General features: G+C 48.0%; 3 protein-coding genes across 4 annotated transcripts; all 3 read left to right on the top strand.

Moving 5' to 3' along the window:
• Positions 1 to 2,794: 2,794 nt before the first annotated feature.
• On the top strand, positions 2,795 to 29,065 carry CCDC69 (coiled-coil domain containing 69). Its single transcript, XM_080923045.1, has 7 exons — positions 2,795 to 2,872; positions 18,616 to 18,700; positions 24,008 to 24,081; positions 26,291 to 26,383; positions 26,799 to 26,918; positions 28,216 to 28,313; positions 28,902 to 29,065. The coding sequence occupies exons 1-7, from the start codon at positions 2,825 to 2,827 to the stop codon at positions 28,981 to 28,983; spliced, it is 600 nt and encodes a 199-aa protein (XP_080779171.1). The 5' UTR covers positions 2,795 to 2,824; the 3' UTR covers positions 28,984 to 29,065.
• A 14,428-nt stretch (positions 29,066 to 43,493) lies between these two features.
• On the top strand, positions 43,494 to 95,599 carry ANXA6 (annexin A6). Of its 2 annotated transcripts, XM_080924553.1 has the most exons (26): positions 43,494 to 43,584; positions 54,150 to 54,193; positions 61,816 to 61,906; positions 64,061 to 64,155; positions 64,707 to 64,820; positions 66,239 to 66,329; positions 67,459 to 67,538; positions 69,471 to 69,527; positions 70,061 to 70,154; positions 70,520 to 70,615; positions 71,992 to 72,050; positions 73,664 to 73,786; positions 75,546 to 75,604; positions 76,949 to 77,027; positions 79,120 to 79,201; positions 80,582 to 80,676; positions 80,964 to 81,077; positions 81,169 to 81,259; positions 82,803 to 82,882; positions 83,908 to 83,961; positions 88,006 to 88,023; positions 88,797 to 88,890; positions 89,660 to 89,755; positions 91,430 to 91,488; positions 92,951 to 93,073; positions 95,198 to 95,599. In XM_080924553.1, exons 2-26 carry the CDS (start codon positions 54,176 to 54,178, stop codon positions 95,255 to 95,257), a joined length of 2,022 nt encoding a protein of 673 aa, XP_080780679.1. In that variant the 5' UTR covers positions 43,494 to 43,584; positions 54,150 to 54,175; the 3' UTR covers positions 95,258 to 95,599. The 2 variants fall into 2 exon arrangements, with proteins under 2 accessions (XP_080780679.1, XP_080780680.1); XM_080924554.1 differs by lacking the exon at positions 88,006 to 88,023.
• On the top strand, positions 74,129 to 74,536 carry LOC308426679 (small ribosomal subunit protein eS24-like; the record flags this gene model as incomplete). Its single annotated transcript, XM_080924555.1, has 1 exon — positions 74,129 to 74,536. The coding sequence occupies one exon, from the start codon at positions 74,129 to 74,131 to the stop codon at positions 74,534 to 74,536; it is 408 nt and encodes a 135-aa protein (XP_080780681.1).
• Positions 95,600 to 114,113: the final 18,514 nt, after the last annotated feature.

Below are 114,113 nucleotides of genomic sequence, written 5' to 3'. Positions count from 1 at the left end.
ATCCTAGCACTCAAGACGTAGAGGCAGAAGGAGCAGAAGCAGCTCATGGCCCTCTTTGGCTACATAGCAATTTTGAAGCCCGTCTGGAACATATGTCTCAAAAAAAAAAAAATAAAATAAAATAAAATAAAATAAAACAAAACCTGGACCAGTGAGATGGCCCTCTAGGTAATGGAGCTTGTCACTAAGCCTGAGGATCTGAGTTCAGTCCCCAGAACCCATATGACAGAGGAGAGAATGACCTACACACATACACACACAAAAATAATAACTGTAGCTGTCTTCAGACACACCAGAAAAGGGCATCAGATTTCATTACAGATGGTTGTGAGCCACCATGTAGTTGCTGGGATTTGAACTCGGGACCTCTGGAAGAACGGTCAGTGTTCTTAACCACTGAGCCAACTCTCCAGCCTACATTTTTCACTATAACAATATGTAAAATAATATTTATTATAGATATGATTATAATTGTAATGCTTTTTTAATAGAAAGGAAGATGCTCGAGAGGTGTCAAGATGGTGAGGGAGATCAGTCTCTAGGGTGTTCTGTGAGGGAGATCAGTCTCTAGGGTGTTTTGTGAGGGAGATCAGTCTCTAGGGTGTTCTGTCAGGGAGATCAGTCTCTAGGGTGTTCTGTGCCATGACATATATGTGTAGGTAAGAGGACAGCTTATGGGGGAGGTCACTTCTCTCCTTCCATCATGTGGGTTCTGGGGATTGAATTGAATTGTGAACCCCATTAAACCACTGAGCCTTCTTACCTGCCCTATACTTTGGCTGTCTTACTAAGCATTTTTGTGGTGGTTTGAATGAGAATGGTCCCATAAGCTCACACATTAGAATGTTTGGTTTCAGTTGGTGGAACTGTTTTGGAAGGATAGGAGGTGTGACCTTGTTAGAGGACGTGTGTCACTGGGAGTGTGTTTTGAGATTTCAAAAGCCTGTGTCTAGCCCTGTTTCTCTCTCTCTCTCTCTCTCTCTCTCTCTCTCTCTGTGTGTGTGTGTGTGTGTGTGTGTGTGTGTGTGTGTGTGTCTCTCTCTCTCTCTCTCACTGAAGATCAGGATGTAGCACTCTCAGCCACTGCTCCAGTGTCTTTGCATGCTCCCTGTCATGATGATAATGGACTAAGCTCCCGAAACTGTAAGAGGCCCCCAGTTAAATGCTTTTTTTAAAGAGTTTCCTTAGTCATGGTGTCTCTTCATGGCAATAAAACAGTGAGGAAAACACAAGGTTTCATTATTTAGTCCAGTCTTGCCTGGAACTCACAGTGATCCCCCTGCTTCCATTTTCTTGCTGTTGGGACTGCAAGTATAAGCCATCATGGCCAGCTCATTACTGTTTTGTGCTCTTTGGAGGGCCATTGCCTTGAGAGGTCTTGTGTTATTCATTGCACTGGGTCTCTTTCATCAATACAGACAGCTTTGAAAGTGTTTGTGGTCCTGACACTGCTTCGCTAACCTGAGCCCAGTATTCCGGAGCTCTGACTTTCAGAGCTGTTATCTTCTCACGTGAGAGCTCAGAGAAGACAGATAGGGAGGTTCTTGTCCTAGATTCTGACCCCATTGTCCCTATTCCTGCTGCATCTGGCAAGCCTGCTGTGTCTGTCCCAAGGAGACAAGACTGTGTCACAGATCTTGTGAGCTGAGGAAAGCTATTGGCCCAGCCTTGTGGAAGCCTTACGTTGAAAGGGGGTGTCATTTATTTGCAGAGGTGTTCCAAAAGCCAGGTTCAGGAGAGCATTCGATCTGGGCTCACTACCATTTATTTATTTGTTTATTGAGGGGGGAGTGCACATGGCCCATATATGGAGATCAGAGGACAAATTTCAGGAGTTGGTTCCCTTTTGAACGATGTGTGTCCTGGGAATTGAACTCAGGTCATCAACTTAGTAGCAAGCACCTTTCCTCACTGAGTCAATTAGTCTTAATTCTCTTTGAGACGAGGTCTCTTAACAACTGTGGCTCAGCCTTCCAAGTCCTGAAACTACAAATTGATTGAGTTTTTCAGCTTTAAAAAAAAAAAAGATTTATTTATGTATGGAGAATGCAGTGTGTGTGCTTTGGCATGCAGGTTCAATTTCTCCTTCTACTGAGTGGGTCCTAGGGATGGAGCTCAGGTCAGACTCAGAGGCCTTTCTCACTGAACCTTTAGCTGATTTGGTTGGTTGGTTGGTTGGTTGGTTTTGCTTTTAAGATAAGGTCTTACTCTGTAGCCTAGGCCTCATAGTAAGGCTCCAGCCTCAGCCTCCTGAGTGCTGAGGTTACAGACGGTCACCCTCCGTGCCTTCAGGGGTTAAAAGAGGGATGCTCTGGAGCTGGGGTTACTGGCATCTGTGAGCCACCCGGTGTGGGCACCTGGAGTTGAACCATAGTTTTCTGGAAGAGCAGAAAACACTCTTAACCGCTAAGATCTCTCTCCAACCGTTTGCTTTGTGTGACAGGTTATCATGTAGCCCAGCCTGGCCTCAGACCCTCTATATGCCTCAGACTGTCCTCGAACTTGTGATCCTTCTACTTCCCCCTTCCCAAAACTGGGGTTACAGGCGTGTGCCACAACGCCTGGTTTAATTGTTTTCGTTCTTTTCCCCTCTCAGCTTTCTCTTCAGAGGGTCCTGAGAACCATCTGTGGCTCCTTGGGATCCCTCCTGCCCTGGCCTCAGGTACTTCTGATGTGGAGCGCCGCTGGCACCTGCCCTGGCCCGGCCCCGGCTCGGCCCGGGGCCCCGCGCAGGCCCTGCTCTTCCGGCATTTAAGGCGCGCAGCCGGCCCGGCTGTAGCTCGGGGCGGTTGAGAGTCACAGCCGGCGGGACGCACAAAGCAGGATGGGCTGCAGGCACAGCCGGCACAGCCGCAGCAAGCGAGCGGAGAAGGTACACGGAGGTCTGCCTTGGGGGGCGCTCAGAAGGAAGGCAGATGGACAAAAGTCGGGGCGCGGCTGGGGGGAGGATAGGCACGGAGACCGGGGTGCGGGGGTGGGGGTGCTCTGTCCCCGCCCGCGTCGAACCAACCCAGCAGCCAGCAGCCAAGTTAACACACTCAGTCCCAGACAAACTGCAGCTGACCCTGCTGTTCCCGCGGGGAAGTGACTGGTGTGTCTGTGGCAGGTGGCCTTCAGTGTGGGGCTGTCACTGTGTGGTGGAGGACCGGACTCTTAACCCCTCTGAGCCTTGAGCTAAGGTCTAATAAGGCGGGCAATCTGAGTGGTCCACAGCTACACTGAACGAGCATCACCTGGGACCTGTTGGAGACTTAAACTCCCTAGTCTACCCAAGGGCTTCTAGACACAGCCTGCCTCTTAACGAGTTTCACCAGGGATCACCGCACCCTTTAGAGCCTAGGAAGCGGGTTAGGGCTTCCTGCGGGGTTAGAGCCGTGCTGTGGGCTGCCCTTAGGGTAGCTGGGAGGGGCCAAAGAGGGAGTTGATTTGTAGTCTGTAGCAGCTCTCTCTCCTCCCTTCCTGTACCTCCCCCAGGGCCATGAAGCTGGGTTAGAGCCCAAGAGACTGACTCAGGTTTCTGCCCCCTGAGGTCTGAGAATCGTCAGGAGGTCAGAGCCTGGATCCAGAGTCCACTGAGGACAGCAGGCGACCCAGAGAAGGGAACAGGGACCCTTGGAATCCTAGTCATTTTTCCTGTCTGCCAGTCCCCTGGTGGGGATGGCTCGTCCCTCGAACTTGATCAGCCCCCACTGTGAGAATGACTAATTTTTGCAATGGTCAGCTCATTAGTCTTCCTGTTATCCCTGTTTATCTGCCCCTAACTTTGTCAGTGTGTGTGTCTTCTCTCTGAACCCTCCCCTGCACTTGCAACAGCTTTTCATAGTTTTATTTTCCTCCCCACCCCCACCTTTTGAGACAGGGTCTTGTGTAGCCCAGGCTGTCTTCAAACTTTATTGTGTAGCCAAGGCTGGCCTTGCACTACTAACTCACTCACCTCTCCAGTGCTGGGATTACCAGCATATCCCATCACTGGATGTTTGGGTGTTTTTGTTTAGGTTCTTTTATACAAGGTCTCAATATGTAGCCTAGGTTGGCCCCAAACTTTCAATTTTAGTTAGTCTCCCCAGTGTTGAAGTGATAGGCATTGGGCTACCAAACCTGGCTTCTGGTGGCTTCTTGATAGCTGCAAAGTTGACTTTTGCTACCTCAAACAGCCTAGCATGTCTGACTTAGACCTATGTGGCTTTGTGGGGTTCTTTTGCTCATGGCACCTGTGTGCGAGGCAGTGGGCAGCTTTTTGCCTAAGTTCCTAACCCTCCTGGTTGGTTGGTGTTTTGGCTTAATTTCCAGTGCAGGTGTCAAGTCGTGAGCACCCAGTCTGCCACTAATGGGTGGGACTCCAGATTAGAGGTGTAGGGGTCACAAGAGTCAGACTGCAATAATGACACTCCCTGTTTTCACTTCCTGTTCTGTGTCAGGAAGGCCCTGAGAACCACACTGAGCTGTGGGCTGAAGCTTCCCTATGTTACAGGTATGGACCCTAAGGCTCCGAGAGGATATGAGAGCCAAATGGCAGGCTGACTGCTCAGAGAGGATGGCTTAGTGGCCGAGAGCCTCGGCTGTTCTCCCAGAGGACCCAGGTTCAGTTCCCAGTACCCACATGACGGCTCAAAACCATCTGAAATTTCAGTACCCTGAGGTCCAGCACCAACTTGCCTCTGTGCAACCTGCATGCATGTGGCACGCAAACACATGCAAGCAAATCATCTATACACATAAAAAATTAATTTTTTTCTTAATTAAAAAAATATAGAAGACTTGCTGAGTATGGTGGCACATGACTTTAATCCCAGCACTCAGGACAGCCAGGACTACATAGGCATATATATGTATTATATTATATATACATATATATTATACTATTTATATAATACATATATAACTATTTATATAATATATATGACTATATAATACATATGACTATTTATATAATATATATGACTATTTATATAATACATATATAACTATTTATATAATATATATGACTATATAATACATATGACTATTTATATAATATATATGACTATTTATATAATACATATATGACTATGTATATAATATATATGACTATATAATACATATGACTATTTATATAATATATATATATATGACTGGTTTTCTTTCTTCACTTACCATCTAGCCTTCTACTTCCTACCCTGACCCCCTGCTGCTTTGTGCAGAACATGGAGCAGGTGCCTAGGAATGCAATAGGGCCAACTGGGAGCCAGGCCAAGGTTTAGCCTAGCACTCAGCAGGAGAGCCTCCCTGGACCGAGAGGAAGGCTTCTTGGGTGGGGAAGTTTGGCAGCAGTTCCCCCCAATAAAAGCCAAGGGCTTAAGGGAAGTCTGAGCTGCGGAAAAGCCAGGATGTGAGGTGAGGCTTGTGCAGAATGGGGTGGTCAGCAGCAGTGAAGGCAGCTGAGCCTTTACGAGAACTCCCCAGGCTTGGATTTCTTATGTCAAGGATTTCCCTAGTACCTCCATTGCACTGGTCCGGAGATCTGTGCTCTGTGGCTTGGGTAACCAGACACTCTAGACCTTACCAAGAGGCCTAGCCTGGGGCTAAGTCACTGCTATCTCAGGACAGGACATACTGATGTCCTGGGAATAGGGGCTGGGGATGTAGCTCAGTGGGTGCTGAGCTAGGTTGTAGGATCTTGGTCACTGGGAGAAGCTAAAAGGGAGCCAGGTTTCCATTTCTTTTGTGGAAGTAGTTGAAAAAGAAAGGGGGGAGAGAAATGAAAGAAAGGGGGGTGGTGAGTTTCTCATTACTAGAGGGGTTCAGGCAGAGGCCAGATGCCATTTGAGTAAGACTCGTAGAGGTGATACAAGCCCCACATTTACAGGTCCGTTTTGGAAATCTGATCATTGCACTTTAAAAACTTAGAAAGTTAGGGAGAAACTTGGAAATTGTTTCTAAGCTCACCAGTAATAGCCTCTGCAAAACTGGGTGAAATTCTCAAAGGATTAATAAGAATGTTTTGTTTTGCTTTTTAAAAAAGAAACAAACGTAAGCTGGTAGTGGCCGCACATCATCTATCAGGTCCCCAGGAGCTGAGGCCACAGATGTGAACCGCCCAACAGGAACACTGGGAACTGAACTCCAGGTCTCAGGAAAGCTAGCAAGGGTTTTTAACTACTTAGCTCTCTCTGCAGCCCTAAATCCAGGACTATATTGCGTATGTCTACCTTCTGGTGCCCTACCGGGGCATTTTCCCACGTGAAGCGGTCTGTGCAAATTTTTTAATGGCTGCCTAAGGTCCTGGCCATTGTCTTTCTTGCTTAGCCAGTTCCTGTGTGTGTGTGCATTGGTTCTTCATGGCCCTCCACCTTTGCTAGTTATGAACTTCCTGTGTTTTCCTCCTAACCTGGGGCATGGTGACTTTGTCCCTAGATCAGAAAGAGTCGGTCGAGTAAGCAGGGATCCCTTGGCTGGAACTTGAAGGTGGGTAGGAATGATACCTTCGCTGGATAATTGTGACATGCAGGGGAGTGTCCCAGGGACGTTTGACCTCTGCCCTGGGGTTGCCAAAGCCGTGCTAGTCAGGGAGCATGAGAAGAGCTACCTGCCTGATCGTGCAGCAGTTGTGTCTGTGCCTTCTGCCCCAGACAGCATGGACACATCACACCAGCATGCCCACGGCCTCTATAACAACCCTCACAGTAGCACTGGCCTCATATAACCTCTGGGCTAATGCTTTTAACCCAGAAAACAGTGCTTCATAAATCATTCTGGATGGATCCATATGGGCTTCTGTATACAGAGTAATCTCAGAGACTCATGAGGTCCAGCCACATTTTTGTGTTGTACAGTTAGACTTTTCAGCCTAGAATGCACTAGAAAGCATCCTGGGAATTAGGGCCCGGGGCTGCAACTCATCTGAGTGAGTGCTTACTTAGAGCCCACAGGTCCCAGGGTTCCATCCCCGGGACTGCAGAGACTGGATGTGGTGGCAGAGGCAGGTGAATCTCTGAGTTTAAGACCAGCCTGGGCTACAGAAACTAGGCTACAGTTTCAGAGCTACACCGAAAAACCCTATCTCAAAAACAAACATACACAAAGAGTTCAAAGTTATCTTCACCTATACAGCGATTATTGAGGGCAGTCTGGGCTATACTGTGTAACAACCTGACTCAGGAAAAAAAAAATGTCCTAAGGATCATTGCCTTTGAGATACAACCTTTGGTGTCATGGCTTCTGAGCTCAGACATGTTCTTAAGTTTGCTTCTTAAATTTGTGGTTGAACTTACAGGAAGCTAGAATCTTTCCCCCAGAGCCAATAAGCCCCAGCCTCATGTAAATGAACCCACATTTGCCTATGTTGGTGGGTGGTACCCTTAAGCCTCTGCTTCCTGTCTGCTCATAGATCCTGTAACTACAGCGTAAAATGCTGAATGTTCAAGTTAACTGCACAGGAGAGAAGTTTGAGCCAGCTTGTGCACATGTACACCTGACATGTGTGTTCGTAGATCATACAATGAAAAAAAATCTGCAATCTGCCTGAAAGAAGCTGTTGGGGGAGTCTCAAAATTACAATTATTGAAGCTCATGGTATACCAGGTGTAGGGGCATATGGCAAAGGTCATAGCACTGTGGGGACAGAAAGGGGCAAGAAGATTGAGAATTCAGGGTCATCCTTACTATAAAGCAAGTTAGTGGCTAGCCTGGTCTACATGAAATACCGTCTTGAAAAAGAGAAAGAGAGAAGGGGGGGGGAGGAAGAAAAAGAAAGAAAGGAAGAAAGAAAGAAAAGTGGGAAGGAAGGAGAGGAAGAAAGAAAAAGGAAAGAAAGAAAGAAAAGGAAGGAAGGAAGGAAAGGAAGAAAGAAAAAAGGAAAGAAAGAAAGAAAAGAAAAAAGGAAAGAAAGAAGAAAAGAAAAGAAAGAGAGAGAAGAGAAGAAAACTAAGCAAAGCCTACCTTGGAAGTGTAGGATCACATGCTATAAAGCTGAGTGGTCACTGTTCAAACTGATACCCCACAAGGATTTAGCTCTCCATCCTCAAGTCCCATGCTCAGCAATGTGAACTGTCTTCCCAGGATGCGTGGAGCACCTCTTAGGACACAAGATGTGGCCCATTCGAAGCTCTTTCCTTCTAGGTCCTTAGGTTCCTCCCATTGTTCAATGAGTGCCTTGGCCGCTGTTATATTCTTGTTATATTCCAAGAGAGTTTGGCACAGAGTCTCACTATGCCATCCAGGTTGGTCTAGAACATGCGGTCCTCCTGCCTTGGCTATCAGCCCCATCAGAGTATCATGTCTGTCCTTTATGTTGGCTTTTACATTTTCCAATTGCAAATGCCCTGCCCTGGGCATGCTATAATCTTCTGTGTTCTTAATAAAAGGACTTCTCTCTGCATTCAGGGACCAAAGGAACATTCTCATGGGAAGTAACAATTGTGCTGGCATCCTCTCCTGGGTAGAGGTTTTCAACCTGTGGGTTGTGACCCCTCTGGGTACAAGACATGTTTTCATAGGAGTCCCTTAAGATCATCAGAAAACGCAGATGCTTACATTATGATTCCTAGCTGTAGCAAAATTACAGTTATGAAGTGGCAACAAAAATCATTTTTATGGTCAGGGGAGGCTGCCCAGGCATAGAGAGCTATAGCGAAGGGTCACAGCATTAGGAAGGTTGAGAACCACTGCCCGAGGCATTTGACTGTCTGTATATTGTTCTGACCTGTCTGCAGGAGGCAGGGTGATGTAAAGGATTTCAGATAAGCAAGTGCCTTCCATTGCCCACCCCAGTGATACCTCTTCAGTGATACTTGAGCATCCAAGTATGCCAAACCTCCACCCCATCCCTGTTCAAAGCAAACCCAGGACAAGACTGACAAGATGACCTCACTTTATCCCCATCTATAGCATATCAAATCCGGAAGGGCTCTTGGGTTTCCTATGGTCCAGTGTTGCTTCCTAATTTCAGAAGCAATAGACCCGTTCATCCCAGGCTCCTGCCACTGTGCCTTCCTTGCCAAAATTGGGCTGTGGCTCTGAAACGTTGTCTATCATCCCAACGTTATGTTGCTTCCTGTCATGGTATTTGAGTTACAATGAGAAAAGTCACTTAAGATGGTTGAACCTGGGGCCTTGTACAATCTCCGCCATTGAGCCATGCCCCAGCCTTGCTCAAGCCTCTCAAACATAATTTGGCTGTTAAAAACAAAGGGGCTGGAGAGAGGGCCCAGTGACTGAAAGCACGTTCTGCTCGTCCAAGCTCTCAGCTGCTGGTTAGGTCCAGGAGATCCTATCCCCTCTTCTGGCATCCATGGACACGTGCACTCACATCCACAAACTAACACACACATATATACATACACTTAAAAAAAATACATTTAAAAAAAACAGAAATAGCGTCAGGTGCGGTGGCGCACACCTTTACTTCCAGCACAAGCAGGTGGATATCTGTGAGTTTGAGGCAAACCTGGTCTACCCAGTGGTTCAAGGCCAGCCCGGGCTACACAAGACCCCATCTTTAAAACAAAAACAAAACAAAAAGATCAAAAAATTGACATGAGGGGTGGAAGAGGTAGCTCGCTGGTAAGAGCGCTCTTCCAAAGAAACCAAGTTTGACTCTGAGCACTTGTATGGTGGCTTACAACCACCTGTAACTTCAATTTCAGAACACCCAATGCTCTGTGCTGGCCTCTTTAGGCACCAGGTACAAGCGTGGTACACAGACATATATGCAGGCAAACACTGGTGTACATATATCTAAATATTTTATATTATTTATTTTATGTAAATGAATGTTTTGCCTGCACATATGTATATGTATGTATTTGTTTGCCCGGCACCCAAAAAGATCAGAAGAGGGTCTTGGCTTCTCCAGGAGATGGAGTTACAGTTGGTTATAAGCTATTATATGGGTGCTGAGAATCAAACCCAGGTCCTCTGAAAGAGCAAGTGCTTTATGCCACTGAGCTGTCTCTTCAGCTCCCACAAAATCGTTTTGTAAAGAAAAAAAAATAATTTAATCTAGACACCTCACAATGAGATTAAAAAACTAAGTTACCCAGGATATTTAAGTCACCATAATTAATTTATTCGCAGACCAATTAATATATGATGAGTATGCATAATACCTGAGAAATTGAGATATTAAAAGCCATACATACTGAGGCTATGCGGGTGAATCACGTAATGCTGACGGACCCCAGGTTTCTCTGTGGACCACGGAATTTTACTTTTTAGCATTTCTCTGTATTCTCCGTCATTTCTTCAGCAAACGCTGACTCCTGTGTGACTGGGGGGAAAATTGTATTGTGTATTAGTGTTTAAGTATGAGAAAGTGTCAGGGCCCTCAAGTGTGAAGGGGCTCAGCTGCTAAGTGCCTGACAATGTACAAGGCTCTGGGCTGAATTCCGGGTGGTGTCACAGGAATGCAGAGGAGGGGCGATAGGGGACGGAGGTGAGGGGACGGAGGTGAGAGGACGACTGTGGGGAGCCTGGGGTGTCACTGTGTGGGGTCCCTGGGGTGTCACTGTGCAGTGAGGGGAAATCTGAGGCAGGCTGAGAGGTCTGCCATCGCTCTGCAGGGCCTGTTCCTGCCATGTTTCTCAGACACACAACAAGAACGTCCTATGCCTGAGCTCTTGGGTTGAGCAGTGCTGTCCCGAGGGAACTGAGATCTGGGAGCACATGCAACACAGTGCTGAGTTAAGAACTTGAATCCAGAGCTTAGTGCACGTAGCTTAGTCTCCGGCTTAACTCTATATGGTCTTTGTCGGCGCGGCTCTGCTCTAACCGGAGCATATGACCATGCCTTCGTTTGGTCTGTCTCTCCTCCCACCCCCACCCCCTCTCTTTCCTGTTTTCTGTTTCGAGACAGTGTCACTGTGTAGCTGGCCTGGCCTTGAACTCACAGAGATCCACCAAGGGCTGGTATTAAAGGCATGTGCCACCACTGCCTGGCCTGTTGGGTTTCATTTTCGTATGTGTATGTCCATATAAGTGAATGCCACTAGAGTGCAGGTTCCCATAGAAAACAGAAGAGAGTCAGATTCTCCTAGTGCTGGAGTTGCAGGCAATTGTGAGCCACTCAGTGTGGGTGCTGGGAACTGAAATCTGGTCCTCTGGAGGAGCAGTAAGTACTCTTAACCAGCAAGCCTCTCCCCAGCTCTGGGTTGGTCCTATTTTTGGTTTGAACTCAGTACCACCCTGTCAAGGTGCAGCCTGACTTGAAATGCTTCCCATGAGGCCTCAGTTTCCTTGTTTGTCATAACCAGAGTTTCACAATGCTGTTTATTTCTCTCTCTCTCTCTCTCTCTCTCTCTGTGTGTGTGTGTGTGTGTGTGTGTGTGTGTGTGTGTGTGTGTGTGCTTGTGTGTATTTATGTGTGTACACATGACACACAGGTGCAGGACAGAGAACAATTCATGGCAATCCATTCCATCCATCATGTGGGTCCTGGGACTTGAATTCAGGTTGTTAGGTTTGGTAGCAAACTCCTTACCCTCTAAGCCATCTCACCTGCCCTACTTTGACTATTTTTATAAACATCTCATAATCCATTTGCCAAGAAGAAAAACTTTGGGGCCAGAGAGATGGCTCAGTGCTTAAGAGTACTAACTATTCCAGAGGACATGGGTTCAAGTCCCAGAACCCTCAAGGCAGCTCACAACTGTGTAACTCCAGTCCTAGGGGATCTGATGCCCTCTTCTGGGCTTCCTCAGGCACCAGACATACATATGGTATACAGATAACACATATATCCAGGCAAAATGCTCATACATATTAAATAGATAAATAAGTAAATATTTTAATTAACATTTTTTTAAAAAAAATGAGCTTTTGAGGCTGGTGAGAAGGTTTAGGAGGTAAAGATGTTTGCCTCCAAAACTGATGACTCTGGGGACTCCAGATAGAGAGAACTGACTCCCCACAGTTGTCCTCTGTTGTCCACACGTGCACTGTAGCATACATGCATGCTCATACACACACGTACACAAATTAAATATATTTATTTTTTTAAAGGAAAGGAACCCAGGCTCTTGGGGCATTTGCTTTGGGGCACACTGGCCAATCTCACCAAGAGCAGGAATGACAAGAGCCAGTCATTGGTGCTGAGAGATTCAATGCCCTGCTACAGCACAGCATGGCTGGACTGGATTGTTGAACTAGAGGATGAACTGTAGGAGAAAGACCAGAATGACCTCCAGACACACTTCTGGCCTGTTGACTTCCTGCTAATCTTTAGCTGTTGGTTCAAGACACCCACGGTCTCTTAGTCTAAGCAGGGACATGGCACGATTTAAAGTCACAGCTACTCCATTCCCCTGCCTCACTGCATGACCTATGATGATACCCACACATGTGAAGAAGACATGCAGTGAGTATTTGGTTTGAAACCCTTTTGCCTTGTGGGTAAGGTCATACTATTTAATCTCTTCTGACTGAGAAAAAAAGATGTGACATTAAATACTACAGCTGAGCGCATTGGGGCATTCACCCTTAATCCAAGGATTTGAGAGGCAGAGGCAGGAGGATCATTGAGTTTCAGGCCAGCCTGAGCTACAAGAGACCATATCTTTTTTTAAAATGTATTACATCCACACTGCAGTTTCCTCCCTCCTCTCCTCCCAGTCCCTCCTTCCTCTACCCCATATCCATTCCTCCTCTTCAGAAAAGGGCAGGCTCCCATAGATTAAAAGCCAAACATGGAGTATATCAAGTTTCAGTAAGAGTAGGCACCTCCCCTCGTATTACAGCTGGGGGAGGAACCCAGTAGGAGGAAAAGGGTTCCAAAGCAGGCAAAAGAATCAAGAGATAGCCCCTGCTCCCACTGTTAGGAGTCCCACAAGAAGACTAAGCTATAAAATTGTAACATATGTTCAGAGTCAGTCCCATGCTGGCTGCCTGGTTGTCAGTTCCGTCTCTGGTGAGTCCTGTTAGCCCAGATTCTGTGGTTTTCTTGTGGTGTCCTTGAACCCCTCTGGCTCCTACATTCCTTCCTACCCTCTACCATAGGATGCCCCAAGTCCCCCCTAATGTTGGCTGTGGGTCTCTGCATCTCTTTCCATCTGTTGCTCCTCTCTGGTGACAGCTGGTCTAGACATCAATCTACGAGTATAGCAGAATATCATTATTATCATTAGGAATCATTTCATTGACTTTTTTTTTTTCTTTTTTTGCCTGTCTTGTTTGATTCTATCCTAGGTCTCTGGGTTGTCCAGCCTCTAGGTTCTGGTCCTCCAAGCAGTGTTAGGGGTGGGCCCCTTCTCATGACATGGCTCTTGAGATAGACCAGTCATTGCCTAATCACCCCCACCATTTGTGTGCCACCAGCACATTTTGTAGATCGAAGCTTTTGTAGCTGGATTGGTGTACCAATCTCTTCACTGAAAGTCTTTCCTGATTACAGGAGATGGCTCATTCAAGCTCCATGGCCCCCCTTTGCTAAGAATCTTAGCTAGGATCACCCTCATAGATTTCTGGGAATTTTCATTGTGCTGGATTTCCAGCTCATCCCCAAGATGATCCCAAATTCTAGTTGTCTCTCTCCAACTTCCCCTTGCTTGACCCCTCCTGTTTCTGTCCCCATTCGTCTACCCACCCCACCCCCTCCCACCCGGCCCTCTCTCTATCTTCTCTAGTTCCTCTTCCCAGGAAGATTCACGCATCCCCCCGCAAGCGCCATCTTTGTAACTTAGCCTCTCTGAGTCCATAGATTGTAGTATCTTTATCCTCTACAGCTAATATCTACTTATCTACACATCATGTTTGATTTTCCGAGTCTGGGTTACCTCAGTCAGGATGATTTTTCTCTAGTTCCATCCATTTGCCTACAAATTTCATGATTTTTTAACAGCTGAGTAATATTTCATTGTATAAAGGTACCACATTTCCTTTACCCATTCTTCAGTTGAGAGACTTCTAGATTGCTTCAGGTTCTGGCTATTATGAGTAAAGCTGTTATGAACAGAGTTGAGCAAGAGTCCAGGTGGTAGACTGATGTGTCCTAAAGGTATATATGCTCAGGAATGGGATAGCTGGGTCTTGAGGTAAATCGATTCCCAGTTTTCTGAAGAACCACCATACTGATTTTCGAAGTGGCTGTACAAGTTTACACTCCCTCCAACAATAAAGGAGTGTTCCCCTTTTTTCACATCCTTGCCAGCATGAGCTGTCACCTGTGGTTTTGATCTTAGCTATTTTGACAGGTACAAGATGGAATCTCAGAGTCAGTTTGATTTGCATTTCCCTGATGGCTAACAATGTTGAACATTTCTTGAAGTGTCTCTCAGCCATTTGAAATTCCTCTGTTGAAACTTCTGTTTAGATCTGTACCCTATTTTTTTCATTGGGTTGTTTGGTTTGTTGCTGTCTAGTTACTTGAGCTCTTTATATATTTGAAAATTAGCCCTCTGTTGGTGAAGAGCTTTTCCCATTCTGCGGGGTGCTGTTTTACCTATTGATGGTGTCCTCTGCCTGACAGAAGCTTCTCAGTTTCACCAGGTCACATTTATTAATTGTTGATCTTAGTACCTCTGCTGTTGGTGTTCTGTTCGGGAAGTTGTCTCCTGAGCCAATGATTCAAGACTATCCCCTGCCTTCTCTTCTGTCAGGTTCAGTGTATCTGGTTTTATGTTGAGATCTTTGATCCACTTGGACTTGAGCTTTGTGTAGGTGGTAGATATGGATCTATTTGCATTCTTCATGCAGACAACCGGTCAGACCAGCACCATTCGTTGAAGATTTGTATATTTTTTGCTTCTTTGTCAAAAATTAGGTGTCCATAGGTAAATTTACATCTGGATCTTCTATTCCATTGATCAGCTTGTCTGTTTTTAGGCCAATACCGTGCGGGTTTTATTACTGTAGCTCTGTAGTACAACTTGAAGTTAGGAGTGGTGATACCACCAGAAGTTCTTTTATAATACAGAACTGTGTTAGGTATCCTGGGTTCTTTGTTTTTCCATGTGACGTTGGGAATTGGTTTTTTCAAGGTCTGTAAGGAATTGTGTTAGAATTTTCATGGGGTTTGCATTGAATATGTGAATTGCTTCTGGTAGGACGGCCGTTTTTTCTATGGTCATCCTACTGATCCATGAGCATGGAAGATTTTTCCATCTTCTGATTCGTTCTCCAATTTCTTTCTTCAAAAACTTGAAGTTCTTGTCATACAGGTCTTTCCATTGCTTGGTTAGAGTCACACCAAGATTATTTTATACTATTTGTGGCTAATGTGAAGGGGTGTTGTTGCCCTGATTCCTTTCCCAGCCTGTTTGTCTCTTGTATATAGAAAAGCTACTGATGGTTGTTGTTGATGATGATGATGATGATGATAATCTTGTATCCAGCCATTTCACTGAAGGTGTTTATCAGCTAGTTTATTCCAAGTAAAATTTTTGGGGTCACTTGTGTATACTATCATATCATCTTTAAAATCGATACTTTGACTTCTTCCTTTCCAACTTGTCCCCCCCCCATCTCCTTTAGTTGTCTTATTGCTCTTACTAGAATTTCAGGTACTATATTGAATAGATATGGAGAGAGTGGGCAACCTTGTCTTATTCCTGACTTCAGTAGAATTGCTTTGAGTTTCTCTCCATTTAATTTGGTGTTGGCTATTGCCTTGCTCTATGCTGCCTTTATTCTGTTTAGGTATGTCCTTTGTATCCCTAATTATTTCCAAGACTTTTGTCATAAAGGGATGTTGAATTTTATCAGAGGCTTTTTCAGCATCTAATGAGACCATATCTTTTAAAAAATGCATGGAGGCCACAGAGATGGTTTACAACTGTTAGTAACTCAAGATCCTGGGGATAAAATAATTTCTTCTGCCTCCCAGAAGCACCCATATGCATGTGGTTCACACACACACACGGGGGGGGGGGAGAGAAATAGACACAGAGAGACAGAGAGACAAAGAGAGAGAGAGAGATAGACAGAGAGAGATAATAAAAACATAAACAGTCTGGGTATATAGGCACTTGACCTGAGTTCGATCCCTAGGACTCATAGAGTAGAGAGAGAGAACTGGCTCCTACAGGTTGACCTCTGGCCTTCACACGTGTGTGAGAGAAACACACACCCACAGTTGCTAAATAAAGTGCCAAGTGATTTTACGAAACACTCTTGGGATGTAGCTCACTGGTAAAACATGTGTCTGGCATGCTGGAAGATGTTTGGAGGGATTTTTAAGTCCATCCAGAAGAGATAAAACGTATGAGATCAGAGACCTTTGTGCACTGACAAAGGCCTGAAAAATCATCTAGAAATAAAGTTCAGAGAAGTTTCATGCAATGACCAGGCTGTGAGTCAAGGTCATGGATCACGAGGAAAGTGGTACAGAAAATGCAGAGCTAGCTCAAACAGCAGGCTGAGCAAATCCTGCTCCCCCTTCCCAGTTCATCCTTTATCACTCTCTCCCCCTTCTGCCTCAGTTTCCCCGTTTGCTGTGGAAGCGCAGTGGGGAAAAGCTTAGGCAGGAGGACGCATGCTTTTTCAACATTATCTAGCCGGATGTCTTTAACTGTACATAGGAAATATAACCAGAATCAGTCTTCAAAGTTTTCATAGCTCAGAGCTGATTGTTTCATTACATTGGGTAGCTTCTGTTTGTTCTTTTTCCTTTGCAAGGGTCTCATGTACCCTAGGCACTGTGTTACCAAGATTGACCTCCTGTCTCTCTTGTCCCAGTACTGGAATTACAAATCTGGTTTTAAATGGGTGGCTTTAAAAAAAATGTTTATTTTGTTTTTATCTGGGGGGTTGGGGGAGATGCTCTCATGCTTATGGGTACCCACAGAGGCCAGAAATCCAATCCCCTGGGATTGCCACATGGATGCCAGAAATTGAACCCAGGTTCTCTGGAAGACCAGTCAGTGTTCTTAACCACTGAACCGTCTCTCCAGGTTCCCAGGGTGGCTTTTTAAAAAGAATTGTGGGAACCAGCGAGAAAACACAGCATGTGAAGGTTCTGCTGCCAAAGCTGAAGACCTGAGTTCCGTTCCCAGAGGCCAAGGGATAAGAGAAGAAAACCTATTCCACAAGCTGTTTGATCTCACTATATGCACACTCATGCACACTCATGCGCACACACATAAATGAAAGTGATTTGGTCTAAATGACATTTTATTTGTGTGTGTGGAAAGGGATACACGCATGCTACACTGCACATGAGGAAATCAGACATGACCTGCGAGCGTCAGGCCTCTCCTTCCACCATGTGAGTCCCAGGGATCAAACTCAGGCTGTCAGGTTTAGTGGCAGGAGCCTTTCCGCCCTGAGCCATCTTTATAGCCCAGTAAATGATATTTTAAAGTTTAAAGTAAGATGCCAGAGAGAGGACTCAATGGATAGGCCTCTGCCATGCAATCAAGAGGAGCTGAGTTCAGAACCCATGTAAAGATTGACTCGGTGGCCCACATCTGTAATTACCATTTCTGTAGTGAGATAGGAGGCAGAGACGGGGAAATTCTGGATGCTCATAGGCCAGCCAGCCTGGAGGACGCAGCAGAGATAAGACCCTGTCTCAAACCAGGGGGCAGGTGATGCCTGATACCTCTGACCACCACACAACCCATACACACTAAAAAAAAAAAAAAAAAAAAAAAAAAACTGTTTATTTTTATGTGCATACCCACATGCAAGTGCATGCATTCACAGCTGTCCGTAAAGGCCCAGAAGGAGGGTATCAGAACTTCTGCAGGGGAGCTACAGAAGGATGTGAGTGACCAGGGTTGTGTGTTGGGAAGAGAACTCTGGTCCTCTGGGAGAACAGGGAGGACTCTTAGCCACTGAGCCATCTCTCCAGACCCATGAAGATTTTTTTTTTTAAAGAATGCTCACTGGGCCCTGTTGGTTTAGGCAGACACATCTCGGGGAACTGTGGACAAGGAGGGTGTTGCCTCAGATAGAACCAAGAAGACTCATGCCCTGCAGGAGTCCCCTGGGTGCATCAAAATATTGTTTGCTTAGATGAACTTACCAGAAGCCCACTTCCTCTACAAGGATGAGTCAGATGTGCGCATCTGTGGGGCTGTAGTGTGTTTTGATAACATAACTGTCCTGATGTTGCTGGTCCCACCCCTGACCTGCAGACCAGGCTCCAGTGCCTGAGGGACACCGCTGTGATAGACTCTGTCATCTGAATCTTGCCCTCACAGTGCAGCGGGTCTGCCGTACACCTCAGGTGTGAGACAGGCTGCAAATGGTCATCCTGGGGAGATGGGGACTGCTGCTCTTCTCTGCCCCCTGTGGGCATGCCAGGGACCTGACTCATGGGACCCCCAGATCAGAAGCTTGAGAGCAAGAGGCAGAAGTGAGCCGTAGCCTTTAGAACTTGAAGCAGTGTAAAAGGGGGGTGCTTCACGTAGACCAGCAGAGGCCAGTTCTGCCCTGTGACAAGAACAATAAAAGACCCCTAAGACCTTTTAACCTAGGCAGTCTTCTGGGAGCTCATCTGAGCCTAAGGACAACAGGAGCTCCTGAGGTTTGCTATGTCTCAAAGGGCTTCTGCCCTGCTTTAACACCTTTCCCATCAGTTGTAGAGGAAGTGGGGTGCTAATCACCCAGTTCCAAGTAGCCCCAGGCTGTATGCAGTGGGCTGTTGAGAGACAGTGTGCTTTAGCCCCTCCAGTCTCAAGCCTGACCTGCTCTGCACTCTAGGTGGAAGAGACACAGACAGAACTCCTGGAGGCACTGGACAAAGAGGGAAGGATCCTGGATGGAAGGCCTGAGGAGGCTGGGCAAGGTGAGAATTTGGGAGGCCCCAAGAAGCTCCCCATGGGGCTCTCGGATTGGGGGGTGTTGATGGGATTTTCTTTGCGCTGTGCCTTTAAGATTCTGTCACTGCTTTGCTTTCCTTTATTTGAGCATCTTCCCCACCACACCCATTTTTTCTTTCCTTTTAAAAGCATCTCCAGGAAGTCTATTCACCTTGGGTGGGGCATACCAGCATACACCTATAATCCCAGGAGCAGGAAATGGTAGCGACAGGAGAGCCAGGAATTCAAGGCAAATCTATGTCACACGCAAAGTGGAGGTCAGTTTGGGCTACTCCAAACCATGTCTCAAAAAGGGAGGGGGTCAGGATCTAGAAAACCTGTACGAATGAAATCACTCTTTTATAACCACTTTCAGTCCATACAAGGATGATACCTAAAAACTATGGCTAGGATGAGGCTGGGGAAGATGGTTCGGTGGGTAAAATACATGCGGCACTGTGAGAACCTGAATTCAGATCCCCAGAGATAAGAGGTGGAAACAGGAGAATCCCCAGAATCTCACTGGCAAACTAACCTGCTGCATGCAATGGCACACAAGGTCAGCACTGGGTCAGCCTCTGACTGATCTCCGCATGTGTCTGTGCTCAACACACATACATATATATGCACACAACATACCACACACACACACACACAATACACTCACCACACACACACACAATACACTCACCACACACACACACACACACAACACACTCACCACACACACACACACACACAAACACACACACACAATACACACCACACACACATACACACAAATACACACACACACAATACACTCACCACACACACACACACACACATAAAAGAAATTATGGCTGGGATAGCCAGCCAGGCATGGCTCATGGCCATGTACTCCCATTACACACAAGGCTAAAGGTAAGAGGACCACTGTTTGAGGCCAGTCTGGGCAGCATAGTGAGTTAAAAGCCAACTGAGAGACACAGCAAAAACTGGTCTCAAAAAAAAAAAAAAAAAAAAAAAAAAAAATGAGGCAAAGGCTGGAGCAGTCTCTCAGCAGTGAGACCATACTGTTCTTCCAGAGGATCTGAACATCCTCATCTGTAAGTTTACAACCACCTGTAACTCCAGTTCTGAGGGCTCTCTTCTCACTTCCACAAGTATTGCAGTTATGTATATAAACTCCCACACAGACAGACAGATATATACGCACAGAGACAGAAAAACACTAAAAATTGTTTTTTATTTATTAAATAGGGGTTTTGGTCACATTGTAGTTTTTAAATAACTTAGAATTAAAATGACTAGTTCATGTATACTTATTTTTCCAAATTGGTAAAACACACATACAACATCAGTATGTGTAACACTGGAAACATTTAGTGCACTTAAAATCCACTAAATGCATTGTAAACGCATTCATTACTACCACTCAGTTCAAGAACATTCTCCTCACCCCAAAAAGAAACACCCAGCAGTAGTCATTCCTTATCTTCCTACCAGCCTTTGGCAACTGCTAACCTGTTCTCTGATTTCATGGCATCAGACTCATATAAATGACATTAGACAGCCTAGCTTACTTCACCCAGCAAGATGCTTTTGTGTTACAACATACATCTGTACTCCATTTCTTTTTCTACAGCTGAATAATACTCCACTGAATGGATGTACCATACTTTACTTATTCATCATGGATATTCATGCTATCTTTACCTCCAGCCACTGCAAATGGTACCACTAGCCCAAGTACTTACTTCAACAGGTGTTTTTATTTCACTTCACTTTACCTGTAGAAGGAAAATATGGTATTTCTATACTTAACCTTCAGAGAAACTCCCAAACTCTTTTCCATAGCAGCTGCCTTACTTCATGCTCTTCCCAGTAAAATGTGAAGGTCTCAGTGGCTCCCCAGCCTTGCCAATGTGTATTGCTTGTCCATTTCTGTCATCACAGTGGTGAGAATAAAGTGGCATCTTATTTGTGGGTATCTGGTTTTCTTGTTCATTTGCTATTGTTTGAGATATAATCTCACTGTGTAGCCCTGGCTGACCTGAAACTTATTAATTGCCCTGCCTGACTTGCAGTTTGCAATGATCTTCCTGCCTCAGCCTCCTGAGTGTTAGAATTAAAGGCAAGTACTACTACACCCAGCCAATGTGTTTGCTTTTGAGACTAGATATCACTAAGCCAACCAGCCTGTCTTCAGCCTCCTAAGTACTGAAGTCACAGGGTTTATTGAACTTTTTTTTTTTTTTTTGATTTGCATTTCCCTAACTACTAACTGGTTGGCATCTTTTTGTGTACTGTTAGCATTTATAGGGATACTTTGGGAAAGTTATGTATGTTTTAGCAGCATTAAAATTGATCTTGAAAATGAACACACAATAACAATTCCAGAATTACTATTTTTTAGTTTAGTTTTTTTTTTTTTCAAGACTGGGGTCTTGCTGTGTAGCTCTGGCTACATAGTAACTGAAAACGAAAAGTTGTAACTAGGACAGAGGTCTGAACAAATCTTGGAAGTCACTCTGTAGACCAGACTAGTCTTGAACTCATAGAGATCTGCCTGTCACTGCCTTCTGCATGCTGGGATTAAAGGCATGAGCCACCATACCTGGCTCCAAATTGCTTCCTTTATAAACTGTCATGATCAGACAGCATTCATGTACAAATTTTACATCTTGTTCTTTAAAATATGTGGGTGTGTGTGTATGTATAGACCCATATGTGTACAGTACCGGTAGAAGCTGGAAGAGGGCATTAGATTTCCTGCAGTTGGAAATACAGGAGATTGTGAGTTGTGCTCCCTGGATTCCCGTCCTCTGTAAGGTGCTTTTGACCAAGAGCCTTCCTCTAGCCCTTGTTTTTTTTTTTGTTTGTTGTTGTTTTTTTTTTCTTTTTTTTTTTTTTTTTGGTTTTTTTTGGGTTTTTTGTTTGTTTTTTGTTTTGTTTTGTTTTTTTCACTTAACACTGTATCAAGCACATTACCAACTATTGCTACAAAAATGAAGGCTTCCTATAATCCAGCACTCAGGAAGCTGAAGCAGAAGGATGGCAGGGAAATTGAAGCCAGCGTGAGCCACAAGGTAGCCCTACCTAATTCAAACAAAAAGCAAGTTTAGACAATAACTCGTGTGTGTTTGCTTACTTCCTGGAAGTCTGAATTCTAGATTTGGTCCTTAAAAGTGATCTTTTCCATGAGGATTTGCTTTTCTCTTGACATTCAGTTCTTCTTCCCAGAAACATAGTAACTAGGACAGAGGTCTGAACAGGTTTCAAACCTTTGAAACACTGTAACATTGATACAGAATGTTTGGCAATAGAATTTGAACCCCTGGTTGGGGCAGCTAAACAGCAAGCTCAGCATCTGTCCAGTTTCTAAGATCTACCTTCTCTTCCTCCATGGAAAAAACGTGGGCACTGGTTTAATAATTTTATTACAATAAATATATAGATGCCAAGTGACCCACTATGAAGCCCGAAACCATGCCAATTCCATCTTCCTCTGGTCAGAATTTCTTCTTACTTTTCTGTTTTCTGTTTCCTCATAGAGTGTATTTTATTTTTGTGTGTGCGTGTTTGTGCATGTGTGTGTGTGTGTGTGTGTGTGTGTGTGTGTGTGTGTTTGTATATATAGATGGATGCATGCCACAGCACATGTGTGGCATCAGAGGACTCCTTGTGGGAGTCAGTTCTCTCCAACCACACGGGTCTTGGGTATCAAACTCAGATCATCATAGTGACACTTGACTTAACCCAAGCAAACAAAGATGTATTCATCATTTTTGTATTTGATGGTTGCTATCATTGTTTGAGACAGATCTCACTATGTAGCCTTAGCTGGCCTGGAACTTGCTATATAAACCAGGCTGGCCTCAAACTCTCTTGACAACCTCCTGCCTCAGCCTCCCAAGCATTGGGATAAAAGATGTGTATTAGTAGCCCATTTGGGTATTTTGTTTGTTTGGTTGGTTGGTTGGTTTGGTTTGGTGTGTGTTTTGTCCTGTTTGTTTGTTTGTTTGTTTTGTTTTGTTTTGTTTTGTTTTTGACAAAGTCTCACTGTATAACCTAGGCTAGCTTTAAACTTCTGGTGATTCCCCTATCTCAGCTTCCCAACTACTGGGATTACAGGTATGAGCCACCATCTCTGGCTGTGAGCTCACTTTCCTAGGACGTTGCCCTCTATGACCCTGGCCCCTGGCCATAATTAACTCCCTCTTCCCATCACCCCTGTTGCATTTCTCTGCCTGGTCATTGATTGGCTATTTGTAAATGATCAGTCAGATGAAACCCAGTCCCAATAGGGTCTCTGGGAAGGTGGAGTGGTAAGTCCCCCCAGACCCACTTGGGATGGGCCGATCTCAAGCACTCTGTGCTGCCCATCTGAGAAGACCTGGTGAATCCTAAATCCTGCCCTTACAGACAGACAACCTGGTGGAGCTTCTTGGCCCCACTTGACAGCTTAGGGTAATGGACTTCGAGCTGTTTGCTATCATCCGCTAACAGTCTCTCTGCCTTGAAGAGGAAGCCGAACTTTGGGGATTCCTACCACAGATGCTCTGTCCTTTTTGTGATTTCATAACGCAGCCTCAGCTGTACGCCTTTCCCCTGGCCTGCTGCGGCAGGATGCCATCATGCCTGCTGCAGGGTCCTGGCATCTGAGCTTCAGGGATACAGCGCCCTCCTGCTCTGGTGAGGCTCACTCTCTCCCGGGAAGAGATATTTCTGTTTCCTAGGGATGTCTCTAACTCTGCTCCTGCTTTCTTTCCATAGCTGTGATGAAATGCTCTCACCAGGAGCAGCTTGGGGAGAAAGGGGTTTATCTGGCTTATATGTCTAGGTCACACTCCCATCACTGAGAGGAAGTCAGAGCAGGAACTAAAAGCAGAAACCTGGAGACAGGACCTATGGAAGAATGCTGATGGCTAGCCTGCTCACTGGCTCTCACTTACCCTCACTTAGCTAATTTCTTACATGCCCAGGCCACCTACCCTACCCCAGTGGGCTGAACCCTCCCACATCAATTAGAAGTTAGTGCTCCACAGTTATACCCACAGGTCAATGTAAACCTGCCAATTCCTCAGCTGAGGTTCCCTCTTCTTAAGTGACTCTGGACTATATATATCCAGTTGACAATAAACTCTAACCAGCACAACTCGTGAGCCAGCGTGGGAGAAAGAAGGATGAAGAAGACCATTGCCCAGCTCCCGGGTCCTGTGAGCCCTACATCATCAGAGCCTTCTGTACCTTAAGGACCTTGACATAGGCTTGGGGGAAAGTGAGTTTACAAAGCTCTCCTTTCTTCACAGTCCTGCAGATATCAAATGCACAGGAGAAAGACACTCTTAGTGACTGCGTCCAAGAGACCAAAGCCTCCTCTCAGGTGAGAAGGGCCTGACCATTTGGGTGTGGGATCCAATGATAAGGAAGCCATGTGGATCCCCAAAGCAGCCAAAAATGATGCCTAGATTATAATGGACTAAAGGGCTTGCTGTTCATGTGTCCTGGCCCTTTGATGTAGTGACCAGATAGCTAAGGGGTCTTGGCTTGCAATTAAGGTTAGCCTCCTTTCCTATGGTGGTTATCTGCTTTGGGGTTTGGGGGAGAGGGGGTATTAGTTAATTTTATTATTATGTCATTTTATGTGTATGGTTTTGTATGTAAATATGTCTGTGCACCATGTGTACATCTGGAAAGAGCTATGAACAGTTATGTACATCTGGAAAGAGCTATGAGCCAGGCTGGAGAGATGACTCGGTGGTTAAGAGCACTGGCTGCTCTTCCAGAGGTCATGAGTTCAATTCCCAGCAACCACATGGTGGCCCACAACCATCTGTAATGGGATCTGATGCCCTCTTCTGGCGTGTCTTAAGACAGCTACAGTGTACTCATTTAAGTAAAATAAATATTAAAAAAAAAAAAAAAAAGATGACGATTGTGAGGTATCGTGTGAGTGCTGGGAACTGAACTGAGATCCCCTAGAAGAGAAGGTGGTGTTGAGCCATATCTCCAACCCATCAGCTTCCTTGCTAATTGTTAATTTGACAAAACCTAGAATAGCCTGGGAAGAAAGTCTTAATGAATAGTTGTCAGCACTGAATTGTCCTGTGGGCTATTGTTTATTGACCTGGGAAGTCAGCCTGATGTGCCCCAGGGAATTCAGAGGAACCTGAACTTTGCCAGGGTGGGGAGATCACACTGAGTTCATGTTCACAAGCAATCAAGCAAATGCCAACTATACATCAATTTCTCTGTTTATTTACTGTGAGTGTGCTGTGGCTAGCTGTTTAAAGTTCCTACCTGTGGGGAAGTTGACTTCCCCACAATGATGGGACAGGGACCTGGAACTTCAAGCTGAGATGAATCCTCTTTGCCCCTAAGTTGCTTTGTGTTGGGATGTTTTCTCCCATAGCAACAGAGAGGAAGGTAAAGCACTTACCAAGGACTGTCAGGAGGATCTTGGAGATGGGACAGACTGCAGGACAGGGCTGGCACTGAGAGGCCGAGTGGCTGTGGTGTCATGAAAGCAGGTGTTCAGAGAGACTTCACAGAGGGATGAGGTCCAAGCCTGGAAGATGCTTGGGATACTTCAGTGAGGTAGCACAGGAAGAAAGTCCTAAGCAACATCAAGCAACTTGCTCAAAAGCATGAAGGAAGGGGCAGAAACAGGTTGTCTAGGGAAGTCCAGGATGCCAGGGTATAGAAGGGCGGGGGGGGAGGGATGGAGGGCAGCGGGGGGGGGGATGGAGGGCAGCAGCAAGGGCCATATGGTAGGACTGAGCCTGGGAACATAGGAAGAGGTTAGACTCTGCCATGAGAGGAATGGGTGAGGATATCTCTGTCAGGAGAAAGGCACAGAGAGAACTTGCCCTGAGATTGGGGTAGGGAATGACACTGAGCCACTGCATAGACAAGTAGAGTTCCACATGGCTGGGCTTTGTCAATGTAAGTTGACACTGGTCTTAAATAACCAGGACATCACCTCAAGAGTTTAGGGATCAGTATTAGTTATAGTTAGCTTTTCTCACTACTCTGATCAAATACCTGACAAGAAGCACGTTTGGGAAGGAAGAGTTCATGTTGGCTCATGGTTTGAGTCATTCCATTGTGGTAGGAAGATGTGGCAGCTGGTTGAGTTGCACCCATTTAAGAAGTAGAGAACAACAGATACTGGTGCTCAGCTTGCCCTGTCCTCTTTTTCACTCCAGGACCCTGGCCCATGCATGGTGCCATCCAGATTTTTTTTTTTTTTTTTTTTAATTTTTAACAAGTGGCTCTTCCCACCTCAGTTAACCTGATCTAGAAACATTCTCAAAGGCATGCCCAGAGGTTTGTCTCTTGTTGACTCTAGATCTTATAAAGTCGTCAATCAGTATCAACCATCACAGGTGCCATTAAAAGCTCTACAGTGAGAGGTGGTCCTGGAGTGTTTCAAGCCTTAGGTGCAATGGATTCAGCCTGTTCTGCTGGGCAGTGTACAGTGTAGGCCAGAATCACAATGAAGAACCTTAGCCCTCCTATTTTTTTATTGGTGTAGTAAGAATCACCTTGACAGGCTATGTTTGCTGTCTCCCCCCTGCTCTCTTCCCCAGAACACCTGTGCAATCCAAGTCCCACCACAGGAGGCTACACAAGCCAAGGTAGACGGGTCCATCCTTAGCCGACTCTATAGAAACCACATCCAGGTAGGTACAGAACATTAGCAGACCTTTATTCTTGATGCTATGGGCAGGCAACCCTAGAGAGCAAGCCTCAGACCTGACAATGTCCCCTTCACGAGAGCCCAGAGGCATGGGGATCCTCAATTCACAATGAGAGAGGTAGAGAGATGGCGAAGCCCATAGCTCTATGGGTCCAGAGAGAACTTGGGGCAACTAGTCAACATGACACAAGGTAGCATGTCAGCCTACCAAATTATAGTTGTGAGCCCACCAGACACATGCCTCAGAGAGTGCCCCTGGGAGGAGATCCGAGAAGTAAATGCAGCATGGCCATGAAATCACACGAGACAAGTGCAGTGAGCTTCTGGGAGGATGGGGAACTGGGAGGACCCATGTCCCTCCATGCTGATTGAGGGGGCTCTTTGGTGTCCTTCTCTAGGATTACGGAAGCCCTGGTACATTCTGGGAGCAAGAGCTGGAGAGTTTGCACCATGTTATCGAGATGAAGAATGAACGAATTCATGAGCTCGAGAAGCAGCTCTTCCTCCTGGAGATGCTGGTCAGTGCTGGGCCCATAGCCAACTGCTGCTTTCTGGGCATTTCTGGTTCCAGTTTATCTCCCACCCCCACCCTTCACCCCTCCCCCTGCCAGCTTGGCTCTGCCACTCCTGCAGGAGTCAGGCAGTGACTCTTCATCACCAGACTCCTGTCTTTCCTTGGGCCCTCAAGTTGCTGTAACTAGGGCAACACTGGGCCCTAGCAGCCTGGCTCCTCAGGAGGGGTGGCAGCTGTCACACTGCAGGCAGAGGCTAAGAAAGATGGGGTCCATAGGCCAGGAAGACAGAGAGGAAAGTAAAGGTGGAACTGGGGAGCTAAGGCCCTTTGAAGATCCAGAACTGAGGTCTCAGAACCCTGGGCCAGCATTACCCCTAGAATCTGTCAAATTGTGGATTTGGTTTATTTGGGGTTTTATTTGCTTGACTGGTAAGTTGATTGATGATTGATTGATTTTGTGTGTGTATGAATAGGTAGGTGTTTGCCATGGCATACAGGAGGAATTTAGATGACAACTTACTTGCAGGTATAAGTTTTCTCCTTTCACCAAGCCAGTTGCTGGAATTGAACTCGGGTTGTCCACCTTGGCAGGAAACACCCTTTCCCCCCTTTGCCCCCTTTGTCCCCAGCCACCTTTTTAAAAACCCTTTTTAAAAATTATTTAAGATTTATTTTTATTTTGTGTGTGTGAGTGTTTTGCCAACACTGTATGTCTGTGCACCACACGTACACAGGGGCCAGAAAGAGAGTATTGGATCCAATAAACTGGAGTTACAGACAGTTATGAGAAGCCATGGGTGGGGGCTGGAGGGATGGCTCAGCGGTTAAGAGCACTGGTTGCACTTCCAGAGGACCAGGGTTCGATTCCCAGTGTGCACATGTCCGCTCACAGCCATCAGTTACTCCACTTCTAGCAGATCAGATACCAACTTCTGGCCTCTGAGGGCACTGGAAACTCATGTGATGTACACGCATGTGTGGAAGGAAGCCTGTAAAGAGAAGCCATGTGATGCTTGGAATCAAACCGGGGTCCTCTGCATGAGTAGCCAGTGTGCTTAGCCACTGAGCCATCTTACCAGCACTGTTTTGTTGTGTATGTGTGTGTTTGTTTTTAACACTCTTCAGTAGCAAACGCCACATGGACAGCCCATCTTAACTCTGACCTTGTTTCCAGTTAGCTTCTTGCTCCATAAATCAAAATGCTAATCTGGAATGAATCCATGCCCAGGGAAGAGCTGATGGTGCCCACTGTGCCGAGAGTGAGTGAGCCACTCCATTCCAAGCTCCTTGGTTTGTTACAGAAAGAAAAAAATCTGGTCTTAGCACTGAAAAACACCACCCTGCAGCAGGAGGTTGAGGACCTACAATTCCAAGCTGGGAACAGGTTGGCCATGTCAAGGTAGCCAACCCCCTTCCTCCCACCCCATCCTTCTGCCCAAACTTCCATCTGGGAGGGACCTGGACAAGCCTGGGGACTGGATTGACAAGTGGCCCCAGGACCTGTCTCGGGAACGTGACTCCTCTTTCCTTGGGAGTCAGGAAGCCCAGTTTTTCAACATGAGAAACAGGAAACAGGAAACAATCTACCTAAGCAGGCATGCGTGGAACAAATCAGTCCTGAGGCTTTGATATCCCGTGATAATGTGAGTGCTGATATCCCATGTCATGGGCTGTTGAATGCGTGACATATTTTCTGGTGGAATCCTCCTCCAGATCCCCATTTGCTGGTGAGGAAACCGAAACTCCATGCCACCCAAGGTGACCCAGCTAGGCAGGGAGGCTCAACTTGGAGCCACCCAGAGCTCCAACCTGTGAGGATTTGGCACTTGAACAACAGAGAAAATCACCCCTCACACAGACAAGCAGCTGGGATTGGGGGAAACACCGTGGTGAGAGAGATGATGAACCCCCCAGGAAGGTGTCCTGGGGGAACCGATTGGTTCAAGTAATAGTTGCTCCATCAGGCAACCCTTGCTCTGTACCACAGGCAGTTCCGGAAAGACCTACTTCAGGACCTCGAAAAGGAGCCACAGAACAGCCATTGCTGCAGCCGACGGAGGAGCCACTGAACCATCTGAGTCCTTGAGGCCAGCACCTCCTCCATCTTACCTTGCGGCAAGGCCTGGGCCCACCCGGGGTTCTCAGCCTCACCACTCCCTCCAAAGACTCTGTGGAGGAGAGAACAAAAGCCACCCTATTCTTCTCCCAGGATGGGTGAGGTGGGGTGAGAAGGGAGGCTCCTACAAAGCTGATGGGGAACTTTGGGCCACCAAGACCACCCCAAGAAGTGCCTTTCCTCAGTTGGCCCAGGGAACAAGTAGGTAGTGATCTTCCTCCCTTTGCTCTGTCTTCAAGAGGGCATTCAAGACTTCTCCCACGGAACCTGGAGTCATTTGCACCATCAGACAAAGAGGGGCAACCCCAGTCCCTGATCATTAGCTCTGTTGACAATTCACCAACCTCTCAAGTTCTTAGTGCCACGCCCATAACTCTGACTCAGAGAAAAACTGCAAAAAAAAGGCACAGTCCAAGAAAAAGGAGCACGGTATTGTTTTTCATGAGTGGGGTTTCAACACATAGCCTAACGTCAAACTCAAAGTCACTCTGCCTCAGCCTCTGAGTGCTGGCAACATGGGCATGTGCCACCACATCCAGCCGGATAGAGTTGAATTTTTGTAGAGCTGAGCACTGTTACTGTTTTTAAGCATATTTATCTAAGGTCTCAATGTGAAAATTAATTTTTTTTGTTAAAATAAAACTATTTTAATGTTCTTTCTAGTGAGGGTATATTTCATTCTCGGTTGTCTTGGTTACCTACCAAGTTGGTTGCTGTAATGAAAACACCCTGACAGACGCAGCCTAAGGAAGGAAGGGTTTGTTTCAGCTTAGGGCTCTTGAGGGATGGAGTTCATCATGGTGGCAGGAACATGAGGCCTCGTAGTCACAGGGCATCAACAATCAGGAAGCCAAGGGCAAGGCTATTAAGACTGAAAGCCCACCGCCATCCATGTACTTCCTTTAGCAATGAAGTAGCCTAGAGGTTCTGAAACTTTTTCAAACAGCGCCACCATCTGGGAACCGTGTGTTTAACACGTGAATCTATGGGTGACGTGTCCTATTCAAACTGCATTTGTCAGGACATGATAATTCACTTCTGTGGTATGTCCTAGAAGGTATGTCTTACAGTTTTTTTCAGTGTAGGGCAGTGGTTCTCAACATGTGGGTTGGGATCCCTTTGGGCAGAGGTCACATATCAGACATCCTGCATATCAGATTATACATTACAATTTATAACTAGCAAAATTACAGTTATGAAGTATCAGCAACATGATTTTATGGTTAGAGGTCACTACCACATGAGGAACTGTATTAAAGGGTCACAGCATTAGGAATTAAAATATCTTGTGTATAGATCTGTATCTTTGAATAGATCTTATTTTCATACTGAATTTGTCAGAAGAGTCACGTCTGGTGGGTGGCAGAAGGGGCCTTGCATGCTTTTTTCTAAAAAGGTTTGTTTTTATTTATGTGCACATGTGTGCCTCTGTGTGTGGGTGTGCCACATGTGTGCAGGTACCTGTGGAAGCCAAAACTGGGTGTCAGATTCCCCTGAAGCTTGAATCAAAAAATGGTGAGTCATCTGACATGGGTGCTGAGAACTTTGGAAGAGCATCGGGTGCTCTTAATTTGTGTGCGTGTGAGTGAGTGCGTGCGTGCACACACGCACTGTGCACACACTGGGAAACAGATATGAGCAGAGAAGTAGCCCTGCAGTGGAGACAGCAAGGAAAGTCCCTTTCTGGGTCTCCCTGCCAACGAGAATGGAGCCTTTCAGAGTCCTGCTCAGAAAAGGAACCAGGATAGAGCCCAGAAAGGAGAGACTGGGAGGGAGCATTGGGGTCACAGAAGGGTCACGGGGAGGAACTAGGACAAAAATAAGTGAGTGTAGTTGTGGGCGGAGGTGAGATTTGTGGGGCTGTCACAATTCCTCGCATAATTTAAAAAATTTATTTTAGGGGTATGGGGTTTTGGAGGGTTGTTTTATTTTTTGTTTTTTGGGGGGGTTGGTTAGGTTTGGGTTTTTTTGTTTGTTTTTTGTCTACTGGGCATTCTTGATGGTTGTGAGCTAATTATGTGTGAGTTCGGGGAATCGAACTTGGGTCCTCTGGAAGAGCAGCTAGTGTGCTTTAACTACTAAGCCCCTCTGCATAATTTTTGAGGCAAGAAAACCTTTAAATTTGTTGTTTGTTGTTTTGTTGAGGCAGGATTCAGTCCAAGCAGGCCTCAAACTCATTATGTAGTTCAGACTAACCTTCAACTTCAGATCCTCCTGCCTCGGTCTCTTTTCAGACGCCCATAGAATCCAGAAGTTTTTGGATGTCTTGAAGCTGGAGCTATAGGTGCTTGTGAGTTTCCAGACATGGGTGCTGGGAACAGAACCCTTTGATAGGCTGGAAACTCTCTTAACCACTGAGCCATCTCTCCTATCCTCCCAATCTCACTGTGTAGACCAGGCTGACTTCAGACTCAGAGATCTGCCTGCCTCTGCCTCCTGAGTGCTGGGATTAAAGGCACAGCCATCCCAAATGAGTGTTTTTAGATGAAGGAAAAATAGTATTTGCTAGCAAGTGATCTGAAATCTGCATTTCTGGGCATTTCGGTGTCCATAAATGACATTTTGGAACATAGCCATGAGTACGGTCTGTGGTTGCATTTGCACTACAGCAGAAGCCTGGCTCACAACGTCTAAGAGAGTGACCATGTAACTTCATTCAGAAAAATATGACTGACACTTTGCTTTCAAAGTGCAAGTCCTTGAAAGTGTTTCCACTTAAATGACACAGAATCTTCTCAAAGAGCAAACCCCACGGGGGCGGGAGGGAATGAAAAAACAATGACAGAAAAAAGCTTAAACACCTAAGACTGAGTGGGATGCAATGGTTGACTTGCATACACCAAAGTCACGTGTTCAGTCCCCAGTGAGAGAGACAAAACTGTAATCTCAAGCACTGTGGAGGTGGAGGCTAGAGGATCAGAAGTTCAAGATGACCATTGATTACATGATGAGTGTGGGGCCAGCCTGGGTTATATAAAACTTTATCTCAAAATAAATGGTGAGGCGGCTGTAACCTTTCAGAGAGTTTTTGTTCTTACAGCTTTATATGTCACATATTTCAATGCTTTGGGGTTTGGCTTTTTGTTTTTAGACTTGAATTTTTGTTTCTTTGTACCTTAGGATGGCTTGTCCCTGGAGAATCCCTCCAGGGCTCTTGGGAGACAGAATCTCTCCAGGGCTCTGCAGAGCGTGACAATCAGCCTAGGGAAGAGCAGCCTCAGCCCGCTGAGCTTGAGCCCCAAGGCTTGCTCTGCCACCTGCTTGTTTGCCATTCCTGGCTGAGCCCAGGTTCCCTACATATCCTAAGGAAGACTTTGGTCACTCCAGGCTCTCTGGTTCTTCTGTAGCTGATCCCACAAGGTTAAAAGAAGCTTTGGGAAGCTGAAGTTTAGCTTCTTGCCTAGACTCAACAGTCTCAAAGAGGTGCTAAGATTTTTCCAGACCACAAAGTCTAGCTGATAGTTTCCAGGAGATAAACTTCGGGTGGATAGCACTCATGTCTCCAGATATCCAGCATGTAGGATCTGCCCAAGGCCATAGAGACTAACCCTTTATGTCCCTGAGTACATTAGAGGTCCTAGATCCAGCCTGTGAGCTGGTATAGCTGCTCAAGAACCTATGTGATTACTTCAGGACCATTTGCCTCTATTCCTTCTGGAGAGAGCATATGTCCCTCAAAGCTGGACCCAACCTGGATTACTCATATTGATTCCCAGACCCTTAGCAAGGAACCTGGAACTTCTGGCCTTAGTCCATAATTGATGGATGAATAGATGGATGGATAGATGGATGGATGGATGGATGGATGGATAGATGGATGGATGGTGAGTGATGTATGGATGAGTAGTGAGTGAATGGCTGAGTGAATAGAAATATTGATTCTGAATACCTGGATTAGGGAATAGATGGGTGAGTGGATAAGTTGGCAAAATGATAGATCAATGGATAGATAAGTGGATGGATGGATGGATGGATGGACAGGTAGATGCATGGATGGAACAATGGTTAGATGGATGTATATGTAGTTGGATGTATGGAATTGGTGAATAGATATAAAGATGTATGAGTGGGTATATTTATGAATGAATATGGACATGGATGGATGGACAGGTAGATGCATGGATGTGTGGATGAATAGATGAGCACCCAAGACTGGTTTCAGCAGCAGGGACATAGCATCATCTTCTTTTTTAGTTCAAGAGTTCCCAATGGGACAAAGAATAAATAAGGACAAAAAACATGGCACAAGTGGTGAGTCAAGGGGTGGGGAACATGTATCTGGAGTAGACAGCCTTGGAAATAATCTATCTTGGAATGTCCAAGTTCTATAAGTCATACATCACTTAGTTTTCATTGGTCGTATATTTGTTGAGTGTATCAGGAATGACATCAAGAATGAAGTCATTGTGGGCGTGGTGGCACACACCTTTATTCCCAGCATTCAGGAAGCAAAGGCAGATAGATTTCCGTGAGTTGGAGGCTTGCCTGGTCTACATAATGATTTCTAGGCAAGCCAGGGCTACCTTGTCTCAAAAAGAAACAAAACGAACAATGATGAAGAAAGCATGGATCGCAAAGAAACAGTAATAATAAAAGCTAGTCAGGCAAGCTGCATCTAGGCTTAGAAGAACTCTGTGTGTCTGTCTGTCTCTGCCTGAGAACAACTTTTGAGTGTCATCCTCAGGCATTCCATCTATCTCCGGTGAGACAGGATCTCTGGTTAGCCTGAAGCTCACAGTTAGGCTAGACTAGCTGTCCATCTAGCCTTAGGGATCCCCCATCCCTGCATCCCCTGCGCTGGGATTATAGGTACATGCCACCACATATGGATTTTATGTGGATTCTGAGGATCAAGGTGAGGTTCTCATGCTTGTAAAGCAGGTACTTTACCCACCAACCTGTCTCCCACCATAGAAGAACTTTGTCCTCACACAGGATGGTTTAGGAAGATGTGATCCTTCTAGACCCTTGAGTATGTTATATTATTCCCACTCTGCTCTTCCTCCCATATTGGCATAATCACCCCAGATCAGACCAGTGGCTCAAGAGGTAAATCGAGGCAGGAACTGCTGGGGATGATGGAGACCCCAGGCCATGGTGAGTGATACAAGAAACAGATCTCTTGGGAGGCAGGCTTCATTGAGCAACTTGTTTAGTTGAGGAAAGCAAAGGCTATTTAAACCTTTGGTGTGTGGGCTGAGGCTTTCAGGATGGGTATACATCATTGGTCAAAGCCAAGGTGCTGGGGATGCCTCATTTGCATAAGGAGGAATTCCGGGTGCTGCTGGACATGACCTTATAAGGGGAAGGGAACTTTAACCTGTAACCTGGCCACCAGGCTATGTGATTGCTTCAAGGGTGGCAAAATATTGGGAGTTGTAAGGCTATGTGCTCTGGAACATGCAGGCCCAGAACACCGAGGAGGAGTCTTATGCAGGTCATAGGACAAGATTTTCAGGGTTTGGACATGCCTCAATCTCACTCTTTCTCCAGACTGGATACCCCAGTTGCATGGCTCCTCGGCCCCATATTGTAGTATCTTGGAATTCCAGAGAAGAGAATCTAAGAATCATAGGTTCTCCAAGGAGTAAGCCAGACCTCAGAATGTTCAAAACTCCAGCCTTATCATAAGAAAACAAGATGAACTGTAAGATAGAAACCATCTTGTTCTCTGACTATGTAGATAAGTCACAGGACCCAGCAGAATTCTCACCTCCCAGAAAGAGACCAGATGAGACTCAGTAAACAAAAACAGCAATCCACTGAGGCATGGTGGCACCCACCGTACTTGGGAGCCAGGAGCAGGAGGATCAGGATTCATTGTTTATATTCAGTCTCGTTGCTAAGAGCTACTTGGCGCTGGGTGGCTGGTGCCACTGTATTCTCGATTAACAAATGGTCTGGGGTCACCCAGTCTTAGTAGCTTCTCTGTTTCTTCGAAGGGACACTGTACCCAAGACAGGGTTTCTCTGTGTAGCTTTGGGCCTCCAACACAAAGATCTACCTGCTTTTGCCTCTTGATTGCTGAAATTAAAGGCACAAGCATCCACTACCAAGCCAGAGGCAGTTCATTGGGAGCTTGCTTACAGTTTTAGATGATTTTAGAGTTTTAGGGGGTTAGTCCATGATCATCGTGGTAGACAGTAGCTGAGAGTGTTACATCCTGATTCACAGGCTGCAGGCAGAGGGGGGGGAGGGACTGAACCTGGCATGGGCTTTTGTAAATGAATACAACTTCTCCAACAAGGTCACGCCTCCTAATCCTTCCCAAACAATTCCACTAACTAGGACCCAAGCATTCAAACATATAAGCCTATGGGGGTGGCTTTCTCATTCAAACTACCACACTTGGCTAGACTGTGGTAAAACCAGAAACCCAGAGTTTTTCTGTTCTTTTGGGGTTTTTTTGTTTTGTTTTGTTTTTTCATTTTGTTTTGTTTTTTTTACTTCAACGAGTACTACCCCTGGACACCTCCACCCCCTCACGTACACCATAACTTCAAACTTACTATAGAGCTGAGGATGACTTTGAACTCTTAAATCTCTGCCTCCACCTTTCCAGTGGTAGCAATAGGAACCATGCCTACCATGCCTAATTTGTGCTGGGGATCGAACCCAGGGCCTCCTGCCGGTCAGCTAAGCATACCAACTTGAGCTACATTCCGCCTCCAGCAGAAGACTTGGGAACAGTGTTGCAAACTTCAGGTGCAGGCCTTTTGTGATCTGGTGCAGGCCTTTTGTGATCTGGTGCAGGGAGAAGCCAGAGCCTTCAAGGCTGTCAGTCAACACATTGCCCGCCTACTAGAGGGGCAGTAGGATGTGACTTCACCCAGCTCCTCTGCTGAGACACCCTCCCGGATTTCTGTGGGATTGAATGGCATGCAGATGTTTCCAGATGTCCTGCTGTTGACAACTCTCCCACACATCCTTCATTTATGCATGATCTTCGGTTTTATATTTTGACTCGGGATCTGCAGCCCAGCCTGACTTTTAACTTTCTTTGCCGGAGATAGCCTTGAACTCTTGTTCCTTCTGCCTCCACCTCCCAAGAGCTAGGGTCACAGGCCGGTACCATCCTGTTCACATCAGTGCAGGGACTAAGACCAGTGCTTCAGCAAGCTAGACGAGCACTCTCCAGACCCCGATCATCCTGGCATTTCTCTCCACAGTCACAACTTTGGTCCCACCTACGGATCAGGCATCCACTGGAGCTTCGAAGGGCACTCCCTTTAAAGGACCTCTGGCCAGGCTGTTGCGGCAGTTGAGGAGCAGGCGCCCCCGTGCATCTCTGGAAGGATTCCAACACCAGAAATTGCATCCAGAGCTGTGCTATGGCTCCAGTGGTATGACTGAGCAGGGCCAGGGTGACATCTGGGAGAAGACACTCAAGAGTGTCTCCAGGTTTGCCAAGGGAGAAGACACTGAAGAAATCAACTAGCCCAAAAGTGTGGGAGCCTGACGGTACTCAGAAGGGATGGCGGTACAGTACCGTCAGCACGCGGGCGAGTGGGAGGAGGATGGAGAGTTAAGGTTGGCCAGAGCTACATAGTTGACGCCCTGCTGGAAAACAAACAAACAAGCAAGCAAAGACGACGGAGCTAGAGTCTTGACTAAGCAGTCAAGAGTACTAGCTGATCTTCCAGAGGACCCAGTCCCATACTCGCAGGACCCACAACCATCTCTTAACTCCAGTTCCAGGTAATCCACTGCCCTCTTCTGGCTGCCATCGGTACTGCATGCACATAGTGCACAGACACTCATTCGTGCAAAACACGCATATATGTAAAATAAAAATAAATCTGGAAGTTGGGAGGAAATTTCCTTTAACCCCAGCACTTAGGAGGCAGAGGCAGGAGGATCTCTGTGTGCTTAAGACCCCTCTGGGGGCTGGAGAGATGGCTCAGTGGTTAAGAACACTGACTGCTCTTCCAGAGGTCCTGAGTTCAATTCCCAGCAACCACATGGTGGCTCACAACCATCTGTAATGGGATCTGATGCCCTCTTCTGGTGTGTCTGAAGACACATCATATAAGTAAAAGCTGCTCATATAAATAAAATAAATCTTTAAAAAAAAAAAAAAAAAGACCACTCTGGTATACAAAGCGACAACCAGGTCTGTTACATGGAGGAACAGTATCTGAATAAAGTGGGGAAAATGTGGAGACATAGATCCTGAAATACCAGCAGCAGCTGCTCACAGTAGCTCTATCATTTATCACTTCTAGAGGGCATTTCACACATAGCCCAACAGGTGTGTGGAAGTCAACCCTGGGGAGTCCTCTTCTTCCACTGTGGAACCCCAGATGGCATTTAGCTCACCGGGTTTGTGCGGGCAGAGATTTCACTCAGGGAGCCGTCTCCAAAGCCCACCAGGAGCAAACATCCGTGATGGCTCTTCCTTAGGAGGACCTGCAAGTTCCTCGGGAATAGTCCAGAAGGCATGTCATAGCAGGGACAGCTCGCCACGGTCCTGAACAACTTCCAGGTGAGATGGTGGTTTCCCTGGCTGGCCTTGAATTTCTTTCTGATCCTTCCACCTCCATCTCCTGAGTGCTGGGATCACAATGGAAGCCATCACACCTGGAAAACTGTATAAGTAGCATAACCAAGAATGTTCACAAAGTCCATAATAGGGCACCATAATACTCTGGGCCCATACACTCACATCTGCTTTCTGACCCCCAAGAACCTGCAGACCTATTCTACAAGCTCCCCTCATAGGGTGTGTCCTGTATAGATGACATCATCACTACCACCATCATCACCATCATTTTGAGATAGAGTCTCTCAATATAGCCCTGGCTGACCTAGAACTCACAATGTAGACCAAGCTGGCCTTGAATGTACAGAGGTCAATTTGGCTCTGCTTCCAACTGCTGAGATTAAAAGCATGTGTCAGCATGTGGGTTGTTGGGGAGTTTGGGAGGATGCTGTTAGGACAGGCTCTCGGTGTGTAGTCCTGGTTGGCCTGGAACACACAGGGATCTGCCATTGTCTGCCTCCAGATTAAAAGTATGCACTATCATGCCCAGCCCATTGTTTATCTTTATAGCATTTCAAAATTAGTTAGTTAGTTAGTTAGTTTTATACGTATGAGTGTTTCCCTTGTGTCTGTGTGTTTCTACTCATAATTACCTGTTGTTGGAGGAGGCCAGAAGACAGCATCATACCCCTGGGACTGGAGTTACAGATGGTTGTGAGCCACCATGTGGTTGCTGGGAATTGAACTCAGAACCTCTGGAAGAGCAGTCAGTGCTCTTAACCACTGAGCCATCTCTCCAGCCCAAACTACCATATTTTCATCATACTGTTATAATCTTCATTGTCAACTTCACTGAATTTACAACCTCCTCCTCCTCTCCCCCCTCCTCCTCTTCCACTTCTCCTTTCCCCCTCCTCCTTCTTCCTCCCTCCTCCTCCTCCCTCTTCCTCCTCCGATTAAAGATCCTTAACTATTATGCAGGCCCTGAGAGGGGCCTTGAGAGTCTTCCCTGTTATCCTGCAGGATTCCTAGGGCCACCTAGAGGGGTGGGAGGAGCCTGCAGGAAGGCACCACATTGCCTGGCCGCCACCCAGCAACTAGCCAGCAGGTGGCAGTATCCGTTCACTTCTGCAGGTAGTACCCAAAGAAGTCTTACAACCAGAGTTTGAATTAAAGCCCATAGAAGAGAGTTGAGAGATTTCCCCCATCCCGATGCATTGTTCTGGTCTGAGTCATGCATCTTACCTTCGCCCATCCATACAGAACCCTCTGGACGCGCCCGTCTAGAGGAAGAGCCCGGGAGAACACCGCAAACACGAATCCATCTGGCGCTTGCTTCCTTCCAGGGTTTGTTTTCCATCAGCCCCCAAGGCTGCAACATCTGCCTTTAAAAGCTCCACAGCTGAGGGGCCTTCCTCTCTGTATCGTCCTTGAAGCCTCCCCCAGATCTCAAACTGTTTTCTCGGGACTGATTCCAAGAAGCAAAGACAATGAGCTCAGCCAAAGAATAGTAACTTAATTAGCCTGCATTCTTGCTAGGTGCCTCTCTATTCCTGAATTAAGACCTCAGCTTTGCAGCCTTTTTTCCCCCTTTTGAGACAGGGTTTCTCCTTGTAACCCTGGCTGTTCCGGAACTCAGTTTGTATTCTAGGCTGGCCTCAAACTCAGAGATCCACCTGCCTCTGCCTCCTCTGCACTTCGATTAAGAGAATGCCCCACCACCAGCTGGTTAAAGAATTTTTTTAAATATTTTTTAAAGATTTATTTATTAATTATATATAAGTACACTGTAGCCGTCTTCGGACACACCAGAAGAGGGCATCAGATCTCATTACAGATGGTTGTGAGCCACCATGTGGTTGCTGGGATTTGAACTCAGGACCTCAGGAAGAGCAGTCAGTGCTCTTAACCGCTGAGGCATCTCTCCAGCCCTAGCTAAGGAATTTTTAAATCTGCCTCAGCCTCTTTGGCTGACTTTTGGCAAAAGTGCCTATAATCCAACACTGGGGAGAAGGCAGGAGGGTCAGTCATCCAAGGTTATTGTCAGCTACCCAGAGTTTAAAGCCATCCTGGGATACAGGAAACCATATCTTAAAAGATCAAATCAAGTTTGTCAATTATTCTAAAATACACTCAATGCTGCCAAGGTGTGGCAGTGCACACCTATCACCCAGTGTTTGGGAGGCTGTTGCAGCATAGTTCAGTGACAGCCCAGGCTGAACAGGAAGACCTTGTAAGGCTTGTACATTCTCTCTCAGTCTCTACAACCACTCCAGTCGTTACCGCTCCCAGCCTCTTCTCCATAGATTGCCTGGCCCTCTCTACAGTCCATATTCCTGGCTGGCTTTGAACTTACTATGTAGCTGAGGATGGTACGGAACTCCTGATTCTCCTGCTTGTGCTGGAATTCCAGGTGTAGGTGTAAACCACCATGTCCAACCTTGATGCTTTGGTTTTTAAAGATTCAAGATATAAAAGCCTATTTGTATGAAAATGGGAACAGTCTTGGGGACGACGGAAAATCTGGACAGTGTGTCTCATCAGGGGGTAGAGTGCTTACCTGGTGTGCACATAGACCTAGGTGACATCCTCAGCTCCTACAAAAGCCAAGCATGGTGACACAGATTCAGACCTATACTCCCAGGACTCAGGAGATGGAGGCAGATCTGGAGATCAAGGTCTTTCTCGGCTACATTGCAAACTGAAGGCCAGCCTGGGCTACATGAGATTCTGTCAAACAACAAAAAATAGTACCTAAATAAATCAGGCATTGGGCAGAAATAGGGGTAGCTTATTAACACATGGTTCTATCCCCAGAAACACACACACACACACACACACACACAGTGTTGGCAAGGATGTAGAGAAATCTGAAGTCTAAACACTGCATATTGCTGTGGGAATATCAGATGGTGCAACCACTGTGGAAATCAGTCACGTGGTTCCTCGGCAAGCTAAACACGGAAGGATGTAGTTCAGAGGGAAAGTGTTGCCTGCCACATAGCCAGAGAGTTGAAATGAGTTCAATCCCACCAGCATATGAACTGAAATGCAAAATTCAGCAGATTCCTACATTAGAATATTATTCAGCCATAAGAAAGAAGGACCAACACATGCTACAATTGATGTAGATGAGCAATGTGGGGAGTCCACGGGAGAAGACTGCTCAGTCTGGGTTTAAGCCAACAGAAAATCCTAGTGGGCTGGTGACCACACTGTGTGTTCTCCATCCCAGTGAGCCTTTCTTGGGATGAGTCTTTAAGCAAAAAAACCATATTCTGGCTTTACATACTTCAGTTAACAAGAACAGTTAACCAAAGTGGAACTACAGAAGCCAAAAGGCCAGGTGAGCACATTTAGAGACTTTCTCAGAAATATATGGGCTTTGATGGGTCAGGCCTTTGTTTTCGCTTTGGCAGTGATGCTGTCTGTGTGCTGAGTTTTACAGCCTGGATGGCTTTCCATCATGGAGTCAGTTGTGCCAAGGTCTCGGGGCCTACTAAGGTCTGGGTCCATTACGTTAAAGCATGCCCAATGAGACCAGACCTCAGAAACATATATATCATTCCATTTATATGAGTGGTTAAAGAAAATCCAGAGATAAAAATCCAACCTGTGGGTGTGGGGTGGGGAGGTGTGGTGGCTCACAACTGTACTCATAGCACTTGGGGGGGGGTGGAGAAGGAGTTCAAGGTCATTGTCAGCTACAGATGGAGTTCATGGCCAGCCCCAAACACATGAGACATTGTCTCAAAAGACCAAAAATGGGGGCGTTGAGAGGGTGAAGGGAGAGGAGAAGAAAGACAAGGAAGGGTTGAGGAAGAGAAAGCAAACTGATGCTTGTCCAGATGGGGTTGCGGGATGGGGGAGGGTAACGGCAGAGAAAATACTGACTTTTTTCGCCAAGGAATGACATAGAGTGAGACACAGCATTCACGTAGCTGTGGACACACTAACCCTCAGCACCTTGCAGCAGTCCCCCCCCCCCCAGGACTCTGAGCCCTGCATGAGTTGATCCCTCCTCCTTCTCTGCCTCCTGCTGGCTCAACACCCTGAACTCTGCTCTCCAAGCTCTGTATCCCTCCCTCTTCCCACTGCCGTTGACTGGCTTGGACACTTCCCACATATATTGGAAGCTCAGCTGACTTCGTCTCCTCTGAGTCTTTCTCAAGCCTCTCTAAACACCCTACTAAGTACTACATCTATCCATCAGAACATGCCCCTTCTTTTGTCCACAGGTTTTGTCCCTGTTCACATGTTATCACTGGGCTGGGATGCCCGCTTAACAACGACTGAGATTTTGGTTTGTTGATAAGCCTTCTGAAATAGGGCCCAGCACATAGTAGGTGCTGAATAAATGATTATAAACATCCAGTGATGGCAGTTACAACTGTGTGCATGGAGACCGCTGACCCCATCTCAGCTGGTCCTCTTCTGTCTTCTCTCCCCACCACCCCTTATTTAGATTTATTTATTTGATTTCCTGAGAGAATCTCGAGTAGCCCAGTCTGTCCTAGAACTTGCTATGTGGTTGTAGATGGCCTTGAACTTCTGTCCCTTCTGTGTGCTAGGATTACAGGTATGAACTACTAAGTCTGCTTTTATGTGGTGCTGGCTATCCAACCCAGGGCTTCCTGCATGCCAAACACGCTGCAAACTGAACCACAACCCACAGACCGTTGTTATTGAATTTTTATTGCATGTTTTTAGAGACAGTCTTACGTAGCCCAGTCTGGCCTTGAAGATGTTTGTAACCAGTGACGACCTGATCCATCCTCCTGGTCCAGCCTATCAGTGCTGGAATGTTCGGATAATCTGTTTCCCACTTAACCCTGCTCCTCCCGAAACTGTAAATGCATCATCCGCATTCCGAAGGCCACACTGCCCAACTTGCTCTGCCCCTAGTGCTTCCTCCACCTTAGCCCCAGGCTTCTCACAGAAGCCTCTGGACTATTGGAAGGTCCCAAGGGTGGGGCAGGGCAGCAGAGCCCACCTGTTCAGCTAGCTTCAGCATGCAGCAAGGGCTCACAATGAAAACACACAAAACAGGACACAATTTCCAGCCAGATCTTGTTAGATGCTTTCTACTCTCTGAACTAGTGGCAGATTCTGAAGATAATACATTTTTTTTTTAACTTTTAAAATTACGTTTTATCTACGAGAGTGAGAAAATATGTGGGTGCCGTGCTACCTGTGGGTCAAACTCCATTTTGGCAGCAAGCACCTTTGCCTTCTGGGCCAGCTAGTTGGCTGCTGAGGATGACCTTTTAAAGAAACTCAAAGAACCTGTTGACAAGTCTGCGGTCTGCTCTGTGGCCACGGGGCAGCAGGGCCTTCTCTGTCAAAGATGGGCCATCTGTTTTCCAGTGACTCCCAAAGACTGTGCCGCTTTTCCACACAGACCTGGATGACAACTTCTGGTCTCCTGTCTGTCCCTCTTCCGACCAGAACTCACTCCTCAAGGCCAAGAGATTCCTGTAGAGCCCTATGTTAGGTTCCCAACTCCACAATCTGCAAGCTGAGTGACCCAGGGCGAGGCATGGTCTCTTCTGCCCTTTCCTTGCTTGCAAAGTAGGTGACTATGCCTGTGACCCGACAGGGCAGGAAGGCGTGAAATCTGATCGGTCTGGTAAGGTCTCAACTTCAATTTTAGCCAGCTTCAAATTTCTCAACAAAGCTTTGGTGAGTGGCAGGAATGTGAAAGAAAGTGTCCAGAACAGGACATTAACTCGACTTCTAATTCTGTATGGCAGCGTGACCTTTGCCAAGTCCCCTTCTCTCTGGAGGCGTCAGGGACGGGTCAGAACCGACCCAGGTAGGAGGTGGCAGGTTCCCCCTGAGAGCGCCCTCCCCCATGCCCTTCTCTTGCAGACGGTGACACCCAGACTCCAAAAATGAAGCACTCGGGGTGGGGCAGGACGGGGCGGGGCGGGCAGCGAGCGAACCCGATTGGGCCCTGAGCGCCACGTGTCCCCCTCCACCGTGCGCCTGCCCTGCGCTGCGGCTGCTGCTAGACTAACGGGCTTCGAGCTGCGTTGTCTGTCCGCCCTGATCCGAGGCCTTCCCAGATCGGTGAGTCTGCAGAGTCGCTACAGTGCACGGGGTCCAGGTCCCCGGGGACGAGCACCTGGCTATGTCCCTGAAGGAGTGCGGCCACCCGGGGGTGTCGCGGCTGGGTGTGTCCCGGGAGGGAGCCCGAGGTGCTGGCGCTGCATGACAGCGCCCTGGGAGGAGGGGAGCTGGTGGCCTCCGGACCCCGCCGAGGGTGTGATCCAAGACCTGGGCGCCTAATTGTCTAAAGTGATGGGAAAACTTGGGGACCCTCGCTGGAGGCTGTGAGTTGCCCAACTTGGAGAGCTTGAGGAATTGAACCATCTGCTGAGCAGCAGACGGTTTGTGGTGTGGTCCGGGAGAACGGCTCCCTGATAACCGGTCAGAGGAAGGACCAGCTTGTCGGTCCCCGAGCTGCTCAGCTCTCCGGGAGCCGCAGAGGCTCTTAGCAAGATGCAGAGGACCCACTCTGTCTTTTGCTTCTCCTAAACCAACCGGTTCCTTCCCAGTTTTTCAAGAGCCTTAGATGCTCGGATCTAAGATCCCACCACCAAGTTGCAGTGTGGCCTTGAGCCTGGAGCTTTCTCTCTCTGAGCCTCCCTCTTCCTAGGTGCTGATAACGCCTGCTTTCAGTCCTGTCAGAGCGGGTTGGTTTGACTGCTGATTGGGGAATCCTGAATACAGGTGTGGGCGAAGAAATGCTCCTTTAGGAGAGAGAATCTGGCTTCTGCTTCCTCCCCCCACCTCCGCCCCCTTTTGTTTAAACTCTGGTGGGTCTTACTAGACACTTCCAAATTTGGGCATATGGCTCCAGGGTTTGGAGAGGATCCTGGTGTCCTCTTAGAATCTGTCCCCCAACCCCCAGTTCCACCTCTCCTTGCCAGATCATATCTTGAAGCTGCGAACCCATCCCCAGACATGATAGCCTGACGCCCCAGTCTTTCTTACCCTCCTGTAACTATTTCAGCCCCTGTACGCCCTGGTATTCTGGCTGCAGACCCTAAGCCCTGCAGAAGACCCTGGGCAATCCCCTGCCGTATCCATGAGTTACAGCTTGCCTGGGACCCTTGGAGGGACCTCTTTTCTCTCTGGGCCCTTGTTCCCCACAGCAATCTGCTAAGGTGACCGCACTTCCGGTGCCCTCCCCCTTGACCAATTCAACTGTTCTCAGATTTGGGAGTGGGGTGTGGCTGGGCATGGAGGGAAGAGAAGGCCTTCTTCCCTTCGCAGCTGTGACTGTCACTCACCATGTCCCTTTACTTCCTGTCCTTTGTTTGTGAGCCCCTCTCTGCTGGGATACTGAACCTATTTGCTGTTTCTGGCCAGGGGATGCAGCTGTTGCTGGACAGAACATAGATTTGCCCTGAGAATGGAGATGCTGGGGTGGGGGTGGGGCTGGGAGTGGGGTACTGCAGCACTGGAGAGCTGCCAAAGACCATACACACATCTGCACTGCAGCTCCCAGAGGAGTCCTGGACACAAGGCCTGGCCCTGCCCCATCTCTGCCCCTCCCCACCTTGATTCCTTACTCCCTGTTGGGCCTGGGTTGGTGGCTCTTTACAGTGCCATTCAGGCTCAGGGGTGGCCCCATGCACCCCTAGCCAAGCCTCTTCAAGAGACTTCCTGGGTGGGGTTAATGCTGAGGATGCGGTCTCCACAGATTACCCGTATGGAGGGTGGGAAGTGAGGGCTGTACCCTAGCCTGCTGCTGTCTTGGCTTGGAATCCAGGCTTTCCTATTTACGTTCTGCATTCCAGTTGCATTCGGAATGCTCTCTCTGGAGGACCAAGAAGCCCCCACTGAGGCTGGCCCTACAGAGCTGGGGTGGCCTTAGGATTCTGTGAGCCCAGATTGCCCCATCGGTAAAAGGAAGACTGATATCTTCTTGTGGTATTGAGCCTGCAGATACGAAAGTGCCTTTCGAACTGTTGAGCGCTCTGTAGAGCGCTGTGGTGGTAACCTCAGAAGGGTGTGGTACTCAGGTGCTACCTGAGCCCCAGGTTCCTCTTTCTCAAGACTACTGTCTTGATGCTTCTTAAAGTCGTCGTTGTCACTGTTGGAACCCTTCCAGCCAAGCAGACTCTGGGATCTGTTGTTTTGTTAGATGCTGGTATCAGACCATTACAGAGATAGAGATGCTGTAACCCTAGTGTAGAGAAATGGCTAGAGATGTGTTGCCCTACACAGGGGAAGCCCTGGTTCCTTCCCTAATGAGGCATAAACTGTGAGCATCTGCAATCCTAGCTCTCCGAGGTGGGGGCTGCAGGATCTGGAAGTTCAAAGTCACCCTGAGCTATATAGTAAGTTTGATACAGGAGGCCCTGTCTCAAAAAGTAAAAGGTAAAGAATAGTCATAAGCTCTTGCACACACTCCTCTTGTGCACACTCATCTTCACTCTTGCCAGATGTGGTAGTTCATGTCTTGACCTTTAATACGAGCACTTGGGAGGCTGAAGCTGTTGGATCTCTGTGAGTTTGAGGCCAGCCTGGTGTGATACAGAGAGGAACCCTGCCTTTTTTTTTTTTTTTTAAGATTTATTTATTATAAGTACACTGTAGCTGTCTTCAGACACCAGAAGAGGGCATCAGATCTTGTTACAGATGGCTGTGAGCAACCATGTGGTTGCCGGGATTTGAACTCAGGACCTCTGGAAGAGCAGTCAGTGCTCTTAACCGCTGAGCCATCTCTCCAACCCCAGGGACCCTGCCTTTAAAAGGAAAACAAACAAACTCAATCTGTCTTTATTATTTAAACCTTGACCTTAACCATTATGAATTATTTTTAAAATATTTTTATTTACATTATGTATTTGTATGTGGACATCTATGCCACGGTATGCATGTGGAGGTCAGAGGACATCTTGAGGAACTTTGTTCTCCCTTTCCATGTTGTGGTTCGTGGATGGAACTCAGATTATCAGGATCCTCACCGGGTCTCTCTTTTTGTTTGCTGATGGCCCGTGAGCTGTCATGGATTCTCTGCCTCCACTGCCCATCTCGCAGTAAGATGGGTTTGGCTACTTTGTGCAGGGCTTTACATGTAGATTTGAACTTCGGCTCTTCCCAGCTTGCCACACACACACAACTTCAAAATAACTGTGGGGCTTCGATCTCAGAACTTCTGGTCCCTGTGAGATGCTAGACCTTATGGCCATTCATATTTTGAATCTCCTTGGGTGGGATTCAAATGTAGGCCATTTCTGATCCTGGGGCAGCCAGATGGATGCCTGGGGCTCCGTCCAGCTGGGGAATCAATGACTGCGGGTTAGAAGTTAGAAAACACTGCTCTCGAAGAAACCTGAGTGTCTCGGGGTGAGGAGTGGGGGCAAGACAGGGGTGCAATATTCTGCTGCATTAGGAAAGGATTGGGGTCTGCTCCTTCTGACTTAGGGGAGCCCATAAGAAAAGGAGAGTTTTCTAGCTTTATCTTTTCTTGGCAGTAGGGATGGAACCCAAGAACGTATGCAAGCTAGATGAATAAGCTATACTAAACTGAATACCCAGTCTAAACGGGATTTTTAAAGACCCCATCCTCTAGTAGTGGTGCAGTAGACTTAACCCAGGAGGCACCAAAACTCTCTGGGGTACAGAAATCCTCAGACTCTGTTATTAAAATTGCTTTTGAGACAGGGTCTGGCATTGAACTTGCTATGTATCTGATGATGAATTTCTAATCCTCCAGCCTCTATTCCCCAAGTGCTGGTATTGCTTGCATGTATGTAACGAGCATGCGGTGCGAGGAATCCACCCCAGGGCCTTGTGCATGCTGGACAGGAACTCCACCAAATGAGCTACCCCAACCTACCACATGGTCTTTTCCATGTTACTCTAAAAGAGGGTAGAAGGGTGGAGGGAAGGAACCGTAAAATGGTTTAGCAGGTAAAGGCTTTTGCCACCAAGCCTGATGACCTGAGTTCAAGCCGCAGGACCCACACGGTAGAAGGGAAGAACCAACTCTATAACCCACGGCACATGTTTGACCCCTCCCAAAAAAAGAAATGATAAAAAGTTTATCACAGTCAGTGCTCATTTTTCTCCTCTGTACTTGCTGGTGGACAGACTATGGTATTAGGCTGTCGTTGCTGAGGGCACAGGAGCCTTATCTATCCCACTTTCTGTCCTAGCCCCAGCTCCCACCAGTGAGCCTAGATTGCTAGTAGGTTTGTTCCGTTTTGCTTTCTCATGAGTCCTTGGTTAATCAGTAATTTTCTCTATAGACCTGGACAAGTTGCCCAACTTCGGGTCATTTCCCCTCTGGCCACAGCTTGGGGAGCAAAGCAGTTTGGTTCAATGGTCCCCCCCCCCCCCGTGCCCCTTGTGACTTCTCAAGGGTGTCACTAAAGAAACCTCTCTGGCTGTAACTGGAGTTTTTGCCCTGTGAGCCTGGGCTTCTGTAGCCCTTAGCCAGCGAAGTGCAGCCACTTGGTCCCAACAAACCAGTTAGAGACCTGTAATGGGGGGGATGTTAAAAGGAAGTTTATTCAGTGTAACCAAGTTAGGAGGAAGAATGAACTGAGGGAAACAGACACCACGCCTGTTTTTCCTATACTGCCGTGGGTCTGAATGGAGAAAGGAGCAGAGCAAGAGATATGCCTGGTGGACCAGTCTGGTCTTGTTCACCTCCATTCTGGTTCTTCTGAGAGATTCTTAGAAGCCCCCTGTCATCAATGCCAATGACATTGCTTTAGGAGCTCAGTCTGGTTCCTCCTGGCTGACCACTCCTGCCCCAGGTGCAGCTCACCCTCATGGGACAACTGTCCTCTTGTACAGGGCGATGTGCTCTGTGTAGCTTTGTTCACGATGGGACTTAGCTCTGTCCTTTCAGCCAAACTGAACGAGGCAGACAGACCCCAGATGAAGATGGAGACACCAGAAGATAGCTTGGATGTAGTTTCCTTGGGAGAAGAGTGGGGGGTTCGTGCTTTTCAGGAAAAGCATCCTCGAAAGATTGGTTTCCATCCTCTCCATCATCCAAGACAGGAAGTGCCACCCTGGCTGGAGGCAGTGGTTAACCTCCCCCAAGGGTTACAGCAGACACAAGAGCTATGCAGTAATGGCTCAGCTATGAGTCATATGCAATAAAATAAAAATGACCATTTGCCTAAGATTTTATTCTACTCAGAACCAGTGACTAGTCCAAGCAGATATTAGTAACCAGCTCAAAATGGAATCAATAGACGCCTTTATATTTAAAGGAATATCCACTCAGAGGCAAAACTGGTTTTTCCACCTGAGGGGGAGGGGAGAGACTGGAATGATATTAGAATTAATATGTATGAACATTAGTCATCTACCACTTGCTGAGCTATACAAGAGCCTGAAGACAGAAAAACTAGAATCAGATGATCGCCAGAGGTTTTCTTTGAAGATAGATTCTTCTCTCCCCACCCCAGTCCCCACAGGGCATGCAAAATTCCTGACCTCCAGCTAAACAAGAACGGCAAATCCTCAATGGCTGACCACAAGCCCATCTGGGGAGTGTGGTGTGCAGCCTTTGGGGATCCCAAGGAGAGGAGATCTCCCTGGTTTCCCAGTTTGGTAACAGCTGGATCCAGCAGAAACCAATCAGTTTGTTGGCTGCACTGGCCCTGAAGTGTTTCTGATCGCTAGTGTTGGACTTTGGACCTTTAGGGGGCAAAAAGAGTCCTCGGGTTGTATTAATAAAGCTGGAATGGAGAAACACTGGTCTAGGTTCTAGAAGGTTGGGTAGATGAATGATAGAGGGGGGAAGACTAGTTATAACCAACCCTTCAAGCCACCCCACACACCTACAGAGAGAGGGGGAGGGGAAGGGAAAGAAAAGGAAAGGGAGGGCTGGCTGTTTCAAATTTTCAATCATTTAACAATATAATTTATTACTAGTGCTGCGTGTAAGAGAAAGATGCATCTGGAGGCCAGAGGACCACTTTGTGGAGTCTGTTATCTCCTTCCAACTTTACATGGTCCTAGGAGCCAAACTCAAGTCCTGAGCTGTTCTGGAACCCGTTCTGTAGACCAGGCTGGCCCTGAACTTACAGATCCCCCTGCCTCTGCCTCCCCAGTTGTGGAATTAAATGTGAGCACTGCTATTCCTGCCTTTGCCTTCCAGTTCTGATGGCTTTCATCTGTGAAATGAGCTAAGTTCTGCACTTTGGGATAGAAGCACCATGGCCACACACTTATGCACATGTGTTATATATGGATAAGCACTAATGCCAGGCACACAAGGAGAGGTAAGGGAGCTGCCTGGACCATAGCATGAAGCCCTGACTCAAAACAAAAAAAAAAAAAAAAAAAATCAAGAAATAGGGCAGGATGATGAACCCCTTCAGCATGGCAAACAAAGAATGGGTTGGGGTTCTAGGGGGAAAGAAGTGGCCAGCCTTCTAATGCAGATAAAGTCTCTCAGGTCAGGGTGACCTGTGGTCATTACCATCTGGGCCAGTCAGACCTTCATTGTCTTCCTGTAGACAAGATCTTTCTTACACAAAACAAAGGGGGCGGCGGGAGTATGAGATATACTCTGCACCCACGGACTACTGATGTGGGCAGAAGCGAACAGCTTCCTGTGAAAAAGAACATAGGTTCCAAGGCCTGCAAAAGCCTGCAGTTCCTCTGAATAGCCAACTTGACATACGCCACAGAAATATATTTGGTTGGCTGTGGGTGTGGTTCAGTTGGCAGACTGCTCGCTAGCACCCTGGAAGCTAGCCTGGGTTCAGTCTCCAGCACTGTATGAACCGTGCGAGGAGATGCCAACATGAAATTCCTGCACTTGGGAGGTAAAAGGTTGAGAGTCAGATCATCTGAAGATATTTAGTAAGTTCAAGGCTAGCCTGACATACAAGAGACCCTGTCTCAATAAAAACAGAGCAGAACTGACCTAAGAACAAACAATCTGAGGCTCGAGAGATGGCTCAGTGGTTAAGAGCACTTGAAGCTCTTCCAGAGGACCCAGGTTTGGTTCCCAGAACCCAGGTCATTTGGTTCACAACTTTTAAAACTCTAGCCCTTAGGACACAACCTGTGGGTTGTGACCCCAATGGAGCTCAACCAACCCCTTTCACAGGGGTCACCTAAGACTATTGGAAAACACAGATATTTACAATTCATAACAGCAGAAAAATTAGTTATGAAGAAGCAGTGAAGATAATTTTATGGTTGGGAGGGTCCTAGCCTGATCTCCACACACACCAGCTCATGTGTGGCATACATTCATCCAGACAGATTTATACACATAAGCATAGTAAAAAGTTACCTTTTGGACTGGAGAAGATGGATCAGCTGTTAAGAGCACTGGCTGCTCTTCCACAGGTCCTGAGTTCAATTCCCAACAACCACACAGTAGCTCACAACCATCTATAACTCTAGTTCCAGAGATCTGATGCCCCCTTCTGTAAGCACAGACACACATGTGGTGCACATATATACTACAGGCAGGCAAAACTCATATACATAAAATAAAGAAATCTAAAAAAAAATAATTTTAGGTGGGCTATTTTAGCCTCCCACGGGATGAGTGGTTTTTGCACGCTACCTTGCCACAGCCTAAGGAAACCTTATAGTATTCCCATTTCTAAGATAAACTGAGGCAGAGAGAAGTGACACAACTGTGTGTTTGCAGGGTCAGGATTTGAACCTGGGGACTTTAGACAAAGCCTTCAATTATTGCCATGTTATCCCAATAAAAATGACCATTTATTGCTGACTGTGTGTCAGTCTTACTGAGCACGTGCAAACTTGAGATTCAGTTTAAACAGCTTGTATAAGTCAGAGCTCAGGGAACATGGTGGCCCTGACCCACTCAATAGGCTGGGCAGTAGGATTTTGCCCCCAACATAGGACCACAATAGTCACAAGCTACCAGACAAGGCAATGGTGATGACAGCCACCCAGGTAGAAGCCATCCAGGTCACTGCCCAGAGGGACAGGGTTTCTGAATGATCCAATTGCTTGGCTGCTCAGATCAAAAGAGATTTAGGCTTCTGGGGAGAGGGAAGCCATTTTTCCCAGTCTTGAGTGCCTATTCCAGGTAAGTTGGTAAAACTTACAGGTCGGGGGAGAGTTGAGGAGTCCTGAGATCTGGGGTAAGCCTTCCCAGCATTCTCTTGTGGAAACTGGTCAGTAAAATATAAAAAAGTCTTTCATATTGATCATGGATCTTCCCAAACATGGCAACTAATCATTGACTTCATTTCACTAAGGCTCAGAGAGGGAACACAGCTGGAATACTTAGGTCTTTCTCCAGCTGTTGGAAGCCTGCTGTGACCTAGGACTTTGAGGCAGGGCTCCTAGCTGAGTTCTGGCCATGTAGGAAGAGGCTTGGAGGACAGATCCAGCCTCAGCTGGGATCCTGGGCTAATGGCTGTGCAGCCAACGTGAGGCTGTGTGGTGTAGGTTGTTGTGGGTGAGCCCCAGTACACAGACAGCTAGACTGTGTGCTTCAGCCTTTGGTTGTCCTGTTGGAATGAACCAGATTGGCCATCTGAACTACAACGTGAACATCAAATTATAAAAAGAAACTCACTTTCCTCATACACAAGAGGCAGGCCCCCAACACACAGAAACTGCTCTTGGAGTTTTCCCCAAAGGCGTAGCAGCCCCTTCTTGGAGTGAGCTCTCTGTGGAAAGGGGCTCTTGTCCAGATGGGCCTGGGAGCCAGCCAGCTGCTGAAGTTTCCAGCAACGGGGCCAAAGGAAAGTGCCTCAGCCTTCAAGTGACAGGTCCCAGTCCTCCCTCCCCCCCCCCCCCCCCCCCGTGTCAGCTCACTTCCTGGGAATAAGCTCACTTATTCACTCTCTGTGTTTCTGACAGTGTGGGGGCTCCTTTACCAACTGCCTCTTGAGCCTCCAGGCTTGGGGAACCCCCAGATCTGATTCTGAGCCCTTCCTGTAAGAGGTTTCGATTTCCTGGTGAGAGCTGTACTTTTATACCAAAGGGCCCCTGGTTGCCTGGGCAACCGCAGGGTTTTCCTGCAGCTGAGCTGTGATTACAGGCAGATCTCTGTCTCATGTCCTCCACCCCCAGCTCCATCAGATAAATGCCCCTTGGTGATTGCAGTTTAGGAAGACAGTACTCTGAAGGTACCGACATGGGGGCAGACGGACAACATCCCTCCGCTGCAATGGATACCCCTTCAACTGATATATCAGCTCTGCACTTGAAGAAATCCAGGTCCCATCCCCCCAGCAGCACTCCCAGGCAGTTTGTGCTTAGCATAACCTTGAACTCCCAAATGAGCACTAAGCCCTTGGTTACATAGCTAATCAGGGTCAGAAGAGCTGTCTCCTAAGTTGGGGGAGGGATAGGGCTGGCGGGTGCTGACTTGCAGGTCTCCACCCTTCTTTTTGGTTCACCCTTTGCAAGTAAGTTATTTTTACTCTTACAAAGCAGTGTGGAGCTGTTTTAAGCCTACACCAGCCACTTCTGATGGAGCACTGTGGCTGCCTGCGGCTCTTGATTGCTTAACTTTGCATCTCCTGTCTTTTCTGCTGAGTGCTTGTGAGCTCAGCTCTGCACCCATCTTCGTTCACTTGTCACTTATTTATAGGTAATACACCTGTGTCCCCTTTTCCTTCATTGTAGCTCTTGTCCCTGACACACCTCAAGCCCACAGTCCTTACCTTGCTTCAGTAAGATATTTTATCCCTTTCGTTTAAGTCTGCCATAACTTTGTAATGGCTTTGTTCCATCAGAGTAGTAAAGCCAAGTCTTCACAGTGGCCTCAGGTCAGGTCAGCGTATTACCACTCTTCTGCCCACTGCCACCTGAGTCACACAGAGAGTCACACGGAGCTCCGTTGCGTCTTTCCCGGGCATCTGTATGAGACCTCTGACTGCAAGAGGTAAACAGGGTTCCATCCTGTTACCTCTTGTTCAGCACATCATCTTTCCTCCAGATGCTTGCTGTAATCCACTGGGACCCATGAGACTGTCCCCTCTTGAGTTTGTCCTGCTGTGGACTCAGGGTGGGGAGTGGTGCTGGCCGGAGTAGATGGTGGGTGAATGCAACAGACCGGAGCTGAGATGATTTCCTCCGGGAGGCACTTGCAAATTCTAGCTTCTTCCATTTGCAAAGAAAGCAAGGTTGAGAAACCATTTTCAGTGGCTTGGAAAGAGCGCACACAGAGTGCAGACAGCACAGAGGCTCTGGATTCTGGAGTTCTGAGTGTTTTGACTTTTGACCCAACATGGCACCAGGCCTTGGCCTCCCTTCTCCTACAAAGGGTACTTGCTGCCTGTAAGGATTGCTAAAGGATTAGGGAAGATAACAGCCACTCCGCATGGCCTGGCTCAGTGCTAGGTCAATGGTCATGCTCAGCCTTCCTGCTCCTCCAACAGTTCCTTTCCCACCCTGGTGTGTGTGTGTGTGTGTGTGTGTGTGTGTGTGTGTGTGTGTGTGTGTGTGTGTGTGTGTGTATGTATGTATGTATATCTGTGTGTGTGTGTCTGTGTCTGTGTGTAACTGACTTCACTATCTAATCCAGCCACCATTGACTGAAAAACAAAGTTCTCAGCTCCACAAAGTCTCTGGAGGGAAAATAAGGGTAAAAGGAGGGAATTACAGAGTACTGGGGTGTCTCTCAAATTCCCTTCCTCTCTCCACAGTGGTTCCTGCTGCAGAACCTGAGACCATGGCCAAAATAGCACAGGTAAGGGTCTCTCCTCCTCAAGGACCTGCCCTTGGGCCTGGAAACCCCAGCATCAGTTGGCCAGAGTAACCCCAGGTACCCTCCGCCAACCCTGGTACCTTCAGACAACTCCTGGCCCCTTCCTCCCTAAAGGAGCAGAGATGGCTCTAACTTTGCATCTCTGGTTCATATGCAAGTCACCAGTGACATACACTGTCCCAAGTACAAAAGGATGGGAGTGAATCGGCCCATGGACTGGAAATGCAGTGCCCGAGGACTGGCTGGATCACAGAGCTTGGACGGCAAAGTGAGGATTCTGCCTCTGTGGACAGCATTTTTTTTTTTAGATTGTTTCATGCCTGAGAGCTTCTTCCTTACCTGGCATGGCCGTCATCTACCTCCGGGCTTCCGTACTCTTATCTTCTAGACCAGGAAGCAATAGTTTAACTTATTTCCAGTGGTTCCAGGTTCTGTCCTTATTGGGTGGGCCTGGGTGGCATGCCCTTTGCAGTGGGAAGTTGAGCTGAGCCTAGCAGAATTATGCTGCCCTAGGAAGGGAGATGCAGAACTAGATAGATGCTAAATCACAATGAGAATCCCTTATGTCCTGAAGAGGCGTGTTCCAAGTTATATGCATTTGGGGTATGTTTGCCTGGCCAGAAAGACCCTAACCTCAGTCTTTCGCACTGATTGACCACTCTGTCGGGTGATAGAATTTGAGACCAAATGAAACGTTCTCTTCAATTGGCTAAGCTTGGCATGAGGGGTTCTTCTGTGTCAAGGTTTGTCTGAGTAAGTTCTCAGTTAACTACCCTTCCAGTGCAAACTTGGCAGTGGAAGGGATGAGCTGAGGGACCCCAGCTGATTCCAGTTTGATGCCGACTTTATCTTTCGAACTTCTCCATCTAGTCGCAGAGCAGAGCTCTTACCCAATGGCCGAACTGAGAGCCAGTTTCACTTGTGACATGACACCCAATTTGTCGGGAATAGTCACATTGCAGAAAGTAATGTTTATGATGCAAGACAGACCCTCAAAGTAGCTCTTGCTCAGCTTCCCCTCCCTGCCCCTGAAGAGCATGCTTGGTCCTGCATTGTCTCTGATCGGGATGATCAGAAAGGAGGATGCGTAGTTTTGGACAAAGCTCCAGGACAAGAGCTGTTGGTGCACACCTCTTCTTGAGTGTGCACTGGGAGGCACTTGCCTTGCTGGGTTCTGAATGGCTCAAGAGGACAGGTCAGGCCAAAGATCAGCGGGGCCAAGACTTGGCGTTCAGAGCTTTGGGCCAGGGCTCATAGACCCTCTCAAGCAAGCAAGTTTCAAAGTGGCTGGGCCTGAAGGGTTCCTTTTGTCCTGGTGCAACTGGATACCCTCACACTGCTTTGGTGGGACATGAAAGAGACCTGGGGCCAGCATGGGGGCAACCTTTGAGTTAAGAGGCTTTGGGAAACAAGAAGGGTCTTCTACAGACTGGCTGGTTCAGAAGGCCAGGTTTGAGGAGGGATCTAGTGTGGTCAGGGGAGGGACGTTCTGGGTGCTTGGTGGGCAACAGCCTTTGGAGGGAGAAGGTTGCAGACAATGATACCAGGGAAATGTGAGGAAGGGAATTTGTCTACTGCAGTGCTCCTCACCTTCCTCATGCTGTGACCCTGTAATGCAGTTCCTCATGCCGTAGTGACCCCCAATCATAAAATGGTTTTCGTCTACTACTTCATAACTGTGATTTTGCTACTGTTGTGAATCATAACATAAGTCACTGTGTTTCCCAATGATCTTAGGCAACCCCTACGAAAGGGTCATTTGACAACCCCCACAGGGGGTCATGACCCACACAGGTTGAGCACCGCTGGTCTATTGCCTGCTGTTAGCAGTATCTGCAGTGCCACCCCCATACACGCGTGCACACCCCACACAGCCTTGCAAACACACTGCACACTGCTTACTTCCCTTGAGCCCAGTTACTTCAGTTCCTTCTGTCATGATGTGGGCCTTCCTGTCACCTTCCAGAGAGGTGAACTTGAGATCCAAAGGCAAGGAGTCGGAAGATGGTTCTACGTAAGGTCCCAATGGGCATAAACTCTATGAGGTTTGGGGCTAGACTGCAATATGGTATATAAAACCACTTTGCAGACAGGGAGAGAGTGTGCATATGTCCTGGGACCCCATAAGCTGCAGGATGAAGTGGGCATCAGAGCTGATTGTGGATTCTCTCTGCTGGAGTTCCTGTATAGCTGGTCATCTGTCTACAGGATGTTTATCTGTGTTCTAAGGAGGCCCGGGAAACCTGCAGCAGCTGGGGTAGGGCCTCACAGGCCAGAGCCTCAAGGCCTAGGCTGCTCACCATCTGGCAACAAGGCCTGCTAAATATTTCAGGGTGGAAAGCCCTTTCTCCACACCCCCTCCATTCTGAGTATCTGAATCCAGGATCCTGCCTGCAAGGGGTTCAACGGGCTGATTACAGGTGTCCTGGACAGCTGCACAAGGTAGCATTTAGGAATATAAATTTTCCACAAGAGGGCTAGTCGAGGCCTGTGGGAGCTCAGCCAGGATAGTCTGAGGGACTTTCTATATCTTTATATTAGCAGCCAGGCTACATCCCTTTGCTTACAGTCCCCATGAGCATGTGACATCTTAGATCACAGGGCTGCTAGGCAAGTGCCGAAGACTTCCCTGACCGTGTGCAGAGGTGCGTGGAAGACTGAGATAGACCCTTACGAAGCTTGCCTCTCCATGAACACTTTGGCCAAGCCTGTGTGAGCGAGCCATTAGCCAGCCTTCCCCAGAGCCACATTAGCTGCTTTATCTTCAGCCCAAACAGCACCAGAACCCAGCCACACCATCCAGGGAGATGGAGGTCCTGAGACTCTATGAAAAGGAGAAGATTGTTTTTCTTCTTATCGAGAGTGGAACAGTACAACCAGTTGCTACCCTAACTTCTCCATCTTGAACCATGAGCCAGAATAAGCCCCCTCTTTCTTACATCGCTTTTGCTCAAGGTATTTTATCACAGTGAGAGAGAAGTAACTAAGGCAACCCTACTGATCTCAAAAAGAGCATGAGTGTGAAACTGCTGCTGACTACTTAATCTACACAGAAGATGGGTTACATAGTGCACCTTCCTGCAGACAGGATCATGAGGAACATCTCTGTTTAATGGACAGAGTTTAATGGCCTCTTTTTAATGGAGAAAGCAAGGCCAGGTACAAGAGCCTTTGCTTTGCCCCAGCCCTGAGTTTATAAATTCTGGGCACTGGTGCCTAAGCTGTCTAACCTGGGATTCCTTTCCCTAATGTTCTTACAGACCCCAGACTTCTGTGTGTTTCCTCTGTGTGGTAATTTCCATGGCCTCTCTCCCCAGGGTAGAGAGCAGCTGTTGCTCATCCTGAAGGAACTCAGAAACTCAGACATCATCTCCAGGAAATCAGCTCTAATCTGCTCAGCACATATTCTCAGTAATTCACCCATCTATTTCTGGAGCAAGTTACAAGGTGTCCCTAGCTGTCCTAGCTCACTGGTTCACCATCTTCCTGAAGCTGCGACCCCTTTGATACAGTCCCTTGTGTTGTGATGACCCCAGCCATAAAATTATTTCAGTTGCTACTTCATAACTGTAATTTTGCTTCTGTTATGAATTATAATATAAATATGTGGCATGCAGGATATCTGATGTGTGACCACAGTGAAAAGGTCATTCAATCCCCAAAGGGGTTGTGACCCACAGGTTGAGAACCTCTATCCTAGATCCTGTACTAGAGGCTGGAGATACATCACTGTGCATGACAAGGAGTCACAGCCATCACAGGGATTTTTTCCCCCACTCCCCTGTGCTATACTTAGATGAATGGCTTGTAGCTGCAGGTGTTACTCTACAGCTCCCTGCCTGACTTTTTTGTTTTTAATAGGAACTTGGGTTCAAAACTTAGTAGATTCTCAGTGAGGGATGGATGGATGCTTGCATGCATGGGTGGCTGGATGGGTAGTTGGGTGGATAGATGGGCATGTGGACAGATAGATGGTAGTTTAGTAGGTAGATGGGATGGCAGATAGACAGATTGATAGATACATGGACAGAAGAACAAACAGGTAAATGGATGGAAGGACAGATGGGTGGATTGGTGGGTGGGTAAACTAATGAGTGACAGATGTATAAGTGGGCAGCTCTAGTTTCCCTAGAAACAAAACTCTGTACATAAGAAGGCGTTGGGGGTCTAGGCATGGTTTGGTACTGCTACCTGCTTCTAGCTTGAAAGTGGGTCAGCCTGGCACAGAGAGCAACAGGTCTTCAAAAGCAGCCATCCCAGCATGGGAGGCAGACAGTGCAGTTTAATAACGGCCTGTTTAGTCATCAAGGAGAGGCAGGTGGATGTCACCAGCTGAGGAAGCAGTCCTAGGCTAAGTGATGGTAGCTATTCCCTGTGACCTGCCACACCATCCTGACATCTGCCAGGGAGGGAGAGACATGGTTTGCTGAAAACAGCCATCAGGCCTGTGACATGCTGGCTGGCTCATGTGTCACCTGTCCTCTTTGTTTAGGTGCTTTAAATTTCTCAAGGTACATTGCCTTTCCCTCCAGGTGGGCCCCAGGATCAGTGGCAAGGAGTTTGGAGCTAGAGAGATGACAGACATGTGGGCTGCAGATGGAGAGAAAGCATCATGAGTCATGGCAACAGTTGGCTTCCTAGGCAGACCCCAGAGGGCCTGGCTCCCAGAAAGATATTTCAAAGATAGACACTCCAGTGCTGCTCCTAGCATCTCCAGTGCTGAGCAATGGGACTAGGAATCCATGCTACGGAGTCAAACTGTGCGCTCCCCTTCCTGCATCCCTCTTTAGCATTCTCCACCTCACAGGGGAAATACCTCCATTTCTTCATTCAACTCAGTTACAGTTAGCAAGCTCTCTCTGGGCTCCACTGCTCAGCCTGTGCCGGGGGTAGGGGGATTCACTTTCTCTGGGCTCCATTGCTAAGCCTGTGCTGGGGGTGGGGAGATTCACTTTCTCTTACGCACTCCTGACATATTCGTTATAGCATCTGTCCTTGTGGAGTCAAGAATCAAAGAGTCAGATGTGATGTCACACACCTGTATTCAGGTAGCAGTGACAGGAGTTCAAGGTCAGCCAGCCTTGGCTACACAGTGAGTTTAAGACCAGCCTTGGCTATGTGAAACCTTCTATCAAAATAAAACAAAACAAAACAAACAAACCAAAATGACCAAGAGGAAGGTTAGGCTAAAAGTCTTTAAGGCCCTTTGCAAAGCAGACACTGTGGTCCCCTCTGCTCCCTTTGTCTTCACCCTAGAAGCTGATGGTAATTATTCTCTGACATTGCTAGATCAGGATATAAAAAGAAATGTCAAATGGTTAGGAGGTAAAATTCTAGCAGGACGCTGGATTTTCTCTGATAGCAGGAACTTGGGGACTTTTTCTAGTTAGTCTGTGAACCATGTACAGACCAGTCCTGACACTGGATTAGACTATCCAGGGTGGCACTGCGCCAATGCAAATGTGGCAGGCCCTGGGAGAGCCTAGGAGGGCAGAGGGAGTGTAGGCGGGAGGTGGGGCCAGCATATGCCATCCCTGCTTGCTTGGTCTGGTATCTGACCTGTTACTCTCTCCCTACCCAGGGCTGAGATCAGGTTGCAGGGGATTCACGAATGGCGGGAAGAAGGCTGTGTCCCTTTCTGGTCACCCGCCCAGTGGGAACTTTAAATAGCGCCCACGCACGCATGCCTCTGAAGAGCCAGCTTCTGGGACCTAAGGCAGAGGGCAGACGGGTGTCTGGCTGGGTCCTGCAGTAGGAGACAGCAGGAGACACCAGACTATGGGAGGACTCCTGCTTTGCCTCACTCCTTGAAGGCACAGTGGGCTTCTCAGCCTCCGGCTACAGAGCCTTTTCTAATCTCTTTTTTGGAGCTGGTGTTGGGCTCAGCTGTTTTCTCTGTAACTTACCTCTCTAGGTATTTCCTATTTATAGGCCGTCTCTGCCAAGGGGCTCAACTAAAAGCAGGTCTTTGTTCTTTCTGAATCTTCAACCCTTGGCCTAGGGCCTGGCACAGACTGTGTGCTTTGTGCCTGCCCAGGGGCAGCCCTTGTGAACTGGAATCACCCAGTGGTTCTCTCAGACCCAGTTCTTCTCCATACTGTATGGCTGCCCCACATCTGACTCCTCCGTGAAGCAACCCATTGTGCATTCGGCTTTAGATCTAATGTCTGAGGTCTCCTGGCTCCCTGCCCTCCTCTCCTGGCCTACAAGGACCCTGCCAGCTTGTCCTTAGATGCCAGTCCACAGCTCAATTTACTGGGCCCCCAAGGACCAGGAAGCTCTAGGTTCCCCTGAGTAGCTGGCAGCTGTGAGGTTTATACAGCTGAAGACAGATGGGAACAGGAAAGAGGGCTAGGGGGGTGTGGGGGGCTCCTTCTTGGGGATCAGTTCACCTTAAACACTCCTGAAGTTGCTAATCATATTAATGACAACGAAAAGCTCTGTAAACTGTAAAATGCTCTGAGAAACAGGAATGCTGAGATGTCTTAGACAGTGAAGTGCTTGCTAGGTAAAACATGAAGGCCTTAGTTTAAGCTCTGGAACCCAGCCCTCCACCCAAGATAAAAAGAATATGCTGGAACATCCTGAGAATAGTGGTGCTGGGGAGGCAGAGGCGGGTGTATCCCTGGGGCTCAATAACCAGGTTACCTGTGATAGGCAACAGGCCACAGAGAGACCCTGTCTCAAAAAGTAAGGTGAGCCAGGCATGGTGGTGTGTGCGTTTAACCTCAGAGGAGGCAAGTGGATCTCTGTGAGCTCCAGACAAGCCAGGTCTATATCGTGAGTTCAAGGTCAGCAAGGGCTATAGAGAAAGACCCCGACTCAAAACACCAAAACCAAAACAACACCAAAAAGCAAACCCAAGATGGATGGTCTAGCAAGATATCTTAATGAATACAGATGCTCAAGACACCAGCCTGACAACCTGAGTTCAATCACCAAACCCCACCTAAAGATGGAAGGAGAGAACCGACTCCACAGAGTTGTCCTCTGACCTCCACATTCGAGCTACAGCGGCACATACCCACCCTCTAAACATGGCAATAATAAACCTTTAACCATTCTTAACAAGAAATTAGGGTAGACCAGGTGTGATGCTGCATGCCTTTAATCCCAGTTCTCAGGAGCCAGAGGTCTGTGAATTCAAGGCCAACCAGGGCCACAGAGTGAGACCCTGTCTCAAAACAAACACTAAAAACATGGCATCTGATACCTGAGAAACACCACCTATGGTTGACCTCCGACCTTCAACTACACACACACACATACACACACACACACACACACACACACACATACCACCGGTCGGTTCTTGGCACTCATTAGGGTCCAGCCTGCCACTCAGCCAAGCTTTTGACCTGTCCTTGTGGCATCTGGTAATGAAGGGCTCTGAGCCTTGGCCAAGCTGCCCTCCACTGGAGGAATGCCACTGTTCTTTGAGCCATCTGCATCTGGTAGTTCTGTAGGGGCTTGGGGGAGAGGGGGTCAGCCACACCCTTCCCAGGTGATCTCAGCACTTGTTTTCCCTCAGGGGATCAGAGCTCTGGCCTGAGCCAGGGTCCAGGTCAAAGGTCAAAACTCACCCTCTGCTTCTCTCTCCACAGGGTGCCGTGTACCGAGGTTCCATCCATGACTTCCCAGACTTTGACGCAAATCAGGATGCAGAAGCTTTGTACACAGCCATGAAGGGCTTTGGTGGGTGGGGCCTACTCAAGAGCGGGTCCTGCAGGGAGGAGGGTGCATGGGAGATTGCCACATGTACCCAGGAGCCATTTGCTGCTATTCTGTGACTTTTCCTGGAGAACCATGAGCAAACATTAGTCTACCCAGTCAGGACACCAACGACAAACCAAAGAAACCATCCTACCCATCTAGTCTGATAAACCAGTGACTTTATTGGGGCTACTTACAGGAGCATAGGTCACTGCAAAACTAAATGGGGGAAACCCACTCATGGTGACAAGGCAGGAGAGCTACATTCTCCTTAGCACTCACTGTCTAGCTTACAGGCAGCTCCGCCATAGACCCGCCCCTCAGCCACTACTATTGCTGTAACATCTTGGGGGAGGGGCCTTATGGTCCATGTGTCTGTCTGAGCTTTTTCCCAGTCGGCTAAGTTCCCTGAACTTCTGAGCCTTGTAAATTTCATGAGCTTCTTCTCCCCCACCTATTTATTTATATATAAGTTTTCTATCTGAATGTTAGGAGAGGGCATCAGATCCCAGTACAGATGGTTATGAGCCACTGTGTGGTTGCTGGGAATTGAACTCAGGACCTCTGGAAGAGCAGACAGTGCTCTTAACCTCTGAGCCATCTCTCCAGGGCGCTACCCCTCCTCCATCCTTGAGAGATCATCTCCTTTCCATGGAAAGCTACTCAGCTGCTGTGGGGGAGGGGGCTGTGATGTTGCAATGTAGTTTGTCTTGTTTTGTTTTGTTTTGTTCCTGTTGCTAAGAGATTGGACTCGGGTCCTCACACCTGATCAATTTAGTGCTCTCTGCTTCTGAGCAATATGACTAGCTTGTAAACGTAACAATAAAATACATCAAAGCACTAAAGAGAGAAAGAATACTGAAGCCTCACCCGTAGTACACCTGAGCTTAAAGAATAGGCCTGGTTAGTGAAACTGAGAGCCTTGGTCAGTTGGCGCCCTCTTGGTGGCTCCCGTTCTTCAGGGTGACCTGAATTTGTGCTTATCACTACCCTCATTCGTCTGCAGTTGAAAGAACACTATGTTGGCTGTTAAGGTATCTAGGTGTTTATAAGTCAAGTGCAGTGTGAAGCCTTGTGAAAATCCTTACCTGTCTCTCTTGTGGCTCAGTTTCTATATCTGTGCCACAGAGAGCTCCACCAGGGACTACTTTGAGAAGGCAATGACTCCTCTCTGTGGGGACTTAGAAGTTCCTTTAGACCAGTGGTTCTCAACCTTTCCAGTGCTGTGACCCTTTAATGCATTCCTCGTGCTGTGGCGCCCCCCAACCATGAGATTATTTTGACATTACTTCATAACTAGTAGCAGTAGTTTTGTAATGTAAATATCTGACTCCTGCGGGGTCTCCACCCAGAAGTTGAGAACCACTGCTATCCCTTGTTGGGCTCAGGAAGCTGCTAATACCTGCAGGAGGTATTAGGTGAGGCTCTGCCTGTTCAGGGAAGCAGCCATGGGGGATTCCTGGAGGCGGCTGGGGAGGGTGACAGTGTAGTTGAGTGCAGTAGGCTTGCATCTGACTGAGTGCAGTAGGCTTGCATCTGAGTGCAGCAGGCTTGCATCTGAGTGCAGTAGGCTTGCATCTGAGTGCAGTAGGCTTGCATCTGACTGAGTGCAGTAGGCTTGCATCTGAGTGCAGTAGGCTTGCATCTGAGTGCAGTAGGCTTGCATCTGAGTGCAGTAGGCTTGCATCTGAGTGAGTGCAGTAGGCTTGCATCTAAGTGAGTGCAGTAGGCTTGCATCTGAGTGCAGTAGGCTTGCATCTGAGTGCAGTAGGCTTGCATCTGACTGAGTGCAGTGGAAACATGAGGGGATGGAGATTTATTACCTGCAGCTGGAAGAGGAATAGTTGCAAGCCAGTGTCCTCAGTGAGCAGACCAGGCACAGAGACTATAACGCATGCCCGTTCAGAACCACACCACCATGGTTCCATTCCTGATCGTGCTCATGTTAGAAGATGTTAGAAGTACAGTCCCAACCATGCTCACTGTAAATACCTCTGGCCATGCTCTACTTGCATCAGGAAGTTTCTGCTGAAAACAAACGAAAGGGCATTTTGAAAGGACATCAACACAGGAGTCTGAACCCAAAGGTACAGCCTTGTCTTAGTCTCTAACGACAGGTGTCCTCAACTCTTGTAGGCAGTGACAAGGAGTCCATACTGGAGCTGATTACCTCCCGAAGCAACAAGCAGAGGCAGGAGATCTGCCAGAGTTACAAGTCCCTCTATGGCAAGGTAAGCCACACGGGGGAGGGAGCGTCACTTCCTGTCCATCTCTGCCCTCCTACTGCCTCTTCCTCACCCTTCAGTCTCACTTGTGTGGGCACCATGTGCAGGCCACTCACACTGAGAAAGCGCATCTGTCACTCTACACTCCCTGGTCCCGGGAGGGACAGACAGTGGTAGGGGAGGGCACTGCTGAGGGCTTGAACCTGAACAGCCCATATGTGAACTGCATGAACTCGGGGCAGCGGTCTGAAATCTCTAGAGCAGGGATGTGGTGTCGCAACCCCTTGGGCAAATTTCTATCTCCAAAACCATAGAAGTTCCGATTGATAACCGTAGCAAAACTACAGTTAGAAAGTGGCAGTGAAAATAAGCTTGTGGCTGGGGGTCACCACAACATGAAGAACTGTTTTAAAGGGCCATAGCATTAGAAGACTGAGAACCACCGGTCTTCTCTAAGGGATAATACTAATGTCTTCTCCCAAGAGCTGGACTCAGCAAGGTGATTAAGCCTTGGACACTCACTTATCACTTGTCACCATGGTGTTCCCCACCCCCAGGACCTCATCGCAGACCTGAAGTACGAGTTGACGGGGAAGTTTGAGCGACTGATAGTGAACCTGATGAGGCCACTTGCCTATTGTGATGCCAAAGAGATTAAAGATGCCATCTCGGTAAGAAGCCTGGGTCCAAGTCTGCACTGGTGTGCAGATGTGGGCAGTGGGGAGGTTCTGGGCTTTGCCACACGCTTGCAGTCAGTCCTAGCCCACCCAGCAAATGTGTCCTGCTTAGAAAGGCAGCCTGTCCTGGAGGGGTGGCCTAATCTTTTCCAGCTTAGCAGATGGGGACAGATATTAGGGAAAAGTAGACCCTATAAAATGGGGCCTAGATCCTGATCCCCGTGGCAAGGGGTATAGCCCTGAGAAAGTGGATGGAGACAAACTCATTGAAAGGCCCTGAGTCTAAGAGGAGGCTTTGGTGAGTAAAAGTGCAGAGAACATCCCAGGCTGGGGGCTGTGTATTTCATGTATGAGCAAGACTTACCTGCTGGAGGCAGAGATGCTTTCTAGGAGGAGGGATAAAAAGCCCTTGGTTGGGTGTGATGTGCAGCTTTGTAATCACAGCACTAGGAAGTAAAGGCAGAAGGATGATGAGTTTGAGACCAAAAGAATTAAAAGGTAGGGAGTGGGGCACTGGAGAGATAGCTCAGCGGTAAGTTCTTGCTCTTGCAAGCATGAGGACCTGAGTTCAAATCCTCTCTGCTCACATAAAAACCGGACATGTGTAACCCCACTATTGTAGGGCAGGGGTCCAAATGATTGCCAAGGCCTACTGGTCAGTTGTTCAAACCATAACAGGTTTAGTAAGAGACCCTTATTACTATAAAACCTTATTATAAAAATGAGGTTTTAAGAAAGACCCCTGAAATTGACCTCTGACCTCTGCACACTGAGCCCCTGATTTAGGGTGTATGGCTCAGTGGTAGAATGCCTGCTTGCATGGTGAAGCTCTGGATTTCATCCCTAGCACCCTAAACGTGTACACAGAACCCTTGATTGCATCTGGCACTTGACAGTTTATAAAGTCTATGATCTCTGCCATCATTGAGTTTCATATGACCCATAGATTCAATCCATAAGTGGATACACTTGCCCGTGTGAGAAGTCATTGCCTTCTCAGTCTGCCTTAGAATTTAGCAAAGCAACGAAGAGCTTTCCCATTGGATAGTTGAGAAAACTGGGGCCAGAAAGATGGCGTCCTTGTTGGTGCTGAACATTTTGCCAACATTTCTTTTATGCACAAAGCGCTGACATGTTTCCTCCACTGGACGGGTAACTTGGAAAAGCCATGCAAAGACCACTCAGCCCGACTTAATGAACACCATGTCCTCTGTGGATCAGACTCTGGCAGTGCCCATCAAAGTTCTATTTTTCCACCAGGCTGTGAGGATTTGTGCTGACAAGGCAGGAATGCCAACCCTGTCACAATCTCTGCAGGTGGTCCCACTGAAGCTGCCAATGGCCGACATCTTACTTTCGGTTGTGATTCTAGGAGGAAGAAAATTCAGGATTGTGTCTCTTCTCTTCTGCAGGGCATTGGCACAGATGAGAAGTGCCTCATTGAAATTTTGGCCTCCCGGACCAATGAGCAGATGCACCAGCTGGTGGCCGCGTACAAAGACGGTGAGATGGGCGGGAAGGAATCAGACTGCAAGAGTGGGGACACCAAGACTGACAAACCATCCATCTGACCTATCCATCCCTTTAATCCTCTGCCAACCATCCACTCATCTATCTACCCATCCTTCCGTCACACTACCCATCCATCATTCATTCATCCAACATCCATCTTCTCATACTCTCACCCATCATCTGTCCACTCAACATCCGCATACCCATCCAGCATCCATGTACCCATCCATCTGCCCATCCATTTACCTTTCCATCTACCAATCCTTCCATTGATCATCTACCCACCCACCTATCTACCATCCATCCAACACCCATCTATCTATCGTCCTGTCCATCTATCCATCTAACCATCCATCCCTCTGTCTACCCACTGTCCTTCTGCCCATCCATGCAATAAGTAACTGTTCTGTGCTGGACAGTATGCAGGCTCTCAGGAGATAAAAACAGCGTAGCCTCTGCCAGCTGGAAGTCGTGGGCTCATACAATAATGATTAGCTTCAGAGAAAGATAGCGATGACACACAGTGGTCAGATTTTACAAAGGAAGTGAACAAGAACCAGACTTTTTCCCCAAGAGAGGACCTATGTCAGAGATAACTTCTCTTAGGAGGAAGTGAGGAGTTTATTGTAGGGAGAATTTGGTGACAGGTGGCTGTTCTGTCAGAGGGAACAACAGTATAAAACCCCCTCTGTGGAGGTAAGTTAGGTGGCCCAGATGAGGCTGGAGAGGTGGTGGGGAGGTTAGCATCATGGAGGGCTTGGGAGCCGAAAGAGAGGTGATGTTACTCAGAGTTCAGTGGCAACTCAAGGGGACTGCAATCAGATATGGACTTTATGACAGTTGCTTTGTCACTGTGGGTAGAACCTTCTGTCCAGGTGACGGTGATGATACAGTAAGATGGTACAAAGGGACAGAAGTAGTGTCTACTTCAGAGTGTCACAGTGCCCATAGCTGTGAAGAGAAAGCTTGGGTCTTGCCATGGCAGCCATGTAAATTGGATTGGGGTTTATAACCATAGTTAATCATACGAAGTGGGGTGGGGCAAAAAAAAAAAAAAAACCTGTTCTGGATCCTGAAGGTTCTGGGGAGTGAAACTAGAACCCCTATGTTCCTTCCACAGCCTATGAGCGAGACCTGGAGTCTGACATCATTGGAGACACTTCCGGCCACTTCCAGAAGATGCTGGTGGTACTGCTCCAGGTAGGTCTGTGTGCAGCCTGGGGTCCTTTGCTGCAGCTCTCCCCAACTTGAGGCACTGGCTGCTTTCACTACTTCTCAAACAGGTGGCCTAGGAGAGCTGCAAGGTGGAAAGGCAACCTCTAGGCCACGCCTCCTTCACTGTCTGCCCACATTTGTTTCATCCTCTAGAGCCTGAGAGACCACTCTCAAGCCGGAACTCTGTCTGTCCTTGTCCCAACACCCTGCTTTACACTGGCTTGTGCCCTACAGAGACTCAAATACTGCCTCCCTCCCCTTCCTCATGCATCCTGCCTCCTTCCTGTGGCCGATTCTTTAGGCATACACGGGGACCTGCCTGCCCTGCCCACCCCCAGCCAAGCTCTGATCCTCGGACCCACCCAAGAGTCTCTAAAGAGGCTATAAAGTATGCCACCATGACTGAATCTGGCCTACCATGTTGGATTGTTTTTTTCTTCCGTGTTTCTACATTAAAACAGCCAGACATGGTGGTGTGTGTCTGTAACGCCAGCACTGGGGAGGTAGAGACAAGAAGATGAAGTCAGGAAGGGCTAAGAACTCAGAACACAAAACAGTAGGGCTAGAGAGATGGCTAAGAGGACCTGGGTTTGGTTCCCAGCGCCCTGGAACTCCAGCTTCAGGGGATCTGACAGGACACCTTCTGATCTCTGCACTCACCAGCACTCGGGTGTATACAGCTTTAATCACCCATGTGTGACTAAAACATTAAAGAACGGAGCAACTTTCTACTCTCGATTCTACTCAAAAGCCAGGTTTCTGGGTTCCTTTGATGTGTAGAAACTTTCTGTTATAGCCTGCAGCGGGTAGAGAGCATGCTGCCTCCCCGTGCCTGACCTGCTCTGTCTTCTGTCTGCTTGAGCCTGTGGGAGTCTGTGACCACAGGCACCAAGGGGCAAGCGTTATGACCGAAATCCAGTCCCAGGTTGCAAACCGTCTGAAGCTTTGCACATAAGTCAGACGACTGCTCTGTCCGCTCTGTCCCTTGCTGCTCTTGCGTTTCCCTTCCCCCACTGACTACTGTTTTCCTGTCTCTGTAGACAGCCTACACTCCATGTTCTAATCAGCCAGGGTGTGTAGGTTTTGGGAGTGTGACATTCGCACCCTTTCTGAAGCTGCATGTTCTGGAGAAGAGATTCCTGCCCTGCATCTTGGGATGTTGTTTCCACATCTCAAAAGTCACAGTGATATGGCACCAATTACAGACGTGCTAGCTCCGCCACAGTTCCCGAGAGAGTTGAGGGCTTTGAGACCCTAAAACACGCAGTATCAAAGGGAGAGGAAGAGACCAGCTGCAGACCTGGGTCGGTGGGAGTAAAGCTCAGGATGGCTAGCCCAGTTCTCTTCCAGCACTTTCCTGTTGCTAAGCTACCTCTGCTGGGCGGGGCCCAGGGCCTAGACAGGGCAATAAAGGAATCGGGACGATTGGTATTTCACAGCTTGGGAGTTTGGACCTTAGGCTCCAAGTTCCAGATCCTCATGGGTAAAATTTTGGGTTCAGGGAGATGGGAGACTCTAACTCATGTCCAGTTCTAGGCTGGGACATGGTAATATGCTTACAGTTCCAGCTCTTGAGAGCTAGAGGCAGAAGGAGCTGCAAGTTCTGAGCCAATCTGGTCTATGTAGTGAGTTCTAGGCCAGCCAAGGCTACATAGTGAGACCCTGTACCATCCTTTACTCCCTGGATATTATAGTGTGGCCTGCCATATAGAATTCTGTCTTCAAAGTACAATGCTTTTGTGTGCTGCCCTGAGATGGAGGGGCCAGAAGGACCCTACTCATTTCTAGGACTCCTATTTGGTCAGAGAAGGCCTCCCTACAACTCTCTACAAGCATTTCTCCTGATTCAGTCGCACTGCTGGGTCTCCCCCTGGCTTCATACATTGGAAATACACATTCCCTTGTGTCTGCATCCAGGGAACCCGGGAGAATGACGATGTTGTGAGCGAGGACTTGGTCCAGCAAGATGTCCAGGTAAACATTGCCTTATGGGACAGGGAGAGGTCAGAGTCTGGGGATGGGGTAGGGTGAAGTCTTTTGTATTAAGCACTAGAAATATCTGAAACAGTTTGTTTTTTCATCGGGCTTCATCAGAAAAAAGACATGGGTTTCTTTCAGAGGAGGTACACTGTATGTTAATTCAGCAAGTGCTGGGTGGGGGGAAATGGTGAGAAGTGATTTGGGGTAAAACCAAGGTAGACATTACCTGAGGAACAAGACCCCCTACCACATACACAGAAAGACGGAACCATGGGAGCTTTGGAAAGGGAGAGCAAGAAAGAGCGTTCATCTCACAGCCCACAGGGTAATTTTGGAAGAAAGGGGAAGGTCAAGTCTGGGCAATAAAAGTTGAGTGGGAGCTTCCACAGAAAGGAAGATGGAAACGTACAAAGGTCAAGAGGTCACCAGTAACAGCTATGTTCAGGGTCGGACAGCTGCTCTGTGTGGCCTAGCCAGTGTCCTCAGGTTTGTTCTTTCTCTTGGTCTCATTCACTCTTCCTTCTCAGGACCTGTATGAGGCAGGGGAACTGAAGTGGGGAACAGATGAGGCCCAGTTCATCTACATCCTGGGAAACCGTAGCAAACAGCACCTACGATTAGGTGAGTTCCTGAGAACCGCAGTTCCTCCCCAGGTGACTCAGGGGACGCGTTTCTCTTTTCCTTGTTTGCTGATGGTGCACAGGAGCTACTTCATCTCCAAACCCAAGGCTAGCCCTGTCTCGGGGTTAGGCAGTTGCTACCAAGTCATTGTCAGGACAGTCCTAGCCCTGCCCTCAAGAGTCCTTGCACAGCACACACGACACAATCGTGTCACCTCCCAGCCACGGCACCAAAGTGCCAGCCTCAGCCTCCTGTTAGCGCTTGATTCTTGGCTATTGTGCCATCCCCTTCAAAGGCCTCTTGTTCTTTTGATGTTTTTATAGCAATGCTGTTAGATGTCATGTCTGTCTTTCTGTTCCTCTCAGTGTTTGATGAGTATCTGAAGACCACAGGGAAGCCCATCGAAGCCAGTATCAGAGGGGAGCTGTCCGGAGACTTTGAGAAGCTGATGTTGGCCGTGGGTAGGTCCTGGGGGCCACAAAGGAATCTGGGATGGCATCCTAGAAGTAGGACAGGAATGAAGGGGATTTCCATGGTGTGGCATTAGAGAAAAGCAGGCAGTAGAGGCTTGGTTGAGCAGTGTAACTGAGATGGAACAGAAAGGAACTCAGCCTTAGACATGGGTGTCCTTGTCCTGTGTGTGACAAGGATAGAAAATCCCACCTCAGGTTGGGATAATAATCATCAAAGAGCTTGGAGGGTCTTTGCCAGGCACCATGCTGCGTTACCTCTTTAGAGGGCAGCATCCAGTGCTGCCTTTATCTCCACTTAGCAGGTGAAGAGGCTGGGCTGCCTAGAGGCTGAGTCCCTTACCAAGGAATGGCTTCATAAGGGATCAGGGTCACCTTGACTGTAAGAGAAGCCAGGAGCTGATGAGTCCAGATTCAAACCCAGAGCCTCTCCCTAATGTCCTGCTCAGCTGGAACAAGTCACTCAACCTAGCTGGGCCTTGGTTTCCTCCTCTGTTGGATGACAGTAGGAGGAATGGCTGGACTTACTGGGGTGCTTGGCCAGGCTGGTGTTTTAGCCACAAGTTGGTTGTTTTTTGTTTTATTTTTAATACATGGTCTCATTTAGCCCAGGCTGGCCCTAAATTATGAGGTCTGCTGAGTGTAGCTGTTTACCTTACCTCTGTGTGTGTGTGTGCATGTGTGAATGCCACCATGCCTGGCTTATTTGGTGCTGAGGACCTTAAGTGTTCTAGGCAAACACTCTCTACCACTGAGCCAAACAACATACCCAAGCTGTTTTCCTGCCTTTTTTTTTTTCTTTTCCTTTTGTTTATTTTCTTCCTCCTACTCCTCGTCTCTCCTTCTCTCTCTCTCCCCTCCTCTCTCTCCTTCATATATATAAAATATACATGTATTTTATATACTATATATACACTCCCATTTATATATATAACATATATGTATATTTTATATATAATATATATGCCCACACACATACACACGCATCTCTCTCTCCCCTCCCTTTATTAAAAGCTAAAGGTGCTCTGATGCTGAGGGACATTGGAAGGCAGGATTCTTCCTGCCTTTGAACTTGGTGGTCTCTAATAGTTAGGAACAACTGGTAGCACACTCATGGGCCTACCTGGGCTATGGGAATGAATCTGAGGCTAGCCTGGGCAATTTGGCAAATTCTCTTTTATAATAAGAAGTAATGAAAGGGTGTGGGATATATCACAGTTGTAAAGCACTTCCCAGCACACCCAGGGTTAGAACTAGAGGGGAGGGAGGGAGCAAGCTAGTGAGCTAACCCTGCTTGGTGAAGCCTTCCCGTTTCTGGGCAATGGGGATAATTTTCCTTCTTCTCCCTCTTCGCTCCTTTTCTCCAGTGAAGTGCATCCGAAGTACCCCAGAGTATTTTGCTGAAAGGTTGTTCAAAGCCATGAAGGTAAGTAGTGGGGTTAGTGGGAATGATATTGAGGGGGGAGCCTATGCCCACTCCCTCAAGACTGCAGGGATTTTAGAGACTGTTCTGGTTGGGTTTTCATTGCTGTGGGATGAGCCCTTCTGGGACAGCCTAGGGAAGATGCCCCATGTCTTAGGTGAGCACCACACCTGGGTGCTACCTGGTCACACACCCTGTCAAATGTTCATGTGCCCCACCTTTATGACCAATCAGAGGGTTTAGTGGTGGCCTGCCCCTGATCCACCTCCTTTGGGTTGGCAGCTCAGACTTTTGAGAAAATAGTAATTAAAGCAGAAAGTAGATGCTTGCTTGTGATACCACAGCCTGGGATGGTGGGGCGGTAGATCATTAATTCAAAATCATCCCTAACCTTGTCACAATAGTACAAAACTAGGCTAGCAGGTAAAAGCACATGCGCCATGGCCACCAACTTTAGTTCGGTCCTTGGGCCCCTCATGGTGGGAAGTGAGAACAGATTGCCAAAGGCTGTCTTCTGCGTTCTGCACATGTCCCTTGGTATGTCCACGCCGCCCTTACAAATAAATAAACGTAATTTTTTAAAAAAAGTTTTATGGACTAGAGAGTTGGCTCAGTGGTTAAGAGCATCAGTTGCTGCTTTTCCAGAGGTTGTGAGTTCAATTCCCAGCACCCACATGGTGGCTCACAACCAACCATCCATGATGAGTTCTGATGCCCTCTTCTGGCATGCAGGTGTACATGCAGGTAGAGCCCTCAAATACATTTAAATAAATAAATCTTTTTTTTTAAGTATGAAAGATAAGTTTTATGACCTGGAGAGATGATACAGTGATTCAGAGCACTTGCTATTCTCCCAGAGGACCCAAGTCCAGACAGCTCACGACTGCCTATAACTCTAACCCAAGGGATCTCATGCCCTTTCTAACCACTGCAGTCACCTGCACACATACGGTATATATGCAGGTAGACTCGGATATAAAAATAAATCCTAAAAACCTCTTCAGACAGTTTCTCTGTGTAGCCTTGGCTGTTCTGAAACTCACTCTGAAGACCCGCTGGCCTCTGACTCAGCTGGACTCTGCCTCCTGCTGACTGGTGGCCTGGGTCACCACTGCACAGATTTTAAACCATCCAATAAACATGAATATTCTTCTGCATCTCGGTCCAGTTTAGAAGACCCTTTGGCACCCACCAGTAAACTCTCCACACTGGTAATGGTGACTGTTGTGACCAGGTGACTGGCTTCCCTCTAGGCCAGGTGGTGACATCTCCCTGGTGTTCATTCATGTGACACAGACACCTGTGGCATTTCCAAAGCACATCCATGCAAATTAGCATTTGCTACAAGAGATCCAGGGGCTCCGGCTGTCCCCGTGCAGAGTGGCCGGATGTTCCCTGTGTTCTGTGTGGTAGGGAGGTTGGACTGCTTAGGGAAGGTCAGAGCAGGCAAGTGTATGAAGGAGAAAGAACACAACAGATCTTCAAAGTTCCTGCCTTCTTTGTTCCTAGCTTACATTTTCTTCTTGTTATGAAAATACAAGTTCTGCGCATGCTAGTGTCTCTTGTCACCAAAACCTCACTCCAAACCCTGTCCCTCGTGCCTTCATGTCTTCCAGGGCCTGGGGACTCGAGACAACACTCTGATCCGCATCATGGTCTCCAGGAGCGAGCTGGATATGCTTGACATTCGGGAGATCTTCCGGACCAAGTACGAGAAGTCACTCTACAGCATGATCAAGGTGAGCAAGCTCTGGGAGGGTGGGGAAGGGCGAGGGGGGGAGCGGAGACCTCCCACCACCTCCCACCACCTCTCAGGTCTTAGGGGCCTCTACACAGCAGCATGTGGCTCTTGGGCATCCAAAGAGCTCCTTACTGTAGTGCATTTTCAAGGAAGTCCAAGCGTCAGGGGAGCTGGTGACAAAGGGAGTCTGGAGTGATGGATCAGCTGTTAAAGAGCACTGGTTGTTCTAGCAGAGGACCCAGGTTCAGTTCCCAGCACCCACATGAGGGCTCACAACCATCTATAATTCCTAGTCTAAGAAATCTGGAGAGGGCTCTGCAGCTCCTGCACGGCAGCCATCATGAATGACATGGTAACCATCCGGACCAGGAAGTTCATGACGAACCGTCTGCTTCAGAGGAAACAGATGGTCATTGATGTCCTTCATCCTGGGAAGGCAACAGTACCGAAGACAGAAATTCGAGAAAAGCTGGCCAAAATGTACACGACCACACCAGACGTCATCTTTGTGTTTAGATTCAGAACCCACTTCGGTGGTGGCAGGACAACTGGCTTTGGCATGATCTACGATTCTTTAGATTATGCAGAGAAGAACGATCCTAAACACAGACTTGCAAGGCATGGCCTTTATGAGAAGAAAAAGACCTCCCGTAAACAGCGAAAAGAACGCAAGAACAGAATGAAGAAGGTCAGGGGGACTGCAAAGGCCAATGTTGGTGCTGAAAAAAAAAAAAAACCAAAGGAATAGATCTGCGGTGACTTGATGTTATGGAGTGAGTGATGTGACTTCTGAGAAGGCCAAATAAACTAAAAAGCTTCTATGATAAAAAAGAAATCTGGAGTGGTAGGTCAGTGGTTAAGAGCACTGACTGCTCTTCCAAAGGTCCTGAGTTCAATTCCCAGCAACACATGGTGGCTCACAACCATCTGTAATGGGATCTGATGCCCTCTTCTGGTGTGTCTGAGTACAACTATAGTGTACTCATATACATAAAATAAATAAGTCATTAAAAAAGAAATCTAATGCCCTCTTCTGGCCTCCCCAGGCACTGTAACCACATAGCAAATATAAATATATGTAGGCGAACACTCATAAGTATGGATGGATGGATGGATGGATGGATGGACAGACAGACAAATGTAAATAAAGGATGATAAGAGCTACACAGAGAACCCCTGTCTTGGAAAACCAAAACAGAAAAATAATAATAAATAAAGGAAGGCTGGGTCCTGCAGGGCTTGCAAACAGACTCAATGGCCAGGATGCTGTCCAAGGGCAGTGGGTATCTGAGTCTACAGAGAAGCTCACTGAAGAACACAAATGAGAATTAGAGAACCCTGGAGCCTGTCTCAGGGGTGGCCATCCCATGAGGCCTTGCCAGGAGAGCATTAGATATAATAGCTTTATAAGCTAACAGGGAAAACTCCAGTTTGTACTCGTGAATGGTATCAAAAGAGGATTTTTTATGGGTGTCATGCACCGAACATTCCATGGGGAAATACATTTAGAAAAATCTAGAACAAACAAAGATGCTGTCGCACAGAGTCTTTACCTGAGAACTTCTCATAGCCGATGAATCCCAAAGTCCATTCCAAAGCCTCAAGGGATAAGCCATCTCTGAACATCCAGCTTGATCAAACATTTGTTTGATTTTGAGCATTTTCCCGTGGGCTGGTGTGGGTGCTCTGCCTTCTCTTCTTGTCCAAGAAAAGCCATGGTTATGTCTGAGGTCACCTTTTCTCCTCTCTTTCCCCAGAATGATACCTCTGGCGAATACAAGAAGGCTCTGCTGAAGCTGTGTGGAGGAGATGATGAGTAAGTGGCCCTGAGATGGAAAGACAGCCTGACTCTTCCCGGGCCTGTCCCAGTGGATGGGTGGCTTGCATGACCTGGGTCTCCTATGAGGCTGGAATGCCAAATGGAGGAAACGGCCCTCGGTGTTCCAATCTCTGCTGTCTTGGGGTCTGTGCCTCTGAGCAAGTGTAGCTACTGTGTGTGGAACTCTCTGCTCCGTGAACTTGGAAGTCGATCTGGTGTCTGGACTAGGGATTGGAATTCTAGAATTCAGGGTACTTACGCTGGGCATGGTGGTACACACCAGAGCCAAGCAGATCTCTGTGAGTCCAGACTGGTCTACGTAAGGAATTCTAGGCTAGCCAGACTGACCTGTGAGACCCTAGCTCAAAAACTGAAAGGGGAAGAAGCCAGCAGAAGTAGGTCTGGAAAACCCACCACCTCTAAGAAAGCCTAGGGATGAGGATTGGCCCTTTTCTACCTATGACTGCTGTGGCTACCTGTGGAACGCTGGGCAAAGAGATGAGATGGCAGGTGAGCTGCAGGGAACCTTCCTGGAATATGAAACTAGGTGACTGTGCCATGACACAGCCAATTTTTAAAGATTTATTGATTTATTTATTTATTTATTTATTATGAGCATACTGTAACTGTCTTCAGACAACCAGAAGAGGGCATCAGATCCCATTACAGATGGTTGTGAGCCACCATGTGGCTGCTGGGAATTGAACTCAGGATCTCTAAAAGAGCAGTCAGTGCTCTTAACCGCTGAGCCATCTCTCCAGCCCCAGACACAGCCAAATTTATACAGAGGACATTGTGGGTTCTTAGACTTCCTTCTTCAGGGCTCAGAGGTCAGTTAAGAAAGGGACATAAGAGCTTTCTATTGACTATGCTCACTGCCACAGAGGCCAGAATCCTCTGTCACATATACTGGCCCTTACATGTCCAGGCACCTTGTAAAAAGAAGTAAAGGAATGAGGCAGCCATATCCTGCCCTTGGCTGATTTGGGAGGGGATTTGGACAGGAGTCACCCGTGCTGTAAGGAACAAAGAAGAGGTTGGGGGATGGTCCTACTGGATCCTGGACAAAAAGGCTGCTAGGGGGAAGCCCCACTGCAAAGGTTGGAGGGGGCTTAAGGGAAGACAGAAATCATGGCACTAGAAGGTCCTCAGATGAACTCATGCAACAGAAGAAACAAAGTCAGACAGGTCTGTGTTGGTGTTGGCATGTGTGTGTGTGTGTGTGTGTGTGTGTGTTGGCTGCTGTGTGTGTGTATTTGGCATAAGAGTGTGCTGGAAGCATTGGGGTGTAGCCCATGATGACATTCCCTCCCATCCTCTCCCCGAACCCCTCCGTTCCAGTGCCGCTGGCCAGTTCTTCCCGGAGGCAGCACAGGTGGCCTATCAGATGTGGGAACTTAGTGCAGTGTCCCGAGTCGAGGTCAGACCCTCCCCACTTCCTGCTTGACCTCCTTAATCACTGGCTTCTCCTGCTTGCACCTTTCCGCCGTGCTGGTTGGCCCCCAGCTGCCCCCTGGTGGCCAACCCGAGCTGAGGCGTCTTACATCTGAAGCTGCCACGCCCCTGCACTGGTTCTAACAGCCCAGGGAGTGTTCTGCCTGCTCTCTACTAACAAGGTTTCCTTCAGGGAGCCCTGACTGGTTCCACGAGGAGGGCCTCTGCATTCTGGACCTGGCAGTTGGGCTGTGCATACTGAGAGCAGAGAGGGCACCCCTGCTGCTGTCACTATGTCACCGCAGGATTCAGGGGGTTATTCCTGAGCACTGTCACACCTGGGGGTCCACACAGGACAGGATGAAAGGTTTCACAGAGGCTCCTGGCAAACTTCTCTAGATACTGCTGGGTCCTCACCTTCCCCCTTGGCCTCTATGCCTGAACCTTTCAAAGGAGGTGGTTAGACATGGCAGTCCTGGTGGCCTAAAGGCTCTTGAGCCCTGAACGTGAAGGCAAATGCTGACACTGCAGATCTTGGGTTATATGAGGAATGAGCTTGGCTTTGCAGGTGGAGGCGCCTCCCAGAGTGTTAAGAAACACCCAGGCTCACAGAGAGAGCCTACTGCTTTTCAGTCTCACCAGCCTTTCTGATACGTAAAGAGAAGTGGGCTTGGTTCCACATCTGTGCTGGTACAAGGTGCCTGCCCTTTTACACAGAGAACCGAGGGAGCTGGCCTAAAGTTCAGTGGTTTTGACAAGCAGTATCATCTTAAATTTGGTGACCTTTAACGTAAGTGGGGGTTGGCATTACATTCTTTTTTATGAATGACCATCTGTTAATAAAAAGGATAATTTTTTTTCTAATTCGTGACAGTATGTAAAGAAAGTATAAATTTATTTTTATCACAAAGCTAGGGATATAGCTGAGTAGTTTTTAGTTGAATTACCACCATTGAAAATTTTGTTTTACCTATTTATTAACTTGATAAGTATTTCTTAAATGTCTGTTATATGTCAGGGACCCGTTAGCACAAAAGGATATATAAATATATACAAAAGGCTAGGTGTGGTGGTGCATGCTTTTAAACCCAGCACTCAGGAGGCAGAGGCAGATAGATCTCTATAAGTTGGAGCCCAGACTGGTCTATGTAGTGAGTTTCAGGCTAACCATAGCCATACAGTAAGACTCTGTGTTAGGGGGAGGGGGAAAATGGCAAAGATCACATAGGGTGTGATAATCTTAGCACATAGGAGATAGAGATAGAAGAGTCAAGGACAGCCTCTACTTATATGTAGTTTAGTTTGAAGCTTGTCTGGGCTACGTGAGATCCTGTTTTAAACATTGTTGCCTTTTACAAGTATTTAAATGTACTTTAAAATAGATCTATCAGAGGGCATTGCTTAGTATGTCCAATATCCCTCCCCTGATTATTCTAAATAAAGCTGTTTAAGCAAAGGTTGGCCATGATGATGGGCTTTAATCCCAGCATTCAAGGAGGCAGAGGCAGGCAGATCTCTGAGTTTGAGGCCACCCTGGTCTACATAGTGAGTTCCAGGCCAGGCAGAGCTACACATTGAGATCATGACTCCAGAGTAAAACGACAATTGCAACCCCCCCCAAAAAAAAATAACCCACTTAAGCAAAATTAAAAAGAAATGGCACATATGGAGAACAGCATGAACGTCATTGCGTCATGACTAAGATCTGGAAACCATTTCTGCTTCTGAGTCTTTTGGCTTCCTTATGGGGAGCCATGGCTATACCAGGCATTGGGGCCTTGGGGCAAGGTGGTTAAGATGCTGAGAGGTCCCAACAGAATGTTCAGCCTCTGGAGCTGAGACAGAGCCAAGTCCCATTGCAGAAGCTGCCTCTTCTCTGTCCAGCACTCTCACCCGGCCCCAGGCCCGAGACTCTGCTCTCTCAGCTCTGGGTGGGCTTTGTTTGCTGTGCCTCCTTCCCCAGGCTGCTTAGCTTGGGACTCAGTCTGGAAACCCCTTGGCATTCTGCATGCTCCTCTCTAGACCTGCCTTCCCAAGGGTCTCCATTCTCCTGCTGAGCCTCTTTCTCCTTCTCACAGCTGAAGGGTACCGTGTGTGCGGCCAATGACTTCAACCCCGATGCTGATGCCAAGGCCCTGCGGAAAGCCATGAAGGGAATTGGTAAGAATGACAAGAACCAGGAAAATCCTCTGGGCTGCAGCCTGGCAGGTTTGGCAGTAAGGGGGCTGGGCAAGGGGGTCCGGGTAGGGGATGAAGCCTCCATCTAGGCTCTATGGGATGAGGAGGACTCTGTGGGAGCTTCCTTCATCCCAGATGGGAAAGAAGGACAGAAGAGGGCCTGGAATGAGTTTGACAGGAGTCTTTCCTGGATACCAAAGTGTCTGTCCCCCAGCCTCTGAGCAGGACCCTGGTGCAGAAGAAAGTACTGGTCCTCAAGTCTTGGGTGTAGACTCAATATGACTCTAGACAAGTTCTTAATCAGTTCTGGGTCTCACTCCAGTGTGTAAAATGAGGTCCATTGACCTGAGGACCCAATGGCCCCCTGCTGGGGTGACAGCACCCCAGTGGTTGGCTCCTCCAGGTTGGGTTTGCTGACAATGAAAAGAGCCACCATATGAGTGGATGGTTATAGCTGCACCTGACCAGGCCTGTGCTGGGAAAAAGAATAAGGGGTTGGATTCTGTTGGTTTTCTTCCTCCCATATACCCAGCAACTCCGGAGGGGTCTTGCTTCCTTCTGGGTCTTAGTGAGTTCTCCTTAAGAGAGTAAGACCTACTTAGCATCTCCGTGACTAACTGTGAAACTGCAGGGACAAGTGCTTTGAGAATTAGATCCCACCAGGCTTTGGTGACACACACCATGGTTCCTAGCACTGAGGAGGCAGAGGCAGGCAGATCTCTGGTTAGAAACCAGCCAGGTCTACAGAGTGAGCTCCAGGGTAGCCAGGGATACACGAGAAACCCTGTCTCATAAAAGAGAGAGAGAAGAAAGAAAGAAACCTTAGATCCTGTGTCAGACCTGAGGTTGGTGGCACTCACCTGATTGGCAGGGGGCGCAGCCCCAATGCCCTCAGACAACCTGCTATGCTTAGAGGGACCTGGAAGCCACTGGCAGGGAGTTGAAGAAAGGGAAATACAGTCATTAATTGTGCTGAGTTGGAAGGATCCCTTAGTAGTTAATCAATCCTACTCACGTTAGAGATGTGCAAACTGAGTCCCAAAAAACAAAAGAAACCTTCCCAAGGTAGGCAGCCATTGCCAGAGCCAAGACTAGAACTCAGGTCCTCTGACACCCAACCCATTACCACCCCAGCTGCCAACCCGGAGCTCACCACCCAATGCCTGCCACCTTCCTGGTTGTACTTTTATCCTATCCAGTGGCGTGACAGAAAAAAGCAAGTAACCCAGGGCAGGGTGCCCACCAGGGTCAGGAGCACATAGCCTCCAACCTAGACCTTTATCCTGCTGAGGATTGATGGGAACTATGGCGGGGGGCTGAGCCACAGAACCTCCTCTGAGGTATGTGGCTTTGGTAACCTAGGAACTGATGAAGCCACCATCATCGACATCATCACACACCGGAGCAACGCCCAGCGGCAGCAGATCCGGCAGACCTTCAAATCTCACTTTGGCCGGGTAAGGGTCCTTCCTCCCTAGCCTGGGCCTCACGTTGTCACACCTCTCTAGCGACGCTCAACCCATCACTGCTGGCCCTGTACAATTCGGCGCCAGGGGCTTCATGGTAATAAGACTCCCACCCACACTTGGTTGTAGCATCTCGGAATGTTCTAGTCTTGGCTTACTCTCTTCTCCTGGTTCGTTGTGATCAGTAAGTGATAATGTGTGAGAGATGGCTTGGAGAGGGCACAGCCAAAGATGGCAGCACGTTCTGTGTGCATGTGAGACTGGCTCTGTCCTTACAGGATTTAATGGCTGACCTGAAGTCCGAGATCTCGGGAGACCTGGCAAGGCTGATTCTGGGTCTCATGATGCCACCTGCCCATTACGATGCTAAGCAGCTGAAGAAAGCTATGGAGGTACCGTGCACATACTAGAGGATGGGATGTCGGGATGCTGGTACTCAGGGTCAGACGGGCAACTGACATGTCCTCTGTGTGGACTTCCTAGGGAGCGGGCACAGATGAAAAGTCTCTTATAGAAATCCTGGCCACCCGGACCAATGCTGAAATCCAAGCCATCAATGAGGCCTACAAGGAGGGTGAGTGTGAGACTGGCCAGTTCTTATTTTGTTTTTTTAATAATTTGTATGTGTGCACATGTGCATGTAGGTCAAAGGACGACTTGGAATCAGTTCCTTCTACCATGTGGGTTCCGGGAATCGAACCAGTGTCATCAGGTTTGGCAGCAAGCACCCTTACCTGTTGAGCTGTCTCATTGGCCCTACTTTGCTTTTTGAGACAGGGTCTCTTGCTAGCCTAGGGGGTGCCAGTGTGGTGAGGCTGACTGGCCACCAGGCCCCAGTGATCTCCTCTTCTCTCATCTGCTGTAGGATTACAAACGTACGCCACCACACCTGTCTGTCATGTTTTGGTTTTAGTTTCTGGTTTGGGGTTGTTTTTTGTTTGCTTGTTTGTTGGTGGTGGTTGATTTGGTTTGTTTTGCTTTGAGACGGTGTTTTCTCTTTGTAGACTAGGCTGGCCTCAAATCTGGAAATCCACCTGCCTCTGCCTCCCAAGCACTGAGAATAAAGGTGTGCACCACCATGCCCGGTTCCTGTTTTGTTTCTGTAACTTGTGTCTGAGGATCCAACTCAGGCCCACGTGCTTGTGTGGCAAGCACTTAGTGAGCTATCTCCCAGACCTTCTGTGAGGCTTTAACAAGCCCCTTAGTGTACCCAACCCTGAATCTAGGGAAAGTTGCCCCAAGATAACAAAGGTTTGGTGGTAAAAGACAATTTAGATAGAATTTGGGCAGAAGAGAAAACATTTAACCTGCAAATGAGAGGGAGGGTCATTTCTCGGGGCCAGGGCCTGAACAGTTGCACAGACCCTCCCTCAGAAGCGCCTCCCTGCCTAGCCGTGCCCTATACTAGTGTTCTCTTGAAACTTTTTTTTTTCTAATTATTTATTTATTGTATATGAGTACACTGTAGCTGTCTTCAGACACACCAGAAGAGGGCATCGGATCCCATTACAGATGATTGTGAGCCACCATGTGGTTGCTGGGATTTGAACTCAGGACCTCTGGAAGAGCAGTCAGTGCTCTTAACCACTGAGCCATCTCTCCAGCCTGAAACTCTTAAGCTTTAATCAAGTAGCCCTGTGCTTTCATCCTGAAGCACATGGTTTCTGGTCAGATCTGGGGACACTTTTCCTCTTGCAGAGCTTTGAGACAACAAGGGTTTTAAGAGGGTGGGGGAGTACTAAGGTCCCAAATATACTTTGGGGTACGGTGGCTGCTGTATAGGAGGGATGGGAGAAAAGGAAGGGAGGGAGGTTCTGTTGGAAGGTGTTGAGGGCTGGGGCCATAGCTCTGGATCCCTGTCTAGCATGCACAAGGTCCTGGCTTCAGTCCTCAACAGTGCAACAAAATGAATGGGTGAATAATGGGAGAGAGGGATGAGGAGCTGATGCAGGGGTGTGGAGGTGCAGGGGAGGAAGCTGACACCAGTATCGGATGCCCTGAAGAACTGACTGCAAACTCCTTCATCCCCACCTCTTCTTTGGATGTGGCCTTGGCTCGGGTGTGAATCTCAGTCTCACTTCCTCCCAGCCTGCAGCTCACATCCTTCTTCCTTTCAGATTATCACAAGTCCCTGGAGGATGCCCTGAGCTCAGACACATCTGGTCACTTCAAACGGATCCTCATTTCTCTGGCCACAGTGAGTGGATTCATAGTGCTACGGCCCGGACCATTCATCCATATAACACAAGAGAGGACCCCCGTCCCCCTGCCCATTCACCTCAAATCTCTTTTGTTACTTTTTTTTTTTTTTGGTTGTTTGGGTTTTTAAGATAGGTTTACATGTAGCGTAACCTGGATTTGAACTTGGTATGTGACTGAGGCTGGTCTTGAACTCATTTTATTTTTTTTTAAGCTTTATTTATTATGTATATACAGTTCTGCCTGCATGTATGCCTACAGGCCAGAAGATGGAACCAAATCTCATTACAGGTGGTTGTGAGCCACCATGTTGTTACTGGGAATTGAACTCAGGACCTCTGGAAGAGCAGTCAGTGCTCTTAACCACTGAGCCATCTCTCCAACCCAAACTTTTTTTTTTTTTTTGGCTTTTAAAAAATATTTATTTTATTTACTTATTTAATATGAGTACGCTGTCGCTGTCTTCAGACACACCAGAAGAGGGCATCAGATCCCATTACAGATGGTTGTGAACCACCATGTGGTTGCTGGGAATTGAACTCAGGACCTCTGGAAAAGAGGTCAGTGCTCTTAACCACTGAGCCATCTCTCCAGCTTCGGTTACTTTGGTTGTTTTGTCTTGTTTTGTTTTTTGAGACAGAGTTTCTCTGTGTAGCTCTGACTATCATGGAACTCACACTGTGGGCCAGGCTATCCTTGAAATCACAGCGATCCTCCTGCCTCTGCCAGCTTGTTGTTCCTCTTTCAACATTGGCTTGCTACCATCTTTGAAAATTCCCTTTCGATGCCCAATATTGCAACATCTTAGGTCTCCTTCATACAGGACAAAGCCACATAGCTGACCCTGTCCTGTGTGGTCACTGAGTTCCTATAACCCCGGGGCCACGTGGCCTACCCCAGAATATTTTCTGTGTTGCAAAAGATGAAAGGGGTACAGGAAAGTGACTGAACAAGACCCATGGGTGACGGAAGGGTACATGGGGGAAATGTCTGGGGACTGACTTCTCCATGGTCTTGTGACAGGGGAATCGAGAAGAAGGCGGAGAAAACCGGGACCAGGCCAAGGAAGATGCCCAGGTGAGACTCCTGCCCTCCTTACTAGACAGACAGCTGTCGGGTCCCTGCCAGGCACCGGCTGTCAGGTGGAGCAGATGCTTAGCCCAGCCTCCTCTGTCTCCACTTACAGAAGCAAACGGAGTCCTTGAGGGTTTTCCAAATATGTTTGGGAGAGGAGAGCTAGCCTTGCTGGCGCTTCTCGTTTGGATAGTGGAATCCTCCGAACTATAAGCCCATCACAGATCCCACCACCACCCCCGCCCCGGGGTCAAACCTCAAAGCCTAGAATGGGAAATGGAAGTCAGAGAGGGTGATTGATTTCTAAATCACATAGCACATCTGGCCCGTGGAGAACTGAGCCAGAAAGAGTGGGTTTGAAATCCTCCTGGGGGAAAAGGCCTGAGAACTAAATGTCTAGGTTTTGTATCTGAAAAAAAAACAAGACCAGCGGGAGTTAAAGGTAGTGGCCGGGTCAAGTTTATTTAGCAAGCTCTCGAAGGCTGGCGCTGATGCTAATGTTGATATATCCCAGGTATCCTGTGCCCCGTTGACTAGATGCTGCTGATTAGTGACAGGGAAGGGGTCACCAGGGCTCCGGGTTGCTCTGCTTCCTCCCTGCTTCTTGTTTCTCTGAAGCTGCACTTAGAGGCGGGGCAGCAGCCTCAAGTTTGTTTTCCCTGCACTATGGCTACAGAGCCACACTGAGGTTTTCGTGGACCTGAGCCAGGCCTCCTCCCACTACAAGGGCTCCCCCATGCTGGAGATGGGCGTAGACGCCACCCACCGTAAAGCTAGCACCCTGGGGTTGCAGTAGGTCTCTAGAAAGAGACTGACAAATCGGGGTCCCAGCTTCTGAGTCCCAGCTTCACCAGTAGGTGTGGCTGAGACACCAGTATCTGAGCTCAGCAGTGCCTCGGGTACCCTAGCAAAACTGAAACTGGAAAGTTAGGCAATGTTTCCACAGGGAGAGTTTGTGGTTGGCAGTCAGGTCCACCTGACTCCAGTCTGGCTTATATGCCACCCTCCAGGACCGTCTCCCACACAGCTCCTTGCTCAAGAAACTGTGATCCAATCACCTAGTCTTGTTCTAGAATACATTCTCAGAAGCTTCAGGGTCCCAGTTAACAGGGTATTTTCAATTATATCTGAGTACATTTATGGGAGCTAGTCATGGAGGTAACTGCACACTCACACACACACACACACACACACACACACACACAGAAGGTGTTTATTTAGTATTCCTGAGAAGGCACTGTGGTATGGTAGAAAGCTGTTGGTCTTACAATCCACCAGCATTCATCCTGAACCCTGACATCATCTCTAGGGAACGCTGCTGCCTGGTACCTAGTCTGCCTTGGATGCTAATGGGGCAGGGGTGGTCCTGGCCCAGCAACTGCTTTGCGAGGGAAGGAGAGAGAGAGAACCAGGGTGGGGGGACTGAAGGGACCATAGCCCTGCACTGTATCGGATCCTGGTACAGCTCATTTTCCAAACACCGGCAAGTTCTTGTCTCATAAGTAATATGTATTCTTTCATAGAAACTTTAAAAACTAGAGATTAAAAAAATATACCTCGGTAGTAATTACCAATAATTGTATATATTCAAATTGATATATATATATATAGTTTGATGTATATATGAATGTGAATATAGGTAGGTTAGATATAGATAGTTTATGGCAGTTTAAAAACTAAACTTGGCAAAGGAACCCATGCCTACGATCCCAGCAGAGGCAAAGAAGCAAGAGCCCTCCTCCATGCGAGTTCGAGGTCAACCTGGTTTGCAGAGTGGGTTTCAGGACTCTGGAGGGAGGGAGGAGTGGTAGGTGAGGGTCAGAGGGTGACTGTCTGGAGTCAGCTCTGTTCTTCCACCTTACCAAGGCTGGGTCTCTCCTGTTTCTGCCTCAGCACTGCTACTAGGCCTGCGAGCTTTCTCTAGCTCTCGCTGTAGGAATGCTGGGCTTACATATGTGTGCACTGATGCCCGAGCTCTGGGGATCAAACATATGTGTGCACCGCTGAGCTCTGGGGATCAAACATATGTGGGCACCGCTGAGCTCTGAGGATCAAACATATGTGTGCACCGCTGAGCTCTGGGGATCAAACATATGTGTGCACCGCTGAGCTCTGGGGATCAAACATATGTGTGCACTGCTACCCGAGCTCTGGGGATCAAACATATGTGTGCACCGCTGAGCTCTGGGGATCAAACATATGTGTGCACCACTGAGCTCTGGGGATCAGACTCAGCGGGATTTTATGGCAAGCGCTTTTGCCAACCGAGCCATCTCTCCAGCCCGCATGAACCACTCTTCAGCACACACTTCAGTGGCATCAGATGCCTCCGCTGCACATCCACCACTACCCAACCCCCAGACTCTTAACAGAACCGAAACCCTGAGCCTGCGGATTAGTGATTCTCATTTCCTCTCCCTCTGCTTTCTGTCTCTGCAAACATCACATTAGGGGCTCGTCTGCCTATAGCTGGCTTACTTCACTTGGCACAACGCTGCCATGACTCAGCTAGGGGGTTGAAATCATTTAAAGCCTGGACCCATAGCCTCACAACAAGGATCATTATTGTTTGACATTTAAATAAAAGTGAAATCAAGCCTTTCTACAACGGCAAATATCGTAAAATTTCAGGGTAGGCAAGAGCCGCCTAACTCTGGCCTCATGCTGACTCTCTTCAGAGGTCGACACTTGAGGGCCACATTGTCTGTTTATGAACCTCCTGATGAATATGAGCAGTTTTCATCTAGCTAAAATAAGCACTACTATATATAATACTATACTGCATATGCACATGTGTGTTATATAGATATAAAGTATAAATTATATAGACAAGGCTTGTTTTTATGATGCTGGGGTTCAAGCCCAGGGTCTTACTCTGACTTTCCCCCATCCCAGTATTATTTATTTATCTTTTTTTTTTTTTAATGTGTGTACCGTGATTGTGTACACATTAGTGCAGTACTGGCAGAGACCAGAAGAGGGCACCTCATCCCTGGAGCTGGAATAATGGGCACTTGTAAGCCATCTGGCTTGTCCTCTGTTAGAGCAGTGCCTACTGAACCGTCTTTCCAACACCCTGGATCCTTTCCAGAGCTTCTTCAAGGATCATAGTGACACCTTCTGTAATCCCAGAACTCAAGAGGCTGAGGCAGGAGAATCGCTATTCGTTTAAGGCCCACCTGGTCTGCTACATTGTGAGACCTTGTCTCCAAAGAGAAGAAGAAGCCGGGTGTGGTGGTACACACCTGTAATCCCAGCACTTGGGAGGCAGAGACAGGCAGGTCTCTGAGTTTAAGGCCAGCCTGGTCTATAGTGTGAGTTCCAGGACAGCCAGGACTACACAGTGAGACCCTGTCTCAAAAAATAAATACATGCATGCATACACACATATATTCTAGGACTTTGGTTTATGCAGGAGAATATAAGGACTGGCAAGACTCTGGGGAAAACACTAAGGTACACAGACTTATTTATTTATTTCCAGACACTGGGTCAGCACAACTTGACTCACGAAAGTCCTGGCTTCAGTGTTCACCGCCCAAACTGTTCTTCTCAAAGAATGTTTGCAGTCCCCACCTCTGCTGTGTGCCTGTAACTGCCTCCCCTGCCCAGGCCTCAGCTGTCCTGCCTTTCTGTCTGTGACCCAAGGAGCTAAAGTGACAGAATCCTACTGATTCTTTACAGAGAATCCCCTTTCTGGCAGGTTTGAAAGCTAGTGGGGGGTGGGGCTTTCCTTCTTCCAAATGTCAGACAAAGCAGAGCCTGCGGGCTACCCTTGGTTACTGGGTATGAAGGGTGTCATTACCCCTCTGGAAAGCCACATTTTTAAATTAATTATTTTCAGGCCTATCTTCCGCTCTGAGTTTTAGTCCAGAGGGTAGAAGAAGGTGACATCCCTCCCATTCTTACATCATGACCCTGGGGTCTCTTGGGACCTCTGCCAATCTGAGCCAGACCTTGGGGCTCCAGGGTCCTCCCGCCAGTCACTCTGGGCTCTGACTCTTGCCTCCCCCCTCTCTCCCTCCTCTGTCCCCTCCCCGCTCTCAGGTGGCTGCTGAGATCTTGGTGAGTGTTCTGTTCTTCACGGGGATGTGACAGCTTCTAAGTCAAGTCTTGCTGTGCTCGGGCTGGGCTGAGTGGGGTAGGGTTGGGCAGTGATTGGGGGCTTCCCCATAGCTTCTCTCTCTCCCCTTCAGGGCCTTTTAAGGACTGTGTTAGTTAAAGGGGTGGTGGGCATGTGTGGTGGTGTATGATTAAAATCCCAGCACTTGGCAAGTAGAGGCAGGAAGATCAGGAGTTCAAGGTCAACCTCAGCTTCATAGAGTTTGAGGCCAGCCTGAACTACATTTCTCAGAAGGAGCAGGCAGGGGCAGATAAGTGTCTCCCAAGCTTTAGCAGTTCATCTCCACCCTGATTTATGCTGTGTAATTACCAGCTATGGTTGTTGCCTTTAAATCCACTCATTTTAGCTTTATCTTAAAACCCAAAGTGAGCTTTTTAGAGAGAATTTAAATAGGATCATAACCGGCCAGGAGATCATTTGGAAACCTTTATATGGTAGAGTAAGATGTGTTTGCCCTTGGAACTGGAGAAAACTGGCTAGGACATTTCTGCTTGTTACACACATGTCAGGGCTTCTCTGGTGAGTGGGTAGAAGTACCAAGTCCCTGGGTCTTGAGGACTTCAGAGGGAAATGGGATGACCGCTGTGTTCCAGGGCTGAGGGGAGAGGGAACCAACGTCACCCCCAACCTGACTGCCTAAGCCTCAGCAGAGACAGTACTAACTATGTCTTTCTCATGTCTCCCCCTAAACTCTTGCCCCAACTGGGCTCTGCAGGAAATAGCAGACACCCCCAGCGGAGACAAAACGTCCTTGGAGACGCGATTCATGACCGTCCTGTGCACCCGTAGCTATCCCCACCTACGCAGAGGTGAGCCTGCCGAGTCCCCTACCCCTTCTAATGGGGCGGTGGGAGCCCCAAATATTACCCGAGCCTCCCAACCTTCTGTGAAGAGCAGATCAGCCAAATGCCTAATTCTCTCTCTTCACTCCAGAGCACTGGCTTGTCCTCAGACAGCTCCCTTCCCTTCCTTACCAAAGCAGGTGGCACACCCAGGATGAGGAAGGACTAGCCAATTTCACCTCATAAGCAAGCAGAGCTAAGGATTCTGAGGCCTGCTGCCATGATCCACTGCGGCAAAAGAGGGATGAAATGGTACCGGATAGGCTACCACAGCTGTGTGCAGTGCCGTCCCCTTATCTAAGGATTGGAGTTAGTTGTACCTCACATGGTTGCTAGGATACAAAACCTATAATAAACATAAAGTACTCAGTCTGTGCAGAACACACAGCGCCTCCCTGGTTGTCCTTTTGATTATTATATAGTAGGCTCCATTCCAGTCTGTCAGGGAAGAACAGGGAACCCAGGGAGCAAGGCCTCCCTAGGTGAGCTGGGCATGTCCTTTTCTACATCAGCCTGGGGTAATAGAACTTGCCAAGGGCTGGGGTGATTGGCGAGACCTGGAGGCACTGGTGTGGCCTACTTGGCTCCAAGTCTTATGGCAGCCCTAAGGCCAGACAGAACCTGCCTGTCAGCTCAGCCCTAGCCAGTGCCCAGCATGTACTGTGGCCAGTTCGTAGGGTAGGTCAGGTGACCCTCCTCAGCTGGAGTTCATCTCTCCCTCAATTCTCTTGGCCAGTCTTCCAGGAGTTCATCAAGATGACCAACTATGACATTGAGCACGTCATCAAGAAGGAGATGTCTGGGGACGTCAAGGATGCATTTGTGGCCATCGGTAATTGGCAGGCACCAGGGGAAGGAGCTGAGGCACTGCTGAGAATGTGGGCAGGTTCACGAAAGGAGTGTGGCTTTAGTGTCATCCTCTGCTGCTGTTACTGGGAACTAAATGCTACCTCAGATCACATTTCCCTGACCAGGTGTGACTATGGGGGACAGCCTGAGGACATCTTAAAGGCTATGTAGGCAGGGTGAGCATCCCAGGGATAGGACCAGGGTACAGAGAAGGGAAGTGCTCTGCAGGACTGGAGTGTGTTTGTATACATATATGACACACGCTATATGTGCACGCATGAGATTCACAGGACATGTATACATAGCCTGCAAGATGCATTCATTCACAGGGTATACCCTGCATAGCTGAAGTATGTTCTCTCATACCATAGCCTGCCACTGAGCAATTTTTAACTTTTGTTACATTGTATTATTTATGCTGTGTGTATACATATAAATGCATGTGTACAGGTATGTGCGTACCACATCATGTGTGTGGAAGTTAGAAGACAATTTTAGAGAGTTGGTCCTCTCCACTGTGTGGATCTTGGGAACTGAACTTGGGTCCTTAGGTCAACTACCTTAGCCTGCTGAGCTACCTCACGGTCTGGAGGTCTTGATTTTGGAGAGGTCTCTTTCCCTTTTGGGTCTCATTTCTCCCTGGGTAAATATGAATACATACACAGAGAAGCATATTGTTGCATCATGTACCTACCCAATCTTACCAGCAGGGGGCGATAGAAGACTTCAGATGCTCTATCAATTGCAAAATGCACCTTGAATCTCAGGAATTCTTAAAAAAAAAAAAAAAAAAAAGTGGAGGATTAGATAAATGGAGTTGTTTAAAATAGCTCTTTGCCACCTACAGTGATACCAAGGACAGCATAGTGAAGATGGGAAGCAGGGGAGCTGAGTAGGAACTGTCACTTGACTGCTACATGCCCCTGGGCAGAACACACAACCTGTGTCAGCTTCTGTATATCTGCAGCAGGACGGGAACACTGGCTTTTCTACCCAGTCCTCAAGTGGCACAGAAGTTGTTACATGCTCACACATGCCACACCCCACTCAGAATGGCTCTAGAATCTGAATCTCTACCGTGGGGTCTGTTTTGGGGGTTTTGGTTTTCCGTATGTGCTTGTGCGTGTGCGTGTTTGTGTACATGTAAAATCCAGAAGAATGAGTCATATCCCCTGGAATTGGAGCTATAGGCAGTTGTAAGTAAGTGCGGGGAACCCAGCTTGGGACCTCTGGAAGAGCAATAAGTGCTCTTAACCACTGAGCCATCTCTCCAGATCCTAAAAGTCAGTCTCTAACCATCTTCTCACGTGTTCTTCACACACTGGAAATTGACAACCCTGTGTCCGGCATCTGTTAGGACTTAAATCCCAGTTAAATATTCTGCTGACCTCGGCCAGGTGCAAGCTCTTTCACTGCAGGAGAGTCAGCTCATGACAGAGAGGTTGGCAGAGGGGGACAAAAAGGAAGGAGCTTTACGGAGGGGACATAAAGTGACACTGCTAAGCAGGAAAGTTAGCAATGGCAGGCGGAGCCAGTAGGTTGGTGGCAGTAAGTAGATCGGAGAGTTGGTGACAGTTGTGGGAGAAGGCCCTGCCCAGGGTCTGAGCACACAGCCTCTGACCAGATGCCCTGTCTCTCTCTCTCCTCTCTCCTGCAGTTCAGAGTGTCAAGAACAAGCCTTTGTTCTTTGCTGACAAACTGTATAAGTCCATGAAGGTATGTATGACATATGACCTGCTTATGAGCACTGCTTCCCAAACCTACAGGCACAGATGTGCACCGTCCCCCAGACGAGGACTTCAGGCTGCTCTTTACCCCCCCCCCCACCACCCCACACACACTCTTTATGAGCATCTGCTTTTAGCCCAAACATAGTCTTTCTCAATCGAGGGTATTTATGCCCCCCCCCCCCAGGATATTTGTGATATCCAGACAGATTTTTGGTTGCCAAAACTTAAAAGATGTTGATATCTGGGGTGTGGGGAGGTAAACAGAGACGTCAATACACAAGGTGCTAGGTACAGGTAGAATGATCAGCCCAGCTGCTTGAGAACTCACAGTGCGCCTTGTGTCCACCTCTCCAACCACAGATGACCCATGGTAGTTCTACAGGCCCGTGGTAAACCCCTTACTTTATACAAAGAATAGCATAGGACAGTTAAACTTGGCCCATGTCTACACACCCAACAAGTAGCAGAGCTGGAGGGAGAGGGGAGGGCCCTCATCGAGTTTCCACAAACGGAATGGTAAGAAACACAATCTCTCCTGGTTCTAAAATCAAGGCATCGGCCAGGTTGGCTCCTCCCCATCCCAGCCCCGCCATCCCTCACCAGCCTCTGCCTGTATGTTCCGGTGTGCCTGTGTCTCTGCCCTCCTTAGAGCCACCCAGCGGGTTTAGGGCCCTAATCCAACATGACTTCATCTTAACTCGTTACAATAGGGTGGTAATTAGCTTGCCATCTCTGTGGTACAATATCTGGGATGAGAAAAAAAAAAGAACCTAAAAGAGGAAAGAGGCTCATGGTTTCGGAGCCTTCAGTCCACAGCCTCCTGATGGACTTGAAGCCTGTGGCCATACAGAATGTCCTGGCAGGGTGGGCGTGGCAGAGTATGCAGGGTGGGCGTGGTAGAGCATGCAGGGTTGGCGTGGCAGAACATGCAGCTTGCTTCCGGATAGCCTGGAGCAGAGAGGGAAGAAGGGGTGAGGGACAGAATGTATCCTCAGACACCCCAGCTCACTTCCTCCAGCTAGGCCTTCACCGTTGCCACTTCCTAGCCATGCCACCAGACTGTATATACATCAGTGAGGATGTCAGAAACCTTACGGTCCACTTTCCCAAGTTAGCTCTGAACCCTGCACTGGGGACCAAGCTTCAACGCACAAACTTGGGGTGGGAGGTTTCATCATCCAAAACACAAGGCAAAAACTCTGTTCTCAGGTTACATTCCGAGGTGCCAGCTGTTCGTGAGTCTTAGCAGGGCCTGCTCAGTCCACACAGGCCACCTGTGTCTACCCAGTCCTCAGCACACGGGAGTTTGGTGGCACTGTCTGTGGAAGACAGTGCCACGTGGTCTGGGAGGGCAGAAGGTGACAGGCGGGTTGACATCTGCTGTTGCATGACTGAGCGAGCTCTGCCCTGTCACTTCTGTTCCATGCATCTCTCCTTGGCTCCACCAGGGCGCCGGCACGGATGAGAAGACCCTCACCAGGGTGATGGTGTCCCGGAGCGAGATAGATCTGCTCAACATCCGGCGGGAATTCATTGAGAAATATGACAAGTCTCTACACCAAGCCATTGAAGTAAGGATGGGGCTGTTCAGTGGGTTCTTGGATGTCCTGGTAATGTTGAAGGGAGGCCTACCTCATCGGTTTTGCTATGAAAATATCTCTTTGATTTTATGTATTTGCGTGTTTGCCTTGGTGACTGTCTGGTGCATGCCTAGTACTCATAGAGTTCAGAAGAAGGTGCCGGGTCCCCTGGAACCGGAATTAGACAGTTGTGAGTTGCCATGTGTGTGCTGGGAACCAAACCTGGGTCCTCTACAAGAGCAGTCAGTGTTCTTAACTGCTGAGCCACCTCTTGTGAGCCTCTCATGATTTTTTCCCCCTATTTCTGGGGTTTATTTGTTTGTGTTTTTATTTTTTATTTTTTTATTTTTATTTTCGTTTTTCCAGACAGGGTTTCTCTGTGTAATTCACTCTATAGACCAGGCTGACCTCAAACTGCCTCTACGTCCTAAGTGCTGGAATTAAAGACGTGTGCCACCACCACCCAGCCCCTCATGATTTCTTTTTTTATTTTTATTTATATGAGTACACTGTCGCTGTCTTCAGATGGTTGTGAGCCACCATGTGGTTGCCGGGAACTGAACTCAGGACCTCTGGAAGAGCAGTCCGTGCTCTAACCACTGAGCCATCTCTCCAGCGGCGCGCGCCCCCCCCCCCCCCCCATGATTTCTTATTTAGAAACAATTGCCTGGTTTTTGCCTTTATTTTTATTTTATATGTGTGGTTGTTTTGCTTGCCTGCTTGTATATCTGCATGTCTGGTGCCCATGAAGGCCAGAGGAGGGAGTCCGATTCCCTAGTACGTTGGTGTGATGGTTCTGTTACTCAAACCCAGATAGATCTTCTGCAATAACAGCCATTGCTCTTAACTCCCCGAGTCATCTCTCCAGCCCCTGGCTTTTACTTTTTTGTAATTTTACTGTAGTATAGGCTACAGGCTGGTGAGGTGGTAACGGGTTACCAGCATTAACTGTGGTGCCAACCATACATTTTAGTTTACATAACACAAAACTGATCTTTTTAAAGGTGTTCAGTATTTACTTTTTTTATTTATTGGTAGCGGAGACTGAAACAATATGCTAAGTTTACACTCTACCATGGAGCTATAACACAACCCTTCTTAAGAAATTTCATATTCGGCTGGGTAGTGCTGGAACGTGCCTATAGTCTAAGCACTTGGGAGGCAGAGACGGTTTGAGGCCAGCCTGGTCTACAGAGTGAGTTCCAGGATAGCCAGACTACACAGAAAAACCCTGTCTCAAAAAACAAACAAACAAACAAACAACCCCCCCAAAAAAAACCAAAATTAAAAAAAAATAAAATGAAAAAATAAAAACAAGAAAAAAAAAAAGACATTTCTTACTTTGAGACAGGATCGCTAAGAGTGGCCTAGGCTAGCCCTAAATTCACTGCGTAGCCCATGCTGACAGTTGAACTTGCCATCTTTCTGTCTCTACCTCCTTCTTGCTAGGGTTATGGGTGTGCACCACCATTCCTGGTCTGTGCAGTGCTGGGAATCAAACCCTATGCTTGCTCCACTCCGTAGGCAAGCAGCCTAACTGGGCCACATCCCTCGCCCCTTTTAAGGTTTCTGTTTGTTTCTTTCATGTGGCTCTCTGAATTGAAACTGTAGCTTCATGCACCGTAAGTGAGAGCACATTCCCAGCTCAGAATTGTCCAAGTAATCAGGTTATCAAAAGTAGAAGTTGATCAAGGTGACTAAGTAGTGAGTTGGAGGCTAACCTGGGCTACATGAGACCTTGTCTCTAAAACCCAAAAACATTATAAGTCATAGAAGCTCCTTCTGAATGGAGATGTGTGCCTCTGGGGAGAGTCTCGCTCCCTCCCTGGCTTGAGTACAGACAGACTCTTGTGATGTATCAGAGTAAGTAATGCCTATTAGTTTTGCAGCTGGTCTGGGCCTTGGTTCAGTGTCTCTCTCCCCGATGATGGCCACATAACAGTGGGGTACCAAGTGCCGAGGAACATGCCTGGCTCCCTAGGGCAAAATGGAGGTCTCTCGCCCTTCCGCGGGCATCTGTGTCTGTGACTGAGATGCTGAGTGTCATGTCTAGGCTGGCATGATGCTGGGATGTTTAGACTATTTTCTCACCCCTCTGTCTCTCTCCTTTGCCAGGGTGATACCTCTGGAGACTTCATGAAGGCTTTGCTAGCTCTCTGTGGCGGAGAGGACTAAAGCTCCTGACCTTGGAGAGGCCCCTCTGCCAAGCAGTGGCCAACTGCACCAGCCACCGTGACCTGACCAAGCCATTGCTCCAGCTTCAGAGACTAAGGAAGAAGTGAGGGTGGAGTTGGATATTCATCCAGCCGGGGCACTCTCTAGCCACTGAGGGTCCCAGGCGGTCCCTTCTGTTATCCCTCCCGCTCATGGCTAAGTGGCTGGTGAACCACAGCCATATTTCGAATTCAACCCTGCTCCCCTTCCAGCTCCTCCGCTGCCCGCCCTAGCTTCCATCCCTTCACATAATCCCTGCCTGACTTGAGCTTTGTCATATCTCAAAAAAATACCGAGCCTCTATCTATGAAATGAGTGACGTGTGTGCTTTGGAGGGCGGGCTGTGGTACCTGGTGCCAGGAGAGCATTCTGGGATAATGGAGATGATGGATGGATTTGATAGAGGGGTGATCTTCCCCGGCTGCCGCTGTCCAATCTGATAAAAGTGCCGAGCTAGGAATTTCCACGTCCAGGTTTCATTTTTGTATCTACGACACTCTTGGCCTCAATCCTTGGGCCTATCCCTTCCCTAGACTCAGTTTTGTTATTTACAAAACAAGACACCAAAATAGCTTGGCTTCCCTTCTAACACTGACCTTCTAGACTGAGTGGGCAGCTCAACCCCTTGAACATTATTCATTCTTTTGAATGGGAAGAAACAGGGCTAGGGAGATAGTTCGCCTAAGCAAGTTCTGTATAAGCATAAAAGACCTGAATTCAATCTCCAGGACACATACAGCCCATCAGCCAGGCTAAATCAATGAGTCCTGGGTTCAGTGCAGAACTCTGTGTGCAACCTAAATTTCCCTTTAAGGCTAAGTGTTTCACCTGCTTATGAGTAAGTTCTGTCTCCACCTCCCCCGGCTTCTAGGGAACCTGCCTCAAGCCCGGGAAGTCCCAGCCTCCCTGTGGCTCAGGTTCCCCAATCCTTGCTGTTTGAACCCTCATTACAACCAACCCTGCACCTCTTCTCTGATCTCTTCAAGGGCACAATGCAATCGGTAGATGGTCATCTGGAGAGGTGAGTGGAGGTGAGCCATGAAGCTCCAATGCAGTTTGCTGTGGAGACAGAGATCACCTGATCCCCTGCCTCTGCTTCTGAGTGGTGGATTGCAGGCACAGACCACCAACTCCCCCAAGCTATACTTGGACTTCCTTTTGTATTACTCTGCAATTGGATCTGAGATTTTCCAGGACCTGTGATGGGACACTGTTCACTGGGCAGAGGGCTCAACCACGCCCCTCTGGTGGCCCCGCCCCTCTGGTGGCCCCGCCCCTCTGGTGGCCCCGCCCCTCTGGTGGCCCATTCAGGTTATTGCACTTAGGGTATTGATGGTAGAAGCTGTCTATGTAGGCCGTTGGGAGGCTCTGGGTTTAGTCAATCACTGGGGGGCCTTGCAGCTATTATTCACTGACTTCACTGGGCCTCGATTTCTCCATTTGTATAGTGAAGGGGTTTGATGTGATGGATGAGAGGAGGCCCCCACAAGCTAATCACAAAAAAAAAGCTGTGGGAGTCAGAAATGAAAACAGCTAAGCCCGGTGTTTACATTGAAGGAGGCACATTTCTGACGCCTCTGCATTCATTTTCCCTTCTTTCTCCAGAAGAAGCAAATCGCCCTTCACTGATTGCTCATAGGAGGGAGGGAGGGTTTCAGTGTTTATAGGCTGAAGTCATTGGGACAGAAATAGGGGTTCACTTCCAGTCCCAGAGGGCCTGAAATCTCAGGATTTTTCTTAGATTCCAGGAAAGTCTTTAAGACTGGTGGAGTGGAGGAGTTTTTCCTTGTGTTTAGAGAACAAGCCATACTTTTTCTTCCTTCCTTCCTTCCTTCCTGCTTTCCTTCCTTCCTTCCTTTCTTGAGTCTGGGACTCATGACATAACCCAGGCTGACCTCAAACTTGCTGTGGAGACAGAGATCACCTGATCCCCCTGTTTCTGCTTCTGAGTGGTGGATTGCAGGCACGGATCACCAACTCCCACAAGCCATACTTGGACTTTCTGTTGTACAGAAGTCAGCCATTATGAAGCTGAGCAGCTTGCTCATTAATTCGTCATTCATTCATTCATGAGCATGCACTTACCGATACCTACTGTGTGCTATGAACGATGACGGTTCTAATCCTTGCAGGGCATCGGTGAATGCCTCTTCTGTCTGATTCTCTCCACCAGAGCATTGGAGAGTGCCCTCGTGGCCCCCAAGTTCAAGGCACAAAAGTGATGGGGGTTAAATTAAAAGGAGAATGACAACAGCTCAAACCACCCCATCTCAAAGTGTGAGGCGGGGAGGATGGCTTTAAGGTTCTAGGTGCAGAAGAAGCCTCAGAGATTCTCACCTCCCTCAGTGTCAGACGAGGTGACTGTCACTTGTACAGAAAGAAAGTACTTGGCCATCACGGCAGTTAGAATTCAACAGTCCCTTGATGGTCTGGGGTCCTAATAAACACCGTACCCTCCAGCATCTGGGTCACCCTCTGAGATGGACTTCAAGGCTGACGTCACCTCGCCTCCACATCCTCACTGCTCATGTTTGTTTTTATTGTATGTGTTGAGTTGAGGGAGTGCCTACTTGTATGTGTGTGTGTGTATCACATATGTGCCTGGTACTACAGAGACCAGAGAGGACGCTGGGTCTCTGGAGCTGGAGTTACTGTGTAGGGGGAACCAAATCCAAGTCCTCTGCAAGAGTCATAAGCGATCTCTCTCTCTCTCTCTCTCTCTCTCCTCTCTCTCTCTCTCCTACCCATTTGTTTTTAACAGGGTCTCATGTAGCACAGGCTAGCCTCAAACTCTCTATGTAATTAAGAATGACCTTGAACTTCCCATCCTCCTCCCTCTGCCTCCCACGTACAGGCAGATACCACTATATGTAGTTTACGGCATGCCAGGGCTGGAGCCCGGACCAGAGCCTTGCGCCTGCCAGGCAAGCACTCTGCAAACTAACTGACATGCCCACATCCCCGGACCACACATTATCCCTTCAGGAAAGTTTGTTGTTGCTGCTGTTGCTTGCAGAAGCCGCGGTCTTTGGGACCAAAAGGAAACACCTGAAGGAAGTGGCAGCTTGGAAGGGGCTTGCCCTGACCAGAGCGGAGCCAGGCATCTGCTCATACTTCTGCTAACAGACAGTAGTGAGGTAGCTGTTGGCTGTTTTGAAATTCCTGATATTTTCTTGTCCCAACTCAGCTGGGGCCAGAGTTGAGGCCACGGTGAACCCCACTGGAGAAGCTTTACCTGAGCAGCCTGTTGCTTCCTTTGCAGGACTCGCCTGTTACAATAAGGCAACTGAGTTCCGATGGGTAGGGTGGCTTGTCTGAAGACTCCATTACAGCAGGACTGCCAGAGGAAACTTCCTCATTTCTCATGGAGGGAGGCTGCAGGGAAATTCTAGTGATACCACAGCTTCCATCTTGGGCTGCAGGCATGGGTTCAAGTCCCAGTCAACCATTAGCAACAGCAGATTCATTGACCTTCCTGAGCTGTGTTTATCTTCTCTGGGGGGGGGGGGCAGCAAAGGTGTGTCTACCTCAGAGTTGTGACATTAAACCAATTCGTGTACATCTCTGAGAGTACTATCCGGGCCAGGAGATCCACTCCATGAAACAGCTCTTCGCTGCTAATAATTGACATGCTCAGAGGGAGCCTCAGCAGCTCCTGGTGTCTACGGAGTCCCTATACCAGTGGTTCTCAACCTCTGGTCCGAGACCCCTTTGATAAACCTCTTATCTCCAAAAATATTTACATTATGATTCAGATTCGTAACAGTAGCAAATTTACAGTTATGAAGTAGCAACATAAAAGTAATGTTATGGTTGAGAGTGAGCACAACACGAAGAACTATATTAAAGGATCATATAAAGGAAGGTTGAGAACCACTGAGCTACACTGTGTCCCACCCTCGGAGAGCTAAGTGGAGAAGAAGTGTTACTGGAGGGACTGGCGGTACAGCTCAGTTCTTAGGATGTTGGCCGAGAATGCACAAAAGGCCTGGGTTCAATCCCCAGGAAGTTGGAGGCAGACCAAGGCTCAAGGCTAGGATTGGAGAGATGCCCCACCAGTGAAGTGCTTGCCACACTAGCATAAGGACCTGAGCTCAGATCCTCAGCACCCACACTGAAAGGAAAGAAGACAGACAGACAGACAGGCAATCAGACAGAAGAGAAATAAAAGCCTGGTGTGGCCATGGGAGGGACGGAGGTGGAGACTGGGACATCCCTGGGGCTTGCTGGTCAGCCAGTCCAGCTGAATCAGTGAGCTCTATATCCAGCAAGAGCTTCCGTCTCGGGTAAGATGAGAAGAGGTTGAAGCTGAAAACCCTGTCTCAAAGGGGGAGGTTGGAGTGGAGGGGGAAGGCAAAAGAGAGGGAGGGGTAAAGAGAAGAGAGAAAGACACACCTGCTATGAATTCAGGAGGGGACGGAGACGGGAAGCCAGGCATTACTACCTAGAACCTAGAGTTGGGCCAGGGTTGGGGGCTGAGGTGGGCAGGAGGGACTTTTGAAGGCAGAGGGTGACACCACAACCTGTGTAAGGACAAGTCCTAACTCTCAGGCAGTGGACCCCTCCCCCAGGCCCAGCTGTTCTCAGAAGCTTCCCGCACATGCATTTCCTCCTGTGGAGGCCCCACCCCTTCCTCTCAAGGTCCCACCCCTTCCTCTCAGCTATCACTGTCAGCTAGAGTAAAAACCCCTCCCTGGCACCCAGAAAAAGAGCCCTGGACTTTGACCTGGGAGGGCCCGAAAACACCAAGGGAGGAGGAAAGGGACACTCCGTTCCCCGCTTTCCCATACATACCTAGTCCCAATCCCCATGGGTCATACAGAAAGCCAGATCACTGCCAGCCACGCCCCCAGGGACAGACCAAAAAGACCCAGTCAGATACATGCAGTCCCTGAGCATACAGGCTATATGAGAAGACAGAACCTGCTGGAATGCTCAGAAGTACATTGTTGACCACATAAAGAAAAAAAAAATGAAGTGATTAGGCCCACAAGCACCCCAGAAGTACATCATCCCTGGCCACATGGGAAACACCTAGCCCAGCCCTCCAAAGCTGTTTTTTCCACACACACTGGCAAGCTCATCCACCCTTTCCTTGCTGTACCATCTTAGTTTACAGGTACACAGCCTGATCTGGGAATCTGCCTGATTGTGTGCGAGTTCTACCGAGAGATACTTAGACTCAGCGCGGTGCCCAATAGCTGGGGATTGCTTTCTGTCTGACCAGGCCAGCCTCCTGGGGAGCCAGGTCATCCTGTATGGGCCCAAACCTAAGAAAGGAACGGAGACCTGGGTAGGTTTCCCTTCTCAAGGGGGCATAAGACCCCTAGGTGAGAGATTTACAGAGACCGGAGAGATGTTCCCATTACAGACACTATGTCAGACGTGTTCCAGGAGGGGTTAACAGTACAGGTCTTTGAAAGCTCCCAAGGGCCTATAAAATGCAACGTGCTGGGATTTGCCCAAGGTGAGTCAAGGTCACCACCTGCCTCCGTGCCTTTGGGCTATTCCCAAGATAAAATTCCCCAGTGAGTGAGACAAAAACCCAAAATGAAACTACTAAGGCTTCTCCGACTGGAGCCTCATCTCTGTCACTTTCCTCAGCAGTGGCAGCAAATCTATGGTCATGATCATCACCACGGCCACTTTCCCCTTGGTCTCCGTGGATACACTTTATCTTCAGCCAGGACTGGCTATGAGCCTCAAGCTCCTCAGTCTTTGGCCCAGGGACACTAAAGTTACTAGAACAGTGAGTAGAAGCTTTTCAAAGAGCCTAGCAGAGTGCTGGACCCCTGGGGCTATCCAGGCCCTATCCCCTCTCCAGCCTTCCCAGGAGTGCCTCTGTCTCTCCCTTCTGAAGTCCAGGCTAATGAGAACTGGGTATTTACATAGACGTGCGACCTCACTGGGGAATTTCCCCAGTCACCAAGCTTCCTTTCTGAGGTTAGGCCACCTCATCACATGCTCCTTCCTCTTCGATGTACCCCAGCCACCCAAGGGCTGCAGCCCCTGCCATCTGGCAGGTGTAGGTCCCCGGCACACAGATTTAGTCTCAGTCTTTGACCCTGGAACATGCCCCAAGGACCTGGGGCAGAGATATCGAGGTGTAACACACTTGAGAAGAAAATGGACGGAGTAGGGATAGGAGCTCCCTGCCTCACCCTGGATCCTAACCTTCCCCTTCATGAGCCTCAGCCCTTCTGCCCTGTGAGGAGGTTGGTAAAGATCACTCTGAATCTTTGCTCCAGACCTGATGGGCTTAAGAAGCCACTTCCTTTGACAGCACAGCCTTTCGACATCTGTTCTTGGATCCTCCTCCCTTAACAAATCATCTTTCAACACACCCCCTTGTGTCTGTCTCCTTGGAAAGCACCACTTTGCAAAACTCATCCCTGAATCCCAGTTTTCAAATCCCGACAGGATTACACATAGCCCATTTCCTTGAAATGACTTTTGCGTTTTCCTTTTTTTTTTTTCCTTTGCATATCCAGTCTCTGACCTCGGTCTGAGACGGCACTTCCCTCGTACAAAAAGCCGAACAAAGATGGGAGATCAGGTCACTTCCACCATGAGTTTCTGGGGCTCCCAGAGTAAACAAAGAGGTGCTTCCTGAGCTGGGGGCGGGGCTCGGTTGATAGGCTTCTTGCTCAGCAAGTGTGAAGCCCTTGGCTAGATCCCAACACTACTAAACCAGGTGATTCACACACTTGCAATCCCTTGAATTGCTAAGGCAGGAAGACCAGGAGTTGAGGGTCATTTTGGCTATGCAGAGAATTCAAAGCCAGCCTGGGATACAAGAGTCTCTGTCTCAGAAAGAGAAAGAGAGAGGAGAGAGGGGAGAGGGAGAGAGAGGAGACAGACAGAATAGGGAGTCAGAAACACAGAGAGCAATGGAAGAGAGTTGCTGATTAACTCCCCCCAAACTGCAGGTCCAGATAATCTGGAAGAACTATCAGTCTTCTCCTAGCCCCTAGCCATTTATCTCCTTTATGAACTCAGCCCCGCTATGTTCTATGAATGTACATATATACCATTCCTGGGTTTCTAAAAAGACAAGGGAAGGTAGGTGTCTTTTGAGGTGAAGAGGAAGGTGAGGGACAGACTAGCTTGATCATGGGTGAGTCAGACACAACTGTAGGTCTGGCACGCAGCAGGTTCACAGGTGCATGCACACTCAACTTGGATGTGAATATCTGTCCATCTGTTCAGAGTCTGGAAAAGTTTGCTTGCAGCTTCCCAGTGCAGCTCACAGGGGAGGAATATTCTGTGGATTCCAGTGGTGGCCCTGACCCCAGCCAGACTTCCTTCTCATACATGCCCAATGCCATCTTCATCTCTCTCTCTCTCTAAGGCAACTATTGAATCAGCACATTTCCAACCTAAACAACTTCTCATTAGGGTATAGATGTAGCTCAGTTGGTACAGTGCTTGCCTCTCCTGCATGAGGCCCTGGGTCCCACCCCCAGCACTGCATGAACTTGGATGTGGGGTGGCGGATGGTGTAGTGATGGATGCCTGAAACCCCAGCCCTTGTAGGCAAGAGGATTGGATCATAAATTTAAGATCATTTTCTACTACATACTGAGTTTTTGGGACAGCCTGGGCTACTTAGGATCTTATCTCAGGAGACAGACCTGCTCTTTATGCAAATGAGAGCCAAAGGTAGCAGGTCCCCTTTGGGGCAGTTTGTTGTCTATTACTATTGAGTATAGGTGGGACTTGGAACCCGATGGCATTCCCCTACCCACAGAGGAGCAAACACACTCACCCCAGACATGCATGGGAGCAGTGAGTATCAGACAGTGTATGATTCTGTCCTAGAAACTGTGGTTCCAGTTCCGATAAGAATGTTAGCTGTAGAAAAAAATAACGTTAGCTGGGCATGGTGACGCACACTTTAAATCCCAGTACAAGGAAGGCAGAGCCCAATGGATTTCTGTGGGTTCGAGACCTGTCTGGTTTATATAGTGAGTTCCAGGATAGCCAGAGCTACATACACAGTGAAACCCTGTCTCAAAAACAAACAAACAAACAAATAAACAGTTGCTGCAGGTCTTTTCAAAGCTTTGGATCTAATGCTTGGGTGACTCCACCAAGCAAAAAGCACATTCTTGTTCTCCGTAGCTGCTTAACTCGTTTGGTTCTTAGTTATTCTTATAAGTACTGACCATATGCAACTCAGAGAGGAAACAGTTTATTTTATTTTATTTATTTATTTATTTATTTATTTATTTATTTATTTATTTCATACTCTGATTGATCACCGTCCCTCTTTGAGGGAAGTCGGGTCAGGAGCCTAGGGACAGGAACATGGAGAAGTGCTACTTTCTGGCTTGCTAGTCATGGCTTTATACACCACCCAAGACCCACCACCATCCACGATGACCTGAGCCTTCCCACATTAATCATCAATCAAGAGAATGACCCACAGACACGCTCCATAGACTTGTTCAATGGAGGCGGAAATCTCGTAAGACTCTAGTTTGTGTCAAGTTAACTACCTCTGTACAAACAGATAATTCTCACTTTGAGATTTGAAAACTCATCTCTGAGAGCTTGGGTCTCTCGCCTAATCCCCAGGTGACCCTTAGCATCATATTTAAAATTCTCCTTCTAGGCCACTACCTTGCAGAGTCTAATTCAGTGGGTTTCTGGGAGGGCACAAAAACCTGCCTAATGTCAGCTCAGTCCTAATAGCAGGAGTACTGATGACCGAGCAGGCACTCAATACTTGAGGCTGCAGGGACATTAGATATTTAAACCAAAACCCCAAAATAATACCATCTCATTCCACAACACAAGCGACATTCAGTCTGTCTCCAAGAGTTCCTAAAGTCTAAGTAATCCCAACATCATCTGAAGTTCAAATGCAAATTCAGGAACTCAAGGCAGACTCTTAGCTGTGAGCCCCTGGAGAATCAGAGAGAACATCACATACTTCCAACATACAATAACACAGAGTAGGCATTTCTCATGACACCATGTGTTAGCTAGGTGCCTGGCAAGTGCTCTCTTCTGAAGGAAAAGAAAAATTTCAATACGTATACAATGCTAGTGTGGGATAAGGGGAGTCTGCGCAACAGCTGAGGTACCCTCAAGGTTTCTTAGCATCCCAGTACAAAGTGTCTAGCTCTTTTTTATTTGTCTATTTATTTATTTATTTATTTATTTATTTATTTATTTATTTTTGAGACAAGGTTTCCCTGTATAACCCTTACTATTCCTGGAGCTCACTCTGCAGACCAGGCTGGCCTCAGACTCAGAGATCTGCCTGCCTCTGCCTCCTGAGGGTTAGGAATGAAGACGTTCACCACCACTGCCTGGCATGTCTCTCTCTTCTTTATGGCGCCTATCTCTTCAGAAACAACAACTACCTTAGCGCCAACCTTACACTGTTTTTCTGTCTAAACGACGTGTCTTAAACGTCTTTCTTCCCTATTTGTCACCATAAACTTGATTAAACACAGCTAGCAGTAACTGCGCCATGGTCTGAATGCTGAGCTCCATCAGATGCATGAATTAACCCATCATCTTTACGCTCAGCCTCATTCTAAGTCTCAGGACCTGCGTGGGTAAGATGCAGAAAAGTTATTTTTTAGATGTTACATGAATTGCTTGTTGCAGGATCACAAAGTGATTGTGTTTTTTGCTGGAGGAAAAACAAAAAAACAAACAAAACAAAACAAAACAAAAAAAACCAAAAAAAACCTCTTTCCTGTTGTGGTGTGGCTCAGCCCTTAGCACACACCTTTAACCTCAAACAAGGAAGATAAAGTTAGTTTGCAGACAGAAGCAGCCATGTTTGAAAGTGATGTCTAATTGAGTGGCAGACAAAGGAACAAATCAGAGAAAGATTTGACAGAATAGGATACGCCCAACTCTCATGAGAGTGAGGAGTTTGAGCCAGAACAGCCGAGTTGAACCAGCCACAAGAATTCAGAAAGAGCTAGAAAGGGTAGACTTATTCAGCATTAAGTCTCAGAGACTCTAAACATTCTAGGCCTAGATAAAATCATACAGAGACTAGGAGCTTCCAGGAATAGGCTTAGGTTAGCAGACAGAGGCAGTAAGTCTCAGAAAGGAGCATTACCATAACAGAATAAAATTACTTCTACAATGGCCTTTAATCTACTCCACAGCAGAGACCTCATTCCTGTCTGAAACCTCATGAACACAGGGCCACACTGTGTTCCCTTCAGTATTCTGGGTTTCTGAGCTTCACAAGATTGTTCATTAAGCTCTGCTAACAGCATCCTAGGCTTTCTTTAGCCCACATCTCTGACCTTTCCTGAATTCTTTCTGCAAATCAGTTCCAGAGGTTTAAGAACCACACTTAAGCTATACCACAAACACACTCTTCTTTGGTATTAATTTTCATGTATTTATTTTTTCTCATACTGACGTGAACAACTTAAGGGAGGAAGGATTTTGTTTTGGAGGTGATTTCAGAGATTTTTGTTTTGGTTTTGTTTTTTTAAAACAGAGTTTCTCTGTGTAGCCCTGGCTGTCTCTAGAACTCACTCTGTAGACCAAGCTGGCCTTCAACTCAGAAATATGCCTGCCTCTGCCTCCCAAGTACTGGGGTTAAAAGCATGCACCTCTCCTCCCGGCTGATTTCAGAATTTTTTGTTCATTTTCCTTGACTCTGCTAGTTCTGGGCCTGTGATGAGGCACAGCATCATGGAAGAAAAAGCATACGGAGAAGGCAGTTTACCTCATAGCAGACAGGAAACAGGGAACCACAGGACAGATGGACAGATGGACCAGGTTTGACCTTCAAAGTCACACCCAAAAGTCATCTACTTCCTCCAACTAGGCTCCACCTCCTCAGATTTTCAGAACCTTCTCAAAGAGTGCCAGTGGATACCAAGAACACAACAAAAGAGCCTGTACTCTCAAAAGGGAGTGCCTTATATATTCAAACTGGGTTAATTAACTGTAGCCTGCTGTCTGTCTGTTTTGAGGCAGGGCCACACTCTGCAGAGCTGGCTGTCCTGGAACTCACAGAGGTCTGCCTGCCCTCACCTCCTGAGTGCTGAGATTAAACGTGTACACCACCACACCTGGACATTTTTTGTTATTAATTATGTGTGTACACGTATGTCTGTGTGGTATGTGCACTTGAGTGCATGTCCCCAGGGAGGCTGGGAGAGAGTGTCGTTGGATCCCTAGAAGCTAGAATTACAGTGGCTGTGAGACATTATGTGAGTGGAACTGCATATGAGTCCTTTGTAAGAGCAGCAAGTGCTCTTAACTAGGGGTCATTTCTCCAGCCCCTCTTCTGTCTTTTGAGTTCTATCATGTCCTATCTCCCAGTGAGGAGAGGAGACCTTGGTGTTCACTGGGGATTAATTCCCTGCTCAGATATTAAAATCCAGGGAAGCACGGTGTTTGCTCATAACTACTACACACATTCTGGATACCAAACCACCCTGGATAACTGATTATCCCTAGTTCAATGTCAATGTTATGTAAAAGGTTGTCACGCAGTATTGCGGTGGGGGTGATAATGCACAAGTGTGCACATGTGCAGCAGACAGAGACGCACATTTTTTTTCCCCCCCGTATAGTTTTCGTTTGAATTTATTTGAATCCACAGGTGCGGAACCCATGGATACAAACCAAGCTGGAGTAAGAACCCCAGCTGTGCCTCTTAACAGTGGGTGTCTTAGACCCTCTAGAAGCCTCAGAAGGGCTCTTACAGGAGTTCTTGGGAGGTGTTTGAGAAACACGGGTCTTCATTTCATAATAAGAGTCCTTGGGTTAGAGAGGTGGCTCAGGAGTGAAGAGCACCATCTGCTCTTCCAGAGGTCCTGAGTTCAATTCCCAGCAACCACATCATGGCTCACACTGATTACATTGAGATCTGATGCCCTCTTCTGGCATGCAGGCATACATGCAGATAGAGCACACATATACCTACACCTATACCTGCACCTATACATAAAATAAATAAATCCTAAAGGAGAGAGAGAATCCTCAGAGTAGTGAAACTGAGGCAGTGTTTTGTTTGGTCGCTTGTTTGTTTTTAACTTGCAAAGTCTGGGACCAGCCTGAAGAAGGGTGTGGGAAAGAGCTGGCTAACATGACAATGTGGTGCAAAACAGTGGTTTTTATATCCCTGATTGCATTTCTCTGCCCCCTGAATCCCTCACTGGCTGAGTTCTTCGAGGAAGTAAAATCTTTCCTGTATTCCCACTCTCTAAATCCCCTACCCTACTGGTTCAGGACACATTTTATCTCATGTACACCCTAGATTTCTAGAGTCCCCCCTTTCCTGATATATGGCCAGGATCCTGTAGCAGAGAAACCTGCTTGTAACTTTTCAAACCTAGGATGACCTGAGAGTGTCTAACCAGTTAGGGAAGACAGGGGCCTAGGGCTATTAGCAATTTGTGATTCATTAATGAGCTTTCAATGTACCTTGACCTAGAAATTAACCATAATGAATTATTTTTTTAGAGGCACAAGAAAGAATCCATTTAAAATAACCTAAAGCTGGACACAGTGGCACTTGCCTGTAATCCCAGCTCTTGGGAGGCGGAGCAAGAAGATCAGGAGCCAAGGTCACCCTTGCTTGGCTCATAGGTAGTTGGAAGCTAGCCTGGACTGCACGAGGCTCCACTGAGTTGGGGAAGAAGTCATTCAATGATAGTGTCCCCTGACCTCTGGCCATCTTGCTGTTTCTCCTCTACATTTTCAGACTTCCTTAGGGGTCTGAATGGACTGTCCCTGCATGAGAATTTAGCCCGATTCCTACACATTACAGAAGGAAAAGCTGAGGACCCAAGAGAGGAAGAAACTTGCCTGAGGCCACATGTCAAAGCCAGAACTCAAAATTCAGCTTTTCTGGTCCTCAACCCAATGACAGCCTGAAGGGGATGGGGAAATTCAGGCTGGAAAGAGGGAAGAGGTGTGGGTAGAGACTGAGAAGCTGGCCCCAATGTTAGTGTGGAGGGACTATACTAATCTCCCACAAAGTGCAAGCCAAACGCCCATGCTGGTCCAGCCCCTTGAATGTTCCAGTGTTCTCAAGGCCCCTGCCACTTGATAGGCAGGCTCTGGTGCCAGCCAGGTTCCATGAACTAACAGAGGCTCCCCATTATGTGCCTATGTCCTACAAGAACACTGGGGCCAAGTGACACATGTTTTTATACCCTGTTGATGAGAAGAAGTTCTATGCCCAAGGAAATCTACTGTTCAGGTAGGACTTCTTGAGATGTTAAAAATATCTGGACAGCCTACTATGGAAGCTGCTTCTACGTGAACCTTCTTGTTGCTGTTTTGAGAGGATTTTTGTTGTTGTTGTTGTTGTTGTTGCTTCTTGTTTTATTTTTTAAACGATTTTACTTTGTTTTTAAGTGTGTGTACATGTATGCATGCCTGTTTGCATCTGTACATGCTCACATGTGTCTTTGGAGGCCAGAGCTGTCAAATCTGCCTAAGGCTGGAGTTATACGTACAGTTATAAACTTCCCCCAACATGGATGATGGAAACTGAACTCTGGTTTTCTACAAGAGCAATGGATACTCTAACCACTGAGCCTTCTCTCCATTCCTCTGTATGTTTTGAGACAGGCTCTCACTATGTAGCCAGGCTGGCCTCAGACTCACTTCTGCCTCAGCCTTCCCCGTGCTGGGTTTACAGATTTTCACCACCCAGCCCTGTTCTTGACAGTGCCCAATGCCATGAGGAAGAGTATGGTGTGGGACTGAGCACTGCACTAAGTTACTCAGGGAGAAGTCACTTCCTCTGTCTGCCCTTCACTTCCTGCTTCGAAATGATGCAACGGTCAGAGGCTCTTCCATCCTTCCCTGGGCTATCCTAACCTCACACACACACACAGAAGCCATTGAGAAGAGAATTCAACAAACTCTGTCCCAGCTCACCCTCCCTGTGCCCAGCCTTCCACTCTCCTGCTCTTGCTTGATTTCTTTCAGGTCTCAGCTGAGAGGTCACGTCCTGCAGGAAGACTGCCCAGGCTCCCAAATCCCAATTAGACATCTGCCCCGGTACCTACAGCTCCCTGCAATTATTTCCTGACAAAACACATCTCTTCCAACGTTCACTGTAACTATCTGATCATATTCTACAACCTCCAGAACAGCGCTACCCAACAGCAACCTCAGCAATGACCCAGGAGATGGACAGACTTGCAGGCTTATGTGGTATTCAGAAACCGAAGACCAGACAGGAGGAATGACTTCTGAGTGAATTAAGCTAGGGGTTTCCTGCACTGGCCACTCTTCAAGGGCTCAAAGCCACACCTGTGACCTCAAGTCACATTTAGGAGCGGCTATCATCCTGGTTGTACACCACAATGAAATGTGCCTAATCCTAATGTTACTAAAGAACTGAGTTTGTGTGTGTGTGTGTGTGTAGGACATGTGTAAATGTGTGCACATGTATGTAAAGCCCAGCAGTGAACCTCAAGTGTTACTCCTTAGGTGACGACGAGGATTTTGGTTTTTTGAGGCAGGGTCTCTCACTGGCCTCAGGTTCATCAGTTTAGCTAGACTGGTTGACCCACAAATCCCCAAAATCCCGTCTCTGCCTCCCCAGCACTGGGATGTGTGTGTACCACACCAGACTTTTTAATCCGGGCGCTGGGGCTCAAAATCAGGTCATTATGCTGTGCGGTGAGCACTTTACCCACTGAGCTATCTCCTCAGCTCCTCGATTCCTGGATGTGAGGGTGAGCGAGTGAGTGGGTAACACATGCGTGTGTTAGTTAGTATTCATTGTTGTGACAAAATACTGACAATCGGAATCTGGAGGAGGGGCTTCTGTTGAGAGGACACAGTCCATTCTGATAGGCAGGCCTGGCAGTGTGGGAGTGGCTCCAGGTTGTGGCGGCGGGTGCATCAGCTGCTTGCTCACATCTAGTGGATCAGGAAGCAGAGGCAGTGGGAAATTGTGCTGCCCACATTCAAGATGGGTCTTCCCTCTTTTGGAAAAGTCCACACAGGCACACACCCACAGGTGTATCTCTAAAACTGGACTTGTATATCCAATGAAGCTGATCATAGAGAATAACCATCACACAAGGCTCAGGGGGAAGTGGCTCAGACTGCGGCTGGCAGGCTCGGAATGGGTCTCCAGGTGTGACTCGACATCCAAACGAGACTCAGCATTTGGGAAGAAAAGAGAAACCTTTCCTTCTCTGGAAAGGATACTTGGGGACGGATGAGGCGGGGAGAACTCGGGAGGATATGAACAGGACGCCCGGAGATTTCCTTGAGGCTGTGCGCACTGGAATCCCCCACTTTGGACAAAAGAGGAAACATAGATCTCCAGGACATCCCAGCAAGGCAGCCCAGGTGGCCTAATGCCCTTGTATTTACCTGCCTTTGCTTTATCCCCAACCCAGCTCAGGAGCCAGCAGGCTCTCAGTTCTTCTCCAGAGCCCCCTCCCCTTCCTGGAATCTACCACAAGTGACAGGCAGCCTGGGGAGCAACAGGTGGAGGCTGGCAAAGGGCCCTCTGCTCTGCCAGAGGGCGAGATGGGGCCTCAGCTCGGCCTTGTGGGGCTGCCTGGTGGCTGGCTTCTCCATCATGGGGGAATTCCCCTCCTGCCTGAGAGTCAGCTCCGCCCAGCCCTCCTTCCTGCAGAAGCTCAGAGAGCCCAGCAGCCTTCACAGGGACACAGGGACGCATGGCCGCAGTCACTGGGCACATCTTCAGATCACCTTGTACTGCCTCAGGTGAGTGATTTGGGCTGAAGGTAGGTGTGACAGCATAGGTTACAGGAGCATCACATGGTGATACCAAGGCCACCAGACCTTCCCAGCTGTGTGTCAGTAACTGCTTGGCTTCCTCTTCTCTGTTAGCTGGGGTCTTTTGCTCTCCAGCCTAGCTTGGGGGACCCACCTAGGGCCTTGAATTCTGTGCCTCTGCTATTCGCTTGAGCCTCCTGACCTCTGACCTCTATCTCTCTTCCTTGTACTTATTCTGACCAATCTCCTCCCTAATGTCTACAACTTTTCCAAAGGGAAGAAAAGAGAGATTTCTTTCTGTACTATTCCTCTCTCTGAGGGGCAAGGGAGACTTTTTCTCTCTCTCTTTCACACATTTTCTGTGTGTGAGAGGGCATGTTTGCCTCTGCGTCAGGCTCTCCGGAGCAGGTACCTATCGGTCCATGGGAATGTTTATGTCTGTGGATGGTCTGGGTGCCTGTCTCTTGTGTGAATGTGAATGGAGGGGAATGGTGTGGGGTGAACTGGGCAGTTTGGAAGTCTAAATCCAAACAAGGAGGGTAGGTGAAAACCCCATCTTCCTCCCTGGGGGATACAATAGCTGTTGGGCCCTCCTCAGCACTGGAACGGAGGAATCTCTCCGTCTCCGGATTTCTTTGCTCTGAGGCCCACTGCCTCCTTCTGAGGGTGAACCTTTCACCGAGAACTTGAGTCCCTGGGAGTGGGCCAAGGGCTGGCAGATGGTGGTGACTTCTTTTTTGATCACAAGCAGTCCAGTTTTCCCAAAGCTGGTCAGAGGGCCAGCCTAGGGAAGTCCCTGGCTAAGGGAGGAGGTAAGGGCCAGAGGCTGGGTCTGACATTGGACCGTGACCTCTGGGCTTCAGAATGAGGGAGGAATGTGGTGAGATCCTAGAGGACATGCGAAGGTGTGGGGTGTATGGAGAGAGAACTGCTCTGGGGCCTGGTAGGGCTTCCCAGGATTGGTAAATGTTCTGGTCCTGTGGGTCTGCCTCCCTTAGGGGCTAATCTCTTCCCACTTCCAGGAAGATGACAAGGAGCAAGCTAGGATCTCAGTCTGAAGTCAGCTTGATACTCTGACCTGGAGTCAGGCAGGCCAGAGGGAGAGAAGCTGGAGGAGAGACCCAGGAGTCCTTGAGACTGTGGGAGGGGCCTGGAAGGGCCAGTATGTGACGAGCTGGGAATTTCCCTGGTGTCATTGTCCTTTATTCTTCTCCAGTGGTGTCTTAGAAACCAGACAGTAAGAGGCAGGTTAGGGACACAGGAGAAAGAGCCGGGAAAGAGGAGAACGAGGCTGGAGAAGAAGCCAGCAGCCGTGGCCAGAGGCCAGCTCCTCAGAGAGTTCTCGGAGAGATGCAGGCAGCGTGAGCCCCAGCTGTGGGCCTGAGATCCTGGTCCTGGAAGGAAGATAGATCCACATTCCTCACTGCCCCAGACCGTAATTACCAATGCTTCTTATCACTAGGGCCATTTCTCTGTGTGTGTCTTCACAACCTTGCTTAGAAAGCTAGGTCACAGACTAGGAGTGAGTGGCAGGGCCAGAATCAAAGCCCAGACCGCAGGACTCCATGCTTTCATTCCCCAGATTGGGAGGTACCCTGGGAAAGGGTCCTGAATGCAAATGATGTCATTCCCTTTGAAAGGATGACTGGGGGGATGTAGAGCTGGCTCAGTGGGGAAAGGAGCTTGCTGCTAAGTCTGAGTTTAATCCCTGAGACTCATGTAGTAGGAGAGAAAGGACTCCTACAAGCTGTCCTCTGAGTGCTCCATACATGTGCTGTGGCATATGCTGGGGAGACACACATGCACGCAACACACACACACACACACACACACACTACATACTTGTAATAAATAAATAAATAAACAAATAAATAAATGTAAAAGATGCTGAATGAATGGAAAAAATGTGGCCTTCATAACCTAGGAACATGACAGAATTTAAAAGCCTTTCTAGATTAAGGGGAGCTGGGAGTACAGACTCAGTTCATTTAGTGAATTGTTTTGTTTGTGTATGATTTGATGGGGAGGGGTTGTTTTGAGAGAGTCTCAGGTAGCCATCTTGGCCCTGGATTCTTTCTTGGTCCTTTGTCTCCACAGAACTGGAGATCGGGGCAGTCATCACTATTTTCAGCTGACATGCCATCTTCTCCTTTCTTCGTTATGTCTGGGTCTCGTGTATCCCAGGCTAGCCCCCAAATTCCCTATAAAGCTGAGGCTGACCTTGAGTTTCTGATCCTCTAGCCTCCAACTCTGAGTGTGGGGGTTACAAATGTGTGCCATCGCATGCGGCTCTCTGAGGTACTAGGGATCGAATCCAGGCTCTCCAGCAGATAGGCCAGGACCCCCTGTCATCGCCACCAGCACCCTCAAGTCCCATTTCAGTCAGAGTCACATGTTCATTAATCTCAGTCAACTATCACCCAAATCTCTCTTCTTGATAAGCACACAGCCAAGAGCAGAAAGTACCTAGAATCCACTAAGGTTTTTGCTGTCTGAGGTTGCCTCAGGCTAAGGATCCAGGAAGAGATCCAGGATTGCTAAGTACTCCAGGCCTCTCAGGTCCACCCTCCCCCAGCCAAGGCGCCTTCCATTCTAAGACAATAAGGCTCATACTTCTTTGATTGGAAATTCTGTTTCCAGCCTGGGAATGAACCTTAGCTCAGTAGGCAGAGAGCTTGCCCATCACACACAAAGATGCTGGGTCCCCAGGAGACTAGAAAGGACATGTGGGGCTGCAACCCAGAATTCAGGACGGGGAGTCATGAAAACCAGAAAATTGAATGTCTTCCTCACTGTCCAATGATTCTGAGGCCAACCTGGGCTACTCGACACCCTGGCTCAGAAAAGTAAAGAAGGGGTGACAGGACAGCTCAGTCGGTAACTTGGGGAACTTGAGCTGGACCCCCAGAGCCCAGGTAAGGAAAAGCTGAGTGTGGTGGCTTCCTGGCACCAGCCCAGTCTAATTGGTGAGACACAAGTCCTAGTAAGAGACCTTGTCTCAAAATACAAGGTGGAGGGCTCCTGAGCAGTGATACCCAGGTTGACCTTTGGCCCCCGCACACTCGAGTATACACACACATATGCACACACTCAAGCATAC

This window comes from Micromys minutus (assembly GCF_963924665.1).
Source record: "Micromys minutus genome assembly, chromosome: 10".
Taxonomy (NCBI): domain Eukaryota; kingdom Metazoa; phylum Chordata; class Mammalia; order Rodentia; family Muridae; genus Micromys; species Micromys minutus.
The sequence above is the reverse complement of the archived record's forward strand: the minus strand, read 5'-3'. Positions and strand labels throughout refer to the sequence as shown.

Excerpts from the sequence above, each read along its gene's own strand:
- CCDC69 (XM_080923045.1), top strand. The coding sequence starts at position 2,825 with ATGGGCTGCAGGCACAGCCGGCACAGCCGCAGCAAGCGAGCGGAGAAG. Across the intron at positions 2,873-18,615 it reads GCAGCAAGCGAGCGGAGAAG|GTGGAAGAGACACAGACAGA; the intron begins GTACACGGAGGT and ends TCTGCACTCTAG. Across the intron at positions 18,701-24,007 it reads GCCTGAGGAGGCTGGGCAAG|TCCTGCAGATATCAAATGCA; the intron begins GTGAGAATTTGG and ends CTTTCTTCACAG.
- ANXA6 (XM_080924553.1), top strand. Across the intron at positions 77,028-79,119 it reads GTGCAGTGTCCCGAGTCGAG|CTGAAGGGTACCGTGTGTGC; the intron begins GTCAGACCCTCC and ends TCCTTCTCACAG. Across the intron at positions 81,260-82,802 it reads CAATGAGGCCTACAAGGAGG|ATTATCACAAGTCCCTGGAG; the intron begins GTGAGTGTGAGA and ends TCTTCCTTTCAG.